Source organism: Misgurnus anguillicaudatus, chromosome 7 (assembly GCF_027580225.2).
Source record: "Misgurnus anguillicaudatus chromosome 7, ASM2758022v2, whole genome shotgun sequence".
Taxonomy (NCBI): Eukaryota; Metazoa; Chordata; class Actinopteri; order Cypriniformes; family Cobitidae; genus Misgurnus; species Misgurnus anguillicaudatus.
In genome coordinates, this window is record NC_073343.2 from 31,238,182 (window position 1) to 31,382,360 (window position 144,179).

General features: G+C 37.1%; 7 protein-coding genes across 13 annotated transcripts; 2 read left to right on the forward strand and 5 right to left on the reverse strand.

Annotated features, from left to right (window-relative positions):
- The first annotated feature begins 6,295 nt into the window (after positions 1-6,295).
- ncmap (non-compact myelin associated protein) lies at positions 6,296-15,558 on the forward strand. The gene is made up of 4 exons (XM_073869728.1): positions 6,296-6,589; positions 13,333-13,420; positions 13,714-13,802; positions 14,979-15,558. Exons 2-4 carry the CDS (start codon positions 13,346-13,348, stop codon positions 15,256-15,258), a joined length of 444 nt encoding a protein of 147 aa, XP_073725829.1. The 5' UTR covers positions 6,296-6,589; positions 13,333-13,345; the 3' UTR covers positions 15,259-15,558.
- A 230-nt stretch (positions 15,559-15,788) lies between these two features.
- On the reverse strand, positions 15,789-22,519 carry jade1 (jade family PHD finger 1). 6 transcript variants are annotated; one of them, XM_055171592.2, is made up of 11 exons: positions 22,348-22,519; positions 20,526-20,609; positions 20,226-20,293; positions 19,920-20,077; positions 19,645-19,829; positions 19,353-19,564; positions 19,103-19,270; positions 18,826-18,942; positions 18,208-18,717; positions 17,925-18,042; positions 15,789-17,819 (listed from the first exon to the last, which is right to left on the reverse strand). In XM_055171592.2, exons 2-11 carry the CDS (start codon positions 20,575-20,577, stop codon positions 16,969-16,971), a joined length of 2,439 nt encoding a protein of 812 aa, XP_055027567.2. In that variant the 5' UTR covers positions 20,578-20,609; positions 22,348-22,519; the 3' UTR covers positions 15,789-16,968. The 6 variants fall into 6 exon arrangements, with proteins under 6 accessions (XP_055027567.2, XP_055027566.2, XP_055027568.2 ...); XM_055171591.2 differs by having other exon boundaries at positions 22,352-22,518; XM_055171593.2 differs by lacking the exon at positions 22,348-22,519 and adding an exon at positions 22,106-22,233.
- Positions 22,520-23,100: 581 nt separating this feature from the next.
- On the reverse strand, positions 23,101-33,678 carry asmt2 (acetylserotonin O-methyltransferase 2). The gene is made up of 9 exons (XM_055171595.2): positions 33,145-33,678; positions 31,047-31,144; positions 30,618-30,792; positions 29,967-30,096; positions 29,609-29,677; positions 25,591-25,709; positions 25,313-25,450; positions 24,558-24,680; positions 23,101-24,426 (listed from the first exon to the last, which is right to left on the reverse strand). Exons 2-9 carry the CDS (start codon positions 31,125-31,127, stop codon positions 24,215-24,217), a joined length of 1,047 nt encoding a protein of 348 aa, XP_055027570.2. The 5' UTR covers positions 31,128-31,144; positions 33,145-33,678; the 3' UTR covers positions 23,101-24,214.
- A 148-nt stretch (positions 33,679-33,826) lies between these two features.
- On the reverse strand, positions 33,827-43,639 carry pgrmc2 (progesterone receptor membrane component 2). Its single transcript, XM_073869726.1, has 3 exons — positions 43,253-43,639; positions 39,867-40,024; positions 33,827-35,616 (listed from the first exon to the last, which is right to left on the reverse strand). Exons 1-3 carry the CDS (start codon positions 43,600-43,602, stop codon positions 35,519-35,521), a joined length of 606 nt encoding a protein of 201 aa, XP_073725827.1. The 5' UTR covers positions 43,603-43,639; the 3' UTR covers positions 33,827-35,518.
- A 524-nt stretch (positions 43,640-44,163) lies between these two features.
- On the reverse strand, positions 44,164-82,162 carry larp1b (La ribonucleoprotein 1B). 2 transcript variants are annotated; one of them, XM_073869730.1, is made up of 18 exons: positions 81,258-82,162; positions 72,741-72,802; positions 70,157-70,216; positions 69,347-69,563; positions 67,100-67,222; positions 66,760-66,922; positions 61,095-61,239; positions 60,835-61,009; positions 60,129-60,378; positions 57,779-58,130; positions 52,990-53,114; positions 51,735-51,885; positions 49,673-49,779; positions 49,418-49,581; positions 49,175-49,319; positions 47,233-47,342; positions 46,179-46,306; positions 44,164-45,982 (listed from the first exon to the last, which is right to left on the reverse strand). In XM_073869730.1, exons 1-18 carry the CDS (start codon positions 81,622-81,624, stop codon positions 45,572-45,574), a joined length of 3,255 nt encoding a protein of 1,084 aa, XP_073725831.1. In that variant the 5' UTR covers positions 81,625-82,162; the 3' UTR covers positions 44,164-45,571. The 2 variants fall into 2 exon arrangements, with proteins under 2 accessions (XP_073725831.1, XP_073725830.1); XM_073869729.1 differs by having other exon boundaries at positions 69,347-69,566.
- Positions 82,163-87,871: 5,709 nt separating this feature from the next.
- Positions 87,872-115,281, reverse strand: nrde2 (NRDE-2, necessary for RNA interference, domain containing). The gene is made up of 14 exons (XM_055171790.2): positions 114,625-115,281; positions 112,152-112,260; positions 111,778-111,951; positions 107,193-107,336; positions 102,795-103,254; positions 102,311-102,719; positions 96,354-96,487; positions 94,698-94,821; positions 94,319-94,491; positions 91,353-91,745; positions 90,341-91,203; positions 90,113-90,254; positions 88,300-88,371; positions 87,872-88,128 (listed from the first exon to the last, which is right to left on the reverse strand). The coding sequence occupies exons 1-14, from the start codon at positions 114,683-114,685 to the stop codon at positions 88,003-88,005; spliced, it is 3,384 nt and encodes a 1,127-aa protein (XP_055027765.2). The 5' UTR covers positions 114,686-115,281; the 3' UTR covers positions 87,872-88,002.
- An 883-nt stretch (positions 115,282-116,164) lies between these two features.
- On the forward strand, positions 116,165-129,055 carry calm1a (calmodulin 1a). The gene is made up of 6 exons (XM_055171791.2): positions 116,165-116,303; positions 122,648-122,678; positions 122,833-122,976; positions 125,962-126,068; positions 127,760-127,895; positions 128,086-129,055. The coding sequence occupies exons 1-6, from the start codon at positions 116,301-116,303 to the stop codon at positions 128,112-128,114; spliced, it is 450 nt and encodes a 149-aa protein (XP_055027766.1). The 5' UTR covers positions 116,165-116,300; the 3' UTR covers positions 128,115-129,055.
- Positions 129,056-144,179: the final 15,124 nt, after the last annotated feature.

A 144,179-nucleotide genomic window follows, 5' to 3' on the forward strand; every position in this document is an offset into this window, starting at 1 on the left:
TATTTTATAAGAGCTCCTGTAATACAGCATTGCATTAGCAGCACAAAAGGTTGTGGGTTCAAACCAAGGGGCAACCTTCCGATCTCTATCGTGAAGCCAACACAGAAGTGACGTAAACTGCAATTCATCAACTGGCTCCAAAAGGAAGTCAATTCCCATAGACCTCCATGTTAAAATACAGCAAAAATAAATGTTTACAGCCTGGTACAAAAAGTGATTTCGGCTTATATAGCAAATTTTGCCCTTCATGACAACTGTGAGGGGGTGATTTTTTTTGTAACTCATCTGTTTAAATTATATTACGCCTTAAAGTTCTGCATAATTAAGGGCGTGGCCACTTGAGTGAATGGCGAACTACCACTGCTGTCACTACCGTCGAGCTAGGTGGGTGTGGTTTCAGCAACCAGCCACTTCAGATTCACCCACATCCCGCCTCTTTACCCATTTTCGTTTATCCGCGAGTGATGCGCGGTGAAGCGATGCAAAGATGGTGACGGCAAGCCCCGCCAACTATTGGCTTCAACAAACCTATGGGTGACATCACGGACACTACGTCCAGATTTTTTACAGTCTATGGTTCAAACTCAAGGAACACAAAAACTAAAAATGTATACCCTATAAGTTGCACTGGAAGTCTGCAAATGGATATATGTAAATGTGTGTTCTGTGGGCATCAAACCCATGACCTTTGAATTGCTAAATTCATGTTTTACCAATTGAAATACAGGAACACAGTATGTCAATTTACATTGATAAAATATGCATTATATGCATTACAACTAACAACAAAAAGTGAAACAAAGCCGTGGTTTTATATTGCAGGTTAAGGGGCGGTATTATTATAATAAGATCCCCTTATGACATCATAAGGGAAGCCAAATTTCAATGGCCTAATTTTCATGTGCCTGCAGAGAATGGTTTACCAAAACCAAGTTACTGGGTTGATCCATTTTCTAGGTTGATAAAAGCACTGGGGTCTCAATTATAGCACTTAATCATGAAAAAGGTCTGATTTTCATGCTATGGCCCCTTTAAAAAGAGTGTAACAGGGCCTGTAGTTAAAGGAAAAAAATTATGAAAGTGTCTTGAAGAACAGCTTTGCACAGATCATTGCATGACTCAATCCTTGTTAAACACAGATCAATCATTCAGATCACATGACGCAAACCGCTGATGGCAGTAAGCATCATCATAGATCATCTCTGTTTAAACAAGATTGAGGCCGAGGACAATAGAGTCACGTCTCAACTCTCCTCCAGTTGTTTGTGAAAGCTGAGGACCTTTAGAAGTCCTCTTGTTAAAATGATGCCTCATGACAAAAAGCGTCCCATATGAAAGAGGGAAAAGTCCCAAACAGGAACCACATTTGCCCACTGGGACTGTAAAGCTTAGTTACACCTCACGAAAGGGGGTTGAGGCATTGAAAGAGCAGAGGAGACAAAAAAAGTAAATTAAATATTTAAGTGTCTTTTAGTATCGCATTAATTAATCAGACACCTGCATTAAAACACTCAGAGGATGATATGGAGGACAGAAAGTAAGTCTCGTTGTAGAAAGAAAGAAAACACGTTTGCTTTTTAAAGGTACAGTAACTTGATTCTCATTGTGGCACCTGGCCCTGGCTGGAAAACCCACCAGTGAAACTCAGTCATGGGATCGCTCACCCTCAAAAGGAACAAACGTCCTCTTTCTGTTATTGACACATTTGTGTCGGGATGAAATCCACACTTTCAATTAGGTTGCTTTTATAAAGAACAGGATACAGAATACACCAAAGTATGACTCATCTTAACACAAAAGTTTAATCTTGTTCTGCTACATAACATTTAACAGCTATATTCCCACAAACATTCATTCAAAATAGATAGATAAAGACAAGACATTTAAAGGTGCCAAAGAATGCATTGATACAGTATGTTCAATTGTTTTCTGATATCTACATATAAGGTTTGTGGCTTTATTAAGTGCAAAAATGATCCAGAGATGGTTTTACATGTCCATTAACAACCCTAGGATTTGTCCCCAGAATGAAATGGTCTATTATTACCTTATTTAAAAAAAGAAAAAGTCATGAATAATAATGTTGAGCTCTGCTCTGATTGGCTGTTTCTTAGAGCAGTTCAGTTCAGTAGCTCTGTGTGTGAGTAAACAGACCTTATGTTTGATCAGACGAAGATACAGAATTTGATCAAATGAAGATACAGATTTTTTTGTGGTAAGTTTGTGTTTTTTCTGTATAAACCTGCAAAACGTAACTGTAACGTCAACATAGTAGAACTTCAGCTTAAACGCTAGCATATAGCATTAACTAGCATATAGCGCTAGCTCAGCAGTCAGAACTTTGTTTTAAGCATTGTAACAACATTGTACTTAATTTAATATGTAATTTAATGTTGGTGGCATACATCACGACTGAAACGTCACAGTTGGTGTTATGTTGAGCTCGGACTGTTTTCCAACGGTCTTTTGCATGGGCGCGGGAAGTGGGGGCAGCACCCCCTGGTGGCAAAGATTTAAAACTGCGTTGACAATAAAATTATAGCTTATAAATATCTCTGATTGTTTGTTTCTGTTCCAAGACATTTTGTATGTCATGCTTGTGTGTGATGAAGAGAGGGATCATTTTAGTAATTTTAAAATTATTTAATTTAATTCAGTGTTTAGTAGCCAAGCAGATTTGTTTTGACGACGTGATTGCGATTCAGCCCTGCGAATACGTATAAGCATAACAGACAAGCATGCACACTCACAGCCACTCACACTCACAATGACGAATGCATTTACTAGGCTATCTGTATCTATCAGCTTCGCAATGTCTCAGAAGAGAATTTTGGATTTTTTTTTCAATCACCCAGCCCAAAAGTCCCGAGGACTAGCGTTATTTCTCCAACTGACTCCTCATCCTGCATATCAGAAAAAGGTCATCTTTTCAAAAACTATTTAAAAATATAGCCAAATTGTTTCGCAGTGTTTAATGCACATGTAAATGTTACAGAACATTTAAAGTAAAAAAGATTGAATTAAATTATTAAAACGACATGAAAGGAACTAAATTGTAAAGCCTCGATGTACAATAAGAACATGAACAAGAGTGGTGGGCATTTCAAAAATTAATATAAATTATTCTCATGCATCGATTTTAATGTTAAACATCTATAAATCCAAATTAATCTATATGGAATATATTCCGACAATTTAGTATATGATGTTTGAATTTTAAAGTCGAAAAATATCTTATTTTTACACCGCGGTGCAGGAGGCATGGCAAACTGAAACAAAACTTAAGACACAAATATTACATTTACATGTAAAAATAGAATTAAATAAAAACCTGTAAATTAAAAGGTCCACTAATCACCTTAACTCGAGTGATGTCAATAAAGTTTCCATGTTAGAATTTAAAAATAGTAAAAACTTAAGCAAAGGAAAACAAAGAAGGCGTATAGGCTATTGGCACGAGTGAGAATGTATACATAAACTGTTTCCATGCATTCGACTTTCCTGCAAACTTGCTCAAAGTTAATTCTCCTGTTTTTCTTTTTCTTAACATCTTTAAACTCCATGTTGCACTTAAGCTACACCATACAGAACAGCAGACGTGATATAAACCTAACCCACAGAGGAGCAGTATGAAAAGATGAACAATACTCTCTTAAAAGCTTTATCTTATACCTCATCCAAACAAATATAAAATAGATTTGCTTTGGCATATAACATATTACGCTGCCTACACATGTCCTCATCATCACTTATGTCATCATTAATGATGTTAACTAAAAATTTCGTTTTTGTGCATACAATTAATACATGTCATGCCAGAAAAAGTCTGGAAAATTAAAGGTGCAATGGGTTTTATTTTAAAATGATCCACAATGCAATTTTACATCTAAGCATTTTGCAGATACTTTAATATCTGCAAAAGTGACTACAGTTCATTCAAGTAGGGCTCCATAATGATTGCGATTAATTGTTTGCAGAATAAACGTTTTTATTTACATCATATATGTTTGTGTACTGTGTATAATAATTATGTATAAACACACACACACACACACACACACACACACACATGTATATATTTAAGAAATGTTTACATGTGTATGTACATTTGTACATTTATATTATATATAAATACTTAATATATAAAGTTATACATGCATGTGTGCGTATTTATATATACATAATTATTATACACCGTTAGGGTGACTACCTGTCCCGCGTAGCGCGTGAACGCACAGCGTTTGAAGCCCAATTCATGCGTCCCGCAAATTGAGACCGTGTCACGCATAATCAATGATTGCTTAAAAAAGTTGGTCGCTCTATATCCTTGAGCCCCACACAGCCAAACGGACATTACTAGACAGTTCAGGCTCGCTCGCCACTCGCTACTCACACGCTACTGTTGCCCCTCAGCTGAACTGCTGACAGGTTGTTGTCAACTTTTCGTTGTTGTCATGACAGCGCAGTCCGCACGCAGCCACGCACGTGCATTCCTTTTAGATGCGTGCTTTCCAATTCGAAAAATGGAGAAAGAGACCGAGTCTGACTCTGCACCGACATCATCAATTAAAAAGAGAAGGTGTGGGTACAAGAAAGACTGGGAAAATAAATATTTGTGGCTGAAAGTCCTAAAGATGTTTCCAGAACACTGAACATTTTTTTTCCTGCGCCTGCCTTTACTAACATGCAAGTTCACCATCCTTCCTCCCTCTTCTCGTTGCACCGCCGGGCCAGGGAGTGTCCGACATTGTCCCTCAGAAACACACCCCTTGTCCCCCCTTGGGCTTATCAGCAGGTGGTCACCCTATACACCGTACACAAACATATATGATGTAAACAAAAACTTTTATTCTGCAAACGATTAATCGTGACTAATCGTGATTAATCATTATGCAGCCCTACATTCAAGTTATGCATTTTATTAATATGCCTCTTCCCTGCAATCCTAGAAATATAGGTATAGGTACAAAAGCTGTCACTGGGGCGGTGCCCCTTTAAAAAGTACATCTTTGTCCCGAAAGAGTCCATATTAGTATTTCAAAGGTACATATTGGTACCAAAAGTATACATATATCAGGGCTGGGTATTGTTAGGAATTTCGCAATTCGATTCGATTTCGATTCTTGATGCTTCGATTCAATTCGATATTGAATTACTTGCTTCGGTATCGATTAGAGGTAAATACACAAGCAATTAAAGGCGGAGTCCACGATGTTTGAAAAACGCGTTGGAAAAGGAGACGGGCCGACTACCAAAACACACTTATAGCCAATCAAATCAAATCAAATGCCGGTTTGCGTATGTGTGGGGCGGGTCTATCAACAGAAGGTCCAGATTCTAGTGGGGTAGGGGCGTGTGTGTTTAGGTGATTTCAAATATCAACATTGGCTTTCAAACATCATGGACTCCGCCTTTAAGTACCTGAGTATATTTTAAATAATGTGTGTAGTATTACTAATGTTTGATCACGTTGATGGTGCAGGCTTGAAAGAAGTGCTGCTGTTTGCCATCTTTGATCTTTCTGTTTTGATAAAGCGCGTCTTGTACAACGCTGAACGCTCTCACTAGAGATTCATAGGATTTGATGAATCGATATTGAATTGAGAAACAAATAATTGCAATGCATTGATGAATCGATATTTTTACCCAGCCCTAACATATATGTACCTAAATGGTACATATTAGGGCCTTTGTAAAGGGTACTGCCCCAGTGACAGGTTTTTATTTGAGAATTCACTCTGGGCTATTTTCAACACTGGGTGAAAAAGGGATGAGCCCAGCCTGCTGGGTTGTAATTTAACCCACACTGAGTCATTTTAACCTATCACTGCATCAAATTTAATACATTTCTGAGTTATTTTAACCCAAAAGCTGAGTTTGTCTCTTTATGACCCAACGCTGGGTTGACGACAACCCTGCATTTTTTTGCGTGTTTAAGTGTAGCCTCTAAACTCAAAACTCCTCAATTATTTAGGTATCTGCTTGAATCATCTTATTGTATCCGAGCATGTAGGAATGCACTAATCTGATGATGATTATAATTTATCTGTAAACCACATCAGCTCACTCCACAGCTGTGATTTGCATAGGGTTACATTATCAGTGCTATTACAATCCTCTAATCATTTTCTATCCTTAAATTTGACCAGGCATGCACATACAGTAATTCAATGAAAAATCCCCGCTGTGTGGCCGTAAGCATCCGTCTGTGTTTAATTGAAGCCGGGTGGTGTTGACTAAGATTAAAGCGTGTGAATTGCGTTGTGAATGTGGCACGCCTTGTGGGCCAGGCCAGACCTGAAAAACCAGCTAGCACATTCAGTCAAGAGCGCTCCGATACGGCACGTCGTGTCTACCTCACTGCCAAAGACTGAAACTCTTTCTTTTGCCTACTTTGCTGTGTTTTCAATCACCTGAGGTGAATTTTTACTCATTTTCAGATGGATTCGCGGTCGTGGATTAGTCCGTATTGTTTATTTAAGCAGTGTTGAGTGCATGGACTATGCTCACCTCATCTGATTAAAAAAGGGGGAGTGGAGGAATTGATTCTGTGGAGGGAGAAGCTCCATGACAGAGACCGACTGTACAGGTGAGACACAGCTATTAAAGAAATAATACAATAGGTATTTACTGTGTTTACACCCATTGGCTTTTTGGACCTATGGTACTTTTAGTTTTTGTGTCTTCCTTAGGCAGGAGATCTAAGGGTCTCATTAGGTTAAAGACCTTCGATGTTATCCAGACTTGATCAAATAAGTCAGATGGACAGGTTGTGAATAAACAAAGCTAGTTGAATAGTTAGCATTCTTGTGCTTTTGACATCGAGGACTCTGAATATTTATACAGCCAGATTATTATCATATGTCGTACAGCTGAAATTGTAAACGTGACCAATTAAAGTGAAAAAAAATCTCACTATGTCATGTCCGTGATGTCCAGTCTATATCCAGGGAAGTTTGATTTCAGTCATTGATTTCAATCTTTGACATGACATCGGTCATTAATAAATATATATCAATGTTATATTTTCACAAATTGTTCTTTACATTATATAGGATGATTTTATGTTAATATAACTTTAGTTGGGTTTTCACGGATCCAAATACCATATATCCGTATTGATATTTTGGCATTAGAAAGTTGGTTGTTATGCCATCATATCCATTTTGTTTGTAGTGGCTTATGCGCGATAATACAATACATAATATTGAAATAAGAACCTTCTGGATTTTTGTCTGTAATTGTTCTTATGTCATCGAGAAAACCCAAGAGATTGTTTTGGTTCATACGTCCAGCGAAAATCTGACAAACAAACAATAACGTATAGAGTTTTCTTTAGCGTTACTTTCTTTTAAGCCTCTTTGATGTGACTGCAACATTAGCCTGACATTGGACACAAAGCTCTGCCCGGGCTACTGAAAGTCTTTTTGTGTCCTGGCGTTCAGGAACAATACACAGGGATACAGTAAACAACAGCGAGCCTGCATTCATTTTGATGTTCGCTTTAACTTTTCCGAGATCTGTTTTCAGACTATAGGTTTTTTTTTTTTTGAGCGAACGGTTAAGGGTTCGAGAATCTGTCCTGAGATGGGACCTGCAACCGTGAATAATGAATCGGCCCATTGTTTGAGTCAGGGGAACTGAAGATTTAGGGCAAGGATCAGCAATGGCACGTGTATAGAAACATTGTGACGTTCACTGCACACCAGACATACATGAGCACACCTGTGATTTACAGGTGGAGAAATATTAACCCAATTTCATCACATCTAAGTTTCATCATACAATAAATTCCAGCAAACCTTTATCTTCTTATTCTTATTTTTAATCTTTCACTTAGTTATGTATGATTACACTTACAGGCATGCAGCTATTTTCAAAATGATAACAGCAAATATAGAAACAAAGTTTCTTAGAAACTTAATAGATATTTGGAGATAAGTAAAGACCACACCTGTACTTTTGCTAGAAACATTATAACGCACTTTTAAAAGGTGTCACAAGAGTTAAAGGGGTTAAAGATCACCTTTAGTCATTTCCGACCCTGCAGTAAACCAACTAGTGCGTCTTCAGTGTTTTACATCAGGGGTGTTCATTTTCAAATTGTGACCCTGTTTGTGAAATCCATGCTAAAGTCTCATAGAAGCATCGAAGATTGATTTCAATCATTGATTTTAATCTTTGACATCATCTTACTCAATAATAAAGGTTATTTAACCTTTTCACAGAATGTTCTTTACAGTATGTACAGTAAATCACAAAAATGACTCTATTGGGAAAAAATGGGGCAGTATCCTTTTAAAAATTTCCTAATATGTGTACAGATATGTATACATTTGATGCCAATATGTACTTTTGAAGTACTTATATGAACTCTTCAGATGCAAATGTAATGGGTACGGCCTCTGTGACAGCTATATAGGGACCATTTTGACCACTTTTTCTGTCAATAAGGGTGACTCATACGTTTTGGTGTTCCGCTTGATAATGATAGTATAATTACTGAACAGGTTTTACATTACTGATAGCTTTTTATATGCAAATATGCACGACAGCTCATGGGTAATAAATCTCCAAATCCTGCTGTGAGTACCATAGAAAATGGTCAATCTTTTACATGAAAGAGAGAAGTGTGATACCATGTAGTTCAAATTGTGCAGTTTCCCATAGTGGAAGTTTGTTTTTACCCATCCAACCAAATCTTATCTCGGTTTGTGATATACAATAGTGTGACCGTATATAGGAAAACCCTGGTACACAGTCAGAGAAAATGGCAAAATATGTAGCCCGGCTGTCGGTGGGGCGGTACCCTTTCAAAAAAGTAAAAAGAATTCATATTAGTACTTCAAGGGTACATATTGATACCAAATATATACATATCTTTGCCTAATGGTACATATTAGGACCTTTTTAAAGGTTATTGCTCCAGTAATAGACAAAGTTTTTCTAACAGTGCATTTTAATCAAAATATCATGAATAAATTATCAGATGGAAATTTTGTCTTGATGGCTAATAGAGGGGTGGTTTCCCGGACAGGGTTTAGATTAATCCAGGACTAAGCCTTAGTTATTTAGGACATTTAAGTCGTTTTAACAAACAAACTTTACAAAAAAACTATACTTGGGTGCATCTTAAGACAAAACAATGGTACTGATATATGTTAAAGTATTTCTCTGCAAGGCGTTTTGAAATTAAAGCAGCTCAAACATGCATTTTAGTCTGGGACTAGGTTAAGCACTGTTCAGGAAACCGCCCCATAATGTTTGCATTCCCATAAGCATAGATTAAACAAACTTAAGATCACTTTTATGACTTGCCGAACATCAAACGCTTAACAACCACTAACACACACTTTCAGAAATAAAGGTACAAAATCTGTCAATGGAATGGTACCAGTGGCGGATCTAGACCATTTCAACTGGGGGGGCCAATCTGAGGCCAGTTGTACTTTTAGTGGGGCCAGTTACATTGAGACCTTATTCTTGTCATATCATTTTCTGCACTGCACTAAAGGCATTAACAGGCCAAATACCATGTTTATGCCACTGTTAAATTAAGGATGTAAAAAATAACGATCACAAAAAAATTGTAAAAATAATTTCACCCCCCACATTTAGGGGGGGCACAAGGGGGTTCAAGGTTGTTGTCACAGGGGCACTGGCCCCTGCTGGCCCCTCCCTAGAACCGCCACTGAATGGTACCCTTTCAAAAAGTACCCAAAGAGTGCATATTAGTACCTCAAAGGTATATATTGGTACTTTAAATATTGGTATTACAAAGGCACATATTTGTACCTAAATGGTACATACCAGGATCTTTTTAAAGGGTACTGCCCCAGTGACGGCTTTTGTTCCTTTATTTTTTACAGTGTATGAATAACTTTTATATAATATTTCTATGTGTAATCTAAAATAATGTGTCTTTTAATTTCATACACTTTTGATCCAGTTAACAAGTGAAATATTTTACTTTTTAAACTGAATATACTAGAAATAAGACTCTGGCAATACTTTGAAGGTTTTGTCTTGTTTTGTCCCAGCTTTGCTGTACACTTAATATAGTTTAAAGTGACTATAAATTAAATCAAGTGTCACAGTCTGACACTTGTATCAGTGAGTGTATAATAGTGTTTTATGGCGGTGTGAAACAGAACTGGACTTCATATGATTCACCTTGTAGCCCAGGCAACACAATTTACAACTATTTGCTGTTCTTTGGTGGTAGCGTGCTTGTATTTTACCTTCCATCAGCGCTGATTGCTTCTGTCAGAAATACTCAAAAGGAGCCAACCTTGAATATTATGGTGTGTCTGGAGCAAACCTGGTTGTTTTAACTTCGTAAAAGTGCTTGTGCTGAAAATAACAAGGATGCAGTTGGCGATGGTGCAAATCAATGAAGGCTGTATGTTTTCAATTGTCCTTCAAAGAGTAAAATTTTATATCGCTGTTGTGTCAGATGCAACAATTGAATATAAACAATGCAGCATTTTTAGAAACGCTTATTTGATCTGCTTTCATCTCATGTTGCTTATGGATTAGTAGGTAAAAAAAATAATTGCCTGTCAAAATTAACTTGAATTGAACCTGCTTATCCTCTGGAGGGTCACGGTCACTCAATAATTACAAGATAATATAGTTTTCCAACTACAGAAATAAAAAAATGCATGTTTGAAGTCACCTACACTCACAAGACTCTATAGCCTAACAAAAGCTTTTATATTTTACATAGAGCGGGTTAAATCTTCACATTGAGACTACGTGATCCTCTGAATATTACTCGATTCATATTACAATTATGGTAACAGTTTCAACAATATTATTGGCAACCGAAATGTATTGCTTTTGCATGATGCTCTATGCCCACTTCTAGGTATCAGTATAAGATGACTACCAATGCAACATAAAGCATTACAAAGTGGATCTTTTAAAGTGACACAAAGATATTTTTATCGATTCGCTTTTAACTAAGAAGTTTCCTTGTTCCTCTGTCCTTGTTGTTGCTGTGAACATTCCTATAACGCTCCCAACATTAATATAATGTACGGCACTAAAGGTTTTGCATGTTTTGCATTAAGACAGTGATGAAGACGCATGTTTATGTTCAATTATGTCATTTGCATCTGGCCCATCCCTTCTAAGCTTCAGGGTTTTCATCTTTTATAGACAGATTAAATCTAATGTCAAATTCACGTGTATAATTTTGAAGTTATAATGAAGCACTACAGGTCTACAGTCTAACATCAGTAATGCACAATAATCAGGGAGTTTATAGAGTAAAAAGAAATATAACCTTGATATCTTTAATATATTGATTTTAAGATTTAAATCAATGTGAAATCAATGAGTAAACTTGGATTTCACAGACAGGGTCACATTAGTAATTTTTTGGATAATGCTTCTAATTCATCCTCCAAAAAATTGCAGACCTGAAGGAAACAAAAGTTCAGTGTTCAAATGAAGCTGAAGATACGAGTGTTAAGCAATTAAAAAAAGGAAGGGAAGTTGAAGCGGTTTATTGCTGGCAAACATATAAAAGAATAATAAACATCTACATTTTTTTCCTCAACACTTCAGTTTAACCATTTTAAGGTTTTCAAATATCCATTTAATAAATTCAATTAATCAATTTAATTGATCCTGTGCAGAATATCTCAGAAGCCATAAAAGATTATGACTCACAAACGTGTGATTTCTGAACTATATAAGTCTCTCAGTAAACATAACAAATCACGTGGTTAAACTAAATGTTTCCCAAAGAAGCAGCTCGGATCTTTTTATGTTTGTTGTTTTGTAAAAGGGAAACATGTTATCTAACATGCTTTTGTTTGTATATGGGCGGTTTCCCGGACAGGGCTTATCGTATTCCCAGACTGAAATGCATGTTTGATGTGCCTTAATTTAAAAACATCTTGTACTGACATATCCTAATATATATATCAATATAAATATAATATATATCCATTTTATATTTTATATTTATATAGACGGTTTCATCGGACGCACGTGATACACGTCTGAATCCGAACCTTACTTCCAGTTTCGTTTTTTTAATGGTCTAACTAGTTGCTAAACTCATCTCTTGAACAAATGCCTCGTCAAAAATAACAAATGTTTTGGTTTCCTATGTAATCTATGTCTTGTTGTTGTTGTTGTTTTGCTTGTTATATAAATAAACTACGTTTAAAGTACTTTGTTGTTATTTATTATTAGCGGAGTTTACTGGAAGTTACTGCGCAATGCGACAGCCGCTTGTTTATATTGTTACTGCTGAAACCGTCTATATGAACAATATACATTCTTTTAAAGGGACATTCCACTTCTTTAGAAAAATGCTCATTTTCTAGCTCCCCTAGAGTTAAACATTTGATTCTTTACCATTTTGGAATCAATTCAGCTGGTCTCAAAATCTCTGGTATGGCGCTAGCACTTTTAGCATGGCTTAGCACAATCCATTAAGGGCGGAGTGCACAATGTTTGAAAGCCAATGTTGATATTTGAAATCACCTAAACAAACACGCCCCTACCCCAATAGATTCTGGACCTTCTTTTAAAAGACCCGCCCCGCACATACGCAACCCGGCAAGGATGTCGGTTAGTAGACACGCTCCTTACTGCTGATTGGCTATAAGTGTGTTTTGGTAGTCGGCCCGTCTCCTTTTCCAAAGCGTTTTTCAAACATTGTGCACTCCGCCTTTAAATGTGATTAGACCATTAGCAACGCACTGCCCGAAAACAGTCCAATGCTTTTGAAAGTAACCAAGGGGATTATTTTCAGGCAGTGTGTAATATCACTACGCCTGCTACAGTCATGTTACAGCAGCAAAGTCTTATTATTATTTCGCCAGAATGAGAGTATAGTTCCTAGCCGTATCTGCCTAGAAAAGTGCAGCTTTTAATTTTAGTACACAATTTTAGCCTTAGTACACGATGTAACGACAGAAGAGTCAAGTTTTAAATAGGAAAAATATCAAAACTTTTATTTTTTCCTGTACTAAATGCTAATGGTCTAATCAGATTCAATGGATTGTGCTAAGCTATGCTAAAAGTGCTAGCGCCAGACCTGGAGATCAGCTTAAATTATTCCAAAACGGTAAAAATCAAATGTCTAACTCTTGGGGAGCTGGAAAATGAGCATATGGAGTGTCTCTTTAAGCAAAATATTAAGATGAAATATTTTAGTTTTTGAGTAAATTGTACACTCTAAAAAAATACTGTGTTGTTTTAAACCATTATTGGGTCAAATATATAAAAAAATTGGGGTTTATTTATCCCAAAGTGTTTCATTGCCTAACTGGGAATCAGTATTTGTTTTTTCCCTTTTGTTCATTTCAGAACAATTCTAAAGATGCAAAGGAACACCACAGCGTCTGTGTCCCCGAATACAACAGCAGTCACTAAATCTAAGGAACAAATCCTCACCCAGAGTAAGTTTGTGTTTGCTGTCTGTGATAACAATACCTTTGGCATACTTTGGGATAAAGAAATGTACATTCAGTATTCACCATACTTCCTAAAACCTGTTCTACAACATGTTTCAAATAATTCACATTAAATTTTCTTCTTTAAAGTACATACTAAAAGTTACGTACTTTTTCCTGCTTTGGCATTTTTAGGTTTTGGTGAATTATTATGTGCTTATGCTTGTATATGATCTTACTAACCCATAATATTTGTAGCAGTCAGTGAGAGATGTTCACAAGTTTCTTGTGTTCACAGAGCTCAGGAGCCATGATAGCTGTAATCGTCATAGGAATAATCATCATCCTCACATTTCTGCTCATAGTTCTCAAGACGTACAACAGGTATGACAACATTTTGATGTGAAGCATTATGGTTTAGTCGCATACCATGAGGTGAACTCATTGTCTCCTAACAATAGCAAGATATTTTAAGGCTGAGGTCTAAAAATAGAATTAAACCGATTCATTTGAACAAGCCTCGGTTTCCACAAAGATAGGCCTATTGTTAGGCTTATTGTTTGTGGAGGTTGTGTGTGTCAATTAAAAGTGAGAGGAGAGAATAGACTATGTCCACCACCTCTATTTTGCTCTGACAATATGAAAATAATATTAAAAAGTCAGTTTTATACGTTCCACAAGTGACAGAGAGAGGTGTATTCGACTTCACGCGCCGCTGCGCAGACTAATCGGCGTATGACATCAAAGTAACAGCCACTACTCTCGCGGTACTTTGACGTCATATGCAGATCTTTATGCGCAACGCTACGTGAAGGTAAATGAGTACCTGAGTCCACCGTGACATCTCCGCAGCAACCCGATATCTTTGTCGAATACTCAGTCTCAATGGGTAAACACCTAAAAACGCTGTGGTAAAACGCCTTTCCGTGCTTTTGAACCTAATCCGTGTCTCGTCCCATCAGAATTTAGAATAAAAGCATAAAACGTAAAATAAAAATGTTTACAATGTATTACTAGTTTGCAGTTTAATGTACCACTTATGATAAATATGACGCGATAACATTATAGCGATAAGCAATTTTCTGACAAGACAAGAGTACGAGAAGCGACAGTTTAATCAAAAACGGATCCAGTCAGAAAAGCGTGTGGGCGGAGCTTTCCCTGTAAGCGCGCTCAGTACGTAACACGTCATTATTAAAAAAATTACCCTTTCCCAAAACACATAATCGACAGACACACAGTTTTTTTTAAATACAGTTGTTTGTTCTTATAGAGTGCACATTTTACATGTTGTAGTTTTTATTTTTTAATCTGAGGTATAATCCAAAATTGCTTTGATTGTGGTTATTAATATTCATGACGTGCATAACTTCAATCGAATGAGATTTGTGTGGGCGGAGCTGTCAGCCGCGATGTCGCGTGCTTGTCACATATTCCTGTCAAAGATACTTAAAATTATTTTTTTTTATTGAAATGTTTAATTTTTCTTTTAAATCTTCCTTTTAATAGATAATTTATATTTTTTTAATAATTAATAATTTGTCATTAACTCTATGACAGGAGAACCCATGCAAAAAGGATGATGGCAGGGAGCACCACCAAAACCAGAAAGAAGGTCTCCTCTACTACCACAAATACAAACCTGGCCATGAGCAACCTGGCAAGTTCAGTCAATGGAAGCTTTACGCATTCCAACTCCAACGCACCTTCAGAGAGCGAATTTCGCATACCACGGGTGAACCTCAGTAACATGGACCAAAGTAACGGGGAGCATTTCAGCAACACAAGCGGTTCAACCATAGTGACGATACATGATGTGCCAACAGTGGACAACACATAGCAGAACAACCTCTGGACTCACATGTGTAGAAACACAGAGACACCACGATGAACAAATCTGTGAAAGAGGCCCAAGAAATGGGGCCCAGATTCACTGCACAACTGGGGTCTTGTGGAACATTGGGTGCCTTCCAGACAAGCTCGGCATTACAGAAACCTTCAAGACCCCAAATATTATAATGAAGGACCTCAGGAACATTAAAATTGTCCTAACACTTGACATGAATATAGTTTAATGCTTCACACTGAATTTAGTGATGAAATAATATAGATTAAAAAATATATATATATTTTACTGCAAGGAGCAGAATACTGTTTATTGTTGATTTAAATGGAATTGGACATGATCAAAGGATGTCCAGTCCATTTACTGTGTATTATACCATTTGCACTCTAATAGTCTAGTCATTGTTGTACGCAAACGCATTTAAATGTTTTAACAATGCTAAATATAGCATTTAAATGCATCAGTTAACTCATGTTGTTATGTAATTAAGTTCACTTCAAGAAATCCAGACATTTCTCCAGAAATAACTTTGAGAAAATTTATTCACAACAAAACTTAAGTATTGCATAAGAATACAAGAAACAGAACGGAGAAAAATACAGCAGCGTTTGTTTATATAAACATGTAGAAATACTTTTAGAACAGTTATAGCAAGCTCTCTGGCTATCTTTCTAGTGCAATATCTCGACAAAAACACAAACACGCTCAGGCACAAGAGATCAACTCACAATTTGCCCCCAAAAAAACCAAACAAAAAAACAATTACAGCCAAAAAGGAAATAATTTTAGTACTACTCCAAGGCAACCAAGAAGATTAGTCCTTTCATTTGAACAATGATAGTGTTATTGTTTAATATTGAGTGCAAAAGTGAATTACAGGCCATGGATATTATATGTTAAATGATTGTTAAACGTACCTGATCGAAGCAGTCCTCAAAAACCTTACAGAGAGTGGATTAGTCTGAATCTACAGCGTCCATCTATTGCTGAAGAATATTGTTAACTGATAAGAGTTTGAGGAGTTTCTGTATTACTTCACGATCAAAGAGAGCACATAAGGCATTGACCTTTTATAAGCTTGGTTCATTTGATAAAGAGAAAAAAAAACATGACACTATAAATAAAAGTATTAATACATAGCAGATTTTACCTGAGAAGTAAAAGGTGCCAGATTTATTATGGCACACATCACATATGCAACACATCATGGCCTTTAAGTTAGTAAAATACTGAGAAATTAATGAAAACAAACCTAGCTTTTGGACACTTGTTAAACGTCAGATAATTAAGTGCTTAAGTTAAGTGCAGTATTTCAAGGGGACTTAAGACAGCCGGGCCATACAAAATTATTTTTCTTGCTGGTAACTTTCTAAGTGCTCATAATTATAAATTGTGCCACTTAATTTCACCTGATTTAAAGGGTTAAACTCAAAATAAGGAAGATATTCATCAGCCAGTCGTTTGGTCTCTCCATGTATGCTTTGCACACTAAAGCGGAAGCATTATATCAAGAGAAAAAGTTAACGTACACGCAAAATTAATTTTTAGCGATAGCAGAGAATTACAGAATAGAAAAATAAATATCATTCCACCAAGTTCTGCCTTCATTGGAGAGCAAATTAAGGGAAAAATAATATATATTTATATATATATATATATATATATATATTTTTAAACACATGGAATAGATGTTATATACAAAATTCACGATGCAAGTACTCCACGTTGGATTACATTGGAACCGTAACGTCTTGTCATTGGATCATGACTTCGTAGTCTTTGGCTGTGACACCTTTTGCCCTGCTCTGATTGGCCAAGCTCAGACTCTTTCACGTGACTTCGGTTCTCACTTCCTGTTCTTAGCCTGGTTCTAAGCGGAGGCTCTTCCACCTCACTTTCTTCCTGTCCATCTTTCCCCCCTGCAGTTTTCTCACTTCTTTTAGGAATTCTGAAACTGCCCCAGTTTTTCAAATGCCGACCAGATGTTCCATTTGGCACAAGTTTTCCTTGATGCTGGCTTGCGTGTGTCTTTCTTTGCGATCCATTGTCAATCAAATTGTTTTCCTCTGCCTCATTCTTCCCCGAATCCTCCAGGAGCTTGCACCGCCGCAGTTTATCTTTCACGGACACAGTCTGTTCCCATAGCTTGTTTCTCCGCCTCCTGTCCTCTAGGGGGCGCTCAGTCTCATCATTATCATTTCTCTGGGACTCGATGGCCGTGCTCCCCCTCAGCCTGCCATCTGAACGTTTCACTGTAGTCTCATTTCTCAAAATCTTACAACTTCCAGAGGTCGAATCAACGACCTCCTCAGAATTAGAAACCTTGTCCGTGATCAAGCCTTCCAGTCTGGTCATCTTTGCAGGCTTGCTTGTTTCTATATCAACTGAGGGATGTTTCGAGTTTCTGTAATGGTTGCTTCCCTTCTCGTAAGTCTGAACCGTGGAGCCCAGTACGCTATTCTGCCCACGGTGACCTTTCAGAGGTTGCGGGGATGCTGGAGGTGCCGCCCGGAAATAAAACATAGCCTCCTCCAAACGTCTTGTAGAAGATATGCCTGATGTTGTGACCAAAAATGGAGGAATAAACAAAAGAAGGAATAAACATCAACCTTTTTTTTCCTTCTCCAATGCAGAAATGTAATATAAGCTATAATGCTCACCGGCGACCCGTCCCTTCTCCAGCAGTCGGATGTGATGGTGAAAGATCTGCTCCTGTACCCGACACACGGTTCGTTTTATCCTCTCCCGACGACTGACCATGTACGTCAAATTTCGTACCTGAAAACACACATATTTATGTGAGGTACAGTAATGACACAGAGAATAAGTTTCAGTACTTAAGCCAAAATAAAGAGGACACTTATTATATTAAGCTATATTAAGCGACCTTCCTCTTAGATAGGTTTAAAAAAAAAAAGCATTACAGTATTCATTGCTACCTACCCGCTCTAGATCTTGTCTTAAATGGGTAAAAAGGCGGAGTCGACGCAAAAGAACTTCCTGTTCCCGTCGGGCAAGGCTGTCTTCTTCTTCTTTCTTTGGCATTATGAGTGGCTGGTTAAAGTTGACCTTTCTTTTCAACTTCCAGTATTGGAACAAAAAGTCCACCATTTCCAGGGGTAACTGAAGGTGTTCGGCAACCTCATCTGCAGCGACAAAGCGATAAAACTCATCTTCGAGTTGCTGGACTCGAAGCTTTCGCTCGCTGACTCTCGTCTCTTCTTGGTTTTGCGCGCCTCCTGGTTCGGAAGAGAAATTGACCCCCCTGTTTCTCCCATTCTGCATCTTCAATGGTCTAACTTCATCATCTTCACTCCAGTCCATGCCTGAGTGCTTGGGACAAAAGGATTTAAACTTGACTTCGTCCGCCTCGGTGAGGATTGTGTTCATCTTCAAACCATAATGTAGTCCACAGGTTACGTGAAAAGCCACGCGGCAACTTTTGGCAGAACACTGGTTTAATAAAAGCAATAGCGATATTAGAAAAGATAAATAAAACAATATTTTGACACATTTAAAAATCATAAAATTTGGTTTATTAATATAGTAGAGGTGACGTACCTGTATACAAGCTCCGGTTTTCTCTTTACACAGACAGCATATTAATGCCCATCTGTTGCTGGGTATATGAGACACATTAGTGATAGGCTCCATCTTCTCAGGGTTACCAATGCTTACCTAGATACAGAGAGATAAAGAAAGAGACACCAATCATAACAAAGACCAGCCTGCACGCGTTTAATATTTTTCTAAAGAGAAAATGACCTGTGCTCGGGGAAACAAAATTGCTGAATAATATTTGCATCTAATGTTTTTCTACACGGCAAGCACTCCTTACTTCTGGTATCCAGAGAGCACAGCTAACGTGCACCCACTTAGTCCCGCTGCGGGTGGGTTTCATAGCTCCGCCTTTCTTCGGGCACAGATGGCATTTGGGAAAGATGCCCAGCGCACAAGTACGGCAAAGCCAGCTGCCCTCTGGAACCTTCAGTATACCGTAACACGCCTGTGGGGAGGACGAGCATCTTATTGTCATGCGGTACATACATGCATCAATTTATAAACGTGTAAATATCATGTGCGCATACCTGGTGCACGCATATGTTGCACTTGTCACAGAACACCATCTCGTTTCCGTCCTCGCCGTCGGGTGATTGACAGACGTCACAGACCACGTCTTCATCGTATTCGATTCCGAGTCCCTCTTCGGTCTCCATGGCGTGACTCATGTTGTCATAGCAACGCCTTTCGAACTCCTCCATGACCCGCTCCATAGTCAGCTCATCCAGGGATTGCATACCTACAACCAAATTGATTTCAAAATTAAAATTTGCCTGTTGGAGTGCATGACGAGTAGGTTTTAGGTTGAATTTAGCTCACCCATCTTACTGAACTCCTCATTAGCGATCTCCAGCCAAGCGACGTCCTCTTCATTCAGGTCATATCGGCACATGCCATCAGCTAGCGTTTGAATACCAACATACCCCAGCATGCTTGACTCCGAAGAGCGAATCAGCTTCTTCGGTTTGACGAACAGGGCGGTAGGGCATTTCTCAGCTAATGCACTAAGGGAATAATTAATTCAATAAATGTGAGTCATTGAATGAATGTCCGACGTCTTAAAAAGTGTAAAAACGAGAAGAAAATCTTCATACCGCACTTTAGGTTGCGGTATGGATTCAGGGCTGACAGGGACTTGAACTCCTTTCTCCCATTCCTGTCGCCAGGGATCGGCCAGCTCATAATAATCTTCCGGATTCAGCTGGTATGAGTCATGAAGCTTCATAGCAGTTATTAGGTCTGTTCTGAACACCTGGAAGAGGGGGAGATAAAAGGGGCACAAGTTTGGGAAAATGTGCTTGGTGGGGCATCTTCAAAAGCAATTTCTAGGGTGGATAGATTGTATTTTTTTATCTGTAAACGGGTGGCAGTTGTGTTTATGACATTAGAGTAAAACTTACCTCTGATGGTCTCTTTCCATTCTGTTTCCTGTGCTTGGAATTGGAGTGTTGAGACCAGGATGTGTTACCTAAATGAAACAGAAACACACTTGTTACTGCAGTCATCAATTAAATCAGATTAGTAACTTTTCTTACTATACAGTACAACATTTTCACCTAGTTTGCATTTTAAAAATAAGGGCTTGTGCTGGGTATAGGGCTGTATTCTTTTTTTTTTTTTAAGGTGAATGTTTCTTTACCAAAAACACTGAATAGGGTTCTCTTAGAAGCCTAATAGAAGAGAAGGCAGTGACTACTCACTTCCATTGTCTGAATCCTCACTGGTGCTCGGGACACGGCTTCGCTTCATCATCAGCTGCCGTGGCCTTCAAGTGATCCAGAAATCTGCAGAGGGGTTATTAAACATTAGAGGAACATTCCTGAAAACTGATCCTGCACTGTTCACTGCTGAGTGTGCTTTCCATTTAACCAGCCAGAACTTGTCAGACTAAAGTCAGCACAACAGACCAGATAGATATAGGCTAGTTATTTGGCTCGGTGGAGATTAACCTTCTATAACATGCATTATTTGTTTTTATATATATATAGGTAAATCTGGCATTCAAGGAACGTCTTTATAGGCTTATTTGATCACGTTACCACACGTAGTATTGTTTTCTACAATTTTATTCAAACGACTTGTTAGATATGCAAATCATTTTTCATCTGTTATACATTTAATAACATACAATCAGTTTTAAAAACCAAGTTCAGACATATTTTTTACTAAAGACAACTTTCCTAATAATTATATAAATCAAGCTGTCAAGATCTAAATTATCATTAAATATAAATACATATCATTAAATATAAATACATATATATATATATATGTGAAAAACTAGAAATAGAACATAAAAATAAATCCACAGTCCTTATTAGAAAAGCAGTTTATAAAATATATATGCTTTTTTTTACATTTTCCTTCACTATCTGAAGCAAGTCGTTCAAAACAACAGACTGTCAATGTTCCGTGACGTCATAACACAGACATCTACTGAGAAATAAACGTAATTTTTACATTTCAGCGGAACGTGCAACTTTTGTTTTGTTTAAAGAATGGGCATGGACCCTCAGCAGATGTTAATATCTTGACACAGATAAAATATTTCACCACTTAACACGCATTTCAGTAACAACAACACGTTTCTTTCTACATAAACAGCAGTACAAACTCTCCATGCAACGGTAGACCACGCCCCTTAACGTCAAATGGCTGTCCATTTCAATGCCGGTTCAAAATTGACAACAAAAATATTAACACGTACACTTCTATTTACCACAATCATTTTACAATGCTTGTCAAACAATCACGTTTGCATACTGTTTGTGAATGTGATGTTGTTGGATTTTAAGAACGACCTTAATTATAAACACTATGTTTTGGGCATTGTCGTTCGATCCGAAAAAAACTATTTCACGAAAATATACGTTAACCGTAGCTAGAAATCGCTTTAACCATCTAACACGCGTGGTTATAATATTATGCAATATCGCTAATTTTTTACACCATCTGGCAAAACTAAATTCGCACCAGCCCAGTCCGTGACACGCGGGACAGAACCACCTTTAAATCCAATCCACCCCACAACATTTTAATATAATTCAATAATTTAAGTGAGTTGTGCAAAATATGGACACTCGTATAATGCTATGTACTTGTTCAACGTCAAAACTTTTCGATTAAATAACATACGCCGTCAGGCCAGGACGCGCGCGCCGAATTTGCGATATGACGCTGAACACACAAACGTGCACGCGCTGTCATACACAAGTACCCAGGGCCCACGGTTTACGCGATTCAAAGTAACTAACGTTACCAAACATAAAACAAACCACACCAAGGGTTTATAACAATTTATAAAGAGGCCAGATAGATGTAAAAATGTATTCGGGGCAGCATCTGAACCTGCTGAACTATATCGTTTGGCGCCATTTTAATGACGTGCTACTGCACCGGATCATCTGCATGAAGAGCTCGCGGAAATCCTGGATAACACTGCACGCACGCATGAACGAAAATAAACCCATCTCTGCTTTTAACCACATCTATAGCATAAGACAGAAAAAAGATGCAATGTACCTACATAAAATGGCCTTGCTGATCCCGCGCTGGCGTTTCTTAAGCAGTAATGCTTGCTCAGAGTTTGAGTAGTCGCTTGTCCTCCACCCCACACACACACAAATACATGCAGGTTACGTATGCGCTGTTTTCCTCATCCTCCACCATCAGGCTGAGGGCGCACACAAATTTTTGATGAAGACGAACCTCTCATAGCCTCGATGGTTTTCGTTTTTTCATACCGAGATATATATTATATATAAATAGTCAAAACCGTTTAAATGTTTAAAGTCGAGTTTCTTTACAATTTTTTTTATTTATTTATTTATAATTGTGGCAACATATTGAAGTATTTTAAAACACAAAAAGCAGCCACTAAGAGTCCAAAACAGATACTAAATAAAGTGCATCTCATTGTGAGACCTTAAGTCTAAGATTTTTTTTGGTATAACTAATTCCCATAGTTTTATTTGTTAGTTCATAGTTTCATCAGAGAGAGAATGAGAGAGGAAAACAACATTGGAGACATTCAAATTATTTAAATATTGTAACGATTTTCATATCTTCCCATTATTCCATAAAATATTAAAAACAGGCTGTTTTCTCACAAATATATTTCATTATTTCACTATGGATGACAATATAAAAATATAGCAGGCATAGCAAAAACACACATTTTATTAAGTTATTTACTTGCTCTTTTAAGCATGCATAATACACATATAGCACTGAGCTGGAAAAATACAATCACTGCACAACACAAAAAAACTTCCATTGTTTATCGTTTCCTTTTATTTGAAGATTATTCTTCTAGGACAAATATAAAAGTGTAGCCGAAGGCCAGGGTTGTGCATGATTTCACTAAAAGGTACATTGCACACATACAAGCCACAAACAAATCTTTATGTCTTTCCTGTAAAGGGTTGGGCAAAGTAATTGTGTTAGGAATATTTCACATCACACGTGAAATGTAAGCGAGACAGAAACAGATCAAGTCAGGAAATAACATGGAGACTTTTCTGAATGTCTGTCTAAGAGTTAAAAATCAGTTTATGTGTTACGTATTAATAAAAAGTTTGTGGTAGTTCATAAAAACACCACTAGGTGTCACACGTAACCATGTCTCAATAAGACTACAGGCTTGTTCGACTTCATGCGGCGCTGTAAGAACCGACAAGCGGCCGACATCAAACTATCGCGAGAGCGATTCGAAAATAGACTTCTCCATATCATTTCTCGAATTGCTCTCGCGGTACCTCGACGTCATCCGCCCGCCGGTTTGTCCGGCGCCGCATGAAGAGTTGTGGCTAGAAGGGACACAGCTATGGCCGAAATCTCGCCGGAGGAGCGCTGTTTTCATCCTAATCCTACGCCCCCAAATATAACATATCGCGAGATTTGGCCGTAGCTGTATCCCTTTTAGCCACAACCTTCATATTCTGGACTGAAGTGAGGAAGGAGCTTAGTTTTTAAACATCTCTGAACAAATATAAAAAAGTCCTTAACATACTCCCTTTAAAGCCACTTGTGTAGGTCAAGAGAGTTTGGTTCAAAAATAACTACAACAAAAAAGGGCTTGTAACGCTTAAAATTGTTACCCTAAGGTTGTCATGTTTTATATGATTAATAGATTACACTGGGTTAATAATTAATCTTGACTAGTGAGGTTTAATCATTTCAAACGCTACATTTCCTAACCCTGGGTTAATGTTCTTGTTGCATATATATGAGATCAATAACATGGATTGGATAAAACAATCTTATTTGCATATAACAAGGCAGGAGACACAAAACTAGATGAAACAACAGATAACCATTGAATGTGTCTAACATAACAGTTGTGTGGATAAGGCAGAAGGGGTCAGTTTTGATACCCAATGGGATAGGTTTATTTGAGGGCCAAAATAGCATCGTATGATTTTCCGGTCCGACAAACCTGCACGTCTCTGAATCCAGCTTCATTGAGCAGATGTGTGTAATGAGAGGGTGGGTGCTCTTTCCCTTCTGTCTGGACAAGCATGTTTAAAGAAAACATCTGAGCCACAGTTGGACCTCGACGGTTCTCAAACAGCAGCGCCTCTGCAATCAGAACACCTCCACCTAAAATAAGACCCCATAAGATGTTTCGCCACCAAACACTTCAGCTAAACATAACACAAAAATGCTTTTCAGAAACCTACAAGTGACGTCACGGACACAACGTCCATGTTTTATACAGTCTATGATCTCACCTGTATTACATGCTGTATGAATCTTTCTCAAAAGCTTGAGATTTTTATCATCTTTCCAGTCATGAACGATACGGGCCAGAATGTACAAATCTGCAGAAGGGATTTCTCCATCAAAAAAGTCCCCTACACACAAAAACATATACAGTAATGGTTTAATGTCATATACGGCGGGAAAAATAAGTATTTGACATCATCACCAGTAAGGGGATTTCAAGTGGGCTATTGACACAAAATTTCCACCAGCCATGTAGCCATCAAACCTAATATTGAATTCATACAAATCCATCAGAACATTTAAGTATACAAGTTGAGTCATAATAAATAAATCTTGAGACAGTTCTTTTTTTTCCTGTGTGCCTCCTGGGTAATGAGAAGCCTTTATAGGCCATCAATTAGGACTAAAGCAGCTAATATCAATTAGTACTGATAGGGGGCAGGGTTTCTCTCTCAATACTGACAGATTTCAGGTGATCTCCTGGCTTTCTATGTCATTTTGCACATTGTCCCCTTCATGTGTTCAATACTTATTCCCTGTGTCATTTCATTTTATTTATTATGACTCAACTTGTATACTTAAATGTACTGATTTCTTTGTATGAACTCAATACTTATTTTCACTGCTGTAACAAATCAATAATAGCATTAACAGCACCAAATGAAGAGGGCAGCATCTAGACTGACTGACTTCTGTTCTCACACATTGAGAAATTACCGAATTGCAACCATTAATAACATTAAAAAGTGTCTTTACCCACCCTCCTGAAAACGGATGGTGTCACCTTCCTGGGCGAAATGTCGCAGAGCAGACTGGATCACATCTGGAAGATCCAGAACCGTGACGGTGGAGGATGGATATTCTTTCGCCAGCTCCCGCGCTAATGCACCAGAACACCCTGCAAAGAGTCTCTAGCATGATTTATAAAAACTACATTGAGGATGTTATTTGAATTATTTTATTTTTGCCAAGAAATCATTGTCACGGCTATACAGTGTTGACCTCATTGCGTTAAAACTATAACTATACATTACTCACCCCCTAAATCTATGATTGACTTAAAACCGGAGAGATCGAATGCTGTTGCTATGTCATGGCCGTCAATGACCCATGTAGAGTTCATCAGACCCATAAACTTCAGCATCTCATCTTCTGACCTGAAACAAACACGCACACCTGTGTCAACATACAGATTATTTCCAGCTGGATTCGCAGAAAACATGGAACAAACAAACCCAGATACTCGCATCCAAGCCATCTGTTAATCTACACAGGCAAACATCAACAGAGATTATACGATACATTATGAGGCCAAACAGTGATGCATTAATTCAAAGTGATACAGAAAACAACTCTGCTTTTCCTGAAAATACAAAATGTAATTATTTTTACAAATCGTCACTCAAACAATAAAAATATACACACACTTGGGACACACACTATCCTCTCACAAATAAAACTGTCACAAAGGCTCACAGGCCAAATCTGGCCCTCCAATCATCTTCATCCGGCCCGCCGGTCATCTTTGTCTGATTTAAAATCAGCATGGTTACTTTCGAGCCGTCTTTCCACTGTACATGACAAATGACAGCCAATAAACTGAAATAATTTTTTATTATTAATAATTTATTATAATAATTCTTTAATCCAATTTGAGCTTTGGATGCATTAAAAAACAATAGTATTAGTAAAAATAGTAAAACATTGTACAACGACACCCCATGTGACACGCCGACCGAAAGTGATGTATTTTAATGTGTTCCAATCAAAACACTGTGTGCAAAGTGAAAATTATTAATCCATTTTTTTAACTTTATCAGTACCACTTGAATCCTTTAAAAACATTTGATTACTAATAAGTAAATTATTAAGTATAAATTTATTTGTAGATTAAAGGCTTTTGTGCTGGAATAAGCTTCTCTCCCATGTTAACACAGATTTATGATTAAACTGAAATGCTATATATATATATAAGAGTGATTCTCACGAAACCATTGAAACACCACAGCACTAATGATTTTAGCTTTAAAATGTGTAATATAGTAACATTAAAAAGCATCAGAATTAACACAATACTGTGTTCTACCTTGCACAATGTGTGATTTCAACATAAGAATTTATAATTGGAAAGTTTATCTCATTTTCTGCTGAAATTCTCATTACCGCAATGTGTCCGGCTGTGTTTGAACATGTGTTATGTTGTAATTTAATCAAATTAACACAAAAATATTAAGAAAAAAAATAAACGGATGTTTTGCTAGACTACTTTAGATGACAGAAAAAATATTTACTGAATATTCATGTATAATAATAATGAAGAAAAATTAGGGAAATGATGTGTCCATGCCTGATGTTCTCATCCTCCGCAACACTTTTTGAGAACAGTTTCAGCACACATACAGAATTTTAATAAAGTTTGATTTTGAGTGACCAAGCACATGGACCAGTTACTTCAAGATGGCTACCAGGTAAGATCATTTTTTTACTGTTAATTTGAAATATTGTCTTGTCAGAATGCTTACACGACATTTTGATTATCATTACCGCAACAGATGCTTATTAAATGTTAATTTAATTAATAGAAGCATAATACTTTGATTTTAAATGCATGTGCAGAATCTCCAAATTATGTTCTTTCAGGTTTGTCATGTCATTTTGAAAATATGTCAGTGTTGATGTTTTCTGACTGTTGCGGTAATGAGATTTTTTAGGACTAATTTTTTAAATTATGTTACAAAAAGTGTTAAATGATAAGTAAAAGATTTTAAATTAATGTTCCCATTTACTCCAGACTTTGTTTTTTAATGTCTGGTGGGAAAAAAAGTAAATTTAAGCAATTTTTACATTTTCATGCTTGACATTTTTAAAACCAAGTTTTCGTGAGAATCACCCATATATATATATATATATATGTAAGGGATAATGTAGAGGCAGCCGGTAGTTATTGGGAAATAAGCCCCGACAGTGTGATCAGGACCCGACGCGAAGCGGAGGGTCTTGTATCACACTGAAGGGGCTTATTTCCCAATAACTACCGGCTGCCTCTACATTATCCCGCTTATTACACGGCTACTTGCCACATAAGAAAAAAAACTGGACATGAATATGAATTTGAAACATTTTATTGGCATATTTGTTTTAAATTAACATTTTTATCCTTCCGCGAAACTTTGCACAGATGCATAAAATGATCGTAATACCTTATTAAGATCCTCTGCTTCATACTTGTCTCCATTTTTTCTCTTTTAGCCAGTCTTTGAGAAGTTTAAATGCCCATTCTGTATTTTTTTTGTGTGTTGGCTTCGTAGCTGTCATGCTCTATTTTGTCAAGTTCAGTCTCAGTAAGCTGTCTGTGTCTTGTCGTGGTTGTCGAGTGTTTGTCACAAGATGGCGCCAAACAGACAGTAATCTTTATTGATCTTTATTGGCGCGGAGCGATTTTACTCGTGCAAGTAGTGCCGGCTATGCGTTATTATTTTGGAGCGGTTATTATTTGAAAAGAACGAACCTGCAAATGTCTCAACTGACCAATCAGAATCAAGCATTCCAGAGAGCCGTGTAATAAATATATGTAATAGATAAAAATAGGGGTAAAAGTTTGGCCCGCATCATATTTACATTTTCAAAATCTGGCCCTCGAAGAAAAGTAGTTGAAGACCCCTGACCTAGTTTCAGCACCAGCAGCTATTCACTTAAAGGAATAGTCTACTCATTTTCAATATTAAAATATGTTATTACCTTAACTAAGAACTGTTGATACATCCCTCTATCATCTGTGTGCGTGCACGTAAGCGCTGGAGCGCGCTGCGACGCTTCGATAGCATTTAGCTTAGCCCCATTCATTCAATTGTACCATTTAGAGATAAAGTTAGAAGCGACGTCAACGTTTTTCCTATTTAAGACGAGTAGTTATACGAGCAAGTTTGGTGGTACAAAATAATACGTAGCGCTTTTGTAAGCGGATTTAAAAGAGGAACTATATTGTATGGCGTAATAGCACTTTTGGGAGTACTTCGACCCGCTCCCCTTCTCACTCTCATAATGGGAGGGGGAGGGTGTTACTGTGCCGGGTCGAGGTACTCCCAGAAGTGCTGTTACGCAATAAAATATAGTTCCTCTTTTAAATCCGCTTAGAAAAGCGCTACGTTTTATTTTGTACCACCAAACTTGCTCGTATAACTACTCGTCTTAAATAGGAAAAACGTTGATGTGTTTGGTCACTTCGAACTTTATCTCTAAATGGTAGCATTGAATGAATGGGGCTAAGCTAAATGCTATCGAAGCGTCGCAGCGCGCTCTAGCGCTTACGTGCACGCACACAGATGATAGAGGGATGTATCAACAATTCTTAGTTAAGGTAATAACATATTTTAATATTGAAAATGAGTAGACTATTCCTTTAAGACTGCATCACCGGAGTCAAATAAAGCACTTTTAATCCAATGACAAAATCATTCACCCAAGCAGTACTGCTAGTTACATAACACAGGCCTGAAATGAAAAATGTTTTGTATTTACCCACCCTTATGGCATTTGAACCTCCAATGTCTTGTTTGTACTTAAGAACCCAAATGCAGATTTTTTTTTAAAGTGACACCTACACGGCAAACAATTATTTTCCAGAAAAATATTCTTAGTATTTTTGTCTTGTTTTCAGTAAAAAAATATCAAAAAATTCTTAAATTAAGATACTTTTTCTTGATAATCAAAACGACCCAAGAAAATAAGTCTAGTTTTTAGACCAAAAATATCAAATTTAAGTGATTTTGTGACTTTTTTCAAGACTTTTTCTTACCCAGTTTTTTTTTGTTGTTGTTTTAAGCACAAATTCACTTAAATTGGTTTTTTTTAGGTTTTTTTCCAAAAAAAACTAGAAATATTTTCTTAGGTCATTTAGCTTACCAAAAAAATTCTTCTTAATTTAAGAATTTTTAGATATTTGTACTTAAAACAAGACAAAAATACCAAGTAAGAAAGTAATTTTTTGCAGTGTAAATAATGATAAAGTTTGAATTTATGGGTGAACTATCCCTTTAAATCACCTGATTGGACAAACCTGTATATGGCAGAGAAGATTTCTTCAGACGGAAGGCCAAAGGTTTTCTCATTCTGGTTTTTGCCTTCCCTGTGAGGTTTATAGACAGAAGGTAATGACATTGGGGGCTTTTATTTACTCACAGAACAACACTTCACTTTCAATGCTAAAAAATGCACTGTTGGATCTTACTTTAATTTATCAAAATCCTGGTGTATCAACGAAAACTACAACACAATCGGAATTTATAATTAAAGGATCAAATATTACAGAGATTTAATGTGTCGCTTAAAAAACAGATAGGTCACAGACTATAAAATAAAGACTCATCTCTATCAATACCTGTTAATAAAAAGACTGAAAAGTGATAGCAACCTACCGAACAGCATCTGCTAGATTGTTCCAGAGCGGATAGATGGTCTGAGATTGGTAGATGATTGAAGTGTGTAAAGATTTCGGACTAGATTTAGCCAAGTACAGATTAGCAACATCTGTACTGTTGTAATAGGCTATGGGAAAACAAAGAGCAATCGATTAGAGACAGGAATCTGAATGCAATACCATCCATAAGGCGGATTTAATGTCCGTTTAAGTCATTTCAGAGAATTGTTTATAAACACATTATAAATGTTTCTGTATTCAGGATTGATTGGGGCGGGGTTAAAACTGTGCCTTGATGATGCACTGGAGCCACCCAGCATGGCCCCGCCCCTAAAACAATCGCAAGCATCCATTCAGGTTGCAGACCTGTGACTGCAGCTACCCCGCAAGTGGGCGTGGTTTCAGCTGACTGCAGACACGCCCCCCCCCCCAGTTTAAGAGCAGAGAATCCTGCCTGTTTTTCCAAGATTTTGATGAACACACACAAAACATTTCCACTGAGACTGATCAAGACCCTGAAGTTCTCAGTCCACCTCAGTTCTCACGTCTCCACACAGATACAGGATGGAGGTGAGAACATAGAACGAATCAAGTTTAAGGAAAATTAATTTTGTTGAATTGGGTTGCCCTAATTTGCAAGACACCTCACCTGTTCCCTGTACAACTTCCACATTCAAAATCTCAATGGCGACCAGCAGATCCAGTAAACGTTCGAGTCCATCTTCACTGGTGCCAAGCTTCTGGGCCATCTCACCTGCAGTCAGGGGCTTTTCAGATTCTAGCAGAAGTTCAAACACGCCTAACTCGCATGCTGAAAATATCGCCTGAATGAGGTCAGAGAATTGAAGAAAATCCACAAAAACATAACTTTTAAATTTCTTTCTTTAAGTCTGAGAAATGTTACATCTTATCTATTTAAAGGGCACCAATTATGCAAAATTCATTTTACAAGACAAAGAAGGTACCTAGAAGAAGGTACATAATGGTACCAAACGTAAACATAGCTGTACCTTAATAGTTTCATATTAAAACCTTTTAAAAGACTACCATCTTATACATGCAAGCGTAAAACCCAAACCTTGGAGATCCTGAATCCGTTTAAATATTCCAAGAGTTTGAAAGGGTAATCCAGTTCACTCTGGGATAAATGTTCAGCCATGATGACTAAAATCCCTCCTGTTAAAATAAATTCAAGCACACCATCAGTGTCCTGCTCAGGATTATAATGTAAATCTACTTTCAAACCCTAACACAGGGCTGCACAATTAATCCAAAAAAGAATTGGGATTTACAATTACGGGTAAAACAATTACATAATCGCCAAAAACCTCAATTACAGCTGTCCATTTGTGCTCATTTCTGGCTCCAAATCCAGTGGTGATTCAAAGATTTTTAAAAATTGATAAGTTGACGTGTCCTTTAGCCATTCATTTTGGATTTTTTACTAACAACATAACTCCTATAATTATTTGTTATTTACATTATATTATTTTGTTTTGGATGTTTAGAATTGACCATGCAGCTGCTTTACAGAAAGCTGAAAACTTTAATGTAAAATCTATTAACGGACACAATTACAATATAAAGGTGAATAATCCACAATTATGATATTTGTCATAATCGTGCAGCCCTACCCACTTTATGTAATTCGGTCATTTTACACTTGGTGAATCTGAAATATTAAAGATCTTAGATTGAATTTAGCTGATATATATTAATCAACTCCAGTATTGTATGCATTGTGTGGGGCCTGTGTCGGGAGAAATAAAGCTTTGTGCTTCACTTCTCTTTCCTTTCACATTTATGCATTTGGGAGACGCTTTTATCCAAAGTAACCTACAGTGTACACATTATATCAGTATGTGGGTCATTTCTATGACATGCATATTTTTGTGTCTGTGGGCATTATGTATAATATAAAAATAACTTGATACATTTATGATATATTTACATATTTAGTTTAAATACATTTTCAGTATTTGAATAATAAATACTAATTAATATATTAAGCTTGTAAAATGGCAGACGGGGCAACTGTCCGTACAAATTGATTTAAAAAGATGTTTAACTGATTAAAAATTCAAAATGTGATACTTTGGCATTATTTTATGTTCGAAACTTTCTAATTGAAAAACTTTTGTCCAACAATTTGGATGTTCTCAAATGTGACCGTATAGCACAACCACAATCACAGACCTTTAAGTTAACAAGTAACTTATAAACAGTAAACATGATATCACATCATCCAGTGAACCCCAGATACTCTTTATGGCAGAACCATAAAACCAATGTAAAACTATAAAACAGTTTTTTATTTTAAAAAAAAGGGCTACACTTTATTTTAAGGCGTCACTGTTACATTGTAATTATATATTTAAGTACCAAGTAATAATCGTCAACAACATGTACTTACTGTAGGGTTAGGAATAGGGTTTGGTTTAGGATTAGTTGCATGTAATTATGCATAACATGTGTAACAAAGACACCGTAAAATAAAGTGTTACGAAAAAAAGTATATTTATACATTTTATATCAGGCAAAAGAAGTTGGTCAAATGTAAATGTATTGCAGATGTCAGGTGGTGCAACCAGAAAGTCAAAGGGTGCAACTGCTATGAATGCCCCTAGGAAACAAAAAACATTAAGCTAAATAATTTTAATTACCTAACAGTTTTAGTTTTAAAAAATGCAAGGTTGTCTATAATTGTTATTATACTTTTTTTTATTATTGCTCATAAAATTAATGTTCTCAAATGTTCGTTTTATGGTAAAGCTGTTACACTTTTTAATTTTAAACGCCACTACAAAATAGAAAACAAACAAACAGAATGACACAGTGAGCACATTCAATTACTTTTTGAAACAATGCACTGTCAAACTTTCATTATGCCCCTCCAAGACACATGCATGAACATTCAATTTAGATTAATAGATTTTTTTGGAGCACAATTATTTTTTGTGTGCAAATCTTTAGAAAACCCTATTTGACGACTCTGAACACGTTTTTTACACAATACTTAAAAAATAAATGTTGCAAGCTGTACAGAACGCATTCAGATGCACGATCAGCAGATTGTATAAATAAAAATTGTGTTAAAATCAAATCCACACTATCATAAACAAACACAAACGATACTCTTGATGACGTCTAAAACGTGTTTTGATCGCGACACTTACCAAAAGATTCTGTTGCAGATTCTGATATGCAATTCTGTACTAGTTAAATATGAAATCTGTACTAGATAGATACGATAGTGATAAAAGTAAAACTAAAGAATCTCCGGACACGCGACAACATGTGAAGGAATCACACGAGTGTCCCTCTGTCGGTGAAGAATTTACACTACCAGCAGACACAAGCAAGCTTAAAATGCCTCCATTATGAACAACGAAGCTGTCTTTACAAAGCGCGTTTTCAATAAAGACCACCAGATGTCGCTGCACGCTAAATGGAGTGTAAAAATCGGCAGATCACTGAACTAGGTGTTCGACTTAGTGCAGGACTGCGCATAATGTAGCGCGTGTGACATCACAGTACCGCGAGAGCGATTCGAAAGCACAGCAGCGGTACTGTGATGTCATACACCAGACGTCTGCGCAGCGGTTCATAAATTCGAACACACCATCTCGTAACATGTTTGGTAATTATTCTGCAGACGTTTTAACGGTTCTGAAACAAAATGTTTCACACTAAAGTCAATAAAACAGAACATTGAGGATAACAATAGTTATTTACAAATGTATTTATTTATTTATTTCTGCAACAACACGTTCCCCTCCTCCTCCTCTGACTGGCGCGCGCACACACACACACACCCTTGCAAACTCCATATTTAAATACATGACATGAGAGCCAGCATTACCTCACTGTTTGCTGCACATGCTTTAATAAAATGATACACATATTTACAGAATCCACAATTTGTTTGCATTTTGCCTCATCCCCCTCCCCAGCAAAGACAAAATATTCTTCCAAACTCATTGTTCCCCTCTCCAGAAAAAATACAACACTTAAAGGTGGCGTTGAAATAAATGTACCCACAATTAAAAATAAATTTAGCAGAAAAACAAAAACAAAAAAGAGGGGCAACAGAGATGGATACAAGAGAAAGAGCAATGGATCTTTTGGCCAGTACAACACAGCAGTGCGTAGAGAGTTTAATAACAGCGCAGATATGGCAGTAACACTGAAATAGCTCGTAAAGTCTATGTACAAGGTCACTATACCGGCGGTGATGCCCCTCACGACTTATTCACGGGACAAAATGAATGGGGGGAGATGCAAAGAGTAGAAAATGTGGAAAGGGCAGAGCTGAACATGTTTGTCTCTTTGAATCTTAGCATTAACTATCGCTTCCATTCTATACTTTCTTCGCCTCTCAACTATTCTGGACCATTCCGTCGTAGACTAAACGGAAATAAGGCACAATAACTACACCGTTTCGTTAATCGGGGAAGAGTTCGGTTGAATGAGCCGATCCGTTTAACCCGCATAAGCAATCTTCCCTTTGAATCCCAACCAGCCATTCAGATTTATACAATTTAAATAAAATAACAATAGCAAGAAATCACCCAACGGCCCAACCCACCCTCCAACTTTTTCCATCCCAACCCTTTCATTTTTTCAATCACATTGTGAATCTCACACACTAGTGGTGCAAACAATACAAAAATCGATAAAATAGCACACATCCACGCAAACCCCCTCCTTTGGATTGGCTGATAGCATCTGACTTTTGGTTTGATTCGTTACCATTTCTACCTGACATTTCCTTCGATTTATAATAAAAATGTTCCCATAGTAGATGAGCAGGCATGAGATTCAAATGCTGACAAAAAGTTGCAAATAAACAAAAACGGAAGGAGAGAGCCCCAATTGCATTTTAACCTCTTGTGTGCCGCACTCCCAGATTCGACCCCTCTATGATTATGTCATAAGCATATGGTCCCTAACCTCACAGGTCATCAACAGTAAAGCCTTACAAATAAACTGTAAATAAAAATGTATGTGTTCAGTTTCCTTCTTCCTCGTTTTATTCATCTTTTCACATTTTCAGTTCACACGTTGTGCAGGATTCGATAAAAGAAGTCCATTTCGCTTTCCACAGGACTGAGGATGCAGATGCAGGATAACCGATGCTTTAGGGTTTATAACTACACGGCTGACCATTTATAGTGTAGGACTGATGCTATAAAGTATACAACTGAGTGTTTTAATTCAGCATTATTGAGGTGGGACAGAAAGAGAGACACAGGAGGGGTCTGGACACAAGAAGCATCAAAAACAGACAGGAAGAGAACATGAACTGACAGGCTTTTGGTCTGTTCTGGTAGACGATGAACAACAGTCAGAAGAGCACATGGGCTTTCAGAAACAGGTGTTTGGCTCTGATGTAAAAGAGCATTAGTGAAGGTATTCAGCGTTGGTCGTACAATACTGGGAACATCGTAAGATCGATGTACAGGGGAGATTCAGATGGGTACTTTTGCTGGGGGTTTAACAATTTCTGATCTCAGTCTTGGGCTTCAGCTGTTGGGATGATTCAGCAGATCATTCTGGTTTTTGATGATCCTTCAAGTCTTCCTCATCTGTGTACTCTGATGGCTCATCTCCCGGCTTTAACAAACGTCCAACGTAGTCATATTTCTCTGTGGGGTGTGGAGGAAAAGAGAGAAAGAATCAAGATTATTTACTGTCATCAGGCCAGTTTGTGAAGAAAGCCGTCATATTTCACACCTGTTTTGTTTTTCTTCTTACGGGCACTAACGGAAGGCAAGCTTGACATGTTCAATATTTCACAAAGCAAGACAAACGATCCTGAGGCTGTGCTAGACTCAATCAATCTAGCTCAGTAGATTGTAAAGATTACTGTAGAACAGAGTAAAACAATGCAACATACATCGTCTTTTAGCAACCTGCTTTCTGGGAAACTTGCCTTACAAGTTCAAGCTAATTAAACTGAAAAATGCAGTTTATAGGCTAACACACAGGGTGCATGGGAACGCAGAAGGTGTAGATGCCTTTATCACCCATGTGATTTAAAGGAAAACAACACTGTTTTTCAATATTTTACTATGTTCTTACCTCAACTTGAATGAATGAATATATACCTATCTTTATTCAATGCGTGCACTTAATCTTTGTACAGCGTGTTGTGACTGTGTTAGCATTTAGCCTAGCCCCATTCATTCCTTAGGATCCAAACAGGGATGAATTTAGAAGCCACCAAACACTTCCATGTTTTCCCTATTTAAAGACTGTTACATGAGTAGTTACACGAGTAAGTATGGTGGCACAAAATAAAACATGAAGTACAACTATATTGTATGGTGGAAGAGCACTTAGTTTGCAGCACTTTGACATTAGCCATGTTTCCATCCACCTGTTTTTTATCCGAATAAAGTGATATCGAATGAAAAATGTCTTATGGAAACAGTAAAATTCGATTGAATTTCCTGAACATTGACTCAAAAGAAATACGTTCGATCTAGGGATGTCAAATTATGCATTTTCCCATATTCGATGATCATTTAAATTAACGATCAATCAATCGAATAATCGTTAACAGTAAAAGTGCAATAAGCCATTACAGCAGTGGCATATAGCCAATGACATAAAAGTGTGCATAAAAACGTCAGCTTCCTCACGTGAATTAAAAGATTTTATTTTGTCTAAATAATATGCTAGTGGGATTGTAAAATGAGTCAATGTAGTTGGTGTTTTGATAAAAATCATCAATTTAATCTCGTAACGAAATATAATGACTAATAGACACAGTAAACTCTGCCTCATAACGGGCACTCCGCACAGTCGCATGCATCCATGACAAAATAAAAGTTTCATTATCATCAAGTGTTATTTTTCTAGTTGTTCACCTTGCTTTCTGAGTCGTCGATACACCCCTTGTTGTAATTATATCCAAGAAGCACACGAAAGGGCACTTTTCCCGTCGTTACCTCAGCTTTAGACCTGCTGCGTACTTTCAGCAAAGATGCTTATGTTATGAAGACTTCAACCTTCCATTAGAAAACCCGCAACAGTGTTTAGCGTGTAGCGCCTCAGCCAGTCATGATGATGATCAATGATATATGTTGCGGGAGTTCAGAGTGTAACGACAGTTACAGTTTACATTTAACAGTTTCTTGCCAGAATTTAAGTTTTTCATTTTAATATGTTTATTAAAAACGGCTTCTGGACGCCTTCCCTGTGTAAAGCAGCGTTAGCAGCGCTGCTATGCTAATCTTGCAGGCTTCCCTGAAGAGGGTCTTTGCTTTCAGTATCCTAACTGTGTTTAGATTTTCGGCATCGGACCCTCTCAGATCCTCTGCGGATGCAATTTTGTTACGTTAGCAGCCAGCCTTGTCTCGAATGAGGACAAAAAGCCCAAGTGTGTGTTTGGCATCGAGCATCATTGTAATCATGGCTAGTTTAACTTCTTCGCGCTTGGTTAGTTTTTTCACCAGCTGTGTATGTGCTTTGCGCAGGCGCCGGACACACGTGCTTGCTTTTTCGACAATCGTTAAGTTTTATCTATTTAATTCTTATCGACAATTAATCGAAGATCGATTAATTGTTAACATCCCTAGTTCGATCTCATAGAATTTTATCTTGATCGATATATGGCTTCTGGAATATATTCGCTGATGGAAACGTTATTTGCAGAATAAATAATGATTTGCGATTAAGGTTTAGGTCATTTTATGGTTGCAACCCGGCACAAAACGAAGAAGAAAAAGTTTTAGTCACTTTTGGTCATTTCCACTCTGGTGGCACACATGGCGTGTGTCAACAAAGTCAGATGTAAGTGGACAAATGACGAGACGAGATACATTTTAAATTTAATCTACCAGAGAACATAATGGCTATTTTAGATAGCAAAAATCTAAGAAATGCCATAATTTATCAGGAACTCGCGAAGGAAATGTCCAACAATGGTTATGACAAGACGTGGGACGTCCTCCGGAGTAAATGGAAGGCGCTCAAACAGCAATACATGTTTAAAAAAACGGTGCCGGAGGGAAAATAAATTCAACCTTGATGAGATGGATCAGATCCTCGGCCAAAGAACCCTTGTAGCGTCCTTGGCTACCAATATTAACAGGTCAGGTAAGATATCATGTTATCATTCTTATTTACGTTAAGGAACGCGTTTAGCATTGATCTAAACTATCATTTCACGTTAATGCCTCCGTTGTCGTCGGGCATTTACATGCATCTGCATCATCATAGCAATTTGATGTTAACGTCATTTTCTTATTATTATAGCTTGATATGTCGCTATCAGCTCAGTTGGCACATAAGCACTATTATAACTTGTGAAATGGCGCAATCTATTTTGTCTAGCAAAACTTTGTTCGCAAATGTTTGCTTGAATGTTGTGTGATTCAGTGCGAAAATGAATGGAAACACCTTCAAATGTCTCGAATCAATTCGATTTACCAATTTGATCGCAAACCAGCATGTGACGTCATTACACACAGGTTTATATTCGCTTTAAAGTTGTTGGATGGAAACACACTTTCACTAGCTTTATTCACATGAGTTTTTTAAGATCGGCTGTCCGATTCAGAATAGTGATCGGCCACGTATTTTTAGTGGAGATTTGCATTGATCGGAGTATCTCTATACAGAACCATATCCAGTGCGATCCTGAGCCCCAGACAGACCTCCCCCGGCTGGCCTGGCTGCACGGAGCACATGCACGCGCACACACACACACACACACACACACACACAAAAGCGAAACGTCTCCGCATTGGATAAGAACGCGCCATCTTATAAATATTAATAAGAGACTGACGGTTAGGATGTACTGCAGTAATTTGCCACATCACAGTCTGTAACGTTTACACGATATGGCGTAGGGGTGGGCGATATCTCGTTATTCAAACTATATCGATATATTTTTCGAACTCGAAATGAATTTTGACACATCATATATATCGATATAATGTTTATATTAAATTCTGATTTCGCCACTTTGCTGCTTTGCCTTCTCTGTGTGCTGTGCTCGCCCCCGCCTCCTTGCGTTTGCGCACGTGTTCTGTAGTTTTCTGTGTAACAAAAACAGTGTTTTCTCTCATATTTAACCCATTTACTCCTAAAACGTCTAAAACCTGTTATTCCAGGATAAATACCCTTATCTCCTGAGGGTTTTCAGAAAAAACACTAAGAATTGTCAACGTCTACCAAAAACTTAATATCTGAAGTTGAGTTGTTTTATTTTTTTAATAAAAAGAAGACAATATGTATTTTCTTAGTTAAAGTATAATTTTTGTATATATTTTTTAAATGTTGCAGAAGCACTTTGTTCCTACATGAACTACCTCTTTGCACTTTATAAAAAAGACCTTGTGGATTTTGACATATTTGTTTTGCAGTAGTTTTTTGGGAAGGCTAATTTCCATGCAAAGCTATATCGAGATATATCAAAATATATCGAGATATAATTTTCACTCCATATCGCCCAGCCCTAATATGGAGTTTAAACCCGGAAGACAAAAATATCACAAAAAAGCTAAAAATTAACTAGTTTTCTCCTAATGTTAAAATTAACAGATCCTAAAATTGTCTTCTATGATGTGCTAACTTTGTTAACATCTAAAAAAAGTATTGGTTAGTGTTTCATGACGCTTTAAATAGGGAAACCATGGAAGTGTCACCTTTATTTCACATTTATTTCAGTCAGCATGGTGCTGTACATTCAATACGACTACGGGAAACACTATCTATATATTTTTAAAGCTTTTAAGCTCTCTGATCCTGCATAACCTGGCATTCATGCACAGATCTCCCCTAGGCAGCAATACAGGTATGACATCTGGAGACAGATGAGACGATAACTACAGGCCAGTCTGCATTTAAAAATTTCTTTTGAATATTCAGAAAGTTCACTTACCCATGAACTGCATTTCCCATTCTCGGACACTTTCCATCTGCACAGCATTCAGGTCCGAAAGATCGTCGTACTCGTCCCGTAACGCATCTTTCTCCAGGCAGAATGTGGCCAAACCCCGAGAAGCATCTCGTCCTGCAAAGATACCGTAGGGGCCCTCTGAAAAGAGAAAGATGGTGTGAGTACAAGGTTAAGCAAACACATTCACTTATAGGTATTGTGTGAAGCTCCCATTGTGCCACTGGTACCCAGACTTAAAGCACAACACCTCATATTGAAGTATTTAAATTGAGAAAGAATTGCAAAAAAGACAAATATGCACGCAAACATTTGTTTGTCTTTTTAAAGTACAAATTTATACAAATCAGCCATGACTTGTACGATCTCATCCGTACATTTTGGTATGATTTACTTTCGCCCCAGTGATGTTGGGTTTAGGGGCGGGAATATTTCATTAACGCTTTTCCTCATAACCACACATCATTGTACAATTCACTACGTACAAATTCAGACGAATCAGCCACGATATATATAATCTCATTCGTAAATTTTATATGATTTGCTTTCCCCCCCAGTGATGTTGGGTTTAGCGGCGTGGTTAAATTTAATTAATGCATTTTCTCATAATTGCACATTTTTATATGATTTTCTTCGTAAAAATATGAATTAGCCACCTCGTAAAATACGTGCAAATTCCCATGAGATCAGACTGGATAAGAGTTTTCCTAAATGGTTAGTATGAATGCAGCAGCCACGTTGGCCAATCTGAGGAATGCAATAAACACACGCTTGTAACCCAAAACAGCTGTAAGGGATTCTTTAAATACAACACTGTGTTTAATTATAAAAAGGGAATGCGAGGTGTCACAAAAACACATTTTGCCACAGACTACAACTCTATCTCTATCTATCTGTCTGTCGGATCAGGCAATACTTTTCTTTTAACCCATTACAGATGATCAACAAACTGATGAACTTCAGCCGAACTAAAATGTGATAAAGAGAGAGATGAGGAAACCTTGCACGTAGACACCTGCTGCATTACAAATTCAAGTTCGTCTTTACAATCCTCCTGACTTTACACTGAAGACCCTGTGAATCAAGAAGCAGTGACTGCCACGTCAAAGTCTCTAAGATCAGATGACTGGATCTAAGTCATTACTTATTGAGGCCAAAAAAAGCTTCTTTCAAGCCTTTCTTAGCTCATCATCTGACCTCCATGTGCAAAAGCAGCTGAACATGTGTGCAGACGTACACTTTATTTAGCAATTGTGTAATAATATTCATCACAGGACAAACAACAAGATGCAGCCAAACCAAACAGTAAGCCGCCCTATGGTCAGACCTCACAGCCTACACCAGTGGTCTCCAACATGGCGCCCACTTCAATTTCTTGATTTTCTTCTTTTATGCATGTTAACGATTTAAAGGTGCAGTGTGTAAATTTTAGCAGCATCTAGTGGTGCTCAGCCCACTGCTCACCCCTCGCTTTTGAAACGCATAGAGAAGCTACTGTAACATATCATCATCGGAGAAAAAAATGTTTGTCCGTTAAGGGCTTCTGTATAAACGTGGTGGCACAAAATGGCGACTTCCACGTAAGGGGACCCTCGTGCATGTAGATAAAAACATCAAGGTAATAAAAAACATAACGATTCATTATAATAATGTCTTTATACACCCATGATAAATGTAGTTTTGTATATTATATTGCATTTCTGTCAAGAGATCCTTCTAAAAATTACACACTGCACCTTTACACAACGATAAAACATATCAACAAGTAAAACAAAAAAGTTCTGCGTCCGAAAACTCTAAATTGCTGCCTTCTGAGGCAGTTTTCCAAGGCAGGAAGGCATCAAGGAATGTCCGAATTCAATGTTAGATTTTCTTCCTGTCTCCTGAGATACCTATGCGTGGGCGTACAACAGGAATGTGATTGGTCGAGCTCGAAAAAATAAAATGGCGGCCAAGGAAGCGACTGGAGCACAAATTTAGTGTAAATAAAGGTAGATTTTCACTTTTTACGCATTTAATTGCATTTCTAGCGAGAAATTAGTATTGTAGTTTTCAAATATGTGATTAGTTATCACAAAGGTGCTCTCTGTTTATATTTCAAACACGCTGCCTTTGAAGTGTGTCCGAAAGTCTTTCTCTGAGCTGCCTTCATGCCTCCAGTCATTTCCTCATGAGGCAGTGAGACAACGAGTCACTCCCTTGAGTTTTCGGACGCAGCCTATATCCAAAAAGTAGCCCACCAAATTGTTTTATATATCGTCGTAGCCCTTGCTCACAAAAAGGTTGGAGACCCATGGCCTACACAGTACAAACATTTACTTTTGACATGATTTCGTCATGCAACCAAATGCAAAAAATGTAAACACTGATCTGATTTTCTGTCTGGATAAACCTCTGTGACACGCCACATGCACGTGTCTGGATGGATGGACACACTGGTCAGGGTCCGATCTGCTGTGATACCACACATTGAACACCTGGCAATCACCCATAAACTCCACAAATGGTCAGATAACAGAATTCAAACACAAAAATAGCTTGGACAAATCTGAAGCACAGGACCCTTGTTCAGAGCACAAATTAATCTTGCACAAAAATGTTCATCATTCAAGTATGTAGCCCAAAAGTGAAGAGAACCTTGTGGGCTTTCATGGTTTCACTTTTGAACTGTGATTGTCTATACAAATAGAAACGTAAGATTAAAAATCTGCTTTTTCTGCAAATGTTTTGAATATTTGGGTTTGGAGATTGTAAACTACTGTTAAAGTACACAAAAAAGGAATAAAGGAAAGCGAAAGCCATTGTCCGTGCCTGATGTCTTCTATCTGTTGTACATGAATAAATGCATGCATATATATGGGACACATTTTGACATATATGGGACAAGTGACTGTACTACCTGAATTCACCCCGTTTGGTCAGATTTAAAGGAAAAGATGGGTGTGTCAGCACATGGCTTTAACCGTGTTTGTCCACGTCACACATGGCTCTCATTCAAAAATTCACTAACATGACAGGCTCAAGTGTGGGAAAGCCATGCTAAGGTTACTTTTTTAGACTGCTAAAAGTACTAGTGCTAGTATAACTGAAGTGTTATGATAAAAATCTGCACACTTTACAGTACAACTAAAAAAGCTAACGTTAGGTACACTTTCCCATTTGTGACATCAGCAAACCGAGATAAGCTCGTGAAGGACCACAACATTAAGTTAACTTACCGCTAATGTCTTTACCAGCACGAGTAGATGATAAACTTCTCTTAAACTATCGTTAACTATTACTTTATTTAAATGCATAAGCTGGTTGTGACACGAGTTCTTTTCCTACTTGAAACAACACATCGCACGAGCTCCGAAACGTGTCCTTACCTCCGTCCATAAAACTTTTTGCCAGAGGTTACATCGAAGACCTTGGTATTGACTGCCATGAGGATGCGCGGGTTCTGCACGCCGTCGTACTCGCGCAGCTGTTGCAGGGTAAAGTCGCGCCTTCTCATCTTGGGCAGCGGCGAGGCCTCGCGGCCCCTGCCTGAGTCCGCGCCCGCCCTCCTCCACCACCGCGCGTAAATCGCGTAGCACGCGGCGAGCACGAGCGCCAGAAGGCTGAGATTGATCAGCATGCCGCTTATACCGAGACCGGCTCCCGGGTCCAACTCCTCTGTCGTCCCCTGTCCGCCGCTGGTTTCCGCCGCTGTACTTCTACCGTCCCCATCGTCCGCCATACTGCAATGATAGCGCCTTCCCACCGCGCGCGCACGCCCGCCCACCTGGCTAGCAGAAGCACGTTTGATTGGCTCACGGGCGGCGGAACTGCGCGCAGCTGATGGGATTTGTAGTTTTCTTAGGGGAATTACGCCTACAAGACTACCAAGCACTTGCGGCAAGACAAAAGATTAAGATAAAGAAAAGGCGCTAACTGATAATATTTAACATAGCTAAGCTAACCGCCAAAAATGTTACATTTTGCACAAAATATGATAATTACCACCACTTAAATACAACTGACAAACTTTTTTATATGCTTTAATAAAAAAAAACAATTAAATTTTTTAAACGTTTGAATGTACTACTAACACATATATACACATAATTTTTGGTTGCAGTCGTGTGTATTAAAACACATCTTTATTTGCTTAAAATGTATCACAAAAATGAAGCACAAACCAGTCCAAGATTATGAACTTTATCAGTCTGTAAGGATATTAAGATTTTACATATTTAATTGAGAATAAATAATAGATCTTCATCTTCATAATGTGACATTAAAAACAAGTACACAAACGTTGGGTTTTTATAAACAGTTTAATATATATTTTTTTTTTACATTTTACAATTTATGAGGAAAGAAAAATTTAAACCGACATGCATACCAACACACAAGCGCACACAAACAAAACTATCACAATAAAATGAATCAATAAAAATGATTGAAATCAGAGAGCGGTTTCTAATTATTTTTATGTACAGTTTTTAAGCAAAATATGATACAATCAAGACATCAATTCAGTGTCTGATTAAAAATCGTAAATGAGAAAAAAAACACTGATTTAAAATCCATCCTGGAAATAAAGATATAATGCAAATAAATGTTTTCTCTGGGTTTGCAGTCATCTACACTCTCTTCAAAATATCAATAAAAAAGATTAAAATCAATTAAGCTTTTACAAGAGAGGAAAAATAAATTATCTAACTCCAAAATAATTCAAAGTACTTAAAGGAAAAGAACAATCCTTTAAAAAAATAACATTCCTTAGAAAACTTCAAGTACATAGATGTTTTCCAAATTAAGTCAAAATTATCGTAAAGGCCATTTAGATGTCTTCCTTCCCTCCTCAGCACCTAAACTGGAGACGCTGTCTTTAGCATCACCGTCTCCATAACGTGAACGGCACAATATTTTTAAGCAAGAACAAATTTGTAGATATTATTATTTCCTTTCGTAATCCCTCACCGCATTGGCTCGATATCTACGCACTTTCCCCGATATTCAGCTCAGACACTCGGCTAATCATAAAAGCATAAAGAACTTAGTATTTCATCACTGTCATATTTTCTACACAAGCTAAAAGAGCAAAAATGCAATAGGCTATATAGTGTGTTATCGAGTCTCAACCATAATTCAAGTTAATTTTTTTTGTGTGTTTGATGAGGTTTTTTGAATTTTTAAAATAAACGTGTGCTCTTGTCAGAGACACATAAAAATGTGACGTGTCACTCAAAAGAGGCACGTGCACTAATTAAAAATACACAATAGAGATAAAAACCAAGAGACTATTATGAATGCTGACAGAGCTGTAAAATATGTAAGTTTCGTTGCTTTTGAAATGTAAGGCATTCGCAAAGGTAAGTATTTTAAATTTAAAATAGTTTAAAACGGCATTCGATGTAAGAATGCACGTTCTGTAAACTTTACAGCAAAACAAGTTTACCATGCGCGCTGATGATTTCGCAAACTACTACTACTCGCAAAAAAACAGAAGAATTCAAAACAAAAAGATGTTACGGAAGTTAACTCATCCAGAGAAGTATCTCAGTATGACACTAAACATAATTCTGGTTTACTCTTTAGTTTGTGACCGACCACAGTGGTATGACAGTTGGTCTTTGCTCTAACGGTTTGACTGCCTCACTTCCAAGGTTAAGGTGTTAATCCTTTCAAGTTTACTAGAACTCAAATACTGTAATTTAGCTTCACTTTTTTGGCTGTTGGTTATCTCGGTTTCTGCTCGCTGCTGTATTCTCTCTGCGAGCATCTGATGAGGTATTTTTCTTCACATTCTCTTTGGGCGGGGCTTTCGTTGCGCCATCGTTAGATGCGCTGTTCTTGGTAGGTGGTGGTTTCTGATTGGCCGAGGCAGATTTGGATGACCCAGCGCCAGATTGTTGATTGGACGACATGGCTTTTGATGTAGTTGGGGCGACGGTCTTATCAGTTGAGGTTGTTTTTTCCACACCTCCAGCAGCATGTTGATTGTCTGTAGAAGCCTTGTTAACCGGGCTCTGTTTGGATGACGACGTCGAGTTGTGTCGTCTACGTTTCACTTCGTCTCCTGTGGAGAACGAGTGTGCTTTTCTTCTTCCTCCTTCCTCTCCCATCGGTGGCTGGAAAGTGCAGATAAATTTGTTTTAATTTAGATGGCATAAGACTAAATATATTAACATTAATTACTTTGTTTTTGAAATGTTTATTGTTACTAACTGCTTAAATATAAATGGTTGCCATGTGGCTATTAGGATTAATCGATGTTGCATTTCTGCTTAAAGAGTACGCATAGCATACACCAATACTTATACTTACATCTACTCGGAAATCATCAATGCTCTTGAACTTCTTTAGGTGTTCCTGAAGTTTGGGGTCAATGACCTGATTTTTTACCCGGGAATATTTCAGGAAAGCCCAGAATTTCTCCAGTCCATATAGCTGACCTACACAAACACATTAATCCAAATACATCAAATGTAAGCAGACAGTGATAACTCTTAATATAGAAAATAAAAACTTAAATGAGTAAATTTCACCAACAAAGCTTCAGGCTTATGATGGGTCATATGCATCCTTGCTGACTGTTTAAATAGCACAATAAAATATATGCAGGGTTTAACATGGTAAAATTTTTTTTACGAATAAAGCCCGAAGTATAGTCTGTATTTTTACGTGTACGCGAACATATGTGCATGCAAAGTATAGTCTATTTGACTCGTATATGTAAACAGACGTTCGACGCATGCGCATTGCGACAAACGCAATGCATCTCATACAGGCTACATACTACAATCTCGTGTACGTGCATATGCGGCCTACGCGTACAAAGTATTCAGGGTTTTAAAAATCCGATGGTGCGCGTAAAGTACGCATGCACTCTTCTGATGACGAAAATTGTGTCATGTGCACTGTATGCGGCCGCTCATGTACGCATAAACAATTTACCATACTTCGGCCTTAATACAAATTTACTTGCACTGCCAACTTTTTCACTGAAAAAAAAAACACATACATACATACATTTAAAAAAAAAATGTGGTTCAGTATTTTTTGCAGTAACAGCTGGAAATTATACAGTTGTAATATTACACAATAACAGTTATCATAATAACACCGCAACAAAATCGGTTTACTTTAAGGGATTTGTTGTGTCACACTGCATCTAGTGCGGACAACATCACTTATTATAATGGGTTCTGTTGTTTTTTGTCGTGCCACGCTGCTCGCGTCCAGTGTAGACATAATGCACCAATTCTCCTAAAAAATTATGCCAATATAATATTCTACATATGCTAAGTCAACCGTCTCTAAACTCTCTTTAACCTCAACGTCCTGAACATGTCCTACATCCCTCTACAAAACACCTCACCTTTCTCGTAGTCACGTAAGGTCTCCTCCTGAAAGTCCTTAAAGATATCCGGTCTGAACCTCCTCTCCAGTCCATAGCTGTAGAACCGGAACAGACACTCCAGTCCATACCTGCAACAATAAATAACATTTAAAATTAGAAAAATATACTCTTGGCTTTTTAGTTAGCTTTAATTGGTTTTAGCTTTCAGTTAACATTTACTGGTGTGATCATTTCCATCTCTTAAAATTTTGCAAATACATGCAAAAAAGAGAAAAGAATGATATAGTTTGGATAAACACTGATCTTATGGGATTACTCCACTTTCATAAAACAAAATCCCGATAATTTACTCACCCCCATGTCATCCAAGATGGTTATGTCTCTTTTTGTTCAGTCGTAAACAATAAAAAATTTTTGAGTTTTTTTATAGTGGATTTTATTAGACCTTAACAGTTTACAGTTTCAATGCAGCTAAAATGAAAAAAACTTGTTTAGCAAAACAAGCGTCCTTTAAAAAAAAAAAAAATGTACTTTTAAACCACAACTTCTTATCTTGCACTAGCCATATGACACGCCAGAGCGACCTTACATATTAGGTAATCACGAAAAAAAGGTTGCGAGTTACATACTATGTAAAAAGCACACTTGCGGAATAAGGGGTCGTTCACATATCAGGTCTTGAGGTTCGTAATTTTACATGTAGTATGCATGCTCATAATGCAAGCGACGCGGTCGCGACGCACACTCGGTGCGACACGTTCGATTTTTTCAGGCACGTCCACGCTGCATCAAGTTAAAAACATCAACTTTTCAGAATGCCGCAAGCGCACCGCAGGTCAGGTGACAAGAACCTCAGCGCCTAGCGTTTTCCGCGCATTAAGGCACGACATGTGAACGGCCCCTAAATAAATATTCTGACACAAAGACATTGATTAGAATCATTTCACATACAACAACGTCTGAACCAGGGGTCTCAAACTGGCTTGGGGCCATTTCTAAGACAGACATTTCATCGGGGGGCCGCAGAGTTATTTTAACGTTCAAAAAAGTACAATATTTCTGTTAATGTCATGTTTAATTTCTATTATTTAATGTATAATAATACTTGAAAATATATAAGGAGTGGTTTTATCTTTTTAATATACATTATTTTATAAAAGTAGCCTAAGTAAATCTTTTCTTAACCTTATCTTAACTAAGACCTATTAAAACCTTGCCCTAAACTAACGGCGCATTCAAACTTGAACGTTTAAATCAAAAATCAAACGAATTTAAAAACAAAGTGAATAAAAATCTTTCTGCGGGCCAAATTATGTTAAATTTTTGAAAGGTGACGCGGGCAGCAGAGAGAGGGAGGGCGGGCCGCAAATGGCCTGTGGGCCGGGAGTTTGAGACCACTGGTCTGAACGGTCCTCTCTTGTAAACACTGGAGCGGTAGTTTTGCATACGTCATGCGTGACCTTTCAACGTGATTACGTAATACGTAAGGTAACACTGCTGCATCACAAGGCTAATGCAAGATGAGAAGTTGTGGTTTAAAAGTACATATTTTTGTGCAAAAATGCCGATCGCTTCGCTAGATAAAACCCTTATGCCTCGGTTTGCAGTTTTAAACTGCATTAAAAGGTTCACTAAAGTCCACTATATGGAGAAAAATCCAGGAATGTTTTCCTAAATGTTTTTTATTTCTTTCCGACTGAACAAAAAAGACACAAATCTTGATGACAGGGGTGAGCAAATTATCAGATTTTTTTTAAAATAAAAGAAGTATTCCTTTAAATGACACTATTCCTAAAAACTCATTTAAAGTGCAAGAGAAATATTGTAGAATGATCACAATGTTTTTAAACAGTCTTAAGTGCTGAATAATTTGAGGTATCCAACATTTTTCAGATGATTTATGAAAAACAGATGTGAAAATGTTTATTATTTTTATTTTATTCAGCTCAAGTCCCCTCACCTGTAGTTCTCCTTGCTGTCCTCCACGGCGAACTGCTTAAACTCTTCATACATCTTCCTGTTGAAGTTGTCTCTGAGGAAGAACGACCAAAACCTGAAGAGCGTGTTCATCTCCTGAGACTGACCGACCCCCAATCGCTTCCTCTCTGAAACACACAAAACATCCACATGAGGAACCGGCACGATGGCAACAGAAGACCAATACAACGACTTGTTGTACAGCAAAACCATACGATCATTGTACCATTGAGGCAGCGTCGGCGGTACTTGTGGTAAACTTGCTGGGTGAAGCCGTTTTCTCTCAGGAGCTCGTGGGATGGATGCCAAAACTTGGGCAGGGACTGAGGGGTACAGCCGTAACTGCCTGACAACGCTGGAGCTCCTTCTGATGGAGACGCATTTGAGCTGCTGTAAAAGGAAAGCAGGCGATTAAGTTAAGAAAATCAAACAGCGACTGACATAACATCAGAGTTTAAAAGGCACAAAATTCGCCACAAACCTGATGGAGGAAGTGCGGGGTCTGTGTTCACGTGAGTCCATCACCCAGCCTACATGGCACTCCAGAGGAGGGTTAGAACTGTGACGAGTTTTCCTCTTTCTGGGTGTCTACAAGGATGGAGAAATAAAAATAAGTACAGTGGAAAAGTCAGAGGCAATGGTATATCTCATTATTAGAATACAACCACACTTAAACCTAAATGAAATCCTAATTTCTATTCTGATGACTTCAAGATTTCAATCTCCTCAAAAGAGTTCAAAATGCGTTGTTTAGTGTCATTAATTAAAGATTATTATAACTTAGCTAAAACATCAAAGCTGGTGGTTGCCCAAAACATTTGCACAATACTGTATGTCTAGACAGAATGTGCGACTGTGGCACGCCATTACACAATCTGGTGAATTATAAGAGCGGTCTTGGCAGGTTAGCAAAAAACTTACATAAAAGATCTCTTTAATTGTTAAGACACCTGGTAGTGACGTGCGAGTCAAGGTCCCACTTTTATAAAATATTTGGCCCGCCCCGCACCCATTAAAATAGACATACCAGGCATTTCTAATGTAAATGAAAGCCTAAAAGTGCTTGGAAACAGCCATTAGATTACATTGCCCTGTAAAGTGTTAACAGCATATTCTTATGAACCATTGAAACCAGTATGGTCATATTAATATAGATAAAAGATAATGATAAACATTTTAAAGCAGTGTTTGTATTATCTATTCACAAATTCCCAACCTTAATTTCTCCCGCATCTCTTCTTTCATCTTCACTTTTATTTTTCTGTTTGTTTTGTTGTTGTGACTGGCAGCGGGAGCTGCTATGGCGCTTTCGTGACGCCAAAGGTTTGTGGAAATCAAGTTACGTTGCTACGTAATTTAACCTTATCAAAGAAACTAATAAAATATGAAAATATATATTTTTCCAAATATGTAATATAGGCTATTGCACGCAACATACATGTTTTTCTTTGTTTTGTTTTTAATGATGCGCCCCAACGCGCGGCAATAAAGTGCCAGGGTGATTCTCACGAAACCATTGAAACACCACGGCACTAATGATTTTAGCTTTAAAATGTGTAATATAGTAACATTAAAAAGCATAAAAATTAACACAATACTGTGTTCTACCTTGCACAATGTGTGATTTCAACATAAGAATTTATAATTGTAAATTTTATCTCATTTTCTGCTGAAATTCTCATTACCGCAATGTGTCCAGCTGTGTTTGAACATGCGTTATGTTGTAATTTAATCAAATTAACACAAAAATATTAAGAAAAAAATAAATGGATGTTTTGCTAGACTACTTTAGATGACAGAAAAAATATTTACTGAATATTCATGTATAATAATAATCAAGAAAAATTAGGAAAATGATGTGTCCATGCCTGATGTTCTCATTCTCCGCAACACTTTTTGAGAACAGTTTAAGCACACATACAGAATTTTAATAAAGTTTGATTTTGAGTGACCAAGCACATGGACCAGTTACTTCAAGATGGCTACCAGGTAAGACAATTTTTTTACAGTTAATTTGAAATATTGTCTTGTCAGAATGCTTACACGACATTTTGATTATCATTACCGCAACAGATGCTTATTAAATGTTAATTTAATTAATAGAAGCATAATACTTTGATTTGAAATGCATGTGCAGAATCTCCAAATTATGTTCTTTCAGGTTTGTCATGTCATTCTGAAAATATGTCAGTGTTGATGTTTTCTGACTGTTGCGGTAATGAGATTTTTTAGGACTAATTTTTTTAATTATGTTACAAAAAGTGTTAAATGATACGTAAAAGTTTTTAAATTAATGTTCCCATTTACTCCAGACTTTGTTTTTCAATGTCTGGTGGGAAAAAAGTAAATTTAAGCAATTTTTACATTTTCATGCTTGACATGTTTAAAACCAAGTTTTCGTGAGAATCACCCGCCAATTGTTTTACCCAACCTGACCCGTAGGTTGCCCGCGGTTTAAGAGACGACCTGCGAATCACTAATGCCTGCGCATCCACACACACGACCTTCTGACAACAGAATAATCCGTAAATGTGGCAACTTACCTGTCCGTCAAGATTTCCACTGTCTTTAATGACAGGGTAAAAGCGTGGGGTTTTGGTGGGGTCCTGTCTGCCAGGGGTACGTGGGGTACGAGGGGTCCGTGGCACACTGGATTCTTCTGGGACATCCTCGGGAACAGAATGAGCCAAGCTACAATCATCTACAGCAGAAACAAAGACATCCAGACATAAGTTTGAAAAAAAGAAAGAAAATTGAGCTAAAGTCATTTTTTTGTGATTTACTGTTTTCTACATAAAATCCTCCTACATAATATAAAGAACATTGCGTGAAAGTATAACCTTGAGTAATATCTTGAGTAAGGTCATGTCAAAGATTGAAATCAATGTGAAATCAAACTCTGATGCTTCCAATAGAGGGTATGCACGTGACGTCACCTTCGGCGAAAGTGACTACGGTTATGCCCACTGAGTGGCAAAAGACAGAGCGGCAGCATTTGAGTACAGTGTGAAATCAGAGAAAACACAGGGAAAACACGGCTAAATAGGGCAAAAAGCTATTGTGCGATAGACTGCACTAACAGATTAACAAGAATTCGGAGCTATCGTTTTACAGACTGCCAAAAAACACCGAATGGAGAAGTAAATTGATCGTGCATGCCAACGTCCACAGACCACAGGTGGGTTGAGAAGTTGCTAGGGTCACTATCAAGCACGGGTTTTACTTTCTACTTAAAAGTATTTTTTCATGTTTTGTATTTTTTCAGTTTTTTTTTAAACCATACATTCCAAATTATATTTAAATAATTTTTATTCTATTACATTTCACAAATACAAGTTTTTGTTTACATTTAATATTTAAGTACATTAATGTACTTATACTCAAGTAAAAGTACACAATTTTAATGTTATTAGGTATTTATTTTAATATGCAATATAAAAGAATACACAGTATGATTTTATGCTTTAGAATGTAGTAAAGTTAAAATTTTCCGAATACAAACACCCTTATAAAGCACAGATGCTTGGAAAATGTAAATAACGTAACTAAGTATTGTCCACCTCTGCTATCAAGTCCAACTAAATTCAATTTAAGCTGATAATAGTCAGTTTTACTGGCATTTTCGCAGCAGCCGCTATGAAAACCCGACATTTTGTTGCACGTTTTGCCACTCATCAGGGCGAGCTCTCGCGTGGTCACGTGGAAAAGTGACGTCAATGAATACCCTCTTTTCCATCTTTAGATTATGAGACTTTTTACAGACATTTCTTTTATTTTCTCATATAGATAAGATGCATGCAATCATCTGTTTGAGACGGTGGAGGGGGCGGGACTTCCTGGTTGGGGTCAATAGGAATTTTGGGGTTCAGATTTTCAAACTCATCTTTGCTGATCATGTTGAGCTTTTTGAAGTTCTCCATATCCTAATAATAAGAACAAGACAGACATGTAAAAGAAAATAAAGATGTTGCAGCAAGAGAGCCCTTCTGCATAGACACGACATACTGTACCACAAAACCAGTCATAAGGGTCGATTTTCTGAAATTGAGATCTTTCGAAAGCTAAATAAATAGGCAATCGATAATTTTGAACCATACAATGTATTGATAGCTATTGCTACAAATATCTACTTTGGACTGCTTTTGTGCTCCAGGGTCATACACACACACACGCCTTTAAACATTGTTAAGTAATGGTTGTGACTCTTTTTGAAAAATATATGGGCTTTGTGTTTCTACCTCAACAAAGTCTTGATGCTTGAATACAGGCAGTGCCCTTGAGTAGATTTACCAGCAGCGTTTCAGAAATTACATCTTTATAGTCCATCAATCTGATCATAAATGACCATTTGGCCATTCATAGAATAATAGATGAATGATGCACCTGCAGCACTCAAAATCTTTTAAGCCTATCAGGGGTTTCTAAATTGGACGTGATGCAATGTATATCTGCCATTTGTAAAGCATAAAATTTACATTAACAGAGAGCTAAACGGTCTGTATGTTTCCTGGTACAGTCTGACATGTAAAACTGATTGATATAAATGCATGTGGTGGCAGGTGAATCCATTTAGCTCATGCATAATTTATAGTAGGCTACATAGATAATGTTAATGAAACCCTCCCCTATATACAAGACCATTTTAATTTGATCTCAAAGTACAAATAATAAAACCAACTTCAAACGATCTAAAGAAACACTGCATGTGCATTTCTGTTGTTCGGCACAGCTGTTTATCAGATGTTATTGTAGACCTTGGCACAGTTAACACAGGTGTTAAAACTCTCATGAGCGGGTACAGGCATTACAAAAGACCACGTATAACTAGGGATGGGCACCGAACTCGGTACTTTTATAGGCACCGACCGAATTGCGTCGGTACTACCCAGCATCGATTCATATAAAATCAATCGGTGCTCAATTTCGGTACCTGAGAGAACATGTCAGCGCGCCGCGTCTGGTACGCGCGCGCGCGAGAGAGAGAGAGAGAGAGAGAGAGAGAGAGAGAGAGAGAGAGAGACTGTGTGGGAACTTGGTGACACCCCTTTGCAACTTGCTTAATGGCTAACAAAAAGCAATCTAACGTGTGGTTAAATTTCACAAAAGCAGACAATGCTACCTGCAATATTTGTAACAGTAAGTGCAAGGCAGGCAGTGGTAATACATCCAACCTGAGGAAGCACTCACACAATGTGTATTTAAAAGCACAAGAGGGCTTATTAAGATGCGTTTTCGTCGATTGGATCACAAGTGGACGAGAGAGACAAATTTTGTAAACACCTGGTATTTATCAACACCAGTCCGTCTCTTTTGTCCACTTTCGACCGCTTCTGATTACTTTGAGTGGTGGTCCGTGGAGACTGCGGGGAAGTCCCTCTGCTTTCGTTTTAACGCGAGCTGGAGCTGACTGTTTAAATGGACGCGAACTAATATGGCGCTGCTTGTGTTTGAAGTAAACATGCTGCACAGTGTTTTGTACATGAATATGTTGGCGCTTTCTCGGATTTTTCAGCGCAATTAATGAAATAAGATCGCGCAAATTTCATGCGCTCGCAAAATGAAACTGCGGAGATCAGCCGCTTTTAGTTTTATCAATGAAAGCCTAAAAGACTGTGTGTTCACGCTAAAAGTCAGAAATGACGTAAAACTTTGTGCTCAATACCTCAGATTAGATAAATGGACGGAGAGAAGGTGGTCCGTGTGGCTGTTCCAACACATTAAACCACATGCAGACCAAATGCCAATGCTGGCCAGCTTGGCAAAAAAGTATCTGTGTCCAGTCCTCTTCTACATCCTCACTGTGTCCCTTGCTGTAGAGAACACTCGCTCTGTATTGTTTTCTACATAAAAGTTTACTTTTATGTTGCTTTTATGACGTTTATGTTCATTGATCATTTGTCTTGCTTATATATTTTATTTATTTATTTATTTATTTATATGTAAGACATAGGCTATGCCCTGGATGTTATAGGGATTTTTTTGTAAAGATTGTGTGTATTATTAAACATTTTGACATAAATAACAAAATGTTGAAAATGAGAGGTTTGGGCTTATTATGTCCACTGAAAGTCACTTAAAGGTGCAGTGTGTAATTTTTAGAAGGATCTTTTGACAGAAATGCAAAATAATATACAAAACTATATAATCAGGGGTGTATAAAGACCTGACGTAATGAACCGTTATGTGTTTATTACCTTAAAACGAGACCTTTTTATCTACATATTCTGAGGGTCCCCTTACATGGAAGTCACCATTTTGTGCTGCCAGTTTTCTACAGAAGCCCTAAAGGACACTTTCTTTTACTAAGTTGTCTCCAACAATGAAATGTTTGTCCAGTGGCGGCTACCGTAGCTTTTTTATGTGTTTCAAAAGCGAGGGGTGAGACATGGACTAAGCCGTTGGTTGCAGTTCGCAACCTCACCACTAGATGCCGCAAAAATGTAAACACTGCACCTTTAAGTCAGAGTAAAGTACCGAAAAAGGTACCGCTGGGTACCGGCATCGAATTTCAGGTACCGGAATCGCAACCGGTACCGGTAAAAATGTGAACGGTACCCAACCCTACGTATAACACTGTACCAGCACTGTACAGATCAAACATCAGAAATGTTTCATTTTAGATAAGAGTTCAATTTTTTCATTTAACTATTCACTATACAAAATCCCTACTGATGGGAATTACTCTTGCAAAAAAGGCAATACTTGTAAACTGGAAATCACCAGATCCCCCATGTTTCAAAGTTTGGATGAATGAACTGTTCCATGTTATACAAAAGGAAAGGATACGTTCCCTGGACCCTAAATCCCAACGACAATTCCAAAAAGTATGGCAACCCTTTGTGGATCTCCTTAAACCAGAACAGTGATCCATTATCATTCATTCTGATTGTACTATTTGTCTTTGAAATGTAATTTTATGTCCATCCATCTATCCATCTTCCCACCCTTTTTTCCTTTCCTTTCATATATATATATATATATTTATATTTATTTATTTATTTATTATTTATATATGTATTATAATTTTTTTTATGCAAAATAAAAAAATAAAAAACCTATTCACTGCACAATTAAAGTTTATGGTTTATAAGCTAGTGGTGTAAGAAAATATCGACACATGTGAGTATCCCGACCACTAGACAGCATTCTTATCTCTGAACTTAAACAGTGACAGGAATTACTAGCAAAGGGGTGCACCAAAAATTTGCTAAGATTTGCATACGGTGGTGTGTTCTCAATGAGAGCTTTCCTAAAATTATAACCTTATATTTCGAAAAATCCCTATATATTTTCCAGACTTACAATATTGCAATGTAGCGCAAGATATTGCCCCGCAACCCATGTATCGTGAGGGATTTTGCCGATACACAGCCCTAATATAAGCAATCTTTCCCATTTGCCATTATATTAAAAACTAGGGCTGCAAAACGATTAATCGTGACTAAACGTTTGCAGAATAAAAGTTTTTGTTTACATCATATACGTGTTTGTGTGTTTGTACTGTGTATAATAATTATGTATACATAAATACACACAGATGCAAGTATATATTTAAGAAATACTTGCATGTGTATATACATTTATATATATAATTACAAATACTTACTATATAAATCTGTTTTTCCTTAAAATTATACATGCATGTATGTGTATATATAAATAATAAAATTATACACAGTACATACACGTATATAAACAAAAACTTTTATTCTGCAAACGATCCGTCACGATCAATCGCTCTGCAGCCTTATTATAATATTACAAAAAGCATACATGGGACACAGTCTATAAAACCAAGCTAGATATTTTTTGTGATTTACTGTTTTCTACATCCTATATAAATGTAAAGAACATTGTGTAAAAATACAACCGTGATATATTTAATACTGACAGAGTAAGATCATGTCAAAGACTGAAATCAAACTTTGATGCTTCCTAACTCATCATTAAGATTATCAGACTTTAGACTTGATTTCACAGACAAAATCACATGTGAAATTTTTATTATCATAACTAAAAACGTCAAACTCTTTAAATGCAAGTTAGAATAAAAACAATAAGAACAATTTAAAAATGTAAATACTGTAATAAAATTGAAGTGGTTTTAGTTTGCGAGATAAACCCTCTTACATAGGTTACATTTTTACTATGCTCACTATTACAGTTAATCTTAACTGCTGTATTCTGCTGTTTATGTTTTAAGACTTTTCTGTGTTTTTTTTGCTGCTTCTATTAATGTAAAGCTGCTTTGAAACAATTAAACAATTGTGAAAAGCGCATCAGCTCATTTATGTTGTGATATCTCTTCCTAGGCAAATCTTTCAGCATATTTTTGTAATCACAAGAGTCAACGTAGGCCAAATATTTGCAGTGGAAAATTCCCATATTTCTGCTGAGTGTGAACATTTATCTGAAGCCAACATCTGCTGAACTAACACCACATTCAGCACAATCTTCTAGTCTACATTTAAACTCTGCCAAACTCCCCCACCCCACCAAAAACACTTATGAGATTGGATTATTTCTCATCCGCTTTAAAAAGGATGTGTAAATAGTTTAGATTTGTGAATTACATCCCTGATCTCACCTTGGCATTGGTACAATCTGGCTGGCCATCTTCTTCAGTCCATAGATCCTGTTCGTAGTAGAACAATCCATCGTTTATGGCTTTGGCGAGATCAGCTGTAATTTTGGCACGTGACACGTGGTTTCCTGTGCGATCGCCCCCGGGGTGTTTCTTCAGGTGAGGAGGGGTCTGAGTAACGATCAGGATCTTGTTTACATCACAGTCGTCGAGTTCGTCATCAGAGTCGTCATCGGACCAATCGGTGAAGGTGTTCTTGCGAGGCGCGGCCAGCCGTTCCATTTCCTCATCAAACAGGAAGTCCAGTTCCTCCTGTTCGGCCTCAGGCTGCTGCTTTGAGCTGGACTTAGCCGATTCTGGATGTTCCTGAAGCAAAATACAAAACCATTTTTTAGGAATTGCAGCTACGTCAGAGATAGAGAGCTGTTTAACAAATTGTGTAATTTAAAGTGATACTTCAGCCAAATATCAAAATAACCCCATGATGTACTCACCCTCAAGCAATCTGACATACATATGTCCATCATCTTCACACAAGCACATTTGAGTTATTTTAGTAAATGTCCTTGCTCTTCCAAGCATTTTAATGGTAGAAAACAAGTATCAGGGAACAAATTCTGACTTTAAACCCCAAAAAGTGTATTCATTCTTTACAGAGTTAATCCACAAGACTCCAAGGGATTAAATAAAGGTCTTCTGCGAGTAATCAATGCAATTACGTATGAAAGATATTCAGATTTCAAACTTTATAAACTAGCTTCCGTTAACGGCGCCATCTTTTCGTGTAGTGAGTCCAAGATGGAGGTAGTTATTATAGTTTATAACGTTTAAAACATATATATATTTCTTACAAAATCGCATCGATGACCAGCAGAAGGCCTTTATTAACCCCTGGGAGCAATTCAAATTACTTTTGCGAAGGATGGATGCACTCCTTGGGGGTTCGAAGTCAGAAGATCCACGTTTTCTACCATTATAAGCTTAGCATTATATTACCATTATTAGTCTGCTGGCATTTTGGTTCTTCATACATCACGATCAAATGCAAATGAATTCGCAAAATCATATTTACAGTAATGCCGCTAAGGCAGAAAGATACATCGCTATTGTGCATACCCAGCCTGATCTCACAATAATTCCTACGTATTTTAATAGTTGGCTAATTCGTATTAATCATACAAAGTGAATTGTACAAAAACATACGATTATCATAAAGAAGAAACCCCACACCTAACCCTGTTGCTAACCACAATGTCAAGGGGGCAAAATCAACAAATACAAACAATTTATAAATGTGGTCTACGAAATCGCCATCTCCTAAAGAAACGTACGAATTGCCATGAGATTGCATAAGTATATGGCAATATGCATAATGCAAAAGTTTGCAATAATTGAATGATTTTAATACTGCAACAAGTAAAAAAAAAAATTTAAAGACTGTGATGCTTTCTTTTCCCTAGAAGCAATGTGAAACATATGCTGTTTATGTAATTTTAAGTTTAAAAAAAGTTATTTAATATGTTATTTAGGGATGCGCGATATATCGGCCGACATATCGTTATCAGCCGATAACTGCCGATTATCGGTTATCGGTCTGATAGCAAAATTAAGCAGATAAATGAAAGCCGATAAATGATGGATTCTTTTGGTTTGTTGAACCACTTCACTTGCTCATTGCTGGCCATGTGAAGTTTTGATTGGTGCTTTCTGTGACATAGCACGAAGAGGACACGTGTTGCGGGCTTAAGAAGAGTATGCTAGTCTAGCACAAAGACAAGATGTCCGTGGTCTGGGAGTTTTTCATTGTAAAAATAATATGAATATTTATCGGCCTATATATATATATATATATGTTATCGGCCCCCAAATACAAAGAGTTATCGGCTATCGGCCAACATTTCCATAACGGTGCATCCCTAATGTTATTACAAACTTGTATTATCATATCGCATTTCACAGCAAGTTAAAACATATTGCAAACGCGCAGGGCCAATGTGACGTGAATGCGCATTAAACAATTTCCATACATTCTGTCATTGTTTACTTCCATACTTTTATTAAATGTCCATGTGGGAAGAAAAAGGTGAAAAAACTAATTTAATGAGAACATATAAGAAAATTATGAAGAGGAGGGAGAGGAAGAAAAGTTACTGTAGAGATTAAGTAAAAGATGAAAAAAAGTTTGAGGGAGGTTATTACAGAGCATGTCCAAAACAAAAAGCTACAAACCATCCCTTACCTGCCATTGGTCGGACTAACGCCATTAGTAAAGTTACCCACACTATTGGTTAAACCAATGTTGTTATAAGATACCAACAAGAAAAGAAAGATTTTAAAGTCTGATCTTAAATCATCTGGATGTTCCTTGTTTTTTCCAGAAGAGTTTCGGTGTCGTTTTTCCACCTGTATCCACGACTGGGCTTCTGGATCCGAAAGGCTGCTGGAGCGCTCTTTAGGACTCTTCACATCTTCACTAGTGTTGCTTTTGGAGGAAGAGGACTCTTTAGACAGGGGTCTGCATGTGTCCGTGTCAGTGGTGTCGCTGGATTGGCCATTTACCATGACTGGTTCATCCATGTGCTGATTAACTGGGGATGATGGCACTGTGAGACACACAGAGACAGAGAGTCTGTTGACTAAAGCCTGTTGCAAATATGCATCGCAACACTTAGAACGTCTTGGAGAAAAATGCCAAATTTTAAAGGGACACTCTTTGATTTTTACGTTTTGGAATCCATTAGCTTAGCACAATTCATTGAATTTGGTTAGACCATTAGCATTGAGCTAAAAAATAACTCTTTGATTATTTTTTTTAGCATGATGCTAATGGTCTAATCAGATTCAATGGATTATGCTAAGCTATGCTAAAAGTGGAACCGCCAGACTGGGAAATCGGCTGAATGGATTCCAAAACGGTACAAATCAAATGATTAACTCTAGGGGAGCTGGAAAATGAGCATATTTAAAAAAAAAGTGGAGTGTCCCTTTAACAGTCAGTAACTTCTGTTCTTGGTGAAATAAGACGGTGGTCCCAATAATAAAATAGAAAAAAGATGAACCTTTGTTAAGAGCGGTGAACGTCTGTCCTGGTACGAACTCTGGGCAGTTAATGAGCTGGGAGAAATCCGTGCGTGGGGAATCCTGAGGAGGACCGGGAATGGGCCAAAATTCCGGCTCCTCTTTCCTACGGATCTGCTCATCTACCAGCTCCACGACTTCGCTTTTCTTTAAGGCCTGCATGCACGTACAAAACCAGATATAACCCAGGCTATAGATAACGGTGTCTGCTGACATGTAGATGGTGATGGGTAAAGGTCACCTCTTTAATAAGGTTGATATCAGTTGTGAGAGCTTGGACTCTGTGAAAGCTGGCGATCAGAGAGATCGGCAAGAAGCCTTTCGAATCCATCTTCCTCCGCAGGAAAAAGTCTCGCTCCAGGTTTGGGAGGCTAAAGTAGTATTCACTAAAAAAAGCAAATATTTACAGTTATTACAAAAATAACTACCACTACAGAAATAACCACAATCACAAACCACAGTGTACTTAATAACAAACTCAACAATATTTATCCAAGTAGTTTATACATTTTCATTTGTCCCAATACAAATACGTTTTTGATCATTAATCTGTTCATTGTTTTAAAAACTCAGCTTTTCTACTTTTATTGTTAAATGTGACCAACAGGGTTCCCACACCTTAGTTAACTTCAAATTCAAGGACATTTCAAGGACTTTCCAGGTCTAATAACCTCAAATTCAAGGATTAAATGGTTGGACACATTTCAAGTGAGAGTAAGGTTACATCGTGTTACCTTTTAAGATACATTGTTACAGTTCCCTTTCGAGGGAACTTGTGCTGTGTCACTGCGGTGACACTTTGGGGACGCCTCCTAAGTGCGTCTGAATGTGTACATCAAATTCAACCAATGGTGAGGCTTAACGACAAAGACAGGGTGACGCGGGAGCCAGGAAGTATATCGCTATCTGAAATATTGCCAAAAACGTCATTACAGCGATGCAGGAAGTATGGCGAGGGAGACGCAGCGTCTCGTTTCCTTCTCAGGGAACAACAGTTACATACATAACCCGAGACGTTTTCATGTGTCAAACACAACTATGCAAAAGTGCATTTCGGTATGAATCTACATTCGCATACAGAAGATATAAGCATTTAAAGCGAACAGTTTAACACGTGTGCTTAAAAAGCCTAGAATTTTTATGATATTATCCTACACTACACAGGGAATAACATGATTTTTTTTCCAGAAAACTTCTTTCATAAAAGAGATTTAAGCACTTTCAATGACCTGTATGTATATTTTCAAAAACTTTCCTTGAATTTTTTCCTCAGATTCACAAACTTTCAAGGATTTCAAGAACCCGTGGGAACCCTGAAATATGTTTTTCATCATTAAACTGTTCCTCATTTTAAAAATTAAGCTTTTCTACTTTTATTGTTATATGTGACCATGGACCACAAACCCACTCTTAAAAGGAATATTCCATTTTCTTAAAAGAAAAATCCAGATAATTTACTCACCACCATGTCATCCAAAATGTTGATGCCAAACGAGGCATAAGGGTCTTATCTTGCAAAACGATTGTCATTTTTGACGATAAAAATAACAAATATACACTTTTAAAGCACAACTTCTCGTCTAGATCCGGTCGTGATGCGCCAGCGTGACCCCACGCAATACGTCATGATGACGTCAAGAGGTCACAGAAGACGAACGCAAAACTCCGCCCCAGTGTTTACATGTGTTGAGAAAGAGGACCGTTCCTACGTTGTTGTATGTGAACTGATACTAATTAATGTCTTTGTGTCAGTTTATTGTTTACAATGGTCCGGAAATGTACGTTTTATATATGTAACACGTGACCTCCCTACATCACTACGCATTTACGTTAGGTCGCGCTGGACCAGATCTAGACGAGAAGTTGTGCTTTAAAAGTGTATATTTGTTATTTTTCTTGTCAAAAATGACAATCGTTTCACTAGATAAGACCCTTGTGCCTCGTTTGGGATTGTTTGTGGTCATTTGAAACTCCGTTGAAAAAAAACTGTTACGTGTTGAGTTAAGTGTTAATTGTTGGTGTCTATTAAAGTCCATTAAAATGAGAAAAATCCTGCAATGTTTTCCTCAAGGAACATTGTTTCTTCTCGACTGAACAAAGAGGGACGCGAATTTTTGGATGACATGGTGGTGAGTAGATTGTCTGGATTTTTCTTTTGAGAGAATGGAATATTCCTTTAAGTAGCACAGGTATATTTGTAGCAATAATTTAAAATACTCTATGGGTCAAAATTATTTAAAAAAATGCCAAAAATCATTAAAATATCAGGATCATGTTTTATGAAAATATTTTGTACATTTCCTACCGTAAATATATTAAAACTTTATTTTCATGAGTGAATGCATTTGCTAAGGACTTGATTTGAACAACTTAAAAGGTGATTACCTCAATATTTTGATTCTTTTTGCACTCTTTTTTTATAATTTACAGTTTTCTACATAAAATCATTATACATTATGTAAAGAACAGTGTGTGAAAATATAACCTTGGTATCTTTAATATTAACTAAGTAAGATATTGAAATCAATGACTGAAATCAATCTTTGATGCTCGTAATCTTATCATTAAATTATGAGACTTTTACTTTGATGTGACAGGTTCACAAATGACCTTAGGGATGCATTTAAATGCTTAAGAATTTGCCAACAATCCATCACAGAAATACAAATGATTTTAATTAGAAAAAAGAAATGTAAATGATCAACGAATAGTTACTCTAATAGCGAACCAAGTATTTCCAGTCCAGTTTTTCCAGAACGTTACAGTCTTGATCTGTAACCTCTGTGACTGATGCATTTACAGTAATTGTGATCATTGCACAGATGAGCGTGTGATTGGCGCCATGGCAACAAAAGATGGAAATCTTGCTTCAGCGATTTTTTCGTGCATCTCCACCCCTTCTCTGTCTCTCTTTTCAAAATATTTCATAACGTAATGAACACACACAGGGGCTTCTGGCAAAACTGCAGTGACACCAGACAGCACGTTCAATAAAATTTTACCCTAAATACATGCATGTTCCTGCAAAAGCACTTTAAAGGAGCGACTAAACTTTAACCAGTCAGAAACATGCGGCCCAAATGAACATTCGTTGAAACTTTCTCTTGTCAGGGGCAGATGTTTTCTGGCAGATACAGTGGGGCCTCCGCCCAAAGCACACCTCACATTCCACCAGCTTTAGTCAGACGAGGCTGAGACGTCCTCTGTGTGCTGTACTGCACGATTTCAAGGTTGTGCAAGTTACAGTAATGTTCAAGCTGTTTTAAGACTATCTGAACTGGGATTTTGAAATGTGCCGAGACATTTTTGACTATGAACACACAATTAGGGCTGTCACGGTTATGAAATTTGGCTGAGGGTAATTGACTAATAAATTGTGGCGATTAATTGCCTGTTTTATTGCTTTGATGTTTAATTCTCATACATTTTTTTAACACACTGTTGTGATTATTTAAACTAAATATTTTGCAAGGTTTACCCGACAGTAAATATTAATAATACACAAAACACATATTTTAAAGTAATTATTAAATGAATATATTTTTCAAAAACTGAAAATTCTTCATAAGAAACAAACACAATAAGGTGTCTGAAAACAATGAAATCAAAATAAACTGACTATACCCGAACAGGCCTTAAAGGATTAGTCTTTTCTTAAAAAAAATCCAGATAATTTACTCACCACCATGTCATCCAAAATGTTGATGTCTTTCTTTGTTCAGTCGAGAAGAAATTATGTTTTTTTTTAGGAAAACATTCCAAGATTTTTCTCATTTGAATAGACTTTAATGGACCCCAACACTTAACAAAATTTAATGCAGTTTAAAATTGCAGTTACAACGGAGTTTCAAAGGACTCTAAACAATCCCAAACGAGGCACGAGGGTCTTATCCAGCGAAACGACCGTCACTCTACGCAAGAAAAATAAAAAATATGCACTTTTAAACCACAACTTCTTAGTCCATTTAAATGAGAAAAATCCTTTTCTCAAAAAACATAATTATCTCTTTTGACTAAACAAAGAAAGACATCAACATTTTGGATGACATGGTGGTGAGTAAATTATCTGTTTTTTTTGTTTTTTGTTTTTTAAAGAAAATTGACTAATTCTTTAAATAGTAGCGAATCCGGCAAATGTCATATTAGTACTGGACCACATGTCTGTAGTGGCTGCAAAAAATCAATTCCTTACAGATCCTTAAGAATAGCATCCTTCTCTTCCATAAATTTTAAATTCTAAATTAAAGTTTAGAAAATGTATGTATGTTTTATCTGGCAGTTCATACTACTTATCAAAGTTTTGCAGCATTTCTTTAAAATGTAGTAGCCCGTTGGGCCTGTCCTAATCCACTGGATTGAATGGCTTTGCAATTAATCGCATTACAATGCCAGTTGAGGAGCGCCATCTGATACGGTCTCAATTATACAGGCGCTGCAGCTCCCCTTTGTGTTCTTTAAAGAGATGTGCAATCATTGCAGTGATCTCAAAATCAATCAAACAATTGCGATGGGACGATTGTTTAATCATTGTGACAGCCGTACACACAATACAATTATATTTATATGTGACCCTGTGTGTGAAATCCAGACTGAAGTCACATAATCTAAATTTCTAATTTAGATCTTTGACATGACCTTACTCAGTCAAATTTTAAAAATATCAAGGTTATATTTTCACAGAATGTTCTTTACAGTATGTAAGATCATTTTATTGGTCAAAAACGGCAGAAATCAAGGATTATTTACTTTCATTTAAAAATCCTGGTAATTTACTCCCCCCCCCATGTCATCCAAGATGTTTATGTCTTTCTTTGCTCACTTAAGAAATTAAGTTTTTGGAGAAAAACATTGCAGGATTTTTCTTCATATAGTGGACTTTACTCAACAGTTTAAATGCAGCTTCAAAGGACTCTAAAAGATCCCAACCGAGGCATAAGGGTCTTATCTAGCGAAACAATCGTCTTTTTTGTCAATTAATAAAGAAATAAATAGTAAGTTATTTTTAACCAAAACTTATCGTCTTGCACTAGCCGCGTGTTGCGCCAGCGCGACCTTACGTATTACGTAATCACGTCACAAAGGTCACGTATGACACATGCAAAACTACCGCTCCAGTGTTTACAAGTGTGGAAAAAGAGGAGCGTCTGATGAGGTTATATGTGGAATGACACTTATTAATGTCTTTGTGTCAGTTTAATGTTTAAATTGGTCTGCAACCGTGTGTTGCACATATGCAACAGGCGCATCACACAGCTAGTGCAAGACGAGAAGTTAAAAGTACTTTTTTAATTTTTTGGCAAAAATTACAATCGTTTTGCTAGATAAGACCCTTATGCTTCAGTTGGGACATCTTGAATGACATGGGGGCAAGTCAATTATCAGATTTTTTTTTATTTATGAAAATGGAGTAATCCTTTTAAACCGCAAGGCCTACCAACCATAAAAGTGTGCACACTACACACACACACAACCAACAAAAACATGAAATGCACGTTTTTATTCCAACACTAAATGTAAACAGCAATTATTTCTGACTAACTAGGAAACACTACTAAACACGAGTGTCTTTAGAGACGGACTATGACCTGCAAAGGCCCACTGGCAGGCTCAGATTAGAACACATAGACTAGACATGGCTCAATGTCGCCTTAATGTTGCATCTGCTCCACCTGCTGGTAGTAATGCGTTTAACACACTTAAAAAAGCCACTGAGCACATAACTTAACCATGCGTGCATGTTTCACATATTTCACTCGACTAAAGATAAACCTAAAACATAATGTATACAACACCTGACAGAGACATTTGTTTGTATAAAACCCATACAATATATATAATATAGGCAGTAAAAGCAAAGTGCAATGCTCAAATTTTGTTCAAAATAAAAGTGAAGAACCTGAACGTACATTTGGCGCTTGATGTACTCTTTAAGCAAGTTCTCCTCGATCGTATACATCTGCACACGATTACCGTCATCGTAGTAATACACCATGTTAGTGCCGAACTCGGATGGAACCGTAGACCCATCAGCATAAGAGTCCCGGTAACCGTGGGAGAAATCGTAGCGACCTGAGAATTTGATAGAAAGATGAAAAATATATTTAATTTATTACTTAATTCTGATTGGTCAACAGCAGTGCTGTCCCAAACAACCAACGTTACATTATTTATGTCTGTGTAATTTGTTTCATTTCCACTTATTTATTTATAAAACAGCGGTGTCATAAATGGGATATTTCTGGTTACCTCTTCCACGACCTCTGCCCCGTCCACGACCTTTGCCTCGGCCCCTGGGTCCTCCGCGGACACTGCTGCCCTCGCTGCGAATGCTTGCTGTGTCATCAAAGAAATCTCTCTCTCTTCTCCAAACTATAAAAGAAAAAAGAAAAAGAGAGTCATAAAAAAGCAAAAGGTCTGCATTACTAGCTGACAGGAGGAGACGCAGTCTAAGAGGACGTGTACACCAAAGCATTTAAACGCGGCTGAAAAAAGCAGGCGGACGGCGACTGTAGGCGCTTGCCAGCTTTTTTTAGCCGAGTGTTTTGGTTGCTATAAGTTTTTGTTTTTCAGTTGTTGAACGATGCGCCGGTTAGTTGTTGTAATATTTGTCCCGCCTCTCCTCCACTGTGATTGGTCGGCCGAGTGAGAAGTGACATTATTGAGCTAAGCATTTCACCAAAAGTTGAAAATTTTTCAACTTTCGGAACTCAGCGCTCAGCACGAATAAAACCCGCCAGCTGCTGCCGTTTTTAAAAAGTGTGGCGCTTCCATTGGAAACGATTGAAAACATACGCCGACCGCCAGCATAAATGCCTTGGTGTGCACGCGCCCTAAAGCTATAATATCCATTCAGGATGTATTAGTAAGTATTAGTGTGCTTTGTTAACTGTGCGGTTAACAGTTAACAGTTGTTTAGTAGTCAGTCCTTCCAGAAAAACGCAGAGTTTGATTGTTGCGGGCAAAAATCCTTTATCTTGCGGCCCGCTTTTTTTTAAAAAATTGAGGGAATATGCGGAATATGTATGCATTTTATGCGATGAAATTGGGGGAACTTGCAAAAATTGCAGGAACTTGCAAAAACTGCAGGAAATTTATGCGATGAAATTGGGGGAACTTGCAAAAATTGCGGGGACTTGCAAAAACTGCGGGAAATTTATGGGATGAAATTGGGGGAACTTGCAAAAACTGCGGGAACTTTATGCCATGAAATTGGGGGAACTTGAAAAAACTGCACACGGAAGTGCGACGTATTTGAAAAAATGCGTCTCCAGCATAAATATGCGAACTTTGGCTGATTATGCGTTGAATCATGCGATCGCATAATCGCGTTTTCTGGAGGGACTGAGTATTCTAAAAATAACACAAAACTGTTTCATTTGCCATTAAAACATTTACTTCTCACATGCTTTAAAACTACATTGTATGCAAATTTGATTTTGAATGTGTCACACCATCACTGTAAAAGTGAACTTTCAGAGAGTTTCAGGTCTCTTAACATCTGAATAACTTCCGGCACAAGTAATACAAGAAAGCGAAAGAAGCGAAACTGGTCTGGGGGCTTTTAGCAATGCCTTTTGTCCAGTTGCACGTACATTTAGATAAAGTAAATAATTCATAGCCAATCTAGAAGTAATTAAGGAACATCAGTATTGTGTAATAGGATTTTTGAAGGATACTACCTGTGTGTATGTGTGTGTGTAAGACATGCATGTGAGATTTAAAGCATTCACATGTCTGAAACTCACCCCTGGCCGTCATGAGAATTTGTAAGCACTCAATACATTAGTGTCTCTCTCTCTCACTGTCACTAGCTACAGCTAAATGAATAGTACTGATGACAAATATGTTAACCCTTTGATGCATGACAAACTACAGTGTACAAATATTCAAAATATGTGATTAACGTGGTGCACACAAAATACCTCTAAAGGAGGTAAACAGGAGTGCAACTCGCATTTACATTTGATTTACATTCATGCATTTGACGAATGCTTTTTTTCAAAGCGACTGAGTGCATTCAGGCTTTACATTGTATTATTATGTGAATGTTTGCATAATCTATTTTTGCATAGAATACCCAGGAAACAAAAATGAGTTGAACACACTACCTAAGGTACTGTGTGATGTAAAGGACTGTTTTTCCAGTGTAATGCACAAGCCATATCAGTTTTGTTTTAGTGTATACAGAATTACAGCAGTCCATAAAAATCCCCACAATGCACCATAAAAGCCAGTGATCTTGGCTGCCATGTTAACTTCAGCCAAAATGACATCATACTTGTATTAATGATTAGCAAATATCTCCCAATTGCACGGCAATTTTAAATTGTTTAACAAGTGATTAATAAAAGATCATGCTGTGTAGTTTAGTGATGCTGTTAAATGTCGTCATGAGGAAATGAGACGGCATGTATGTTTCTTCACTTCTGCTCTCTGGGACAGTGTATGTTATATGTGCATATATGTGTATCACAGAATGCAATGCTATATTACCTCCTCTCCTGCGGGGGACGTTGTTTTGCGTCTCCTCTCCATTTTCTACTTCCTGGTCATTTGAAAGCCCCGTAATTGGGTCGGACTGCGCCTCCCTGTTCTCCTTACTGTCACTTCCATCGCTACTGCACTCCTTCTCTCTCTTCTCTCCTCCGACAACTTTCTTTCTCTCTCTCCGGCCGGACGTGCTCTTCTGCCCCTGTGTGTTTATTACATTCTGCTGCAAGCAAACCCATATTTTAGTGAATGATTTCTTTAAGCATTCCTACATGTAACCAGTTATGTATATTCACAGGTTGCTAAAGGGATAGTTCACCCAAAAATGAAAATTCTGTCATCATTCTCTCATCCTGCATGAATTTCTTTTTTCTGATGAACACAAAAGAAGATATTTTGATAAAAGATGGTAAGCACACAGTTGATGGTAACCATAGACTTCCATAGTAGTCTATCAACTGTGTGCTTACCATCATTTAACAAAATATCTCCTCTTTATCTTTTAAAGGCCAGTTCACACTGGTCAGACAACTACCAACTCCAACAGACACCAACAGACCCAACAGACACCAACAGACAACCACATTCTAAAGTCTCATTGACTTTGATCCAACAACTGCCAACAGGGGTTTCACACTGGTCAGACAGACTCCAACAGACGCGTCTGTTGGTGTCTGTCTGACCAGTGTGAAGTGGCCTTAATACAATACTTTCATAATATTTGTTTGATAAAAGTCAATATCTAAAAAAGATTAAACACACACACACACACACAAAAATCACATTTCAAAATGCAAAATATTTTCCCCTCACCTCCTTACTGGCAAGTTCTCCTGGCGTAGGCCAATTTGTGATATCACTGAAATCACTCGACTGCAAAATAAGAAGAGACAAAGTAAAAAAAAAAACCAATAAAAAAGAGAGAAATAAATCTATAATTCAATCTGCAACACTTTAAAGGATTAGTGTTTTTTTAACTGATAATAAATTCACCACGTCATCCACAATATTGATGTCTTTCTTTGTTCAGTCGAGAAGAAATTATGTTTTTTTGAGAAAAACATTCCCGGGTTTAATGGACCCCAACACTTAACAGTTTTGATGCAGTTTAAAATTGCAGTTTCAAAAGACCCTAAATGATCCAAAACGAGGCATAAGGGTCTTATCTAGCGAAACGATTGTCATTTTTGTCAAGAAAAATAAAAAATATGCACTTTTAAACCACAACTTCTCATCTTCCTCCGGTCCTGTGATGCGCCAGCGCGACCTCACATAATACGTCATCACATCAAGAGGTCACGAATGACGTATCGAAACTACGCCCCAGTGTTAGCAAGTGTGGAGAAAGAGGACCGTTCCAACGTTGTTGTATGTGGAATGATACTAATTAATGTCTTTGTGTCAGTTTATTGTTTGAAATGGTCCGCAAATGTGCGTTTCATAAATGTAACACGTGACCTTTCCACAGCATTACGCAATTACGTGAGGTCGCGCTGGCTCGTCAATCAGCCGGCGGAAGAAGAGAAGTTGTGGTTTAAGTGCAAATTTTTTATTTTTCTTGTCAAAAATGACAATCGTTTCGCTAGATAAGACCCTTATGCCTTGTTTTGGATCATTTAGAGTCTTTTGAAACTGCAATTTTAAACTGCATCAAGGCTGCTACGCGCTGGGGTCCACCAAAGTCCATATGAGAAAAATCCTGGAATGCTCTCCCCAAAAAACATAATTCCTTCTCGACTGAACAAAGAAAGACACATTAACATTTCGGATGACATGGTGGTGAGTTAACTATATCTGGATTTTAAAGAAAATTGACTAATTCTTTAACTCACAATAGTCGAGATGATCACACCAAGAAGATATTTTTAGTCACATCTTTTATGAATATTCATGACGAATGCTGGCATGTAGTCAACACATACTTAATTATTTCCATTTTAATATATTCAAAACAATTAAAAAAAATTGTGTTTTGCAAATCTAACAACACTTATTCAAAAACAGTGCGCATACTATCTGAGCTGATGTCTAAAGGCAAAACGCTCCTCAAGTGGAGATCCACCCTACGCTTCAAACATTGACCCTATGCAGAAAGCGCGGCCGTCCCTTTCTCTAAGATCATTTCACATTCTATTACTGGAGGAACGTCAGTCATTCCTCAAGCCGCGAAGCAACCCAGAATTGCAAGTGTCATATCAGATTCCCCCACCGTCCTGAAATGGGTCCCGGGTGTCCCAGATGGACTGTAAAAGCTGAATGCAAGTATGACTTTGTAAGACACAGATTGGACAACTAAACTCAAATGCTTTCACATACAGTGGTGCTCATAAATGTACTAACCTAACTAAACCCGTTTAAAGTTGTAAGTGTAGACAAACTAGTCAGCTTTGGAGTCCGTCACAGGGACGACTCTAGTACCCTGTTAGGACTGAATATGAACCCATATGTGCTCTCTCTGGAATGTCCCGCTGAGGTAAAAGTCAAAAACTCATGTGCTGACTCTGTTGACCATTTCACCCACACAAAAGACTGAACCGAGTGAACAAATATCCACTTAAATACAAACACAAGCTTAGCTGCTCTGTGACTGGCTGCCGCTGACCTCTGATCTAGACTCTGTTACACAAACAGACCGGGAAAACTGCAAGTTTACGCAAATAACAATCTGTACATGAGTTTATTTGCATTTGCCAGACACTTTTATATAAAGCTACTTGGTTGAATGCATGCAAAGTCCCTTTAGGGAAGTTGCGCCACTGGACGGCCATTTTTGCAACGTCTAGAGGCAGTTTCAGTAATGCGAGACTGAAGTCATATCTACATGAATGAGAAAAGACAGATATCTCTAAAATCACAATTAAACCTGACATCGACTGTCCCGTAACATTCGTTTATATACAGGTAGGCAAACACCTCATGCAATTCTATACAAAGCCCCGCCCCCAGAGAATCATCACAGTCTTTATCAATTGATAATTGGTTCTTTTAACTAAAACCAGAGTGGCCATATTGAACATTGCATTGTCCCATATTCATAGTAATATGACTGCTCAAACTTGTTATACTCATTATCTTAGATACACGTCACCTGTTTGAGTCCTTTAACAAGTGGCGTTTCCAACAAAACTGATATTTAGAAAAGTCACTGGTCCGTTCACAGTTTTTATTACAACAATAATTTTTTAGTGGGGAAATCAGTTGCATTAGAGGAATATTGCAAGCGCAATCGTGCTTTTGCAATAAATATTTACACTGTTAGGGCCTCATGCCGACATTGAATCACAGCCGTCCATCATATTCAGTATTATTGCCTCTATTATATAAATGATTACCTGATAAGGCCAATAAAGGGAATATTGCCTCATCTTTGTCAGTTTCCTAGATGACGGTGTCTTACCTTGCTAGTCTTTCTGGCCCTGGGTTTGCTGGCGCGGACAACTTTGGCAGGACTCTGGGGATCTGTGGACACAAAATAAAAACAGGAGAATTGTAATTATCTTTGAAAGAGATACGCTTTTTCGAATAGACCAGAGCTTTCAAACTTTTTGTTAGTCGAACCCCCTTGACCTAAATTACATTTTAAGTTAAATTTAAATTATTTAATAGCACATTTGCATGTTTAACTCCAAAAACATTAATTTTTTCATTCATTTTAAAGTTTTTAACAGGGTCTTATAGACGTAAAAAAAAAATTTTGGATTTTAAATCTATAAATTTTCTTTTAATGGTACATAACACGTATTTTGCACGAGCTCCACAGTTTTCGTATATAGTGTTGTGTAATGGTTTAGACTAATCAAATTATCTCTTTTGTGTAACAAGTGTTCATTTTAAAATTATTTATTTACATTTTATGGTTTAGTTGTGATTATTTGTTATTTATCAATTCGATTTAAAAACCAGAGCATTTAATAAGAGATAAACCTTTGAAGTTTACTATAGCTGCGTTGCGAAAAACTTTAGCGTTATTTTCTAAACGTCAACAAAAAACTATTGCGAAATAACTGATGATATCCAATAGGGATGGGACGATTACCGGTTTCACGATTAACCACGATAAAATGTCCTGACGGTTAGTATTATCGTTTAAAATGTAATTATCATTACAACCGTGTTTGATTACCATGATTTTGAAAAAGCGTGGTAAATCCTGTCCAGTCAGAATCAGTTTGATGCAGGCGCGCACATCCAATAGTTTTTTGCACAAGAAAGCATTTAAGGGATAATGTATTGTATTCATTCACTGTAAACTTATTAGACAGACTTTTTTACAACATAAATAATTTCAAGGACATGAATATTAAATTGTGATTTTCGACAATAAAACTTGTTCAAATGTTTTCAGTGTGTGCATCAGTTTTTTTTACATTTCCATCTCATTTTAACAAAACCATTATAATATTGATAACCTTGATAACTTTGGTCACTTTAATCATGATATGAAATTTTCATACCGTCCCATCCCTAATATCCAACTTTAACAAGAAGTCGTTACAAAACATCACGACGATGTTGGTAGGTTTACTAATATCATATCCACCGCACTTGGAATTATTTTTAACCGAAGAAGACGTAACCGTGGGTTCACACCAGCCGCGTTTGAGGCGCTAAATTCGCGTCCAGTTTGCCGCTTGAACACTTTGAGTTTACTCGCTTCCTTCACGCTTGAAAGACGCGCATGAAATTCTAGTTATCGAGACATTCACATGGAAATTTGTGTCATGGGAGGGGCTTCTGCAATTCCGCTCGCTTTCTGTGATCACGTCACTACTAGAGCAAGATCTGGATAGGTTATCGCGTTTTTCTGCCAAAGATCACATTTTTAAACTGGCACGTTACCCGCGGCAACGCTCAATTCGCAACATTTGCGCAAACTAGACACGCGAATGAGGTGGAATCGCGTCTACCTCGCGGCGCACTAAACGCCTCAACGAGACCTCCAGACGCGCGTCAACGCGTCTTCACATTGACTTAACATTGAAATCACTTGCGTTTGACGCCTTTTAACGCAGCTGGTCTGAACGCAGCATAAGAGTATTATCCAAACATTATTAACAAGGAAATCACCTTATTCTTGGGAGCAGACACATATCGAGTTGTTCCTGGTAGGTTTTAGTACATACCGCATCATCTTCAAATAATAATTATGTTACTTACCTACATCAGGTGACCTGAAAATGCGAATAAACTGTTTCCATTGCAGTTTTGCGAAATACACATCTTCCGAATTGCTTGACAAACTTTTATGGGGAGATTTCGCGAAATTGCTGTGTTTTCTTATGCCGTATTTTCAATTCGCAATGTCAATTTGCGCAATTTAAAGGGTTATGGAAACGCACCTAGTGAGATATGATTACCTGTGACAGTAGGTGGACATTTACACATTAAACCCATTCCTACATACATTACACACTTAGATTTGTACAGTTAGTGACCATCTGTTAAATCTAGTTTAGGACTGAACTGACTTGTGCAATGCCTACTAGAAACACTTTAAAAAGCATAAATCTGTCCTGAAACATTTTTACTTTTCAGGCACATCGAAGCTTGTAAATACACGAGTCCATGTTATCCTAAACACCTCCAGGCTACCAAAACTTTATAGCTTTAGTTAATTAATAGCTCCAAGTATGACCATAAATATTGTGTATCGTATTCATGTGATTTTTGTCCTTTCAATATCTTGCCCTCAAAGTGTGGACGCAAGCTTTCAGTCTCTATTGTGGCAGGTCTGACCAAGCGTTGAATGTCAATTTTTACGTGTACACTAAGACACAGATTGTAAAGCCACACGCCAGCACCTGCGCGGCAAGGTCACACATCCACGCACGTAAAACATTAACTTTCTTGGATGAAGATTGAGCAGCAAATAACGTTTCATCATTTCTATGAGAGTCGTCTATGGTATTCAGATGCCCTACACAATGACATGGCCCCTATGGGTATGTGTGCCGCTGTGAACACAACTAACAAAGCATTAGGCCTTGTTCTGCAATAAAAGCAGATCTATAGAGCACAGGAAGGCAGATAAAAAACACTAATCTTGTCATAGTCTTGCCTAAGATCTAGATTTCTAAAACAAGACAAAGCTTCTTGCTCAGAAGGTTAACACACCAAAATGACAAAACCGTCTGCTTTTTAAAAACTCATCCCTTTATTGCAACATCAGAGGCTTTATGATTGCACAGTTTAAATTATCTGTGTGGATATGGAGAAATAACAGTATAATGTTACCATTTTTATCCCTTAATGATCCATTTCTCAAGCCTTAAAATACAGTAACTTCCAGAGCATTCCCTTAAGGGAGAAACAAAAACGCCTGTTACATTATGTTATAATAGCTGACAAAACCGGTTTACATTTTCACACTTTTTTTGGCAAAATAACAGAAAGCTGTCAGGATCAAACAGGCAATAGAGAGGGACGCCCATTTCTGGGAGTGTCCGGGGTCCTTTATCATTACTGAAAGGATGGCCTGTATGATAAGGTGCTGGCCCTTGCTGACAGTGTGGGGTGTGACCAAATACACAGACTCGCTGATACTGTCCTGACAACACCTTTCTTACACTTAGTGCCGCCCGGGGCTCAATAAGTTTATCCAATGCAAATGATCATTTAAATCGCTTGAATGTAAAGCCAAAACTTAAAGAGATCAAGTCAGATTTCTATTCAAATCAAAGGGCACAATTTGAAAGCTAATACAGGGCTGCAAAAGAGCAAAGGGTTTTTTTTAGTTAAAGTTAGCTTGTATTGGTATTACAGTTCAACTTCCGCCACAAAGATCAAAGTTAAAAGTAATTTAAAATTAGTTTGTGTTGGTTTCACTGTTCAGCCTTGTTTTTGTAGGTTAAGTCATTTCTACTTATATCACTGTTCAAAGCCACAATATGAAAGATTTTTACATTTAAATATTATTTTTAAATTCAGAGAATTCACAGTTTTAACCAGCGCTCTGCCCCTGTTTAAAGAGTCACATGTCAATGGCACCATGTTCGGGTTAAGCCGTAGTATAGTCTGTTTTTTACATGCAAGCAAACATATGTGTACGGTCGAATGCACAGCCTGGCAAAGTATAGTTTATTTGTGTGTACGCAGACGTACGACGCATGTGCATTGCGACAAAATGCAATGCATTTCCTGGGCTACATATTACATTCTCCTGCAGGCGCACGCGCAACCTACATATAATGTATGTAGGATGGGCAATGATTAATCGTGATTAATCGCATACAAAATAAAAGTGAGTCTTGCATTATATTTGAGTGTGTTTTATGTGTAATTCTATGTATATTTATGTAAACACACATGTCTACATTTTAGAAATGTTTTATTTATATATCCTTTTTTAATTTATATATAATATAGAATATATAAAAATATAAATAAATATATTTGCATATGTAATTGTTAAATACATAAATGAATGTGTGTGTATTTATATAAACGTAATATTTACACACTGCAAACACTCCTATATTATGCAAAAACGTACTTTAATTTTGTATGCGATTAATCACGATTAATCGTTGCCCATATTAAGACTGATAGGTGTGTTTGACTTAAAATAGCCTACAACATTGAATTATCGCAAGAGCATTTTGAACAGTACTGCCGCTTTTATGATACTTTAATGTCATCCGACAAGCGATCAGCGCAACGCCGTATGCAAAAGTAGCATATTTAACGTAAAAAAAGTGTGGTTGCTTCTATCAAGCCATACAGTGGGCGAACATTTTAACATAACGGTTAAAACTTTATTTCATTACGCTAGCCACGAACATGATTTTCGAGTCATGTCGGATCGATTCCTATCGAAACTGAATGTGAAAGCTACAACTCCATATACAGTTTCAGCAGTAACAACATAAACAAGCGGCTTTCGTGGTCAACACGTAACTTCCGGTAAACTCCGCTAAGAATAAATAACAACAAGGTCCTTTTAAAGTAGTTTATATATATAACAAGCAAAATAAACAAAACATAAATTACCTAGAAAAACAAAACATTTGTTATTTTCGACAAGGTATTTGTTTAATGCAGGGTTCACACCAGACGTGGCAGATGCGGCAAGCGCGAGTGATTTACATGTTAAGTCAATGCAAAGACGCGATTAGGCATCCTGTGGCACAGTAGGCACGGCGCGAATAGCGGAACGCGCAAATTGAGCGGTGCCACGGGAAACACTCGAGTTGAAAAATCTAAACTCCACACTGCGTTAACCAATCAGGACCTTGCTGTAGTAGTGACATGATTACAGGAAGTGAGCGTAGTCTGAGCGGAGTCGCAGAAGCCCCTCCCATGACGCGAATTTCCGTGTGAATTAGGGATCGACCGATATGAATTTTTAAGTGCCGATGCCGATTTTTGTTTCATCAGCCTTAGCCAATGACCGAAACAGGCTGCCGATTTTCTTGAGCCGATATTTGGAGCCGATACTGCTTTTGCTCACTCAATATACATAATAAAAATTACACGATGATGCCAAATGTTACAAGTCTTCATTTAAAAAAGTAACATTTATTCAACTTGAAAAAAACTATATTTAACAAATAGTAAAAACAGGTGAGGGTGCTATGGAACCATGAACTGCACTCTCCACAATGAAGAGGAACTATCAGCACAGGATATTGATTTCTAGCACTTTACTACTACAAATATATATAGAGATGAAAAATAAAAACTGCTTTGTCCAGATATGATCAGCTGTTAGGCCGAGCTTTCGATGTTGTCATGGAAAGGTTGGTTGTTTTTAGTCACATGACCTGCAATCGCTTGCGGCTTCCAGCACTCTGTCTGTAAATAATGCCAGAAAAAAATCGGCGAACACAGCAGCCACGAATCAGTCTATCACTAGTGTGAATGTCTTGAATGACTACAATTTCACGCAGGAACGAAGCGAGTAAACTTAAATGTTCAAGTGTCCAACTACGCGCATTCGCGCAAATAGCACGTTTTTCCATCTCTACCGCGATTGGTGTAAATGCACCATAAGAGTTTAGTTTAGCAACGTGTCAGACCAATAAACAAACAGAAACCGGAAGTAAAGTTCTGACCAGATGCACAATTGCGTGACCGCACGTGCATCCAGTGAAACCGTCTATAGTTCCACGTTCTTTCACAGCGTTATCAAGCTACGCCGCTGTTGTTGTCGTTTAGCGACCACTAGAGGCAAGCATTACATTGTAGATTTCCTTTTAGTCATTTAGCAGATGCTTTTATCCAAGGCGACTTAGTAATAAGGTAAACAATAGTAGCTATAACAACACAATAACAGCAATACATAAGTGCACTAGAACTAGTCTCATCAAGTCTAACACCATATACATAGCCATGGGTTTTAAAGGACAGAAAAGATAGAAAAAGTTATTTTAGGTACTTTAACCTTAAGAAGATTTTCATTTGAAGTTCAAAACTGCTTAGTTCCTCCAACATATGACCCAACACAACCATAATTGTCTTAACACGGAGGAACACTTGTACTATGCCAAAACTGAGCGTGTCGAGGGGCTGAAAATTTGACATTTAAACTAACCCATACAGCCTTCTACACATCAAAAAGTACTAGACAGGTACCAAACACAATGGTGTCTACAACAAAGATGCTGTCACAACACAAACACCATGACTGTTTGACAGTTCTCAAACGTCAGCTAACAAGTCATGTGTACACACTTTAGGATGACGGTCATGGTGCTTTGCAGCTATTAGTAGATCTAGAAGTTGGACTTTATATTGGCTTACCAGTGTTGAACATTAGGACATACATTGTCAATGCAAAACTATTTTATAAAGATTTTAACATCCACATTTTAATGCCATTAGTATCTGCGAAATCCACACATATTAGTCAAAACTGATTATTCTGATCATTCAAAAATCTTTCAACACAAATCCCCAAAGGTTCAACCTGTGAGCTTTTCTTACATCACTGTCCCGTTTGTAAATACTTGTAATCATGATATGTATCCCACTTTGTAGAAAGTACAAAGACCTTTGGCTCAACAATGTCAATGAGATCTACGGCCTTGTTCATTCAGCAACAGAGGAACTATTAGCACATCTACAGCAACAATGTGCACAATGCATATGGGCAGATATACAACAACCTGTGCTGGCTTGCAGGTTTCTAACCACAATGGGGAAATGCACAAATGAGACAAGTCTTTACTTAAAGAAAAACTAACACCCAAAAACCGAATCACTATTACAACATTGATTTTCTCAGGAGCAGCCAGAAACATCTGCTCTACTTGACAAGGTGCCCATCACCCAAAACCGAATACAAAGAATAAAACAAAAGAGCCCGACCAGTGTATTTGGGTATCGGGTTCCAAAAAGACCCAGCCTTTTAACCAAACTAGTATTTTAGCTATGCACAGACGTAACTATCAAAACAATAGGGGGATACTTAAATATATTCGAAAGACGAATATAAAACCATGGCTCATTATTAATAAACAATTTATATTATCATTTGTAAAGTATACAAGTTGTTTTGCTACCCGAAATCATCCAGATCACACATTAAAATGTCAGTCATGCAAAACTTATGAACAAAATAGGCACATATAGCTGCATGTAGATAAACATCTCTGCTGCCTTATTGTTTATTTAATGGTCATGCATGGTTATATTACTACTCGAAATGACTCCTTTGATCAGGACTTTTAATAAATAAACTTTTATTTAAATATAATTAACACACACTGCCCATTTCAGACATGCTCCAAAACCGGTCAGCATGTAAACAAATGCATTAGAGGCTCTTATCAGTAAATATGCAGAGTACGATTCAGTTTTAGGGAGTGGTCCATGTGCTTCATAGTTCATAAACTACTATAAAACACCACTGTGCAGTCATAAAACAAACAATTCAACAGGTGAGTGGTCCATGATTCAGTTCAGTGTCCACTATGAGGCCAAAAACCATTAAGTAACAGAAAGCAGGGGTATGTTTAGGGGTGTAAAGGCCTCCTGCTGTAAAGGCTCCTGCTGGAGTTGCAGTGCTCAGCACTACACGTGCTCCCGTGCAACACGATCAGATGGGGTCAGGAGGGGGACTAAATCTGCCCACATCAGCAAGTCTGTCCAAATACAACCAAATGATCGAGGCACACACGGGTCTGTAAGTAGAATGATGTGGGAACGGGCGTTTTGATGGGCGTTTATTCCCTACCACCATATTTGGTCACATCACAAATGGCAAACAGGAGCGCGAGACTTCCTGACAACAACAAGACGTCACTAAGTAAAAATGAATAAATCATGTCAAAACGAATTTTTAAATTGTCCCACATGTGAAGCTAGGTAATACAATCAGGATCTTAGTATGTTTTGTGTGTCATCCAACTTTAACAATGGCAGTGTTTTAAATCAGGCGAACCAGGGCAGCACAACCGTATGTTTGCCAAACCACGGACCACTCCAAGACTAGTTTAAAGACTTGCCTAAATAACAGCAGCGACACTTAAAACCAACTTATGGCATTTAAATCCTACCCGTTTGGTTTAAACTTATACATCGTTTTGAGGAATTAAACAAGTTTTCGTGTTTTGGGGTTAGCGCGATGCTACAGCTAACAGGCCACGCCCCCATCTCTGATTGGCCCGTTTCTCTGACCATGTATGAAAAACACACTTTACAGATATGGTCACAAAGTTTCAGAATTATTATTAAATTACATAATGTTTGCTGTTATGATACGTTTCAAAGCATATGTGCACAAATATGCGAAAGAGCTCATAAAAGTGTTTTGACTCGAGTTTCTGGGCCGCTGCTCGTTGCATGTAGCACATGCGGGCTAACAGAGCACATGTGTGCATGGAAAATAATGCTTTTGGTTGCATAAATCTGTCCGTTACGAGCATAAATGAGATTTTGTACAATCACACGCCGGGTCTCATAAGATTCGTACCTGTTTGTATGGAGTTGGTGGTGGTGGTGGCATTATTGGGAGGGCATGAATTCCTCTTCGTCCACGGGTTCACTTTCGGCGGAGGAGCCTCGATCACCTTCTTCTTGGCAGTTTCTGTCGCTTTGTGACTCGATTCATTTTCCTCGTTCTCTTTGTCGTTCGTGCTGTCCGTACTCAACCCATCCGCGTTGGTTTCCATGACCCCCTGTTTTTGATGTTTGCAGTCGACCTGAGGAGGATCTTGCTGCCCCTCCTCGTGGCTCGCTCGATCATGTTTCTTGGGTCGATCCGCGTCCGACTTGTTTTGGTTCCCTTCGCCCAAACAACTGACTGTCACGTCCAAGTTACTAACAACTTCAGTGGACATGGTTCAAAAGAGCAAACTCCCACACGTTGTGTGTTTTCACTATCCCGTTAAAAATATTTTACAGCGCAAATACAGAAAAAGAGACTCGATTGAAGCTGTTGCAGCTAGAGCACAAGTTGACAGCCAGCAGCTTGAAACGCGGCGGAGAGCTGCATGAGACTTTTCTCGTTTTTAAATGTCAAAATGCTCGATCTCTTAAAGAAGCCATGGTGTCCGATCAAATTAACTGATAATATATCGCGACGCAAACGAAAGAAATACAAACTTAAGCAATGTTTTCAGCCCACTTCGCGATTGGGCTGAACAGCAACTCACCTAAATAAAAGGAAATACTACGAACGGCCACGAGTCATTGGACGAGTGTGTGTAGCGCCCCTCTCTCGCCCCTGTCGGCCAGTGAGCGGTACTGCAGGTCGGTCAGCTGAACGTGGTTGATCACAGGCAATCTGACGTGGCCTTTCCCCCAGTCAACACAAAGTCACAGACTATTACAAAATCCTAAATTCATTCACCGGTTATCACAAAAATCTTATTAAGTGTTTTAATCCGTTAGACAAATTTTAAATATAAACAAGTTTACAGTTGAAATGGGAGACGTTAGAAATATTCAGTGGTTTACCTCAGTCAGTTATAAAAAACACGGTGCAACAGTTTGTATTTTCAATTAATGATAAAGTTACTGTTTTCTATATCAGACATAATGTTGTGAAATAAGTGTATTATGCACCATTTAATATTTATAAAAAAGTGTTTTTGTGAAAACAAAAAAGACAACTTTTCAAAGACCCGTATTTTATTTCACGTTGTTTTACTTTAGACAAAACACCTTGAATATATTTAACCATATTATTATTGTTTATTCTATGTCTTAAATATTAAGTTAGACAGTTAAACACAATATATAATACAAATAAATAAATAAAAACTTCAAACACCACTAGGTGGTGATCTTTGCCCCTCCCATTGGCAGGAGAAACTAATCTTTATTTTGCTTCAAATTAGTACAATTTGTCAATATTTAAATAATATAAAAAAATATAATATATATTATATAAATGGTCATATTTTAAGCAGCTGACATTTTGTATGTATTTAATTTATTTCATTTTTAATTAAAGAGTTAGCTAATTTTTTTATTAGGCCTACGGCACACAATTTCTAAAATATTATGGGGTGGTTTTCCGGACAGGGATTAGCTTAAACCAGGACTAGGCCTCTGTTTAATTAGGAAATATAACTAGTTTTAACAAACATGCCTTACTTAAAGCATTACTTGTGTGCATTTTGAGACAAAACAAAGGTCATTGATGTATTTTAAGATATGTCAATGCAAGTTTTGACAGTTCTTACTTTTATTTCGTCTAGGACTAGTCTAATTCCTGTCCGGGAAACAGCCACAAAATGTCATTCGTTTTTGTATTAATTTTAATGACACGTTGCGCCCTCTGTGGCCATAACCTACAATTACAATCTAAAATATTCGATTAGGTGTTTCAATTTATGCATATGGCTATTAACAAAGTTTTCCAGGCAGGTAAGGTCAGAAAGTTTATCTTAAAGGCGGGGTGCATGATCTCTGAAAGCCAATGTTGATATTTTAAATCACCTAAACAAACACACCCCTGCCCCAATAGAATCTGGACTTTCTTTTAATAGACCCGCCCCACAAATACGCAACCCAGGAAACGATGTCGGTTAGTAGACACGGCCCTTACTGCTGATTGGCTATAAGTGTGTTTTGATACTCAGCCCGAATCCCTTTCCAAAGTGTTTTTCAAAAACCATGCACCCCACCTTTAACAAAATATGAATGTAAGAATATTAGTATAAGAAGAAGCATAACTGGTGAAGCATAAAAATAAAAATTCTGTTGTTACAAATCTGTATAAATTTCTTTGTTCTGATGAACACGAAAGGAAGATATTTTGAGGAATGTTTGTAATCAAACCGTTCGTGAGCCCCATTCATTTCCATAGTAGAAAAAAGGACACTATGGAAGTGAATGGGGCTCATGAATGGTTTGATTACGAACTTTCCTTAAAATATCTTCCTTCGTGTTCATCAGAACAAAGAAAGTAAATGTAAATGATGATAGCATTTTTATTTTTGGGTGAATCGTCCCTTTAATGATGGCTTGCAGGTGAATTTACTTTAGGTCTGGTGTACATGTAAGGATGATCCTAAAGAAAACACAAGTCTTTTGGTCTGCTAAACAGTAAAATTCAATTAAACAGATACAGGTACTGTATTGCAATCCTACTTTAGATGGGTAGATAAGTTCAACTGGATCTGAGAAACTGTCAATCAATATCTTCTGTACCTCAGGTTCGAACTTTTGCGAAAAAATTATTTATCAACCCAAAAAGCCCCATAAAAAGTACACAAAGAATGGTCATGGCTAAACAAATCAATTTCAAATCTGAGATCAGGCAAAGAAAACAAACTTCATGGTCTCTCTTTGGTTTATACAAATATTGGCATCAGCAAAGGAGTTTCCTTTTACGCAAAACTGGCATAAGTTTTGTTTGTTTCCATGTGAATAGTCAGGATCTAAGCAGCCTCACCATGTTATTCCAGAGTCCCTCAGCCAGCCCCTCCTTTAACAGTAAAGTGAAAACAATCGGGTGCCAAGTAACTCGATTTTGCCATCCTAAAAGTAACAAAAACCACCAGAAACAGTGCTGTTGTCACACCTAGGAAATCTGACAAACAGTAAATTGTGAAATGACATTCAATAATACAAGACTTTATTAAGATATCTTGAAATTGTGCACTGCACAAAAAACTAAAATACTGGTTTAATGGATTAATATCATAAAAAAAACCTGACAAATGATGCAAGAAGTCTGTATGAATTTTAAAGAAACTTGAAGATGAACTCTCATGTAATCTTGGTGGTTTGACGCATGATGCGAGTACTTTATTTAGCATGCAGCCAATGGTGGGCTCAGCAATCACTCTAAGTGGCTCCATGGGAAGAATTTGAACAACATTCACCATGAAGATACACTCGAAAAAAGAATGTGTACGGGTGATTCTCACGAAACCATTGAAACGGCACTAATGATTTTAGCTTTAAAATGTGTAATGTAGTAACATTAAAAAGCATCAGAATTAACACAATACTGTTATCTACCTTGCACAATGTGTGATTTCAACATAAGAATTTATAATTGGAAATTTTATCTCATTTTCTGCTGAAATTCTCATTACCACAATGTGTCCGGCTGTGTTTGAACATGTGTTATGTTGTAATTGAATCAAATTAACACAAAAATATTAAGAAAAAAAAATAAATGGATGTTTTGCTAGACTACTTTAGATGACAGAAAAAATATTTACTGAATATTCATGTATAATAATATGAAGAAAAATTAGGAAAATGATGTGTCCATGCCTGATGTTCTCATCCTCCGCAACACTTTTTGAGAACAGTTTAAGCACACATACAGAATTTTAATAAAGTTTGATTTTGAGTGTCCAAGCACATGGACCAGTTACTTCAAGATGGCTACCAGGTAAGATCATTTTTTTACAGTTAATTTGAAATATTGTCTTGTCAGAATGCTTACACGACATTTTGATTATCATTACCGCAACAGATGCTTATTAAATGTTAATTTAATTAATAGAAGCATAATACTTTGATTTTAAATGCATGTGCAGAATCTCCAAATTATGTTCTTTCAGGTTTGTCATGTCATTTTGAAAATATGTCAGTGTTGATGTTTTCTGACTGTTGCGGTAATGAGATTTTTTAGGACTAATTTTTAAAATTATGTTACAAAAAGTGTTAAATGATAAGTAAAAGTTTTTAAATTAATGTTCCCATTTACTCCAGACTTTGTTTTTCAATGTCTGGTGGGAAAAAAAGTAAATTTAAGCAATTTTTACATTTTCATGCTTGACATTTTTAAAAACAAGTTTTCATGAGAATCACCTGTACATTTTTTACACATTTTTTGTGTTATGCTATTTAACACATTTTGTTTTAAAGTAAATAAAAGTGACAAGTTGTGTTGTTACAATAATAACACAGAGATGTGTCTATTTTGGGACAACACATTCGTTAGTGTAGGTTAAATATTTTGGGTAATGATATCAGTGCAGTGTTTCATACAGTTTACATCAGTAAAACGTTAAAAACAAGAGTAGATTTATCAGACAAATGTTTAGACTTTACCTTCTGCATCATCATGTCTAGATTCTGTCATCGATAAAGTTGTCTACAGAGAACTATAACAAAATATACAAGCATTGTCATAATTATAAATCTTAAGTCAAATCACATTATTTGTATAGTGCTTTTTAACAATCTTTCATTGCTTTAAAACAGAATGTCTTAAAATATTTCAGTTTGTGTTAAAGGAATCTTGCATATAATGCTTTTTTGAATTAAACAATGTCGTAACACTTCAATCTCTGCTGTCAAAGTCCTTCTTTTAATCTCTTATGACCCCTTCACTGTTTATGTAATAAATTCATAAAATAGGACACACGAGGACATATAAATAAATGCAAAAAAAACATTTTCTTAAGAAAATTATAAAACTTTACTTTGAAAACACTAGGGGTTATAAAAATAAAAAGAAAGAAATAACAAAAAAAACAACCATCTTATCTAATAAATACATCCAAATTAATATTACAGCATGACTTTTAAACTCCACCTGACATCGGCCACCATTGATGATGTGGCAACAGCTTAGTTGACTTTTGTATTTACTCTGTCAGAGTTCAGCATGTTCATCATAAAATTACTACACTACTTTATTACAGAAGATTAGCATTTAAAGTCCCAATGAAATAATTATTGTGCCCTCATAAACTTTAATCAAAATCTGAAAATGTACTTCCGCCCTTTTATGGTGATCATTCTTTGATGATGTCAGCTTGACGACTAGTGCGAGAGCATCTATTAAAGGGATAGTTCACCCAAAAAAGAATACTTTCGCATCACCTACTCACCCCCACGCCGCCACAAACCTGCACACACTTTTTTCTGATGAACACGAATTAAGATATTTTAAGGAATGTATGAAACCAAACCGTTCATGTATATAATGGAAATAAATAGAGCTCACGATCGGCTTGGTTACAAACATTCCCCAAAACATCTTCTTTCGTGCTCATCAGAACAATGCATACAGGTTTGTAACAACATGAGAGCGAGTAAACGATGAGAAAGTTCCCATTTTTGGCTGAACCATCCCTAAAACTCCGCCCCCTTCAACAGTCAGTCAGTTTGATGCCAGTCTAAAACGCCTACTTTTCTATATCAGAAAATCAAAGCACACTGGAAAACACAAGCCACGGCCACTATTTACCTCGCATGATATTCTGTTTAACTCGGAAATACGTCACAACACGGAAATAAAGTCTATCGCGACTTCCGGTTTACGGGTATTTTAAAGTCAAAATAAAGTCAAAAAGCTACCTACATTGTAATCTTAGAGGGACACTCCACTTTTTTAAAAATAGGCTCATTTTCCAGTTCCCCTAGAGTTAAACCTCCGAACCCCACCGTTCTGGAATCAACCCAGCCGACCTCCGGGTCTGGCGCTACCACTTTTAGCATAGCTCAGCACAATCCACTGAATCCCACCAGACCATCAGCATCGCGCTCAAAAACCACCAAAGAGCCTCGACACCTTTCCCATTTAAAACTTGACTCTTCTGTAGTTACATCGTGTAGTAAGACTGACAGAAAATTAAATATTGTGATTTTCTAGGCCAATATGGCTAGGACTCTCATTCTGGCGTAATAATCAAGGAACTTTGCTGGCGTACCATGGGTGCAGGTGGCGCAATGATATTACGCAGTTACCCCAGCTAGGTAACTTCCAATGTAACTTAGTGCCGGTCACATTGAAAGTTACCTCGCTGGGGACTATTTCGAGTCAAGTTTTAAATAGGAAAAACATCAAAACTCCGGTCAGTCCCGAGCATGATGCCAACGGTCCAACCAGATTCAATGGACCATGCCAAGCCATGCCAAAAGTGGTACCGCCAGACCCGGAGATCAGCTGAATGGACTCCAAAACGGCAAAACTCAAATGCCCAACTCCAGGGGAGCTGGAGCACATTTTCAAAAAAAGTGGAGTGTTACCCCAAGATATATTATTTGTTAAGTAATACTTATTTCTATAATATATACAATATTAAATGAAATATAAAATCAATGGATTTTAACAAATAAAGCACCGGGTCTCATAAGCAATCCATTCAAGAGAGGACATACAACGTATTACTTCAACATACTCTCATTATTTATTCCAAAAATGGAAAAATACAATTCACAAAGTATCTAAAGTTTTATTTTCAGCTGTCATTCTGGGTGGCAGCAATGATTGACAGGCTGCAGTGCACTACGTTTGATCAGTCCTCCAGCAAGATGTCCACTTCCTCCATGGGTACTCTTAGACGCAACTCCTTCTCAGTCATTAGATCTAAAAACTCCTGCACGCGTTCTGGAAAAAGCTGCACTGCATCCATGTACAAACCCTGTGGGTACACAGACACAAGCACCGCATCTGTAACATTCACATGTGCACGGTGCTCTATTGTGTAGCGTACTAAACAATTATGGCCAGGATCTCAGGATTTATTTAGGAGATGCTTTTATCTAAACAGACTTACAAATGAGAGAGAATTTAGCATTAGTGTTGACATTACCTTTACCCATGGCACTTCCTGAAGAGCTTTATAGAAGACCCCACTGCCCCTCTCAGCATTCCCATCACAAACCTGTAAAAATGAACACATGTATCTCACACACAAGGTTCTCACACCTTAGTTAACTTCAAATTAAAGGACCTTTCAAGGACTTTCCAGATCCAATACCCTCAAATTCAGGGACTAAATGTTGGGACACATTTCAAGTCAGAGCAAGGTTACATCATGTTACCTTTTAAGATACATTGTAACAGTTTCCTTTCGAGGGAACTTGTGCTGCGTCACTGCGGTGACACTTTGTGGACGCCTCCAAGGGTAAGTGCGTCTAAATGTGTATATCAAATTCAACCAATGATGAGGCTTAACAACAAAGACAGGGTGACACGGGAGCCAGGAAGTATATCGCTCTCTGAAATATTTCCAAAGACGGCGTTACAGGGATGAAGGAAGTATGGCAAGGGAGACGCAGCATCTCGTCCCCTTCTCAGGGAACAACAGTTACATACATAACCCGAGACATTTTCATTTGTCAAACACAACTATTCAAAAAAGCATTTTGGTATGAATCAACAATCGCATACAGAAGATAAAAGCATTTAAAGCGAACAGTTTAGCACGTGTGCTTAAAAAGTCTAGAAATGTTATGATATTATCCTACACTACACGGGTGATTCTCACGAAACCATTGAAACACCACGGCACTAATGATTTTAGCTTTAAAATTTGTAATATAGTAACATTAAAAAGCATCAGAATTAACACAATACTGTGTTCTACCTTGCACAATGTGTGATTTCAACATAAGAATATATAATTGTAAATTTTATCTCATTTTCTGCTGAAATTCTCATTACCGCAATGTGTCCGGCTGTGTTTGAACATGCGTTATGTTGTAATTTAATCAAATTAACACAAAAATATTAAGAAAAAAAATAAATGGATGTTTTGCTAGACTACTTTAGATGACAGAAAAAATATTTACTGAATATTCATGTATAATAATAATGAAGAAAAATTAGGAAAATGATGTGTCCATGCCTGACGTTCTCATCCTCCGCAACACTTTTTGAGAACAGTTTAAGCACACATACAGAATTTTAATAGAGTTTGATTTTGAGTGACCAAGCACATGGACCAGTTACTTCAAGATGGCTACCAGGTAAGATCATTTTTTTACGGTTAATTTGAAATATTGTCTTGTCAGAATGCATATACGACATTTTGATTATCATTACCGCAACAGATGCTTATTAAATGTTAATTTAATTAATAGAAGCATAATACTTTGATTTTAAATGCATGTGCAGAATCTCCAAATTATGTTCTTTCAGGTTTGTCATGTCATTTTGAAAATATGTCAGTGTTGATGTTTTCTGACTGTTGCGGTAATGAGATTTTTAAGGACTAATTTTTTAAATTATGTTACAAAAAGTGTTAAAGGATAAGTAAAAGTTTTAAAATTAATGTTCCCATTTACTCCAGACTTTGTTTTTCAATGTCTGGTGGGAAAAAAGTAAAATTTAAGCAATTTTTACATTTTCATGCTTGACATTTTTAAAACCAAGTTTTCGTGAGAATCACCCACACAGGGAATAATATGGATTTTTTCCTAGAAAATTTCTTGCATAAAATAGATTCAAGCACTTTCAATGACCTGTATCTATGTAGGTATATTTTCAAAAACCTCCCAGTGCCTTAAATTCTTTCCCCCAGATTCACAAACTTTCAAGGATTTTAAGGACCTGAGGGAACCCTGCACACATCTTTATTTGGTAGATATTTATACAATCTCATTTGGTAGTTTCAACTTTACCATAAAGTTCAGATACATTCTCCAGAGTAAAGGACAGTGAGCTCCATGTTCTGTAGCCGCAGCTGCTTCGAACAGACAGCGGATACGATTGCTAAGGCCATTTTCCGGAAGGATGGGGAGAGCGTCTCCAGGAATACTAGAACTTAAAAAGAGGGAGAGACAAGACATCATATACATGTGCGCATTCAAATGCATAGTTAGGGAAATGAGAAGTGATCTCTCTCTCACCTCTGCACCGAGTCCAGCAGCTGTTTAAGTCTTTGCTCCGCAGTGATGGCGAACAGATACGGCACGACACTTTCAACTTTCTTAGCTACACTGTGGAAGAACCTGCGCGTACGGCCCGCGCTGTGATAACGGTTCTCTGTTTGCAGGTAGAGATGCCACAAGGGGGCGCTGGAGGGCAGTAACGAAAGGGCATCGGTAAGAGCCAATCGGAGTCGGGACAGAGGGAAAACATTGGTGCTGGTGTGGTGCCGCAGCAGGGCCACGTGCTGAACGGCAATAGACTCCCAATCCCTTCTGCGAGTCGCATCCGAATTCACAGCTCTTTGCCTGGCTTGACCGTACACGGCATCAGCCGCATCTATTCCCATTGTCAGGTACTGGAAAAGTCCAAAACATCCGACCAGGCTGGATGTCCATTTCTTACTGTCTGCATTCAAGTTCAAGAAAGCTTGCTCGTAGGCCTTTCTAGCTTTCAGTATGGCCACTGGGTTGATTTGGCCCGAGAAAGGGGTGTATGTAGCACCCTCCGCTAATTTAGCGAGGATGTATACAGCCGGAGAAGAAGTGGGTACTGGTCCGCTCTTCGAGGCCTGCTCTACCTCTAACTGGGCGTAGAGAAGGCTGAGGTTGCAGAGGGCGGGGTCATTAAGACCTCTGGACACGCCAGTACCCAAGGCAGTGTCAAATACTTTGCGAGCCTCTTCTAGATTACCCAGAAGCCACTCCAGATGGGCGTACTCTCTCCATAACGCCAAGCTCCCTCTGTTCTCTGGCTCCTTTAGCAGTCGTTTGGCCAGACGTTTACTACGCTTCCCCTGAGCCTTCAGACGCTTCTTATTCCCGCTACGTAGACATCTCAAGACCTTCAGTGCAAATATAACAGACGATAAGTTGTGACACAAGCTGGTAGGTTGAAATCAAACTTTGATGCTCCTAAATAAGATTTTTGAGACTTTCAACCTGGATGACTCTTTGAAAAGTCTTTCCTTTTCTCACACACACACAAACACACCTTTAGTTTCTCATACTGTAGCCAGCAGAGAGCGACGGCAGCCCGATCCCGTGCAGAGACGAGTGGAAGGGTTCGCTCCAGGACGTTCTGCAGAAACTCCTCCCCTGCCCTACATAGCCCTGGCTGCTTCCTGCGGTCACTCAGAAACGTCATGTGACCCACTGCAGACATCCCGGTCGCTGGAAGGTCATAAGAGGTCAGAGGTCGCTCTGTGTCAGGTCCCTCTTCAAGTAAAGAGAGGTCATCCAGCAGAACGTTCGAGTCAGTGGGTATGGAGACCTTTCCGGATGATGTAGGCAGCCCGAGGAACTGCAGGAAGGCCAGGATCAACCGCAGCTGGAGATCAGGCCTGTCTACACGAATCATAGAAGGGCCGATATCATCAAACAAGACCTGTATGGAAATAGAAGATCTTTCGGTTGAAAATTGTATGAGTTTTAACAAACTTTAGCTTACAGGAACACTTTTTTGAAAATATGCTCATTTTCCAGCTCCCCTAGAGTTAAAAATTTGATTTTTTTGGAATCCTTTCCGCCGATCTCTGGGTCTGGCGGTACCACTTTTAGCATAGCTTAGCACAATCCATTGAACCTGATTAGACCATTAGCATCACGCTAAAAAATAACCAGAAGAGTTTCAATATTTTTCCTATTTAAAACTTGACTCTTCTGTAGTTACATTGTGTACTAAGACCAACGTAAAATTAAAAATGTTGCGATTTTCTATGCAGATATGGCTAGGAACTATAATCTCATTCTGGCGTAATAATCAAGGACTTTGCTGCCGTAACATGGCTGCAGCAGGCACAATGATATTACGCAACGCCCGAAAATAGTCCCCTTGGTAACTTTCAATAGCAAAGGACTATTTTCGGGCACTGCATAACTATAGTAACTATAGGAGAGTCAAGTTTTAAATAGGAAAAATATCGAAACTCTTTGGTCATTTTTGAGCGCGATGCTAATGGTCCAATCAGATTCAATGAATTATGCTAAGCTATGCTAAAAGTGGTATCGTCAGATCCGGAGATCGGCTAAATGGATTCCAAATGTTTAACTCATTGTTTAAGCCTATTTTCAGAAAAAGTGGAGTGTCCCTTTAAAGGTGCAATCTGGGACTTTTAGGAGTATCTCTTGATGCAATATAATATACATAACTATATTATTAGTGGTGTATAAAGACTTTATATAATGAACTATATTGTTTTTATGACCTTAGAATTAGCTTATTTTATCTATACATACACTGCGGGTCCCTTTACATGGAAGTCGGCGTCATGTTTCTACTGTAGCTCTAAACTGACAAACTGCTAAGCGCATTTGCACTACGTTGTCTCAGATGATGACGTTTATGTCTTGTGTCAGCTACCATAACTTCACTATGCGTTTTGAAAAAGAGGGGCGAGCTGTGGACTACGGATCTTCACGGGTTCACTTAGATCCGAAAACCAGAGGTCCGACCTGAGAAAGTTTGGGTCTAAAAGTTTCATGTGTGCCTCGGACACGGGTCGGGTATAATGATAGCGCCATCGAGTAATTTAAAATGAATGTATATTTGCCGAACGGACCCGAGAAGATCCGAATTATCTTGCTTGTGTGCATCAAGGCCATTTCCAAACCCTCCTCTGTTTGTCAAGAGAGCTTTCGGCCTCAGCTGGCGTTAGGTTAATTTTTGTTGCGACAGACCTGTCAATCAATTTTAAATGCACATTTTAGCGGTTACCTTGGTGTCGTTGTTAGACGAGGCCACCTGGGTTTCTTTCTGTCTGACTGGTGCATTCGGGGCTGCAGACTGTACACACACCGTTTACATTCGGGTACAGTTGGGTTAAAAAAAATTGCCACTGGGTCGGACTTGGGTCTAATTTTCTCGGGCTTGTCTAAATTTTTTTATGCATGTCAGGTCGGGTGATTTGGGTGATTTGGGACATTTCTTTGGACCAGAAAAGACCTCTACTGTGGACTGAGCCATTGGTTGCAAATCACAATCTCACCACTAGATGCAGCTAAAAGTCCCACACTGAACCTTTAAAGAGATAGTTTACCCAAATAATGAAAATTCTGTTCTCATTTATTCCCTCTCATGTTGTTAGAAACCTGTATAAATTTCTTTGTTCTGATGAACAAACATGAAGATTGACTTCAGTAATAGAAAAAAATAAAACTATGGAAGTCAATGGGACCCCTGCATGGTTTGGATACAAAATATCATATTGTAACATCATGAAAGTGAATAAATGATGACAGAATTTTCCATTTTTTGGGTACATAAAATCCTGTAAACAACATTATGTTAAAAATATAACCTTGAGCAGTCCTTCCAGAGTTTTTTTGTGATTGTTGCGGGCAAAAATCCTTGATCTTGCGGCATGTTTTCTTAAAAAATGCGATTGAATATGCGAGATATTTATGCAATTTTATGTGCTAAAATTGCGTGAACTTCCAAAAACTGTTTGCAGCTTTTGCAGCTTTGTATTGACATTCACGTCGGGTAATTACATCACTTTCTAATATTCCCATGACAAGAGGGGACATGGCTGCGCATGTAAAGTAAATGCAAATTTTTTTTACTTTCTAATAAGACATATATGACTTTTTGCTACGAAAAATTATGAAATCATGCAAGCCCCACATATTTTTTTTGATAAGAAATCTGCAATTTATGTGGCGAAAGTGAGGCGTATTAAAAAAGTGCGGCCCTCATATAAATATGCGAACTTTGGCTTGTTATGCATTGAATCATGTGATCGCATTATTGCGTTTTTCTGGAGGGACTGCTTGATATCTTTAATATTGACTGAGTAAGATTATGTCAATTGAAATCAAACTTTGATGCTCTACATCTCATAATAACATTTTTTATGAAATTCACTCCACAGACTTGAATGATTTTCAGTCAAACTCAATGGAACAAATAAAAATCATCACTGGGGTTGACTTTGATAAAAATGTTAAACAACACCTCACCTGCCTGTCGGGATCTTCACAGTCTTCTTCTGATTGGCCCTTGGTTTTATCTGGTCTCCATGGTAACCAGTGGTTCGCCTCACGTGACGTCTCCACATCCAGCCAGATCTTCCACTTGGGCCAGGTTTTGTCTTTGATCTCAGGGTCCTCTTGTTCATCATCATCATCATCATCTGCAGGTTTGAGAGTAACGTTAGCTCTTGATGTCTTAGCATTAGGTCGAAGTCCTTGCCCTGTTTCCTTTTGTGTCTTTATCCCAACATGCAACAAGCTTGGTTGAATGTTCAAACGTGCCTTGGTACATGCATTATTTAAATAAACAGCACTGTTCCACCATTTACTGATGATGTTTGTGTTTTGTGTGGTGGGATTTAAGCACCTTGCTCAGGTGGAATCACCCATCCTCCTCTTTGCTGTTGAAGCATCCATGCTTTCCATCCACGAGCTTCCCGCTCCCCGATCCTAGCCTCTCCGCTGTCCCAAAACGGCTCAAAAAACTCCACCTGGACAAACATTATATGGGTGATTCTCACGAAACCATTGAAACACCACGGCACTAATGATTTTAGCTTTAAAATGTGTAATATAGTAACATTAAAAAGCATCAGAATTAACACAATACTGTGTTCTACCTTGCACAATGTGTGATTTCAACATAAGAATTTATAATTGTAAATTTTATCTCATTTTCTGCTGAAATTCTCATTACCGCAATGTGTCCGGCTGTGTTTGAACATGCGTTATGTTGTAATTTAATCAAATTAACAAAAAAATATTAAGAAAAAAAAATGGATGTTTTGCTAGACTACTTTGGATGACAGAAAAAACATTTACTGAATATTCATGTATAATAATAATGAAGAAAAATTAGGAAAATGATGTGTCCATGCCTGATGTTCTCATCCTCCGCAACACTTTTTGAGAACAGTTTAAGCACACATACAGAATTTTAATAAAGTTTGATTTTGTGTGACCAAGCACATGGACCAGTTACTCCAAGATGGCTACCAGGTAAGATCATTTTTTTTTTACAATTAATTTGAAAAATTGTCTTGACAGAATGCTTACACGACATTTTGATTATCATTACCGCAACAGATGCTTATAAACTGTTAAGTTAATTAATAGAAACATAATACTTTGATTTTAAATGCATGTGCAGAATCTCCAAATTATGTTCTTTCAGGTTTGTCATGTCATTTTGAAAATATGTCAGTGTTGATGTTTTCTGACTGTTGCGGTTATGAGATTTTTTAAGACTAATTTTTTAAATTATGTTACAAAAAGTGTTAAATGATAAGTAAAAGTTTTTAAATTAATGTTCCCATTTACTCCAGACTTTGTTTTTCAATGTCTGGTGGGAAAAAAAGTAAATTCAAGCAATTTTTACATTTTCATGCTTGACATTTTTAAAACCAAGTTTTCGTGAGAATCACCCATATGGGTCAAAATTATAGATTTTTCTTTAGTCAGTAATCATTAGGTTTTAAATGTTTAACTCTAGGGGAGCTGGAAAATGAGCATATTTTCAAAAAAATGTGTAGTGTCCCTTTAAAGTTGTCCAAATTAAGTCCTTAGCAACACATATTACGAATTATAAATAAATTTTTTTATATATTTACGGTAGGAAATGTACAAAATATCTTCATGAAAAAAAGTGGAGTGTCCCTTTAAAAAGGATTTTTTTTCAATATTTAGATTTTTTGCACCCTTAGATTCCAGAATTTATTTTTTATAAATTCTTATTTTTTTTCTACTTTAGGCGGTGTGTAAGTCCTAAATTCCGAAAATTGGCACTTATGACTGGTTTTGTGGTCCAAGGTCACATTTATATATCCAAAAGTGGATTTTGCATAATAGGTGCCTTTTAAATGAACAGAAAAGATATATGAATTATCTGAAAATCTGTGTAAACTTTTAGATTTAAAGAAACACATTTTTGTTTAGTTTTTTTGTCATTAATAGTGTACTTGATATCTTGAGGTCTAGATGTTCATATCAGATGTATGAAGATTCAGTTTTTGTTGTTGTATACCTGCTGTCTGGTGGGCAGGTCTTTCACACTGTCTGGCTTAAAGAAAGTAAAGTCCAGCAGGGCCTGGAAGAGACACACGGCTTTCTCAGTGTGACCCGCCTGTCGTAGGAAATGACACTGCTGAAGAAAGATCTCTGCAAAACAAGAACACAAACTGCTAATGTTGAACAGATTTAATTACAGTAATTCTGACTGGTCACTCTGGACATTTGCAGGTTTGTTATTACCGCTCAAAACTAATAACACTTACATTAATATTGCACCTCCACCAGTGGCCACAAGAGGGCAGCACAGAGTCAAGGATCTATCATTTACAAAACCAGCATAACTTTTTCCATCCTCAAAACACGAAGGACGAAATTTGCATGGCTCTTTACGCAAAAATATCATTCGATTATGAGATCTGGTTTTTACAGACAGTGTCACATTTGCCGGTTGAATAAATTTTTTTATATTACACTATACTATGCATGCATTTGGTAGACTTGCTCTGCATTTAATTTATGTGTTTTCTTTTTCAGTATCTGTATCAAACCCATCACCTTTACGAATCTAACACAATGCTCTTCCTAAAAATGTGAACCCAGGGAGTGCTGGTTCAGGTAAACAAATTTAATAGTTTTATTAGGTTAAATGAAAAAGCAGAGAGACCACAGAACAAAAGGGGGCCTGGCTTAAAATCCTACGGTTCGTCTACAAAGTCACACAGATGTTATCACCTATTCATTTCAGTAAATCCCTGTGTGGGGAAGTGTAGGACAGTGCTGTCGTATTTGTCAAATTCAGTGTCTGCTTCTCTTTAAACAGACACACACAATACACCCTCGAAACTAGCTGACAAACAACATGCCAATCCGCTTTAAACCCATCACATCATCACCATGCCAGTCAATTCCTGACACACACACAGAGGACGAGAAGTTACACACATACGAAAACTGTAAATGAGCTTAAGTCTACAAATATTTATGCATGTAATCAAAACATGTTTACAGTTTTAACCCAACTGCTGTCACTCACAGCAACATAAGGAGGAAGGAGAGAAAAAAATTGCGAACAGAGCCGTAAAAACCTTAAAGAGAATGAGCTTTTCCCAGCCAAGAATTCCCTGAAGAATCTCTAATGGGGTTTTAGAACGGGGATTTTTAGTTTATGATTAAAGTCTGTGGTCAATATTACTTAAAGAAATGTTTTGTCCTACAACATAAATTGTATGCTGTGGTACCACAAGTGAATTTTGAAACCATTGTGGGAAACTATTTGTGAATGAATTTAAGTGCCTGATGAATCATGCAAGCATTGGAGTCTTTATGTGTGTACTTGCGACATTCTTTTAAAACCCACGATTGTTACAAAATTTGAGCTATGACTGTAGCATGGTTTCAATTACAAATTACGTGATATTCTTTAAATGTTTTTATTGGGCGTATTTTTAATTCGCAATAACAATTTGTGCAATTTGAAGGGCGATGGAAACACAACATGTGTATATTTTATCTTGTGCAACTGCATCACAAACATACACAGGCATTATTTTACTTCTAAGTCAAGAAACGCTATTATAAACATTTGAAATTCATGAGGAGCTTCAATACATGACTTTCAAACTACACTAACACAAAAAAATAAGTCGGTTATGGTGAAACAGACGTTGAGAAAAATGTTTTTAGACAGGGTTCCCACTTTAGGACAGATGACATGACTTTTCCCTGACTAAAAAGCTGAATTTCCACGACCTAGAATGTATGGTAAACATCTTAAAATGTACTGGCATGTTTGCCTTAGTTAAAGGAAAACATCACTGTTTATCAATATTTTACTATGTTCTTACCTCAACTTAGATGAATTAATACATACCTATCTTTTTGGAATGTGTGCCCTTAAGCGTTGTATAGCGCGTTGTGAATGTGTTAGCATTTAGCCTAGCCCCATTCATTCCTTAGGATCCAAACAGGGATGAATTTAGAAGCCACCAAACACTTCCATGTTTTCCCTATTTAAAGACTGTTACATGAGTAGTAGTTACACGAGTAAGTTTGATGACACAAAATAAAACGTGGCGATTTTTTAAGCGAATAAAAATGAGAAATATATTGTATGGCGGAAGAGCACTTAGTTTGCAGCACTTCGACATCACACAAGTCCATCACACCCAAAGTTTTTTCAACACATTCAAGATTAAATAAGCCATAATGAAAGAATATAACATTAAAGGCGACATTTGACAAGACTTTTTTAAGGTGTCAAATAAAACTTTGGTGTCCCCAGAGTACATATATAAAGTTTTAGCTGAAAATATCATATAGATAATTTATTATAGCATGCTAAATTTGCCACTTTGTAGAAGTAGGGCAGAAATGTGCCGTTTTTGGGTGTGTCCTTTAAAATGCAAATTAGCTGATCTATGCACTAAATGGCAGTGCTGTGGTTGGATAGTGCAGATTAAGATGGTATTATCCTTTTCTGACATCATAATGGTTGTCAAATTTCAATGACCTATTTTTTCACACGCTTGCAGAGAGTGGTTTACCAAAACTAAGTTACTGGGTTGATCTTTTTCACAGTTTTTAGGTTGATAGAAGCACTGCGGACCCAATTATAGCACTTAAAAATGGAAAAAGCAACATTTTCATGACATGTTCCCTTTAAAACCTATGTTTTTCTTTGGGTCAAATATCAGTTGGCTAATACAAAAATCGCAGCTGACATAAACGACCTTCTTTCATGGACAACTTTGCTTCTTATAGTCTTTTTTGGCTGACTGGCGACTAGCAACTTAAGCTAACACATTTACCGGTAAATAATAATGAATAGTGATGCTGCTGAAACAGTTTGTACTCTCACTGGAATCCTGACAGTGTGCTGGACCACAGCTGTCTCGTGCGAGATTTGGAGGTCACTCGATGTTTAGGGCACAGCGTGTCCGCAGTGCTTGCTGCATATTCTGAAAAAAGCAGGCCAAGATCAAAAAACTTGCACAGGCCGGATTCAAATGTGCAGCGGTCCATGTATTTGACACGTGTTCTATGGGGTTGCTGTGAAGAACCTTTAAAGGTTTTTTAAATATGCTCATTTTCAAGCTCCCCTTAAGTTTTCAAGCTCCCCTTAATTTGATTCTTACCGTTTTGGAATCCATTCAGCTGATCTCTGGGTCTGGCGCTAGCACTTTTAGCATAGCTTAGCACAATCCATCGAATTTGATTAGACCATTAGCATTAAACAAATAAATAACCAAAGAGTTTCGATATTTTTCCTATTTAAATTCTGTAGTTACATCTTGTACTAAGACCGACCGTAAATTAAAAGTTGTGATTTTGTAGGCAGATACACTGAAAAAAATTATTCATTGAATTTAATCAATTTTTTAAGGTAAGTGGTTGCAATCAATTTTATTTAAGCTACATTTAAACAAAAAAGATTAGTAAAGCAAAGTAAAATATAAAACTTTTGTTTAAAGGTAGCTTAAATGGATTGATTGCAACCACTTACCTTGGAAAAATTTATTAAATTCAATGAATCATTTTTTTCAGTGTATGCTTAGGAACTATACTCTCATTCTGGCGTAATAATCAAGGATCTTTGCTGATGTAACATGGCTGCAGCAGGCGTAGTGATATTACGCAACACTCGACCATATTACCCTACCATTTAAAGTAACCAAGGGGAGCTGGAAAATGATACATTTTCAAAAAAAGTGGAATGTCCCTTTAAAACACCTTTATTTATAAGAGTGACTGTGCCACAAATTTCCGGGTTGGCCTACAAAAATACACCATCCCTGCAGCACTCTATAACAATAGGCAACACAAAGTGTGTGAAACAACGCATGAAAAATATGCTATAGAAAAGTTATAATTAAACTAACATTTCATGATATTCCATGACTTTGACAAAACATTTTTTTTTAAATAGACCTTTTAAAATGACATGATATTCCAGAAATTCCATGACCTGGCTGAACCCTGATAGGCGGTTTTATCAGACGCACATGCTTTGTCGTGATTATGTGCCTGAATCAAAGTAAACTTCCTGTCTGTATTTATTTATCGGTCTGGCTAGTGGCTAATCTGATCTCTCAAACAAACACCTTGTTTTGGTTTGCTAAAGACGAGGGGAAACGACGAGCATGAATCACAACTGTGAGGAGAGGTTTTGCAGTCAGCTAACATTGTATACATTAATTTTACACAATAACGTTAGCTCAGTGTAATATGTGATACACGTTAGATACTATATATGAATGAAGGTAATTAACTAGTCTTTATTTCCCTTGTTATCAGAAACAAACTACTGTAAAAGGACTCTGTTGTTGTTGATTATATGTGGGTGATTCTCGCGAAATTAGACTTATGAGGTTTCATGAAACATTTTGATAAAAAAGTAAATGCTATCAAAATAAGAAGCATATAGTACCAAACATCTCTTCATGTACTATTTTGCACTGCACATGATTTCAAATGACATCATACAAACCAATTTTGTTGTTTTTTCCACATTTAAGGGGAAAATTTTCATTACCGCAACGTGTCCATGACTGGATTTGGGTTCTCAAATCAATATTGTCAACATGGAAATATTTATAATTAAAAAATCTAAAAAATAAAAAGCTTCAGTGCTTGTTATACTATAAACATTTACAGTAAAGAAACATGTGGGTTTTGGTGATCATTGGTAAATGAAGAGACAATAATAAGTAGGGATGCACCGATACTAGGGCTGCACGATAAATCACATGCGATACCACGCGCATCACGTCAGTATTGCCGGTTCCTTCATTAGTATTAAATCGCCAACAGCTGATTTCAGATGGCACGACATTAACTGCACAGAGCCGTAGTTCCCTGACAAGCCGGGACATATCGCATACATATCGCAGGAGATACGTCCCCGATAATTAATGCAAAATTGCCCCAATTGTCAGTGAACTACGGCTCTGTGTAGTTAAAGCTGCTCCATCTGAAAACAGCTGATAGCGATTTAATACTAATCAAGGAACCGGCATTACTGACGAGATGCGCGTGACAAACACATGCGATTTATCGTGCAGCCCTAACCGATACCAATACTGGTATCGGCCTTGATACCACATTTTCTAAAGTACTCGTACTCGTTAAAAGTCCCCCGATACCGGGGATCGATACCACGGTCTGAGAAATGTCTATATTTGACCGGCGTGTAAGGGGTTAATGCCTCGTGTTGTCCAAAGAGGCAGAGTTTACAACAAACTGGAAAACTAGTCCCTTGTTTTTTTATTAAATTATATGACTGTTACCTGTAAATTTATATCATGTTTTTGTTATTAGGTACTCTGTATCGGTAAGTACTAAAATGCAAGTACTCATACTCGTACTCATATTCCAAAAAAGTGGTATCGGTGCATTCCTAATAATAAGGAATATACATGTGACCAAGACCAATTTTCTCATCCTCCGTAAGAATTTTCAATCATTGTTTAAGCCCTCAAGGAACTAACATTTTCAAAAAAATTTTTTGGAAGGGACATAATTGACTGTGACACTCAAGATGGCTACCAGGTAAGCAGTCCTTTTTTTTCTCTCCAGATAAAAGTTAAAATTTTGTTTGTCATAGTACCTAGACAACTTTTTAGTTCTCATTACCGAAACATGAGTTTGTAATTGCATATATTTCATGTAATATCATGTTGCGGTAATGACAATTTTTGATAATGATAATCTAAAAAAAATTTAAATAATTCTATAGGAAATATTTTTTAGATCCTCCAAAAATAATGTTTACAGTAAGTTAATCTTATATGTGCAAAAAATTGGCTTCAAGGGCTTTTTAAAAATTCTGATGCTGGACACCTTCTAAATCTGGATTTCGTGAGAATCACCCATGTGGATATCTACCGGAAGTTGCGTTTAGCCCCCAAAGCCGCTTGTTTATGTTGTTGCTTCTGAAACCGTCTATAATGTATAAAAGAAATAAAATTTTACCTAAAATGTCTTCCTGTGTGCCTGGTAATGGAGGGTGAGACACCATACTGCCGTCCTGCACTGCGCTGAGCGTGCTCAGACACTTTCCGAACACGCTGTTGACCTTTGACACAGAGAAAGTACTGAAATTGCTCTGTGTAAAAAGCAGATACTTCCTCCACAATGGGGCGCTGTTCGGGTGGATAAACACCAGTTTCTTCCACTCCTTCAGCAGGACCGCAGGCTCCCACAGTTCCTTGCATAGGCGAAGTTTCTCCAATTTCAAATCCACGTTGCCAGGGTTGCTCTCCACCGCCCTGTCCATGATCGACAGCTTCTTCTCCAGCACGGCACGAAGAGACATCTTCCTCATGTCACCATCACTGTCCTTGGGCGCAGAGAAAGACCCAGAACCAAAAGCCAGTTCATCCTGATCAGAGAGAAAGAGTATTAACCATACCAAATTAACAGCTAAGCAGGGTTCATAAATATTTTCTTGTAGTACCTGAAAGTGTACGAAGTCTAGCCACATCTGAATATCTGTAGGATTCTCTCGTAACTTCCTGTTGAACTCCTCCACGCGTCCAGTAATCTGGCTGCTGCTGGTACTTTGGGCGCTGTCAACGCCCTGTTGATCACCCTTGACCTCCGGCTGGCCCTTGCCTTCCAGCCACAGAGATGTGCCAGGGTCATAGATGCCCAGTGGATTGAGCCATGATACAGGTGCTTGGGTAGAAGAGTCCTGCTCGTCGGTGCAGGCTGGAAGTTGGATGTAGGAATCGGAGTTGGTGGCCCCGGTCACGGGTAAAACCACCTGGCCGTCCGAGCGGAGCAGCTGACGTGTAGAAGAAGAGAAATATCGTTCGTGTTTCCTGTCTGCCCGCTTCTTTGGGTCACCTTCAACCCAGCTTACGGCCTGTCTCCTGAAGTCCAAACCTAGGCATGAGCCCCCCTTCCTTCTATACCTGAAAAGAGGAAAGCATGAAAAAAACAAAAACTGTTGCTGGAGCACCTGTGGAAACTGTTGATGGTATTGGGAGATTCAAACAAAGATCAAATTTAAACTTTCTCATTTCAGCCTGTCATCCGACATAATGCAAAAAACATTCTGTGAAAATATATCCGATCGGCTTTGTGTACGGCGAGATCTGTGCGATATGGGGACGACAGGGAAAGACAGCGAATCGGAGAGTATTGATCGAGGTCTCTTAAGTTACAGATGGCAGCTCTGACACCAGATTAAAGTTGATAGACGTTGGAGAACAGCCAGACGTGAGTATGTTGGCTCTAAGCAGCTAATAAACCCTTCACTAAATCCTGCTGTGCCAGAGGACTTGGAGTAAATAAGACCCAAAACAACAACTAGGGCAAGGGGGCAGAACTTTAACTACAGAGTTGCATGCTCGCTAAACTAAATTTACATTTCCAGAAAAAAAATACTAGAGTCTGTAAAGGTCGAGGTATGGTGCGTTATTTACGCATACGTTGGGATCTGTGCACGTGACCCAATTTCCGTCATCAGAAGAGTGTGTGCGTATTGTACACGCACCGCTGGATTTTTAAAACCTCGTGTATATTGTAGGCGTAGGTTGCGCATGAGCGTACAGGATAATGTAGTATGTAGCCCACTAGATGAGTTGCATTTTGTCGCAATGCGCATGCGTCGAATGCCTGCGTACACGTACGAGTCAAATAAACTATGCTTTGCAAAGCTGTGCGTTCGACCACATACATATTTAGTCTTTGGATTTTGCTGTTGTTGTGATACTCAATGTGCATTTAGATATATGACGGCTGTGTATAAGAATAAATCTTTATGTTAAGGTGGAGGTAAATGGTCAAGAAAAGCCAAAATAAATCAAATACCGTACTTTCCGGACTATAAGTCGCACCAGATTATTATTCAAAAATTTAGACAAAATAACATATATAAGTCACAGTGGACTATACGTTGCGTTTATTTAGAAAATTATTTCACAAAATCCAAGCCGAAGAACAGACATTTAATATGGAAAGGCAAGTTATTCAACTAAACAATAGCAGAGAGAACAGCAGGCTGAATAGATTTCTGTACGTTAAAGTAATATTATCAGTTATTTAAACGATAAACCATAGCATACAGAACTTTTCTGGAAGGTTGAATAGTCTAAATTAACCGAACAAGCCAACTGGCGTGAAGTTCGCATACTCGTCATTCCACATCACTGAATCCATTAAATTACTTAAATACAGAAGCAGCATATAGTGGACTCTCTCGGCTGTAGACGGTAATGTTGTGTCTTGCCTCATAAATGTCAAAATTAATTCATACTGACTTACAAAAGGGACCTGACTATAGACTTATAGACCGAAAAATACGGTAATCACGTTAAAAGGACCAACTGCATTAACTCTTTCGCCACTATTGATGAGTTATCTCGTCAAATATAAGAAAACGCTTCTCTGCCAATGACGAGTATTTCCGGCTTTCCGCAATACCGCTATTTTCCACCAGGCTTGTGCACAATTCAGAATTGAATTGAGAATGACTCCTAACTTCCAATTCAATTCTTGAATTTGAATTGAATTTGAATTGATGTCAAAAACAGGATCTAGAATTACAATTCGAATTTGAATTAAAGGAAGCAGAATTGCAATTCAATAGAAATTCAAAGAAATTCATATACATATTGTAAAGTAAGTAAAGTGTTAAAAATAAAGCTTTCAGTATATGTCAGAATTGTATTACATATTCTATTATATTAATTTGAACTACTTGTACAGATTACATTAACAAGAAATGTTTTCCCTCAGCAATTAAAGGAATAGTCTACTCATTTTCAATATTGAAATATGTTATTGCCTTGACTGGGAATTGTTGATGCATACCTCTGTTATCTGTGTGCTTGCACGTGGGCGCTGGAGCGCGCTGCGACTCGTCGATGGCATTTGGCTTGGCCCCATTCATTCGGTGGTGCCATTTAGAGATAAAGTTAGAAGTGACCAAACACATCAACGTTTTTCCTATTTAAGACGAGTACTTATACGAGCAAGTTTGATGGTACAAAATAAAACGTAGCGCTTTTCTGGGCGGATTTAAAAGAGGAGCTACGTTTTATGGCGTAATAGCACTTTTGGGAGTCCGCTCCCCTTCTCACTCTCATAATGGGAGAGGGAGGGTGTTACTGCGCCGAGTCGAAGTACTCCCAAAAGTGCTATTACGCCACAAAATACAGCTCCTCCCCCAAATCCGCTTAGAAAAGCGCTACGTTTTATTTTGTACCATCAAACTTGCTCGTATAACTACTCGTCTTAAATAGGAAAAACGTTTATGTGTTTGGTCACTTCTAACTTTATCTCTAAATGGTACCATTGAATGAATGGGGCCAAGCCAAATGCCATCAAAGCGTCGCAGCGCGCTCCAGCGCCCACGCGCACGCACACAGACGACAGAGGGATGTATCAACAATTCTTAGTTAAGGTAACAACATATTTTAATATTGAAAATGAGTATACCATTCCTTTAATGTTATAAACTCTAGTCACATAACAAATAATTAAGTTTAATTTTTTTGTAATTGTAATTTTGTGGAACACGATGGAACATGACTTCATTTCCCAGAATGCTTTACTTTAACTAAGTATTTAAAATGGTTGCCAAACAATTTTCCAAAGTAACTTTCCTAACACTGAATGTATGTGAGATTCTTTCTGTTGTGTGACTGTGGAATTTCTTTGAGTTGCCATGAATTTAATTCCACTTCCTGTCATTCCAATTCAAATTCAACTTCCTGTAGGGCGGAGTCAATTCAATTCAAATTCCAATTCATGAATTGAATGGAGGCCAATTCTGAAATTCTGAATTGTGCACAAGCCTGTTATCCACTAGGCGATGTTCTTTCGCAACTTATTAAACCCGGAAGTATCACCCTAGGGCAAGCAGCTGCATGTATGTCCATGTATGTTTTGAGGATCGCTCTGAATCTGATCTCTATCAAAACTCCTTCACAAAAATACAGTAATCTCAGCTTTTTGCTCAAAATTTTGTGTTATTGAAAAAACCTACCCATATTTGAGAGGTGATAAAAAGAGAACTAATGAAGGTAGGATGAACCTCTTTTTGTTTGGAAGCAAAGGGGTCTGTTTTTTCATTTGTTTGTATGTTTATATATTTTAAGAAGAACATTTTCTACAAGGCATTAAACTTTTGTGAAAATCATGAAAAACGCTGGTGCTGGCTGGCAACTTTTTTTTTAAATGCTGGCGGGGAAAGAGGGGCTCCCAAACATTTAATTTCACAACCCACTTAAATTGGGTATAATTTATCCCAGGACCCACCAACATATTTTTAGATGGAAATTTTTGTATATCATATCAAAATCATTGTCATTGCTTGTCATTAGTTGGACTAAACAATTTTTGTGTCATTCATCGCTACAGCTAAGTGATTTTGCGCGACCCCCCTTGGCCTACTTTGCAAGTGAGTCCCAATCCACAGTTTGAAAAACCCTATTTTACCATACAAATTTGACAACTAACACAGCACACCCATAATGCACTAAATACACGCCCACCACTAAATGTGACCCATCCCTAGTGTAAAGCGATTGCATGAACAAATATTCAACTGTACAAGCTGAATTAACTGCAAGAAAACTTTAGATTTTGGAGGCGAGATGGAGAATATTTCCTGTGGATTTCCAAAGGTCTCTGCAAATGAAAGCCGGGGCTGAAAGAGCACTTCAAAGAGACAGATGACCACAGTGAACACTGCAGCTCTCTTGCTCGAAAGCACATGCAAAAAGTCGCAGTATTCCCCTGCATAGCGCAGACACTGGCACCTGCTGCTGAAGCCTGAATGACCTTCAGAGAGAAATAATGAAAACGGAGACCATCTGTGTTGTGAGAAAGTGAGTAAAGTTACCTGGCTATGTCTCCCCTATAGAGAGATTTGTATTCCCAGTTGGCACGGTCCGCTCTCCTGTCGATGCAGAAGGGGGAGTCGGTGGGGGACTGGAGGTCATCCAGCCACATAAAAGCCCCGCTCACCCGAACCTGAGCTTCATGCCTGCAGCCAAGGGGATGAAAGACAAGGACATTAAAACTCACACACACAAACCAGCAGCCTAAAACTCAATGCTAGAAGTACTTTAAATAGATAGTCTGGAAATAGTGAAAGACTTTTACATTTCTAAGTTTTGAAATGATGCAAACCGAAGAAAGTTTGCGAAGCCAAGTTTGGCTAAATATATGGATGACTGGATACTTCTAAACATATGGAAGTGAAAATGAAAAACTATCCTGAATGTATTGAGATAAATATGGATTTGATTTGGTTTTAAGATTTAAGAGATTTCCATTCCATCTGGGGTGAAGGCCATTCCTTCACACCTCATAAATAATCACAACACACACCAAGTTGGAACATGCGGAAGCACAAATAAAATATGATAGTGATAGTGATGGGTGAATAATGATTTATGTATTGTGTAATAATATGGATTTGGAATGCTTGGAATACTGCACAAGTCATATATGACTACATTCATAATGCTTATTTGGAGTCTGAGAGTGCATGGTCTGTTATAATAAAAAAGCATCCTGGACATTTAAAGGTGCAGTGTGTAATTTTTAGAATGATCTTTTGACAGAAATGCAAAATAATATACAAAACTTCATTATCATGGGTGTATAAAGACCTTTTTATAATGAACTGTTATGTTTTTATTACCTTAGAATTAGACGTTTTTATCTACACAGACCCGTCGCCAGACCTCAGTCTTAAGGGGGGCATATGAAATGCATGGGAGGGCACACTTATTATTAGCCTACAGTACGTATACTTATAATAATATATACTCTATTCGCGCAGCACGTAATCACCACGTTAAACAACCATCAGCAATATGACCAGATAGCCTATAGCCTACACACCACATTACATATAGAAACAATTTTATGAATATCCATAAATCTATACAACATATTACATGTAACACCAGAGACATCTCTCAAACATTGCATTTTAAAGCAGTCAACAAAGGGATATGCATTGCCATGAGACACGTACACACACACACATTCACACACACGCACGCAGACTTTGAACCTACGGTATACTGTAGAGGCAGCGCTGTCGTCTCTCCCTCCCCTCCTGTCAGTACAGCGGCAGGCGGCGTTTCTCCGAGCAGAAGCTCCTCATTAATAAAGTGTCCACTCGGAATTAAACTTGTGAGTGAGGTCCTTTTCAGAAGCAAGCTGAATCACCGCAGTGAACAAGTCCATATCTTCTGAATGTAGTAGTATATTAGGCCCGGGGTCGGGCTCCACGGTAGAGTTCTTCACGGGTCCACTTAGATCCGAAAACCCGAGGTCCGACCCGAGACCCGATCGGGTTCGGATCTAAAAGTTTCACAGGTGCCTCGGACACGGGTCGGGTACAACAATAGCGGCATCGGGTTTCGGGTAATTTAAAAATGAATGTGTTTTTTCTGAACGGACCCGAGAAGACCCGAACTCTCTCGCCTGTGTGCGTCAATGTCCTTTTCAAACCTCTCATCTGTTTGCCAAGAGCGCCTGCGACATTGTGTGGTTGTCGGAAGGTTCATTTTCGTTGAGACAAACATGTCAGTCAATTATAAATTTACATTTTAGCGGTTAAGTTACGTTGGTGTCGTCGTCAGATAACAAAGTAAAACCAATGGAGCAGCTCGCCAAATTGGTTGCAAGGCCACCGGAGTTTCTTTCTGTCTGACTGCTGCGCGTCTTTTGGAGACTGTTGTTGGGCTTTTAACCATTTGCGGATAATATCCATCTTAAAGCAGTATAGCTAAGCGAAAACTCATCCAGTTTAAAAAAAGTGCGGTAACTGTTGGGCGGCTACACTGACGTAGGCTACGTCACGTACGTGTCGTACGTAGCCTCGTGATAGGCTGTTGCAGTGTAGCTAGATTCCCATCAATCAAACAAAATCACACCATTGTTTTTTATATTTTTAATGTTTTAATTATAAAGAATACAACATTAATGCAACACAAAATTAGCAACATTAATAATTTAAAATGACAGTATTTTTTTAAATACTGGGGGGGGGGGCACAAGCGTCCTTGAGGGCGGGCCCGGCCCCCTAAGGCCCGCCCATAGCGACGGGTGTGTATCTACATACACAGAGGGTCCCCTTACGTGGAAGTCGCCATTTTGTGCCGCCATGTTTCTACAGAAGCCCTTAACAGCCAAACTTTTTTTACTTAGTTGTCTCCGTCAATTACATGATTTTCCATTGGCGGGTACCATAGCTTCTCTATGCGTTACAAAACGAGGGGTGAGCAGGGGATTGAGCCGTTGGTTGCAATTCGCAACCTCACCACTGGATGCCGCTAAAATTTACACACTGCACCTTTAAAATAGAAATATCTTTTTTGTCTTGTTTGATGTTTCTTTAATAACATCAAAAACAGGACTTACATGAGCCTATGAAGTTTTTTTTTTTTTGGGGGGGGGGTTAACGATATTTCCTGCATTCTGACTTATTAACACAGTTAAAGAGTTGTAGTCCTCATGCTAAACAAAGTAGTGTTGTTGGGTGTATTTCTGGGCCGAACTCACTCCTTATTTCGAACATGGTTAACTGTTACGTATCATGGACCCCTTATTCCTTTTATGGGCACTTCCCCAGAAATGCATCAATGCTTTGATACGTCAATCAAAGTGAGAGTGAGAACGCTCATCATTAGCATTGTTTCTTTGAGTAGAAGTCATAAGCATCATTGCACGTGCCAACTTTGATATACATCAAGAATCAACAATGGCATGACGAAAAAAGTGTGTTTTTGAAAGTAAGGAGAAGAAAACCTTATTTAGCTTTCAAAGTAACCCCGTCTTAAAGGGCCGCTAATGTAGGTGTTTTCAGCAATATAAAAATAGTGTCTGTAAAGTTTTAGCTCAAAATACACCACAGATCTTTTATTATGGCAGAAGGTTGAACAATGCGCTCATAAAAAAAAAAAAAACGGAACGGTTGTTCTGGCTTTTATAAATCTGACAACACAAAAGACTTTTTGGACATATGAAGGATGAAATACTACTTTATAGGTACCCAAGATTAACATGAGATTAGGCATGGGCCGGTTACCGGTTTCAAGGTGTATGGAGGTTTTAAAGAGTCAAGGTTTCAAAACCACTACAATTTTCTGTGATACGGTTTCAAGGTACTGTATGAGTTGTGTTTACACAAAATGAATTAAATCATTAAGTCATGTAATTAATTTAATTTTTACATTTAGTATATATGGGTGATTCTCACGAAACCATTGAAACACCACGGCACTAATGATTTTAGCTTTAAAATGTGTGATCTAGTAACATTAAAAAGCATCAGAATTAACACAATACTGTGTTCTACCTTGCACAATGTGTGATTTCAACATTAGAAATTATAATTGGAAATTTTATCTAATTTTCTGCTGAAATTCTCATTACCGCAATGTGTCCGGCTGTGTTTGAACATGCGTTATGTTTTAATTTAATCAAATTAACACAAAATATTAGAGGAAAAAATGGATGTTTTGCTAGACTACTTTAGATGACAGAAAAAATATTTACTGAATATTCATGTATAATAATAATGAAGAAAAATTAGGAAAATGATGTGTCCATGCCTGATGATCTCATCCTCCACAACACTTTTTGAGAACAGTTTAAGCACACATACAGAATTTTAATAAAGTTTGATTTTGAGTGACCAAGCACATGGACCAGTTCCTTCAAGATGGCTACCAGATAAGATCATTTTTTTACAGTTAATTTGAAATATTGTCTTGTCAGAATGCTTACACGACATTTTGATTATCATTACCGCAACAGATGCTTATTAAATGTTAATGTAATTAATAGAAGCATAATACTTTGATTTTAAATGCATGTGCAGAATCTCCAAATTATGTTCTTTCAGGTTTGTCATGTCATTTTGAAAATATGTCAGTGTTGATGTTTTCTGACTGTTGCGGTAATGAGATTTTTTAGGACTAATTTTTTTAATTATGTTACAAAAAGTGTTAAATGAAAGGTAAACGTTTTTAAATTAATGTTCCCATTTACTCCAGACTTTGTTTTTCAATGTCTGGTGGGAAAAAAAAGTAAATTTAAGCAATTTTTTACATTTTCATGCTTGACATTTTTAAAACCAAGTTTTCGTGAGAATCACCCAATTTTTATATTATATTTTAAAGGCTTTATTTTTTACCTAGGATACATGTTGTACGTTGCTTAAAACGTATTGTGTCCAGTTAAAAAGTGGTTGATTGTTAACGCAGACATTTCAAAAACACATTTTAGACATATACTGCAACACCGTTAAACCGTGGTGATTTTCCTTAAGGTTATCAAAATGCCAAAATCTCATACTGGCCCATGCCTACATGAGATTGGCAGAAATTGTGTATGTTATGTTATCTTTAAGACAAAGACAGCTGGTCTTAGACCAACTATATCATTATACTGGAGGTACACACCTGTCAGTGTTTTCCTGTTTCAACAGGTCACTCGGGTAGATGGTGTCTGATTCTGAACCACTGCTTCCAGAATCATCTTTGCTTTTCTTCTCCTTCTTTCGTTTCTTCTTTTTTTCTTTCTTCCGCTTCTTCGATCTGCCATGGCTGTCTTCCCTCTCTGGGCATGTCTGCTGACTGTATTGACAAACAAATTTTCCGCAGAATACTTCATTACCAAATAAACCATTTTTTAACCAAGTTTTATTTTATCCCAAAACACTAGAAGAGTTTTTGTTGACATGTGTTTTACTCTGTAATGTAATAAAATTACTATCATGTAAAAAGATCCACATGGGTTATACAAGTTAGTTTATTTAGTTAAAGGATCAAATGACCTCGCGTGTGTCAGTTCTTCTGTCTCTGGTTGTGCTCTCTCTGTGGCACGCTGGCGAGTCTTTAAAGCATCTGTGCTGAAGCTCTTATTACTCAGCCATTCCAGATCTCCTGGAACAAAGAGAAGAAACAATTAGTCAAACCAAATCAGCTCTGCTGGCTCCTTAAGAACTGAGTAAATCATGCATTTAGCCTGTAACGACAGAAGGGCACCGAATGTGAAACGCTCGCAAAAACACGAGCAAGGGGGTTAATACTCTTAAGCAGTCAGAAAGACGATGCTGTTACTCTGTGGACGTCTGGGAAGGAGGCAGATGCATTGCTGACCTGGCCCCAATCTGCACAAAACTCACACGGCAGCAAAAGAGATCTGCATGCAAGAGCAGTTTGTTCTTTTCAACTGTACTGCTCGACGTAAGAACAGTCCTTTCCCAATAATTTAATATCGATTAGTTAGGATGTGTGCCTACATCTAGCTTATTAAATGCTCAAAGATCGGAAACGCTCAACAGAACATCTGATGGATTGCAGCGAGTTGAATTGCAGCCAGTGTCATAAAAGAGTTTTAAACAAACACATGTGTACGCTCATCTCAGTAAGGGCTGCTCGATTATGGGCAAAATCATAATCAGGGTTATTTAACACGATTACTCTGTGACTTTGAAAACAATAGGTTACATGTGTCAAAGCAGGGGTGCCTTCAAAGTAGGGATGCACAACAATCAATCGCGATTAATCTGTAGCAGAATAAAAGTTTTTGTTTACATCATATATGTGTGTGTGAACTGTGTATAATAATTATGTATATTTAAATATGCACACATGCATGTATTATTTTAAGAAAAAATATATATTTATATAGTAAGTATTTATATAATATAAATTATAAATAAATATACAAATGTATATACACATGCAAACATTTCTTAAATATATACATGCATGTGTTTGCTTTTATCTACACAAAGTTATTATACACAGTTCACACACATATATGGTGTAAACAAAAACTTTTATTCTGCTATAGATTAATCGCGATTAATCTTTATGCATCCCTACCTCAAAGGGCCTTACAAAACACTTCGGTCCAGCAGCGTGCAATTAATTTTTTAATACACTCTAAAAACAAACGGTGCTATATAGCACCAAAAGTGGTTCTTTGCTCGTAATCATAGAAGAACCGTTTTTAGTGCCATATAGCACCGGTGAAGCACCAGTGAAGCACCTTTGTAGAACCATATAGTGCTATGTAGAACCATATTTGATGCTATAGTGGTTCTATATGGCACCTATATGGTTCTACACAGGTGCTTCACTGGTGCTTCACCGGTGCTATATGGCACTAAAAACGGTTCTTCTATGATTACGATCCAAAGCAACAGTTTTGGTTCAATATAGCACCGTTTGTTTTTTTAGAGTGTAGCACAATTATTATTATTTTTTTTTACCTCGATTATCTTGTATTTGTAATTGTTTGAATCAAAAATTGAAATTGAAAATCAAAAACAATGTATTCCACAGCCCTAATCTCAGTGAAAGAGATAAAAACAGAGAATAAGGGCCAGTTAGTGGCACTTTCTAAGGCATTACTATTATAAATGCTCATATTAAGGGTTAGGGGTTTGAATCTTAAATGTTGACAGTTTTTAAACCCATGGAGCGGTACCTACACAGGAAAAAGAAAGGAATGATTTAATGCATTCTCTTCCAAGATTTCTACTACAAATCACTTGTATAACACTAAATATGACACTTAAACGTTCTAATAAATCTTTGTATTCTGTTATAAGAGAATAGGCTTTATGCCCAGCTGCACTTCTTCCTGAACTTCAGCCAGCTCCTGGTTTCCTGTCTGCCATTATTGGACAAACTGATTAATCCAGGTGTGCCTGACGTCACAACAACAATAATCAGACACACCTGGATTAATCAGTTTGTCCAATAATGGCAGACAGGAAACAAGGAGCTGGCTGAAGTTCAAGAAGTAGTGCAGCTAGGCATAAAGCCTATTGTCTTGTCTGTGAAATCATTGATGGGATTAGAAGCATCCAAGTTTAATTTCACTCATTGACATTACATTGATTTTAATCTTTGACATGACCATACTCAGACAATATTAAAGACATTAAGGTTATATTTTTACAGAATGCTATTTACAGTACGTATGATGATTTTATGTAGAAAACATAAAAAATGGCTTTAGTTGGCTGCACAGATCATTACTGTTGATCAACATACACTTGGGTATAGTATCAGTGAATTACAAAAGCATCAATTAAAAAAATAAACACAATGCACGCTTAGGCTAATAAAGAAAATATATTCTATAATGTAGAAGTTCTAGAACAGTTTCGAGCAGTTCAAAGCTCTGTCAGGAGCAGCCGCACCTGACAGAGCTTTGAACTGCTCTAATATTACTACGTCAGCAAACTTCGTATCGCTATTAAAAGTGGAGTTCAGTCAGAAGATGATTACCTTTATCTCCAACAGAGCTGTTAGTGTTTGATATTTCAGCACAGGAGGGAAACAGAGCCATGCTACTGCATACGAATCAAAACAGACGCGCACCGATTACGTCATCCACTCGCGACACGATAGCTGTCAGCAGCATGAAAGCATGAAAACTGAACGTTTGAGTGAATATTGCATCAGATTATTTTATTTAAAGGATTAACGCACAGCGTTTCTGTGCAGATTAGATCTTTGCTTTTTTACTTCACACCGGAATGATGAAGTTTAGATATTGCAATATTCTGCAAGTTTTCTTGCAAATATTACAGGATTGTACAGTGTTAATGAATGTAACCTTGCAATGCTTTTTATAACAGTGCGATTCATTAAAGTATGTTTTGTTCATTTGTGCGATCGTCGTAACGTCCATCCGTTATTTATACTTTTTTTTAATCTGCAACTCTGTTTCAGTCAGTTGATCTGTAAGTTACATGAAAGGACAACACTCTGTTTTCCACCTATAAACTCAATTTAATCTTAAACTCAATGATTTAAAAGAGTCTCGCGGTGAGTCTGTAAGTTATCTGATCCCGGGAGAGAAATTTAATCAGCCCTGTCCCGTCTAACCGAAGGGCTTGCTAGCTCGTCGGCTCCAGTCAGTGCTGCGTGATCCTGATCCGGGACACACCGAGCGCAATGGCTTGACGCATTGCAGGTCTAACGTAACCAATCAGAGATGCTGTTACACTCACGAGCGGATTGCAGGTCTCAACTGGCCAATCAGAAAAGGTGTGACATGCTGAGCTGAAATCTCTCTAGCGTCAACAAAGACAGCGGACTTGATGCAAATTACTCTAAAAGAAACTAGTGCCTTTCTGAGAAGTAGTTCCATAAAGATCTAGAGTATAAAGATACATTTCTTTTGAGAATGTAACGCTAAAATTATTTTCCTGAATGTTGGTCCTTATACTATTTTTACACATATTGACGTGCTATTTATTATTTACTAATTGTTTGTGTATATTACAGATCAATCAACATGTTTATGCTAACCTTCAACTTAGAAAAACTTAATTTTTGCTAAAAGTTTTTTAGCAGTTTTTATTGAACTAATTAGATTAGAGATAAATTGTCATTTTTAAAAATGTATTTGGCTAATAATAGTAATATAGTAGAAATATGAAAATGAAATGTAATAAATTAATTATTTAATTTTAAATATTGAAATGGACCTAAAATGCTGTATAATATATGCAAATTTAAGTCTTGTAATCACAAAGAAACTAACAATGTCTGCATTCAAAATAAGCTAAAATATTATAATGTGACACGGTTTATGACAAAAGTATTCTAGTCTAATGTACCCAAATATGACAAGTTTACTGTACTCATGTTCAGTGTCGCTGCCTAAAAATAAACCACATATCTATTACATTTTGTTTTACTTGTCACATTTCGTAGTTTTGTTAGTACAGGCACACTCCTGCAGGTGTTATGATAAGTAGTTGGGCGGGGCCTACGTCTGTAACATGCGGAAGTGAGTGATAGGCGTCCCCGTGGCGGATGAATACACCGATGTATATAGAACCGGATCACCTTTAGTATCCCGCGAGCGACGGTAGTACTGGGTAGCCTTGACAGAAGACGGAGCAGCGCCGCAGTGTAGATTAACAAACCAAGTCTACTCTCCACCCTCACAAATGGTACGTATAGGCTTTCATTATACAACTATGCACCAAATATGCATTACTCATCTTTTACATATTTAAGCCATTTATTGTTAACATACAGTCGCTCGTATTTGTTACGCGCGTTCAGTTCTGCAAATACGATTTGATGTGCAGCAAGCTCAATTCTGCGTTTTGCAAGTGATCGTTGCGTCTGCTTGTTATGAATGTGTTGCAGTTATTGATGTCATAGTGCGGCAGGAAATGTGACATACGCGTTTTATTATGGTGTGATGTGCTGAACAGCAGCGGACAGATGATCGGTGCTCATCTGCTGTTAAAAAAGGACATGCACGCGCTGACATGATATTTGCGTTGCTTTTATAAATCATTTTGCAAAAGACATGCACAGACAATGTCTCTTTAATCAGGCGAAAAGTGTAAGAAAATCTTTTAATGTTTCTTCAAGTAGGCGAAATGAATGAGATGCGTTACGCTGCTGTCAAGTTTAGTTGGCTGTAGACAGTCGCATGCGAAGAAATTAGGGTTTGCATAACTGTATCAAATCTGTCAGGATTTGGACCGTATTGTGGCATTATGCCTTTGGTTGCCACACACATTTCATGCTTCCTGTCAGTGTTTTAATAATTGCTAAATGTAACAGGTTTGTGTGTTAACTGATGTCTAGATTTGAACGTCTTTCTTCATAAGAGCAAAAGATGCATAACAAGAAAATTAAATGAAAATGTTATTTGTTTAAACGGTGTATTTGGTTCAAGAATGCAAACATTGTTCATGAAGCATGGAAAGAGTGTCTAAACCGGAGTGAGAAAGCATGAGTCAATACAGATTGAATGAGTCCATACAAATGTTTCTGCTTCAGCTTTTCCACTGCACACTGCCAGAAGGTCCACTATGAAATCGCTTTTGTATGGGCGTTATTCAAGATTCCGTTGGGTTTGGTGAGATTCATCTCTGTTTACATGATAAACACTCGGTGAGGTGAGGTTAGTTGCTTTGGGTTGCATTTTATAAAGAAGATCTTCCTCCGGCCGTGTGGCAGCTCTAGTTTTGTTGTCCCGCCCGTATGAGCATCTATTCTCTGGGATTCAGCAAACCCTGTTGAGGAAAATAACCTCTTATTATGTTTTTACCATGCAGAACAGGTCTGCACTTCTTCTCATGCCTGCCTTTAGGGTGTAACTCAAAAATTATAGTTATGCTGAGATGCTATGAAGTTGAATGGCCACACTTTCTGTTACGTTTTCTTTTGACTTTTTCCATTTTTAAGGACTATAATTGGGTCCCAGTGCTTATATCAACCTAGAAAATGTGTAAAAGAACAACACAGTAACTAAGTTTTGGTTAAACATGTGAAAAAATAGCTCATTAAAATTTGGCTCCCCTTGTGATGTCAGAAGGGGAAATACCGCCTCTTAATCGGCACTATCCAGTCACAGCACTGCCATTTAGTGCAGAAATTAGCTCATTGCATTTTAAAGGACACACCCAAAACGGCACATTTCTGCTTACACCTACAAAGTGGCAATTTTAACATTATCTATATGGTATTTTGAGCTTAAACTTCACATACATACTCTGGGGACACCAAAGATTTATTTGACGTCTTAAAAAAAGTCTAGTGAAATGTCCCCTTTAAGAGCCAACCAGCTCTTTAATGCCTTGTGGATTCAAAGATGTTTAATATTTATCCTAAAGAATTTATCGTGAGGGATGAAACAACCAGATCAGGCAGAAATGCATGGTTATTTCAGAGCCTTCTTATCTTACAGATGGTTTGGTTCATAGTTGTGGTCAGGAGTTTATATATTTAGTCACCTTCTGGTCTTGGGTGCTAAATGTAATTAGATCAGTGTTCGTCTTATGTATGGCTTTGTGCACGGGTGTTACAGGAACTCACGTAAATGCTTTAGGATCGTACATGCTTTCCGGCAGCGGGCTGGTTACGGGCCTTTAGGGATTTCCCGTTAACATGGTGTGAAAGTGGCAATACCGCACTCATTATCGTACGCTTGCCGTCCAAAGCACCGGCTCGGTCCCTCAGCTGCTGCCTTTTGGCGACTCCTAAATCAAGGCCAGATTCTTGGCAACGTTACGCTGCGTTTTCAGATCCAGGCCAAATTCCTGGCAGTGGTGTGTGATGTGTTTGAAGCCTCGCTGGATGGCAAGTAGCATGCAAGATTTCCAGTAGAGGTGCGGATCGCGGATTCTGTCTGCCGAAGAGGATCATTCCCTATGTCCCACTTGAATCCTTGGAAATCTGCCTTTTAAATATGGTGAAATGTGTTCGGATTTGAAAGTATAATGATATTTGCCCAAAAAATGTACGCTTGGGGCAAGAAGGCCACTGAGGTTACTGGTACATGTTAGGCCACAACTGTGGGTATCTTACAAACAAAATGCGAATGGAAATAAGTCAAGGGTAATGACGTTTTTATTTTTAGGTTACATTTCAAGAGAGAGCTGTTATGGAGAAAACACACAGTACTCTAATTGCAGGTAGATTCCCTTTGGAGAAACCTGTAACAGAAACGGCATTCATTATAAGGTAGGAGGGGACCTTTGCAACTCTCCAGGTCATAGTTTGTCCCTACCTGGATTTGAACTTGCAACTAGCTCTGGGCAATATCAAAATATTTTAAGGAAGTATCGTCACTCCGCCGCCATATTTGCAATGCCTCCAGGTCTTGTTAGAACAAGACAAACAAGACCTGTCGATTTGCACATGTGCAAAGTCCCTCTCCCAAAGGACTCAAGGTTGGCGATTGGCTCTTTTTATTGGGAGGCGGGACTAGAGCAGCCAATCTCCCCAATTCATATCAATACTAGTGCCGCATCTTGTCAATATTAAATCTCTTTGGCGATATTAACCTAAATTCATATCTCTGTAATATTGGGGCGTACACACCAAATGTGAATTCAACGTTTTGTGCGAGTAGATTAAATACAAAGTCAATGTAAAGATGCAAATAGACATGAACTCTTGCAGGGTTATATGAATGCAAAATGGGCGGGGCAATTGCAGTGAAAACACACGTTATTTGCCTTAAATGCGTCTTCATGCAAGTTGAAAATATTCAACTCAACCGAAAATTAACATAACACGAGTAATCTAAAAGCGAGGTAAGCAATGCTTCGCATTTGGTATGTACGCAGCATATAAGAAATAGCTCCGTATTGTCTATAAAGTGCAATAAATGTTTACATGCAAAAAGTCAAAGCCACAAGTGAGATGCCACAATCACCTTTTTAGGGCTGTCAAACAATTAATCGCGATTAATCGCATACAAAATAAAAGTTTGTGTTTGTATATATGTTTGTGTACTGTGTGTAATTATTATGTGTATATAAATACACACACATTCATGTCTGTATTTAAGAAACAATTACATAAATATATATTTATTTATTAGTGCTGGGCAAAGATTAATCGCGATTAATTGCATACAAAATAAAAGTGTTTTTTGGCTAGTGCTGCCTCACGATTAGTCGCGACTAATCGTTTGCAGAATAAAAGTTTTTGTTTACATAATATATGTGGGTGTACTGTGTATAATAATTATGTATAAATACACATACACACATGCATGTATATAATTAAGAAACATTTGCATGTGTATATACATGTTTATATTTATATATAATCTATATTATATATAAATATAAATATTTATTATATAAATATATTTTTTTCTTACAATTATACATTTATGTGTGTGTATTTATATAAACATAATTATTATACACAGTACACACACATTTATTATGTAAACAAAAACTTTTATTCTGCAAACGATTAGTCGCGACTAATCGTGAGGCAGCACTATTTTTGGCATAATATATGAGTGTGTGCGCTGTGTGTAATTATTATGTATATTTAACCACACACACACATACATATATTCATTTTGGAATTATTTTATTTATATATCTTTTTTATTAATATAAAATCTAGAATATATAAAAATATAAATAAATATGTGTACACATTTAAATGTTTCCTGAATACATACATGACTGTGTGCTTATTTATATATACATAATAATTACACACAACCCACACTCATATATTATGCCAAAAAAACTTTTATTTTGTATGCAATTAATCGTGATTAATCTTTCCACAGCACTAAAATATATATATATATATATATATATATATATATATATATATATATATATATATATATATATATATATATATATATATATATATATATATATATATATATATATATATATATACACATGTAAATGTTTCTTGAATAGATACATGAATGTGTGTGTGTATGTGTTTATATATACATGGTAGTTACACACAGCACACACTAACAAAAACACTTTTATTTGGTATGCGATTAATCACGATTAATTTTTGCCCAGGACTAATTTTTAAATCAATTATATTATATATAAATAAATTACAATATTTCTAAACATTTTTCTTAAATGTATACATGTATGTGTTTGATTTATATATACATAATAATTACACACACTACAAACACATATATTATGCAAACACAAACTGTATGCTTGTATGCGATTAATCGCGATTAATCGTTTGAAAGTCCTACACATTTTTAAAATGGCTTATAAATAAAAAAAATTCTAAGACAGTGGTTTCTTTTGTCTGACCTTTTGTGTACATTTTTGGCAGAGCTTCTGTTGCAGAGAAGGATAATATCAGATTATACCGATATAGACGGTATTATCTCATCCGGTATCCCCGTTGTGAAAAATACAGATATATTGCCCATACCTACCTGCAACCTTTGTGTTAGCAGTCTGGATCCTTTACCCTCAGGCTAACAGGACCCCTAGGGAGGGAAGGTAGAGAGGAATAGACTTGGTCACAAACACAATGAGATGGTTACCATGGGGCAAGCGAGATAATCAATCGGCACGGGGAAACATAAAACCTGCCATTGTGATGGCAAGTGTTGGCAATATAGGAGGCGGAATGCCGCTCACGTGATCAAAGAGGTATAAACCCAAACCCACAGTGTGTTGTAAACCGAGTCGACCACGGGAGCAGGTAAAGTGACCGCCTCATTTTGATTCAGCTGTCAGTTGTCTAAATGCGCACCTGCTGACCTGCCTCAGAATGCTTTCCAGGATTCTTTGCTTTGGTGAGCTGATGCAACACCCATTTGACTAATCTCAAATTTGTAACCTTAGTGTGTTGGTGACAGCCCGGGATCATGGCACCGTGGTGAAAACCACAGGTCAATCAATCATGTTGGGCTTCTCAAAATTCGCAGTTACTCTGTGCAACCCAGGAGGTTGGCCTGAGGCGTTGAGGTTTGTTTTCTCAACATCCCATTAGCCTGATCAACCAGACTCGCTTCTAAGTGCGACCGAAAAACATCTGCTTGGAAGGAGACCAGGATGCCTCAGAAGAGACCTGTTATTTACCCCGAGGAGAACTCTGTGTCGCTTTCCACGGTCTACGATCTTCTCGACCAGCAGCAGTTTTTTTATCAAGAGCTGATTGAGCTACAGGAGAGAAACTACAAGTCCTTTCTGCAGATGTTGGTGGACTGCACCAACAACCGAATTGACGGCGTGGTGCGAGATGTCCAGGATTTGAAGAACTGCCTGCATCGTTGTCGAACAGAGCTCAACGATGTCAGGCGGCAGGGCGCGCATAATGCCAAAAGGGCCGAGTGCCTGGCAGAGAGTCTGGTGATGGTCCAGGGAGTGGTGGATGGCATCACCACTTTAAAAAGCCCCACCGCAGAGGTCAAACCCAGAAAAGCACCAGTGAATATGGACATCAGGCAAGAGATAAAGAAGAGGGATGGTTGGGAAAACGAACCCAAAGCGAAGAGGCTGGTGGCCGACTTGACTGCAATTCAGCTAGATGGTATAAAGGTTGTGGTTTGGATAAATTTTGGATGTAAAAACAGCTGGTTATATGTTCATGACTAGTGGGCTTAAAGATTGTGTAGGTCTAAGTTGTCCAAGTGTCGATTTCTTGTATGACGACATTAATGATTAATCGATCTGGTGATGATGATGCAAGGTATTGAACTCTTATCTACATACTTAGACAGTAAAAACATTTTTATGTTTAACTTTTTAAAGGGATAGTTCACCCTAAATTAAAAATTCTGTTCTCATTTATTCACCCTCAAGTTCTTCCAAAACTGTATAAAATACTTTGTTTTGCTGAACACAAATTAAGAGATTTTGAGAAATGATCTGGGGCACCATTGACTTCCATAGTATATATTTTTTCCTACTATGGCACAATGCTTTAACTTTCAAAAAGCTTATAACACAACGATTTTCTCTCTTTTCATCCCCCTCCATCTCTTCCTGCCCACTGCTTTATTTTCTTCTTTATTATCTAGGCTGACCAACTTACCGAGGAGCAAATTGCTGGTAAGTCAAGTTTTGTGTGTATTTGTTTGTAGTGTCAACATACCTTCAATTGACATTAGTCCCCAGAATGAAATACAAGCATCAGCAACTTACAATTTTCTGGATAAGAGGATCACTTTTGGGTTTTAATTCTTCTCTCATTTGTTTTTCTCAGAATTTAAGGAGGCGTTCTCCTTGTTTGATAAGGATGGCGATGGTACCATCACTACTAAAGAACTTGGCACGGTGATGCGATCTCTCGGACAAAACCCCACAGAAGCTGAATTGCAAGACATGATTAACGAAGTGGACGCTGATGGTGAGTACACGATTACACCTGAGGATGTACTTTGATTTTTCGGATGATGTGCTGCTGTCATCAATCCATTAATACTGCGTGGACTGTCTGGCAAAGGTGAACCTGTCTTTAAAATCCAGGCTTGAGATTAGAAGCATCAAAGTTTGATTTTAATCCAATTTAGTGCTGCCTCACGATTGGTCGCGACTGGTCGTTTGCAGAATGAGAGTTTTTGTTTGCATGATATGTGTTGGTGTGCTGTGTGTAGTAGTTGTGTATAAATTCAGACACACACATGCATGTATATATTTGAGAAATATTTGCATGTGTATATTAAGTTTTATATTTATATATAATTTAAATTATATATAAATGTAAATATTTATTATATAGATATATGTTTTTCTTTGAATTATACATGCATGTGTTTGTATTAGTTTATACATAGTTGTTGTGCGCAGTGCACACGCATATATTGTGTAAGCGGGGACTTTTGTTCTGCAAACGATTGGTCGCGACTGGTCGTGAGGCAGCACAATAATCCATTATAAATGAAATCACAAAAATGATTTGAGCTGGTTTTTCACAGGCGGGGTCACAAATCATGTTGCCTTTTGTTGCAGTAATACACACGTAGCAATGGTTGTCTTGCAAAACCACAAAGGTGACTCTTCAAGCTTGCTTCTTGGTATGAAATGCCAATGCATTGCATTTATTGCCTTTATATGCTAGTTTTTTTATTATTTATTGTATTTTTTAATAATATCTTGTCTAACATTATTGGCTCGTAAGGAAACCCTGCCACATGTTGTCTTGTGCTGGCACGTTTGCTTTTGGAATCTGTCCTAACCCTATCAGGATGAAAAGTTTCTCCCTGTGATAAACCGTTATCTTGTTGTGTTAGTTTGCGTGCAAGCGAGCCGATAGTAGTACATGTTAAAGCCTTGTAGAGGTGATTGGTTGTTACAATAATATTATGCTGTGGGGGGGAGGGGTTTTTCATTAAATGCAATATCACATGTTGTCCTTGGAACATTATGAGATTATTAAGGGGCGGTTCACATTTCGCGTCTAAAACTAGAGCTGCATAATTGTTGATTATTCACTTTTATATTGTAATTATGATTATTATTGGTGATTAATAGATTTTACATTAAAGTTTTGTATGATTTATACTTTGTGAAGCAGCTGCATAGTAAATTCTAAACATCCAATACTAAATAATGTAATGTAAATAACATAATTATGGAAGTTATGTTGTTATTAAAACATTCTAAATTAATGGCTTAAGGACACGTCACTTTTAAAATGATACTTATCAATTTTAAAGCAACACTATGTAGGTTTTTTTTACCTTTAAATAATGTCTCTAAAATTATTGCAGTGATAGAACAACTTTTAACTGGACAAATTGTACTATTGCTGCAACCTGAGCAGCCTCCTAGCTGCTACAAGCACACTCTGAAAGTGGCGGCGGAGGGTAGGAAACACAGCCCCGCCCCCTCCCCTGCCTGCAGAAGAGTGTCTGATACCAGGCACTGTTGCGCTTTTCAACCACATGGGGGAGCTTTAAGTCATTTTTACATGGAAACTACATAGTGTTGCTTTAAAATCTCTGATTCATCACTGTATTTGGTGTCAGAATGTACTACCAAAATGCACAGAAATAGCACAAATGGACAGCTGATATTGAGGCTTTTGTCGTTTATATAATTGTTTTACCCCGTAATTGTAATCCCGATTAGTTTTCAATGAATTGTGCAGCCCTAATCGCGACTGCCCCGCTTTCCGACGCGCCATTGTAAAAAGTTGGAAGTATTTTCAACTGGCTGCGGTGTCGACGCGCCTGGAAAAAAGCGTGCTTGCCGCGCGTCTACATTTAAAATAGCGTATTTCCGTGCGGTAAATTTCAAGCGACACTAACTCTGTTCGATTATTTGGGTTGCAGTAAAATTGTGATTAAAACATGTGGTGCTGTATAGAGTTTTTATTTTTATTTTTTTTAGTAAAGTCCATTGAATAGTGGTCGATAAGGGCTTTTTATGGCCGATACCAATATTAAGAAAGCTGTATTGCCGATTTAACACAATTGTTATTACAGTAAATAAGAGACAAAAAGAAAATTGGTTAAAACGACATAAACATTTGTTATGCATAAAATTTATGTATATATCGCTGGCAACTTTTTTTTTAAACGCTGTCGGGGAAAGAGTTTGGGGCGGTTCACATTTCATGTCTAAAACTAAGACTGCATGATTTTAACAAATCATAACTTGCCGATTATTCACCTTTATATTGTAATTGCGATTATTATTGGCAATTTAATAGATTTTACATTTGAAGTTTTGAATGTTTTATAACTTTCTGCATAGTAAATTCTAAAGAATATAATGTAAATAACAAATAATTATGGAAGTTACGTTGTTAGTAAAAAATAAAAAAATGCTAAACTACACTTTTTAAAAATCTCTGATTCGCCACTGTATTTAGTGCCAAAACGCACAGAAATGAGCACAAATGGTTTGAGACTTTTGCCGATTATGTATTTGTTTCACCTGTAATTGTAATCTCGATTAGTTTTTCAATTAATTGTGGAGCCCTAACTAAAGCCGTTTGGAAATCGCGACCCCGGTGGTACCCAGAGACTATTTGTGCTTGTTTGCGAAGAACTGGAATACGAAGAACATAGAATGTAATTAAACGCACACAAGCACGTGTAAACACCCACGTTCTCAGATTACACACACAGTGTGAATCCTTATGGAACGACTTTTCACACACACATGCACACGGGGGGATGTCATATTTGTCCTGTCTAATGGAAATATTCCACATTAGCTCAATAAACCTCAGGGGGACGAAAAACCACACACAGTTCGACCTGAAAACCCCAGAACGCTGCTGTGTGTTCCTCTACTGAGAGATTCAAGGGTTTTTCTTTTCCCTAAACACATCTGACTGAGGCACATCTGTTTATCTTTCTCTCTCTCTCTCTCTTTTTCACAGGTAATGGAACCATTGACTTTCCAGAGTTTTTGACGATGATGGCTCGTAAAATGAAAGATACAGATAGCGAGGAGGAGATCCGCGAGGCTTTCCGAGTCTTCGACAAGGTCAGTGTTGGGAAACAGGGATGTTGTGGGAAGATGATGTGTTTGTTACCATGGAAACAGCGAGGAGGCGGAAGGAAAACAAGCCAGTCCTTGGAAAAATAAATAACAAGCCACAGTTCCACCCATGACAACACAGCAATTCACCTAACAGTTATATTCACAGTTAAATGTCTGTTGTTGAAGAAGGTTTTGTTTCAGTTGTTTTATGTGGATGCTGTACGCTTTTTGCACAGAAATACACTGCAAAAAATTATTTTCAAGAAAAAATGTTCTTAGTATTTTTGTCTTGTTTTCAGTAAAAATATCTGGGAATTCTTGGATTGGGGTGCTTTTTGTTGATGAGCAAAGCGATCCAAGAAAATAAGTCTAGTTTTTAGACCAAAAATATCAAATTTAAGTGATTTTGTGCATCAAACAAGCAAAAATTCTGCCAATGGGGTGAGCAAAAAATCTTGAACATTTTTCTTAAACACTAAATTCAAGGAAAATTTTGCTTACCCCATTGGCAGATTTTTTTTGCTTGTTTTATGCACAGGGTCACTTGGGTTTGATATTTTTGGTCTAGGGACTAGACTTGTTTTCTTTCTTCGTTTGCTCATTAGGGAAAGGCATCTTGATTTGGGAATTTTTGGATGTTTTTGCTGAAAACAAGACAAAAATACTAGGGAATTTTTTCTTGAAAATACTTTTTTGCAGTGTAAATACAATTTTGAAAGTAAATTAATTGAATAGCTATGATTTTTTTAATACTTAGCGCCACCAGGAGCTAGTCGAATGTTCAATTTCTTTGTTTTTACATTTGTTGTGACCCTGTCTGTGAAATCCAGGTTAAAGTCTCATAATTTAATGAGATTAGGAGTGTCAAAGTATGATTTTATTTATTGATTTCAGTTTTTGACATGACCTTACTCTATCAATAATAAAGATATTACACTGCAAAAAAATGATTTTCAAGAAAAAAAAATCTTAATATTTTTGTCTTGTTTTCAGTAAAAATATCTAAGGGTTCTTAAATGGGGATGCTTTTTCTTGATGAGCAAAATGACCCAATTAGTCTAGTTTTTGGACCAAAAAATATCAAATCCAAGTGATTTTGTCCATAAAACAAGCAAAACACATCTGCCAATGGGGTAAGCAAAAAATCTTGAACATTTTTCTTAAACAATAAATTCAAGAAAAATTTGCTTACCCCATTGGCTGATTTCTTTTGCTTGTTTTATGCACAAAATCACTTAATTGTGATATTTTCGGTCTAGAAACTAGACTTATTTTCTTGGGTCGTTTTGCTCATCAAGAAAATTATCTTAATTTAAGAATTTTTAGATATTTTCACTGAAAACAAGACAAAAATACTAAGATTTTTTTTTCTTGAAAATAATTTTTTGCAGTGTTGTGACCCTGTCTGTGAAATCCAGGTTAAATCTCATAATTTAATGATGAGATTAGGAGTGTCAAAGTTTGATTTTATTTATTGATTTCAATTTTTGACATGACCTCTATCAATATTAAAGATATTAAGGTTGTATTTTCACAAAATTATATATTTTTTTACATTATGTAGGGTGATTTTATGTAAAAAGGACTAATCACAAAAATGACTTTAGTTCGTTTTTTACAGGCAGACATTTGTTATGAATGCTTTATTAGTTTATTTGCATGTCATGATTGATTTATTGAACGGTTTCTGTTAGGATGGAAACGGCTACATCAGCGCAGCAGAGCTTCGCCACGTCATGACGAACTTGGGCGAGAAGCTGACGGATGAAGAGGTGGACGAGATGATCAGAGAAGCTGACATCGACGGCGACGGTCAAGTCAATTATGAAGGTACAACACAAAAGCGCGGTAGTGACAAAATGTGACTTCAATTAAAATGATGCAGTTTGGATTATAAAAGGTTATGTTCGTTTACAGAGATTTAATGGCGTAGTCCGATTTGAAAGCTTGAAATAAATTATCATCTTGTGTAAACTTAGCGTCGTGTTTTTTAATACCCTACATCTGTTTCTGTCCACAGAGTTTGTACAAATGATGACGGCAAAGTGAAGCTCTTCGGTTTTCTCGGACCTCCTTAGAAGACAAAAAATCAGTCGAATATTTTACTTACCTCTTACGCAAAAATATTCATTTATTCATACTGTTTCTGTATAGAAAAACTGAATGTTACAAAAAGATAAAATGTCCATATATAGAAAAATATATAAATATATATATATATATACAAAAAACAACCAAAAAAAGTGAACCAACATAAATGACCTGCATGTACTGGTTAGTGGTCCTGTTCCCAAAGAACTGCTTAGACATCTCCAAAAAGACACACAAATAATCCTGATATCAAACCTTCAGAAACTAAAAAGTAAAAGCATCTGGTGAACTGCTTAACTGGTTCCATTTGCTAGCGGCGATGTTTGGGCTGGCCAATCGTCTTCTACTTCTCGTTTCTGTTCTACATGCATGCAGCTTGAGTCGGGAGCCGCTATTGGGCGGAAACCTCGGCGATGTCTATCGGAGCGTTCTAGGGGGTTTGGAACAGTCTGAATTCAAAATGGCCGTTAATATAGTTTGGGATTCGGGTGGGTGTGGGTGGGCCTGGAATCTGCATAGGGGACAAATGAATGGGACCTTTGCGGTTTGCTTCGGGAACTAAACAAAGAGATATTTTTAAGAAATAATTAGCATTTAAGAGATTTTAAACTACGTTTGGCATGTCAGGATATTTGGAGTTTTGTTTCTTTGTGCATTGTGCCCGATAGAAGGGGCGTGTTTAGTGGGAGGGATTGGCTGAGGGTGTTTAGGGCTGTACCATAAATGTTTTTATCTTCGGTTTTGCTCTGACCGCGAGCAGGTCGATTTCTCTGGAGAGCGCGGAGGGCTTTTCACCAGGGCTTGCTTTCGACTGCCCACCTTCGGTTCTGTTTTTGTTCATTCCAAGTTGTACATGCTCGTCTTTTGATTTTTTTCCAATAAAAGAACATGAACTTGAACTGTTTTTGTCATTTATTGTCATCGTGTGCTGTTTGAATCACCGTTTAGGGAAGGTTTCGTACAAGTATCGCCATGGCAACCGATCTCTGTGTCTCTATATATATGTGTCATGTTGCATGAGCGCTTAGCATCCGAGCATGTGTGTGTGTGTCTGTGGGGATTTTAGGGGTTGCCTGGCAACCTGGATCTGTGGCTCTAGTAGATGAGAGCGATATCGAAAGCCACGTGGGAGCCGAAGAAGATCCTCTAGAGAGAATTGTGCGTGTGTATCTACACCTGATTAAACTACAGCAACCAGATTTACCTCATGTAGTCAGGCAGAGGTTATTTTTTACACCAAGCGCTTGTATGGTTCTTTTAATATGATCATTAACACTTTTACAAGTTGATGCTGCATCAATTATATCAGATCTCACATGAGAGCTTCACACCCAGTTTTAGGCGTGCACTTTCATTTACGGCTATTTAAAGACCGCGCTCCAATGAGTGCTGTGTGTGCATGGGAGGGGGAACCATCATAGTGCATCTACTATGAGCTGCTTAGCATTGAAGAACAGGATGCAATGACAGGAGTGTAGGAGGAGAGAGAGCGTTAACATCCCACATTTGTGTGTGCATGTGTGTGTGTTAAATGCATTACTACATACAAGAAGAATAAGTATAGCGGGAATAGCAGACTGGACCCGAGCATTAATGGAGCCAAACATGGCCTTGAAAAACTTTGGATGATCAGCTTAGCTGAAGAATCTCATTTGTGATTACAAGATACGTTGGTTCGCCTAAACATATTTTTTTGGGTTCGGTTGCAGACATTGTTTGGTCACACACTCTCAGGCTTTATGGGAAGAATTTGAGCAAAAACGGCCAAAACTTCCTACATACAGAGAGCACTTACATAACAGATGAATGGCACCACGCAAACATAAAACACATAAAATGTTGGGAGGTTTATTGTTGTATTTCAAATACAGACACATGTTGGGTTGAAATGAACATGGAATTAATTTTAACCCTGCAGTTTATCAATATTTGAACCAACCATGGGTTTAAACAACCCCGGCTTTGTAACTGTGTACATACTGTTCATTAACATGAATTTTTTTTTTGATTGAGACTGCATATAAAAGTTTTTTGTTTACCTTTTTTTTAACATTTCACTCTAAAATGCTTTGCCATTATTGGACAAACTGATTAATCCAGGTGTGCCTGACCTCAGTAGTCACAACAACAATAATCAGACACACCTGGATTAATCAGTTTGTCCAATAATGGCAGACAGGAAACAAGGAGCTGGCTGAAGTTCAGGAAGTAGTGCAGCTGGGCATAAAGCCTATTGGGTCAAAAAGAGACGAATCCAACCCGTTAAGTGGCAATTTAACTTATCCTGGGTGGTTTTAGCCCAAAATGTAAATCTAGACGAGAAGTTGTGGTTTAAAAGTGGATATTTTTTATTTTTCTTGTCAAAAATTACAATCATTTCGCAATAAGACCCTTATGCCTAGTTTGGGATCGTTTAGAGCCCTTTGAAACTCGGTTGAAAAAAACTGTTACGTGTTGAGTTAAGTATTAAATGTTGGGCTCTATTAAAGTCCATTAAAATGAGAAAAATCCTGCAATGTTTTCCTCAAAAAACATAATTTCTTCTCGACTGAACAAAGAAAGACATCAACATTTTGGATGACATGGTGGTGAGTAAATTATCTGGATTTTTCTTTTAAGAAAATTGAATATTTCTTTAAGTCCACTATATAGAGAAAAATCCTGGAATGGTTTCCTCAAAAAACTTCATTTCTTCTCCACTGAAGAAAGACAGGCATAAACATCTTGGATGGCATGGGGATCTTTTTTGAAAGTGACTCCTCTTTCACAAATCCCCATGTCATCCAAAAACTTTGTCTTTCTTTCTTTAAAAGTGTAAGTGCAATTTTTTACAGTGCTGAACAGATTCCACCAGCTGTGTAAAACTGTTTCTTTAGACCCTTCTCGTCTTCTAACTGTGTGCTTTAAACTCTTTCTACACAGCCGCACATAATAGACTGCACTTTAAAGCTGAATCAAGGCCACAGGTTTGTCATTCACTCATTTGCTCTGCATTCACACCGTGCCAATAAGGTCATCTTATCCTGATGACTCCTTTCTCACCTCGAGTCGGCATCATCCACTTTTATTCACATGAGGTCATGAGTTCATCTCCCCAAAACGAGGGTCAATTTTAAAGCTGAGCGGTCCAATAAAACCCAACTGCATTAAAACCTTAAGCAGAGCAGTTCTTCAGTAAGGTATGAGAGATCATACTGTATGTCACGCGCGCGTGGAGAGCAGCTCGCGTTACAACAAGGCATGAAATGTATCGGGAGCTTTTGTTATCTGTTAACACCCTGACCTGCAGATCATTTAAAGCCAGGGTTTTTTAACCAGGACCTTCGTGGTGCAAATATAAAAAAAAAAATTATTAACTGAATAGTGATTTAGAAAATAGTGCAGACACATAATGACGATTATAATTGAAATCAAACTTTGATGCTCTTAATCATAATTATCACAAGACTTATTTTAGCCTGGAATTCATGGGTGATTCTCACGAAACCATTGAAACACCACGGCACTAATGATTTTAGCTTTAAAATGTGTAATATAGTAACATTAAAAAGCATCAGAATTAACACAATACTGTTATCTACCTTGCACAATGTGTGATTTCAACATAAGAATTTATAATTGTAAATTTTATCTCATTTTCTGCTGAAATTCTCATTACCGCAATGTGTCCGGCTGTGTTTGAACATGCGTTATGTTGTAATTTAATCAAATTAACACAAAAATATTAAGAAAAAAATAAATGAATGTTTTGCTAGACTACTTTAGATGACATAAAAAATATTTACTGAATATTCATGTATAATAATAATGAAGAAAAATTAGGAAAATGATGTGTCCATGCCTGATGTTCTCATCCTCCGCAACACTTTTTGAGAACAGTTTAAGCACACATACAGAATTTTAATAAAGTTTGATTTTGAGTGACCAAGCACATGGACCAGTTACTTCAAGATGGCTACCAGGTAAGATCATTTTTTTACAGTTAATTTGAAATATTGTCTTGTCAGAATGCTTACACGACATTTTGATTATCATTACCGCAACAGATGCTTATTAAATGTTAATTTAATTAATAGAAGCATAATACTTTGATTTGAAATGCATGTGCAGAATCTCCAAATTATGTTCTTTCAGGTTTGTCATGTCATTTTGAAAATATGTCAGTGTTGATGTTTTCTGACTGTTGTGGTAATGAGATTTTTAGGACTAATTTTTTTAATTATGTTACAAAAAGTGTTAAATGATAAGTAAAAGTTTTAAAATTAATGTTCCCATTTGCTCTAGACTTTGTTTTTCAATGTCTGGTGGGAAAAAAAAGTAAATTTAAGCAATTTTTGCATTTTCATGCTTGACATTTTTGGAACCAAGTTTTCGTGAGAATCACCCTCATAGACAAGGTTACATTTTTATAGTTTAGTGAATATGTCAATTTGATTGATCACTCATGACAGACTGTATAATTGAGCGTTGTCCCGAGCAATTGATTTCTTACACAGCTGTGCTATAGTTTCATACATCATCTCTTTCCTCTCACGTAGTCATTTCATATCAATATTTCATGTCCATTATTCATTTGTTCGGTAAGTAGCTGTGTAATAAGCAGGTAATGTCAGACATTACTTTAGGCCGGGAGATAAAACACTCCTTTGCTTCACGTCAGGGTCATTTTGAAATAATGACTGCCTGACTGTATACATTATGCATTATACTTCTTAAAGATCCTGTTTGTTTGTTAAAGGAATAGTTCACCTGATCAATATTTTGAAATTGAGATGTATGCATTCCCCGAAAGCTGAATAAGTAAGCTTTCCATTGACGTGTTGTTTGTTACAAAATTTGTCCGAGATTCAATTTGAAAATCTGAGTTGCAAAAAAGTTCATTTTTAAAGTATGAAGTCCTTAGCGACACATATTACTTAGGATAAATAATTAAAAATATATATATATATATATTTACAGTAGGAAAAACTCCTTCATCTTCATGTACACGCAAAAAAAGTAACTTTCATTACCAATTTTACTTAATTCTTTCATGTTGTGATAACTTAACAATGTGAACTTAATTTAATCTAGTTGATTCAACAAAAAAGTATTTTGTCAGCTTTACTTAAAACGTATTTGTTCAGCCAACATAACATTCGGCCAGTCGATCAGTGGTGTCAAGATGACCTTTACGTCAGCATAGGAACTTTGTCTCATTGCCCTTGGGATCGAGGACAAGACAGGGAGAGAGAGAGAAACAAAATCCTATTAGCGTAGGGGCTATTCCCATGTAATGAAAGTTTCATACAGTATTGTGGTTTAATATCCGCTCGGTTCCTGACAGATTAACTATTGCGGCATAAGTATATTACCCAGACGAGTTATGTGAATGCTTTGTTCCGGACAAGCTAGTACATTTACTTGAAAAATGAGTTTGTGTTTTAAAAAGTGGGTGAGTTTTGTCCCACCATATATGGGTGATTCTCACAAAAACTTGGTTTTAAAAATGTCAAGCATGAAAATGTAAAAATTTTACTTTTTTTCCCACCAGACATTGAAAAACAAAGTCTGGAGTAAATGGGAACATTAATTTAAAAACGTTTACTTATCATTTAACACTTTTTGTAACATAATTTTAAAAATTAGTCCAAAAAAATCTCATTACCGCAACAGTCAGAAAACATCAACACTGACATATTTTCAAAATGACATGACAAACCTGAAAGAACATAATTTGGAGATTCTGCACATGCATTTAAAATCAAAGTATTATGCTTCTATTAATTAAATTAACATTTAATAAGCATCTGTTGCGGTAATGATAATCAAAATGTTGTGTAAGCATTCTGACAAGACAATATTTCAAATTAACTGTAAAAAAATGATCTTACCTGGTAGCCATTTTGAAGTAACTGGTCCATGTGCTTGGTCACTCAAAATCAAACTTTATTAAAATTCTGTATGTGTGCTTAAACTGTTCTCAAAAAGTGTTGCGGAGGATGAGAACATCAGGCATGGACACATCATTTTCCTAATTTTTCTTCATTATTATTATACATGAATGTTCAGTAAATATTTTTTCTGTCATCTAAAGTAGTCTAGCAAAACATCCATTTATTTTTTTTCTTAATATTTTTGTGTTAATTTGATTAAATTACAACATAACGCATGTTCAAACACAGCCGGACACATTGCGGTAATGAGAATTTCAGCAGAAAATGAGCTAAAATTTACAATTATAAATTCTTATGTTGAAATCACACATTGTGCAAGGTAGAACACAGTATTGTGTTAATTCTGATGCTTTTTAATGTTACTATATTACACATTTTAAAGCTAAAATCATTAGTGCCGTGGTGTTTCAATGGTTTCGTGAGAATCACCCATATAATGGTTTCGACGCCCATGTATGCAAGTGTTTGTCTGTGTGTGTACTGTAAAAAAAAATGCTGGGTCATTTTCAACCCAACGTTAGATCAAAAGAGAGAAAACCATCAGTTGGGTTAAGAAGTTTATATTTGACTAAACAGTGCTTAAAACAAATCAGCATATGTTAAATTACAACCCAGTAAGTTGGGTTTGTCCACTTTTGACCCAACACTGTGGGTTGAAAATAAACCAGCATTTTTTAGAGTGTATGTGGAGGTGGGAAAGCCCATATGGCGTAAGAAAAATGCAGTAGCGGGCTTTGAGATCGCAGCCATCAGCATTTCAACGGTTCCACATCACGCTTCACTGTGTGTGTGTCTAAGGGAGTCCCTGCTGCAATATTGCAGAGAGTGAGGTCACACATTTTAAGGAAGAGAGGAGGTAGGGGAGGAGCTTATTGATTGACAGGTGTTCTGTGGGGTTAAATGATGCTGGAGTGAAACAGTGCATTAATAATGCAGAAGCACACGCAAACACTGCAGGGAAGCAACACATGAAAGAATATAGGCCTGGATTACAATAACATTAAAAAACTGTCCACATAAATACATTGCAAGGGAGTTCATGCTTCACACATAGAGAGGGAATAGTACCATTATTGAATGATCATGTTAAATACATTCACATTTAGCAAAAGATAACTTGTACAGTGTGTGACTTTTGCAAGCCAGCAAGCAAATTTTGGGTTTAAAAGATGTCTATTAACTGTCCAAACAACCCAGACGTCTGGAGTCTCCCTTACCCGACATCTGAACATAGCCCAAAAACAATAAGTGAAATAAATAAATAAGTGAAGGCAAACACCTTGTAATCACTGTTGACTTTGCGTACATGATGAAATACCTCACAAGTTATTTTGGCAAAAATGACATTCAAGTTTATTTCGGCTATTACTTGCTGGAAAATCTCTTGTATCTGTAAGGGCACCATTTTGGAATTAAAAAGGTTTATTTAAAGGGATAGTTCAAAATGAAAATTCTGTCATTTTCTCATTCCATGTTATTCTAAACCTGTATGAATTTATTTTTTCTGATAAACACAAAAGAAGATATTTTAATAAATGATGGAAAGCACACATCTGATTGTAAGCATTGACTTTCATAGTAGGAAAAACAAATACGATGGAATTCAATGGGTAGCATTGTTGACACTGTGTGCTTACCATCATTTATCATAATATCTTCATCATTTATCACAATACTTTCCTACTATGAAAGTTAATAGTTACAATCAGCTGTGTGCTTACAATCATTTATCAAAATAAATAATTTTGTGTTTATACAGGTTTCAGAACAACATGAGGATGAGAAAATGACAGAATTTTCATTTTTGGGTAGACTATCCCTTTAAAGAAATAATTCACCCAAAAAATTACTATTTGAATCACTCTCAAGTCAATTTAAATTCTTATGATTTTCTTTTCACAATTTTAGCTTAAGAAGTAACCAAAAAGCACAATAAAAGCATAATCTAAAAAAAACTATTCACAATATTATAAATTTTATAAAGCCATAAATATGCATGAGGAACCTATTGAAATTTAATAGCTGAAAGTCTTCTTCCCTGCTAATATTAAGTCTTATAATTGGTATATAAATAATGACTGAAGGGTAATTTTTGTATGAACTAAAATAAATTTTAAATAAAATTTGGGCACAGCGTTAACTTTTTGACTATGTTAAATTCTCAAATGTGACCCTGGACCACAAAACCAGTCGTAATGATTTTTTTTATTGAGATTTATACATCATCTGAAATTGAATAAATAAGCTTTCCATTGATGTATGGTTTGTTAGGATTTGACAAAATTTGGCAGATACAACTTTTTTGAAAATTTGGAATCTAGAGGCGGCAAAAAAATCAAAATAATGAGAAAATTGCCTTTAAAGTTGTCCTTAGCAACACATATTATCAATGATAAATAAATTATTTAAATATATTTACTGTACACTGTAAAAAAAATGCAGCATGAGGTTAAAACAACTTGGTTTTGAAAATTAATTCAACCTACTATTTTAAAGAGCACCAATTATCCAATTCACAATTTTACATTTCCTTTGGTGTGTAAGTGTGTATTAGTACATGTTAATAATATGCAAAAGGTACAAACCCCAAAGTAAACGATGACGTGAGGTATTGTTTCCAACGTAAATCTCTTTTCTTGGACTACAACAAACACAGATTGTAGGCAACAGTTTACTTCCTGGGATGGTAATGTAGACAAGAGCGACATTATCATAATTCCTCCCGCTTGGACTCACAGTCTGTAAGTTAACTCCTGTTAGCATTGCATTGTGACCGAATCTTTCAAACATGGTAAGGAGCGTCACATTTTCTGCTGACGTCAGAGGTATTTAGACCAATCACAACGTACAAATTAGCTGGCCAATCAGAGACACAGAGCTTTTCAAATCGATCAGGTTTTGTACAAAATCAGTGCGTTTCAGGAAGACAGGGATATTTGGAGCTACAAAAATGTACGGTATGTGGAAAATAATGTTTTTTGAACCATAAACCACGCGAACACATCATACCAAATACACAATATAACGTTGTTTTTTAACAATGAAATGGGTGTACTTTAAGTTTTGGCTTGTGAAAAGTTGGCATAACTTATAAAATCAAGTTGAAATTGTTTAACTTAATTTTTAAGTAAAACTAACATAAAAATATGTGTTGATTTGACAAAAATGCAGCATATTTTTTACAGTAACAAATAATAAAATATATAATGCTGCATATTTGTTACAGTAAAAATAATAAAATATATGTTGATTTGACAAAAATGCTGCATATTTGTTACAGTAAAAAATAAAATATATGTTGATTTGACAAAAATGCTGCATATTTTTACAGTAAAAAATAATAAAATATATGTTGATTTGACAAAAATGCTGCATATTTGTTACAGTAAAAAAATAAATGTTGATTTGACAAAAATGCTGCATATTTGTTACAGTAAAAAATAATAAAATATATGTTGATTTGACAAAAATGCTGCACATTTGTTACAGTAAAAAAATAAAATATATGTTGATTTAACAAAAATGCTGCATATTCTTTACAGTAAAAAATAATAAAATATATGTTGATTTGACAAAAATGCTGCATATTTTTTACAGTAAAAATAATAAAATATATGTTGATTTGACAAAAATGCTGCATATTTTTTTACAGTAAAAATAATAAAATATGTTGATTTGACAAAAATGCTGCATATTTGTTACAGTAAAAAATAAAATATATGTTGATTTGACAAAAATGCTGCATATGTTTACAGTAAAAATAATAAAATATATGTTGATTTGACAAAAATGCTGCATATTTGTTACAGTAAAAAAATAAAATATATGTTGATTTGACAAAAATGCTGCATATTTGTTACAGTAAAAAAATATGTTGATTTGACAAAAATGCTGCATATTTGTTACAGTAAAAAATAATAAAATATGTGTTGATTTGACAAAAATGCTGCATATTTGTTACAGTAAAAAAATAAAATATATGTTGATTTGACAAAAATGCTGCATATTTGTTACAGTAAAAAAAATATGTTGATTTGACAAAAATGCTGCATATTTGTTACAGTAAAAAATAATAAAAAATATGTTGATTTGACAAAAATGCTGCATATTTGTTACAGTAAAAAAATAAAAAATATGTTGATTTGACAAAAATGCTGCATATTTGTTACAGTAAAAAAAATATGTTGATTTGACAAAAATGCTGCATATTTGTTACAGTAAAAAATAATAAAATATGTGTTGATTTGACAAAAATGCTGCATATGTTTTACAGTAAAAAAATAAAATATATGTTGATTTGACAAAAATGCTGCATATTTGTTACAGTAAAAAAATAAAATATATGTTGATTTGACAAAAATGCTGCATATTTGTTACAGTAAAAAAATATGTTGATTTGACAAAAATGCTGCATATTTGTTACAGTAAAAAATAATAAAAAATATGTTGATTTGACAAAAATGCTGCATATTTGTTACAGTAAAAAATAATAAAATATATGTTGATTTGACAAAAAATGCTACATATTTGTTACAAAAAATAAATAAAATATATGTTGATTTGACAAAAATGCTGCATATTTGTTACAGTAAAAAAAAAAAACATATGTTGATTTGACAAAAATTCTGTTCATTTGTTACAGTAAAAAAATAAAATATATGTTGATTTAACAAAAATGCTGCATATTCTTTTCAGTAAAAAATAATAAAATATACGTTGATTTGACAAAAATGCTGCATATTTGTTACAGTAAAAATAATAAAATATGTGTTGATTTGACAAAAATGCTGCATATTTTTTACAGTAAAAAAAATAAAATATATGTTGATTTGACAAAAATGCTGCATATTCTTTTCAGTAAAAAATAATAAAATATACGTTGATTTGACAAAAATGCTGCATATTTTTTACAGTAAAAAATAAAATATATGTTGATTTGACAAAAATGCTGCATATTCTTTTCAGTAAAAAATAATAAAATATATACGTTGATTTGACAAAAATGCTGCATATTTGTTACAGTAAAAAATAATAAAATATATGTTGATTTGACAAAAATGCTGCATATTTGTTACAGTAAAAATATCTTTACTAATATCCTAAAGATTTTTTGCATAAAAAATTGATAATTTTAGTCAATGTATTTTGGTTGACTGGTTTTGTGGTCAAATGACATTAGATTTGATTTGCTAGGATATTCATCTTTTTTTTTTAAACTGTCAAACTGAGCTTTTAACACTTTTGATTTGTTGTGGATCTGTTCACCAGCTCTTCCTGAAGTTTATATTGTCCCTCAGTATCTCATTGTTCAATTTTTTTCCATTTTCAGAATTATTAGTCAGTGCGTTTCTGTTGCTGCAATTGTTTTAGTGCTGACACTTTCTTCATCGCCTCTGTTATAAATAAAGTTAATTAACTTGAACTAAATGTTCATTTTATTAACAGTGTACAGAAAGTTCTTCCTATAATCCTCTCTCTCTGGGTGTTCCTGCTATGTCCGTCTCTTTCCCCACTCTCCATCTGTTCCTCGTCCTCCCACGCTTCCAGACCATAGATGACTGGATGGATGAGGAGAGTGTGGTGGTTTCATATAGATGTATAGACAAACAAATGCAGCTAATTGTTTCATGTAATCACATTATTTAAAACACATTCATTGGCTGGAGCAGTAAGTGTGTATCCAGTTTAAGGTCGTGTTTATGTGTTTGTTATGTTTAGAGGAGGGAAGGACGTGCCGATAGGTCATTTGCTCTAACAGTTTGCAGACTGGACATCCCTGTGGGAAATACATCATTTGTAACATCTACTGTTGTGTCAGCAGTCCTGCAAAGTCAAAGCGAGGCTGCAATTGGACCGAATAGAAATGAAATAAGTGTTTTAGTTAAAACAACAACAACAACTGTTTTGATGTTCATCCAAACGGTAATACAGAGTGGCGAGAAGGGACATGACCTCTGAAAATGTTCAGCATGTGACCCTGACACGCTTTTAAAACAATGAGCAACATTTCTATATCCCTCAATCTCTCTCACACACACACAGTAATCTGTTGATAGACGACACCTTGCTATCAACACCCTATGGGTTTACTTCGACTTCGAGTCACCTTACAAACTCTCAAACTCTTATTCGGACACACTTTCCCCACATGTCTGAAAGCCAGTGTACAGTATTGAAAAAGTATCTGGTAGGGCCAATGCTGTTGGGACACAAATGAATGACAGTAGATGTCCTTGTGCAATGTCAACACCCCTCACTGGGATTATCGCTGCAGTGAACATGTGGGCAGACATGTGAAGATAGGGCATATGGATCTGTGTGTAATCACTGATACAGATTCTCTGGGAGAAATTAATATGTAAAAAAAAGAAACAGGGTTCCCACACCTTAGTTAACTTTAATTCAAGGAACATTCAAGGACTTTCCAGGTCCAATACCCTCAAATTCAAAGACTAAATGTGGGGACACATTTCAAGTGAGAGCAAGGTTACATCGTGTTACCTTTTAAGATACAGTGTTACAGTTCCCTTTCGAGGCGCTGCATCACTGTGGTGACACTTTGGGGACGCGTCCAGGGGTAAGTGCGCCTGAATGTGTATTTCAAATTCAACCAATGGTGAGGCTTAATGACAAAGACAGGGTGACGCGGGAGCCAGGAAGTATATCGCTATCTGAAATATTCCCAAAGACAGCGTTACAGGGACGCAGGAAGTATGGCAAGAGAGACGCAGCGTCTCGTTCCCTTCTCAGGGAACAACACTAACATACGTAACCCGAGACGTTTTCATGTGTCAAATACAACTATGCAAAAAAGCATTTTGGTATGAATCAACATTCGCATACAGAAGATATAAGCAAAGCGAACAGTTTAGCACGTAAAAAGTCTAGAATTTGTATGATATTATCCTACACTACACAGGGAATAATATGGATATTTTTTCCAGAAAACTCAGATTCAAGCACTTTCAATGACCTGTATCTATGTATGTAAACTTCCCAGGCCCCATCATCTTTTATTAAATAGGGATCACTTTCAAAAGAATATAATTTAACTCGGCCTGATCTTACAGGAATTTGCATGTATTTTACGAGTTGGCTAATTTGTATGAATTCTTACAAAAACGTATTGTAGAAAAATTATACCCCACCTGTTACACCAATGGCACGGGCCGAAAGCAAATCATACAAAAGCCACCTCATAAAAAACGAACAAACTGTGATGGTTTAACTAGCCTATAGTACCCATGTTTTTAACCATAGTTAATTCATTCTTATAAAGGGTATAAAAAAGACAAATGGGTTTAGTGCCTGAAGGTAAAAGTTTTTGGGAAAAATGTTCCCATAGGAAGTTTGGAATGAGACAAATGTAGGGCGGGACTTGATTTCGTCCTTCAGAAATTGATTAGACTGTTAGAAGTTGGAAATCTGCCCATTGGACGGTCAACATATCCCAAGCATTATGTCATCAATGGAACGGATGTTATTTCGAAGGGGAGGGGCATTTTGAAGATAATGTTTTAAAGGTTATATATGATGAGGACTTATGAATTTTATTAAACGTAGTCTCTGTTTGTGATGTTGCTGGTTCGAATCCACCTTTTGCAGACCTCGCTATTCTCCCTTTTCATATCACATCACATCGAAAAACATGTATTTTAAAAAAAAATGAAGAAAATGTTTGGAAAGTGGAAATAAACGGGTGTTTATTAAGAATAAAAGTACTTACTGTGTACGGACGGTTAGGTATTGTGAGGGCTTTCATTCTCCCAATAATGTAGCATCCTGTAAAGTGCACCTATTTCATTCAAAAAACAACGTATTTGGTATAATACAATGTGTTCACGTGGTGGTTTATGGTTAAAAAACACATTATTTTTCACATACCGTACATTTTTGTAGCTGTAGATATACAGTTTTCCTTGATTTTGTAAAAAAAACTCATCGATTTGAAAACCACTGTGTCCTTAATTGGCCAGATAATCTTTACGTTGTGATTGGTCTGAATACATCTAACGTCAGCCGGAAATATGACGCTCCTTATCATGTTTGAAAGATTCGGTCACAATTCAATGCTGACAGGAGTTAACTTACAGGCTGTGTGTCCAAGTGGGATGAATTATGATAATGTCGGTCTTTACTACATCACCAACCCAAGGAAGTAAACTGTTGCCTACAATCTGTGTGTTTGTTGTAGTCCAAGAAAAGAGATTTATGTTGGAGACGATAACTTGCGTCATCGTTTGTACCTTTTGCATATCGTTTACATGTACTAACTTACACAACTACACATCAAAGAAAATGTAAAAACGTGAAACGGATAATAGGTGCTCTTTAAATAATTTTAATAAATATCATTATTTACAACAGGGGTGGGCATCGAGGGCCACAGTCCTGCAGAGTTTAGCTTCAACCTTAATCGAACACACCTGAATGTCATTTCCAAACAGTTCTGAAGACTTCAATTAGATTTTTCATCTGTGTTTGATTAGGGTTGGAGCTAAACTCTGCAGGGCTGTGGCCCGCAGGACCAGGAGTTTCCCATCCCTGATTTACAATGTGTTATTATTGGATCTTGTTAAAAATACTGAGGCATATAATAATGAGCCATAGATAGCATTTAATTAGTATTTACCAGTGGTGGCCGGTGATTTCTTTTATCGAGGGCGCACAATGCGAAGTTCGTCACACCATGTATAGCCGTCATGTGTGTGGCTTGTAATTTCAAAATATGTGTGCGTCGAGTGATCATGCATCACATGTTTTGTCAAAATAAGTGCCTGCTGCTGACACGACTAAAGGGTTTGTGATAAAAGAGATGCTCGCGTTTGCCAGATACTCGCATAATCTCATGCGTAATCAGAGTTTACTGTTAAGGGAGTGTCTTGCGTGTATTTTATAATAAACGGTTTTGAAACGTCTGCAGCAGGTACTTATTTTGACCAAACACGTGATGCACATGATTCACATGACGCAACAAACACATATTTTGAAAACACGAGCAACACACGACACTCCGAACACTTATTTTGAATTTGCGCCCTTCGGAAGAGCAGTCACGAGCCACCATTGCTATAGACGGTTTCATCGGACGCACGTGATACACGTCTGGATCCGAACTTTACTTCCGGTTTCGTTTTTTTTTAATGGTCTGACTAGTTGCTAAACTGATCTCTTCAACAAATGCCTCGTCGAAAATAAACAATTTTTTTGTTTCCTAGATAATCTATGTGTTGTTGTTTTTTGCTTGTTTTATAAATAAACTACATTTAAAGTACTTTGTTGTTATTTATTATTAGCGGAGTTTAGCCTACCGGAAGTTACGTGCGGACCGCGACAGCCGCTTGTTTATGTTGTTACTGCTGAAACCGTCTATTTACACTTATAGCAAATTTGATAATTTTATTTAATAAATAAAACTTATTTTCACCTACTGTAAATTGCATATGGTTAAGAAAATGCTGATATTGTCAATTGTAAATATTTCTATATTTTTACTAAGTGTAAATAGCTGCTGTTTTATTAAAATATTGACATGCATGAATAATTTTTTATATGATTAGTAAATTTTAAATTTAAATTATTTACTGGCAACACTTTGTTTAAAGTTAAATGAACATTGAACATTAACATGTCTTTATCTTTACAGAATAAAACTAAAAAATACCAGCATTTTGTAAACAAGAAATCCTTATCAAATTTTTTCTGTTTTTCCTTCAGATTTTGATTGCCAGAATGCAGTTCACAATCAATAATGTGATGTATAATGAAATCTTTAAGTGTATTGCTAGACCATAATACTAAAGCGTTATTAACATGATAATAATAACATAATGTGAAGGAACCAAAAAACATTTTTTATTTCATGGTGACTTTAACGCCTCTCATGCACTGAAAAAAATGATTCATTGAATTTAATCAATTTTTTTAAGGTAAGTGGTTGCAATTAATTTATTTAAGCTACATTTAAACAAAAGTTGTATATTTTATTTTACTTTACTAATATTTTTTGTTTAAATGTAGCTTAAATAAATTGATTGCAACCACTTACCTTAAAAAAATTGATTAAATTCAATGAATAATTTTTTTC

What these genes read in the sequence shown, in the direction of transcription:
- ncmap (XM_073869728.1), top strand. Translation starts at nt 13,346, where the DNA reads ATGCAAAGGAACACCACAGCGTCTGTGTCCCCGAATACAACAGCAGTC. An exon ending in CTAAGGAACAAATCCTCACC is followed by an intron (nt 13,421 to 13,713) that starts CAGAGTAAGTTT and finishes TTCTTGTGTTCA; the next exon opens with CAGAGCTCAGGAGCCATGAT. An exon ending in GTTCTCAAGACGTACAACAG is followed by an intron (nt 13,803 to 14,978) that starts GTATGACAACAT and finishes ACTCTATGACAG; the next exon opens with GAGAACCCATGCAAAAAGGA.
- jade1 (XM_055171592.2), bottom strand. Translation starts at nt 20,577, where the DNA reads ATGATGAAGCGAAGCCGTGTCCCGAGCACCAGTGAGGATTCAGACAAT. An exon ending in GTGCTCTCTGGATACCAGAA is followed by an intron (nt 18,943 to 19,102) that starts GTAAGGAGTGCT and finishes CTCTGTATCTAG; the next exon opens with GTAAGCATTGGTAACCCTGA. An exon ending in TAAGACAAGATCTAGAGCGG is followed by an intron (nt 18,043 to 18,207) that starts GTAGGTAGCAAT and finishes GTGTGTTTTCAG; the next exon opens with GTACGAAATTTGACGTACAT.
- asmt2 (XM_055171595.2), bottom strand. Translation starts at nt 31,127, where the DNA reads ATGGCTGAACATTTATCCCAGAGTGAACTGGATTACCCTTTCAAACTC. An exon ending in ATCTTCTCTGCCATATACAG is followed by an intron (nt 25,710 to 29,608) that starts GTTTGTCCAATC and finishes TGTTTGTTTCAG; the next exon opens with GTCAGAAGATGAGATGCTGA. An exon ending in GTCAATCATAGATTTAGGGG is followed by an intron (nt 25,451 to 25,590) that starts GTGAGTAATGTA and finishes GACTCTTTGCAG; the next exon opens with GGTGTTCTGGTGCATTAGCG.
- pgrmc2 (XM_073869726.1), bottom strand. Translation starts at nt 43,602, where the DNA reads ATGGCGGACGATGGGGACGGTAGAAGTACAGCGGCGGAAACCAGCGGC. An exon ending in GGCAAAAAGTTTTATGGACG is followed by an intron (nt 40,025 to 43,252) that starts GAGGTAAGGACA and finishes CTTTCTCTTTTC; the next exon opens with AGAGGGCCCCTACGGTATCT. An exon ending in ATGGGAAATGCAGTTCATGG is followed by an intron (nt 35,617 to 39,866) that starts GTAAGTGAACTT and finishes CACACCCCACAG; the next exon opens with AGAAATATGACTACGTTGGA.
- larp1b (XM_073869729.1), bottom strand. Translation starts at nt 81,624, where the DNA reads ATGTCCACTGAAGTTGTTAGTAACTTGGACGTGACAGTCAGTTGTTTG. An exon ending in GAGTACATCAAGCGCCAAAT is followed by an intron (nt 61,240 to 66,759) that starts GTACGTTCAGGT and finishes TGCTTTTTTTAG; the next exon opens with TGAATACTACTTTAGCCTCC. An exon ending in GTGGAAATCTTGACGGACAG is followed by an intron (nt 49,780 to 51,734) that starts GTAAGTTGCCAC and finishes CCATCCTTGTAG; the next exon opens with ACACCCAGAAAGAGGAAAAC.
- nrde2 (XM_055171790.2), bottom strand. Translation starts at nt 114,685, where the DNA reads ATGGCTCTGTTTCCCTCCTGTGCTGAAATATCAAACACTAACAGCTCT. An exon ending in CAGCTCTGTTGGAGATAAAG is followed by an intron (nt 112,261 to 114,624) that starts GTAATCATCTTC and finishes TCTTTGTTCCAG; the next exon opens with GAGATCTGGAATGGCTGAGT. An exon ending in CACACAGGAAGACATTTTAG is followed by an intron (nt 96,488 to 102,310) that starts GTAAAATTTTAT and finishes CTTGTTTTGCAG; the next exon opens with AGATCTTTCTTCAGCAGTGT.
- calm1a (XM_055171791.2), top strand. An exon ending in TACCGAGGAGCAAATTGCTG is followed by an intron (nt 122,679 to 122,832) that starts GTAAGTCAAGTT and finishes TGTTTTTCTCAG; the next exon opens with AATTTAAGGAGGCGTTCTCC. An exon ending in CGGTCAAGTCAATTATGAAG is followed by an intron (nt 127,896 to 128,085) that starts GTACAACACAAA and finishes TTCTGTCCACAG; the next exon opens with AGTTTGTACAAATGATGACG.